The 144,179-nt window shown below is 32.7% G+C and overlaps 1 protein-coding gene across 1 annotated transcript; it reads right to left on the bottom strand.

Annotated features, from left to right (window-relative positions):
* Positions 1-32,545: 32,545 nt before the first annotated feature.
* On the bottom strand, positions 32,546-121,235 carry LOC126888507 (uncharacterized). The gene is made up of 3 exons (XM_050656849.1): positions 119,799-121,235; positions 119,109-119,666; positions 32,546-32,719 (listed from the first exon to the last, which is right to left on the bottom strand). The coding sequence occupies exons 1-3, from the start codon at positions 121,233-121,235 to the stop codon at positions 32,546-32,548; spliced, it is 2,169 nt and encodes a 722-aa protein (XP_050512806.1).
* Positions 121,236-144,179: the final 22,944 nt, after the last annotated feature.

The following is a 144,179-nucleotide window of genomic DNA, read 5'->3' as shown; positions in this document are numbered from 1 at the left end:
CAAGACACCGAGGTCCAGGTGTTAGTCTGTTGCAATCCGCATAGTTACTGGTGCGGAGAGAAGACCGTCCCCTGTCACTTTTATACAACTGGGAGTTGTAAAAGAGGGTCCAGTTGCAGATACCAGCATCCAGTTCCAGTCCCGACAAGGTTCCAGGAGGAACCATCTTTTGAGGAGGGGGCAATGTCACGGTCCCAGGCCGGTCCTGTCAACGCCAGAACTCTCTGGCGCCGAAGTGTCTGAAACCCTGTTCGTCGGCGAGACAGCTATTTACGTATCGGCATATCTAGAAGAATCACCGAATACACCTTTTTTTATTGCTTTGTAAATAATACATATCTTTCGATTTTTTCTGGAAATCAGTAGAATAATTTTTATAACTATATAAAGAGACATTTTTGAAATTAGAGTTAGTTATAAATTTGTAGTCGTCGGTCGAGTAACATTTTTCGATGTTCGGACGCGAAATAAATGTAAATGTAAATTGTGCATATTAGACATTTAGATAAATTGTTGTTTTAGTGTAATCTTTAATAAAGCCGTGGTTATTTTGTAACGAATAAAAATAATGTAGTATTTTAATGTTAAGTTTGTAAATTAGTGTTATTAAAGGATATAAATTCAGTGTTCTTTATTTCTTTAAGTGTAAGTTATTAAAAATAAATAAAGTCAATTAAATTAAACTTAGTGCCTAAAAACATAAACAATAAAATAGTAGAGTCAATCGCGTAACAATATGTATAAAACTTATGCAGCCTTATTAATAAACACGGACTAACGCCCGACTAACTTTAGTCCGAGGACTAAGTCAATACCATTCATTTTCCCTATTAATAAACAGCGACTGACGATGGACTAAGCTAAACCCTCTCTAGTCTCGGACTAAAATTTAATCCGAGGTAATAGTAGGTTTAAACCGAGACTAAAGCGTCGTTTAAACACAACGATAAGTCACAGCAACTAGTTGTGATGACAAGTTGAAACGCTGTTTAGACGCTGCGATTCAGTGCGATACCACCTTCAACCCAACTCCAACTTTGATAAGTTGTGCGATGCACCGTTTACACACAATGATAAGTTGCAACAACTCGATTGACCTTGATAAGTTGTTTGATTTATCGCTGTGTTTAAACGACCCTTTACTTGACGTTTTGTATTCATAACCTTACAAACTTGCTAAATGCATTATTTGCTTTTGCTTGCTTGTATAATAAATATATAATAACATTATTATGTTATTATTGATAATGGAGAGATATTATTTTATTAATTATTTAAGATAATTAATAGACGAATTAAATGAGGATAGAAATCAGCGGAACGATATTCCTCTTGTGAGTAACATCAAAATATACAAAATTATAAAAAAAATCTTTAGTTTAGAGGAATTAAAAGATAAATTTAAAGTCAAATACCGATTTTCAAAAGGTACAGCAGTTAATATGAAATACAAAACAATAATACAATATAAAACACCAGGTAGCACCTTCTCAGAACGAAGTCCAACAAAAATTAACTAAAATTTATGCAGAAATGGCACCGATCGAACAGCTGTTCGGTTTAGAGGAAAGAGAGGTTAAATCCTCTACATTTTCTTCTTTTTCGCAAAATTCTCTCCATTTCTCTTCTTTTTCGCAAGGGTTACCAACATAAATTTGTTGTAACTAGGACTAAGGAAGGTTTAGTTAGTCCGAGCTTAGTCCCTGTTTATTAATGACAATCTTAAAACGAAGTTAGTACTCGCTTAATCTCGGACTAAGTAGTCCGAGACTAACGTCGGACTAAGAAATTTTTATTAATAAGGCTGATGATGTACAAACATGAAAATTAGTCTGAATAGGCAAAAAATTTGAAAGTTTATTGTTTATTTATGAAACATAACTTAAAAAATTAACGTAAAGAGTGAAATTATGTATAGTTTATATAATTAGCTACAATCTGTAAAAGTTTAAAGTTTCCTCATTCCAAAAAGCAAGATAATTTAAGCATTTTCCATTAAAATCGTTGTTTTTATTTAAACAATTATTAATGAACAGAAAAAAAAGTTTTAACTATTCGTGTATTGTATCCGTGAATGCATATGTCTGCAAATTTTCATTCATTTGCATTGAAGAAAATGCAGTCAAATTAACATCTAATGATATGACCCAAACGATTGAACTAAAGAAAAGCGTTTAAAAAGGTATCAATTATTATGTTTCAAAGGTTTTCATTATCATCGACTTTATATATTCTCAATATATCTATAAGCCATTCATGTGGCACTGAATCAAAGACCTTTTTATAATCAATGAAAGCAGTAAAAAGCTTCTTTTTTTAATATTACTGGTTAGAAATGACTTAGTCGAAGATAAGTGGTTTTTTGCAACCCATTTTAACCCTTAGCGCATCCCTTCTGTTGAGGTTTTATGAAATTGTTTAGAGCACAGTGTTGCTAGATACCCCGGGCTACATAGGATGTGACCAATTTATACAAAGTTAGAAGACAAGTAATTGTGCGGTATTTATATGGGTCTGAGTATTATTTTGATGCTTCGGTATTAAATAAGTGGTTCTCTGAGGCAGGAATGATGGTATTTCCTGCGCATTAGAAATAACATGATTAATTAATGTTGATAAGCACTTATGCACGCTCCAAATCTTCTTAAGCCAGAAGTTTTGGGCTTAAGAATAAATTAATAGGTTGTTAATATTATTTTAATTTTTAGTAATTTAATCCATTTTATTATTTATTATTATATAATTATTATTGCTTATACTTCATTTACTAAATTCGTTGTTGATGAAGTTCATCATGCGTTAAACCTCCGGAATAAAAACAGTTTTTTTGAACGAATTGAAACCCGAATCAATTGTGAAACGGTAGATTGTTCCATAGGTTGAGATGAACATCCGAAAAGTACTCCATTGTGTTTTCTGAATGGGATTCAAATAAATGTATTCGAACAATGAAATAATCTGAATGCCAACGAAGGCAGAGTTTTATACAATTTTCGAGGAAGATAATTTTCTCTCGTCGATTTCAGCGACCGCGAATACGATTCCATTAAGATCTTATAAATTGTAACAACATTTTTTTTCTTGTATCAGTACATTAATTAAAAAAGTAATCATAGCCCAGTAAATAACCGTTTTCTAGTGTAATTTTCAGGGTTAATTCCGATTGAATCAAAATTTGGATTTAGTTTATACTTGCCCTTGACTTCAAAGTTGGACTTGTGCTATTCGTTGCTTTTACTTGGGAGGTGAAAATCGCCCCTTCTCGGGGTGAAAGAAAAACCTGTAAAATTTTAAAGAGAAATTCCGGAAATGGATAAATTTTCTAATTCTTAGCAACCTTTGTTCTATAGAATTTTTTAACTAATTCAATACTTTTCGAGTTATTTGCGAATGAAAACATTTATTTTCCAACAAAAAAAAAAATACCTACGTTGTCAGGCGGTTTAAAAAATATTTCCAGCAAAAATGTAGCATATAAAAAAAACGAAAAAAATGGTGTGTTGGTGAAGTCTATACACCCAGTAAAAGCAAAGTTGTAGCTCATGAAGAATACGTTCTTATCCGTCAAATTCCAAATCGAATATTTCAACTTTAAATAACCAAAAAAAATGAAGCAATTTTCGGAGAAGATCCGTTAACACTTTTTCAAAATGTTTAAGAAAATCTTTATTTTTGATCAAGTTTCTAGAATCAAAACTAAGCCAGTTACGCTGAACATGAAGTTCTCCCCTTTTTGGGTAAAATAATCGTGAAAATCTCCCTAAATGAAATTAATCGTTACGGCTTTACCAGCTGTAAGTTTGACCTGTTTGAAGTACTTACTTATTTTTGAAAAAATTTGGTTTTCTATCATATTTCCATTGTTTGTCACGCACTATTAATGGTAGATCGTCCGCGGATCCTACGGTTTGTAATGAACTTAAAATAGTTGTCTTTTTCAGCTCTGTGTCTCAGAATAATCCTTCGATAATAAATAGAATGATATTAAATAGCTCCATTTATAGACGTACATATATATCCCCATTTTACACCATATTCTGTATTGATGTTTATTGTTTATATCTCTTTCGATTGCTCTAACAATTATTGCTGATTTGTCATTTATTGTTACTCTGGTCAGTCTTATTAACTTGCTGGTATTTTCATCGTTTTTATTACTTTTAGCAATTGATCTACAATATGTATATGCTGCCGAAGGCTGTTAGAAGTCGATGAACAATGTCTGGCTCTATGTTCTTGTCGTAGTTTTTTAAATGGTTTGCGTTAGTGCGTGTTTTGCGTATGTTTTTGATCTACCTGTTCTAAATACCTGTTGATACTGTCCTAGATTTTTTTATGTAAAAATTTAGTCGGTTTCTTATGACTGTGGCCAAGATCTTACACGTTGTATTTAGTAACAATATAGTAGCTCTAGTTGTTGCACGTAGTTAGATCGCTCTTCTTAACCATGATTGGTGTGATGTGTCCGTTTTTCCATTCTACAGGCGTACCTACTTCCTGCAAAATTTTGACCAACATATCTGTTTGCAGTTCCTTTGCGCCATTTAGATCAGTTTTATCCTAATTTCATCTTGCCCGAAGTTTATTATCTACATATTTTTTTATTATTTCGCACGCTACTGCAGTACGCTGACTGTTGCGAACACACATTATTACATTGTAGTTTGTTTTTTTTTATAACTTGATTGGTCTTGTCCTTCAAGAAGAACCTCAACTTTCACGTGCTTTGTGGAGGCTGTCTTCGTTTTTCCTAGTATACTTAGTATACCTAGTATACTTAGAGATGGTGCGTCTAACAATATCAGTTCCTATATTCTTGTGTGTTACCAACGAATAATAATTGTTATCTACTTATATTATAGAGTTATTTGTTTTGGAATCATTTTATTAATTGCTTTCAGCAGCACAGCCTCAGAGTTATAATATGCAATAACGTCAAACAGGATTTAGGAGCTTTTATGTAACGAAGGAACTTTATATACAGATAAAACTATTTAATTTAAATAAAGGGATAATAGTTGTTAAATTGTGCGCTACTAACAACCCCTAACCTACGCCAAAGAGGGATATCGATCCGATCCAATCTCTAACTGAAAGTTCTGTAACTGTTGAACGCACGCTATCCATAATTCACGGTATTTCAGCTTTTCTCCGCCGCGCGGCATTGTAGTCGACGATATAGATTATTATTAAAATTTTACAAAATTAATTATAGTAAATATATTAAATAATAGACAACAATTATTGTAATAATTTGTATGAGTAACCTTTAATAGGAAAAAAATAATATAAAAAAATAAAATGGAATAAAATATAAATATACCTAAAATAAATAAATTTAATATCCTGTTTATTAAAGTATTTACATTGTTTTGGGATTTTTGCATTCTAATATACAGCTGAAAAGACCTTTTTTGAAAGAGTTAAAGAAACTCAAAAAATATCTTTACGTTTAGTTTTCGGTGATATCTGGAAGGTCAACATCTTGAAGCTGGTCAGAATAGTTACTATTTACACTATCATTGTCTATTTCTTCACTTACTTCTGAATCACTTTGTCAATACATTCGTCACTGTCTCCTTCATCCTATAAGGCCTGAAGGCATGGTTGTTCTCTCGTTCGTAATAATTCATTTTAGCTTAGACTAATAAAAAAGTATGTTAAAATCTATAATAAGTATTATACTTACCTATACTTACTTGTTTATAGGAGTAAAACAATATAAAAACAATTATGCAGAAAGTAAAAAACTTGACTCGTGGGATGTGACCACTTTCAATCCAAAAGTACTTGCTGAAGCTAAAAAGACGACTAAAAACTATGTGTCATCGCATAGATATAAATGAATATACAATAGAAAGCTATCTAGCTGCTGTGGCCACTACATGCAAAATTTCGTTATGTTTTTGGCGCTTCAGTATTGTTGGGGTGTACTATACCCCACCTGTCAGATGCCTGGATAAAGAAAAAACACATTCGCTTCCTTTTATATATTCAGTCACTCTCGTATGGAGCTAATAAAAAATCCCTACATAATTCTGCAAGTTATGAACGCCAAAAGGCGATAGCGGTACCTTGCTCAAGTAGCACAAAACGCCTTTTGGCGACAGAGGCAGCGAATGTGTTATTTCAATTATTAAAGCGCAAGAAGAAGAAATTTTAAGACTGTAAAGATTGTTCGTAATATGTAACTCGAAGATCCTCGAATGGTGGAGTTCGAACAAAACAATATACACAAAGACAAATTAATAACCCACAGTATGGTGGAGTTATGTAGACGATGCATGTGTCCTCACGGAACAGAAGCGTTGGATAAATTCCTGATTGATATCAACAATAAAGAAGAATTAATCAAATTCGCCATAGAAAAAGAAAAAAATAACATCCTTTTATAGATGTGCTAATCACCAAAGAAGTTACAGGATATACAACCACAGTTTACAGAAAGCCAACCAACACCAAGAAATATTTAGATTTTCGCCTAAATTTACAACGCGAACATAAAAAAATTATCAAGGTATTACAAGATATAGCAATAGCAAAAAACACCTGCTCCAATAAAAAGACATTTTGAGTAGAAAAAACCTGTTAACAAAGGGTTTAACAAAAAATGACCGTCTCTTTCTTTAAAAGTCTTGCATAACTCCTAGTGGACTATTGAGTGCATATGGGTTTCTTGCCCGGTAGTTTAAGATGGCCAGTGGCCAGCTCAACGCATCTTCTTTTTGTTTATTCTCTGCGTACCAGTTCCTTCAATTATTTCCTGTTTCTGGCTTTGTTCTTCACTTTCCCACATCTTAAGCCGGTTTTATTGTTTTCTAAAAAATAAAAACCTTATCTTGTAAATGGTATATTTAAAATCCCTAAAAAGGGTTGTGTCACAACAAAACGTTTTCGGAATCAATATTCCATCATCAGTGTTATCAGCTAAAATAAGTATTACTCTATAAGTAAAACAAACGTGAGGTTAAATTTTGACAAAGTTAAAAAAAGTGAATAGGTTATACTTACAAGTATACATGCTTTAAGCCACCAAAATGTACGGGTAAAAACCCTTAAATTAATTTTAAACAGTTGGGGTTACATTATAATATCCGATTTTAAAGAATGTTAAAAATATTTCCAGATTAACCCCTGGCATCACATGACATCGACCATATCGGTTGGGAAAGTTTAGGCAGAAATTTACATGGCAGAGTTTAGGTGACAACTGACCGGAATGGCCCTCTGAAGGATGTCAGCACTAGACTGACACCGTACCTTGACAGAATGTAATAATATGTGTAGTTCTTCTTCTTCTACGGCACTACAGCCCAAATTGAGCCTTGGCCTCCTTTATTTTTTGCCTCCACCCTTGCCTGTCTGTGGCTGCTCTTCTCCATACACGGACTCCTAAAAGGGCTTGTGCGTCGCTGTTTACTGTGTCTTCCCAGCGCTTTCGTGGCTTCCCAACTGGTCTCTTTCCTTGCATTCTAGCATTCAGTGCTCGTTTTGGTAGCCTATCCTCTCCCATTCTTATCACATGTCCGGCCCATTGCAATCTTTGTAATATGTGTAGTTACTTCAGCCAAAAGAATTTAAATTTTATGTTAATACTTAAAATAATAACAGTAGTGAAAAAATTTGTTGGGATTAAAATTAATCTACCCTGAACAAGTATGACAGATAAAAGTTAAAAATTATAGAATCAAACAGAGGTGAATTTACACTTTCTTTAGGGTAGGCAATTTTCTGTTCACTTTTTTTACCTTTGTCAAAATTTAACCTCACGTTTGTATTACTTATAGAGTTATACTTATTTTAGGTGATAACAATGATGATGGAATATTGATTCCGAAAACGTTTTTGTTGTGATACAGCCCTTTTTAGGGATTTTAAATATACCTTTTACAAGATAAGGTTTTTATTTTTTGTGATTTATGGTATACAGCTAGTACAGGAATTTTCCTTGTGATTTTTTTTTATTGTTTTCTCTTCCAGTTTACTGTTTTCCTCCAGGTATGATCTGGTATTTCCGTCTATCTTATTCACTCAGGTTAATATTCGAGTGCTTGTCTTGTGATGTTCCCACGATCTTTCCTTAAAATATGGCCAATTCATTTCCAAGTCATGAAGAAAACAAACATGAAAAAGAAAAAAATCAAAGAAGCGGCCCTTATCCTACAAAATAGAGAAAACTGTGTAGTAAACCTCTCAGCAGAAGTGATCAACAAGAATATATTAACACTAGCGGATAATAAATTGGAAAACAAAGGTCTCAAACATATACGAGACGTATGCCAAATACAATATACACATACACAATTATACAATTTTTAGCTTAAGCTTTCTTATGCAATTTTTAGTTTAAGGCTATCTTATTTAGTTTTCAAAATGTGACACTGGTAAAAGAGTATACAGTATGGTGCAAATGTCTGGAATAAATTCGATATTTCGTAAACCGGCGAATTTAAGGAAAAATCCCAAAATAGGTCGATTTTTATTTTTAAATTACGATATTTTGTCATATGTTGTATACGAGTGACGTCATCCATATGGACGTGATGACGTAATCGATGATTTTTTTGGGTCGTGTGATGGCTCATTTGAAAGGGTATTCAATTCTGTATTAAGTAATATAAATATTAACATAATTGTTTTTGACTTATAGGTAAAGGTCAAGCCATTCAAGTAAATTTTTTTTTAATTAAATTAATTGACAAAAAGAAGAATGTAAGTATGTAATTTATTTAATTCAAAATACATTTTACTGCTGTCAGAAAACAGAAAACAAAATGTTTATTTTGACAAATCAGCATTTCTTTTCCCTTAAATTACTTAAATGTTCAAACTACCAAGAGGCAGGTGGTTGGTGGGAGCTAGTTTGAACATTGAATTTAAGCGAAAAACAATGCTTATTTGTCAAATAGACATTTTTTTCTATTTTCTGGCAATAGTAAAATGTATTTTGAATTAAATAAATTACATACATTCTTCTTCTTTTTTCAATTAACTTAATTAAAAAATTTGTTTTTGGACACTGTGTACAAATAATTATTTTAATATTTATACTACTGAATACAGAATTGAATACCCTTTGAAATGAGCTATCACATGACCTCTAGTCTCAATTAAAAAAATCATTGATTACGTCATCACGTCCATATGGATTACGTCACTGGTATGAAATATATGCTAAGATATCGTAATTTAAAAATAAAAAAGGACCTGTTTCGGGAATTTTCCTCATAGTGGTCGGTTTACGAAATATCTAATTTATTTCAGACATTTTCACCATACTGTCTGAGTACGTGTAACTGCGTTCCTGCTATGGTTAAACAGTATATTCGGCAAATTCTGCAAAGGCAGAGTAGCATACATCGTCTTACACTGCTTATCCCTTGTATTATGTTATATCTGTTTGTTTAAACTCTACTGGTAAAACAGAATATATATGGTATATGCTGTTATACTGTACCATACTTCATAAAAACGGTGTCGCGAAAAAAGGTCGCCAACAATTGGTCGAGCGAAAAAATGTCGCGCACATTTGAGCGCGTATCAAAAGGTCGCCGGCGAAAAAACAGCGCCGACGAAATAAGGTCGCGTGCAATTGATCGCGCGAAAAAAGATCGCGTCATGTTTTACATTATTAAAACCATTCAATTGGTTTTCAAAAAGGTTCTAAAGAAATTCTATTTGCATACTTTAACTTTATGCATTATGAGCCGATTAGTCTTGGAATTCCATCTAATTACTTTTTAATGTATTTTGGATGTATAAGAAGATGGGAAAAATAACGTATATCTAAATACTTTTTAATGTATTTTGGATGTGTAGGAAGATGGGAAATATAGGAGAATGGGAAATTATTTCATATGGTATTTTCAGGTTATTCAAGTGAATATACTTGAAAATTGAACAATTTTTAACATGAAGAAAGTATTTTTTTTGTTCTACGTGAATAATTTTAATATATGGATCTAAATTCAGAAAGGTACTTTCCTTCACACTTTTTACAGGCTTAGGACTGTCAGCAAAAAACTGGCGTGTTTAAAAGTGTTTGCTCTTCCTAATCGGATATCGTTAAAAATGTACAGTAATAATAGTTCTATTTACAGTATATATTACATACAAACGAATACCAGGTACCAGTTTACCTATTTTTGGTATTTTCAGAGACCGGTAATTAGCATAATTGGTTCTTAGTAGAAAGTCGTTATGCAGATTAGTGAAGAATAAGTAGTTTAGATAAGGGCACCTTATTGTGTAGGTATTTATTAGGAATTCCATGAAGTCATTACGATAAGACATTATTGGAAATGCTAAAATAAATATTGTACAAAAGTTCTTTGTCTAATTGTGCGTTATTCACTAATGTGGTAATTATTATTCCATATTCGTGAAACGTACTTTTATTACTTTTTAATGTATTTTGGATGTATAAGAAGATGGGAAAAATATCGTATATCTCATTATTCATTAGCTTGTCGATTTGTCAAGATGGTCTTAACTTACGTAAAGAGTCAAAAAGGTGCCAATATGTTGGTGTATAATGGATATATCCATAGAAAGGAAAAAACGATTGATCAAAAGACAATTTGGAAGTGCGCTCAGTACAATAAGCATAAATGTACCGGGAGAGTTCACACAGTGGGAGATGAAGTAGTGAAAAGTACAAGTCACAACCACGTTGCCGATGCGTCAATATTAGAAGCAAAAAAGGCTTGTAACAGAATGAAAGAACTGGCTCATCAAGTTGAACTAACAACACAAGGAATCATAGCTACCGTTTCACAAGAAGTGTCTGTGGGTGCAACTGGGCAGCTACCTTCTATTTCATCCCTAAAGCGAACTATTCAGAACACACGCCAAAGAGTGGAAGCTATTCCGGCAAATCCAAGAAGTTTAACAGAGCTTATTATTCCGGAAGAATACACCAGAAACAATAACGGCGAACCGTTTCTTTTATTTGACAGTGGTCCAAACGAACAGAGAATTTTAATATTTTCCACTGAAAGAAATTTAACTTTGATGGCGAGCTGTGAACACTGGTATGCCGATGGAACATTCACATGTACTCCTCTATTGTTTGGTCAGCTGTATACAATACATGGCGTACAGTATAGCAACGTTATTCTAACTGTTTTTGCTCTACTTCCTAATAAAACTCAGGCAACATACACTCGACTCTTCCATGAATTAAAAACGTTACGACCAGGTTTACGTCCTACAACAATAATGGTGGATTATGAAAAAGCAGCAATTAATGCTTTACAACAAGAGTTTCCTGAAGTCAGAATCCGTGGATGTTTCTTTCATTTCACACAATGTTTGTGGAGAAACATGCAAGGTACAGGACTGCAACAAGTTTATACAGAAGACGCGAATTTTGCTCTACATCTGCGACAATTGGCAGCCCTAGCCTTCGTACCTGAAGTAGATGTTGTTGCAACATTCGGAGAGCTACTGGACAGCGAGTTTTACACTCAAAATGAAAATTTACTAACACCTTTAATAAACTACTTTGAGGATGTATGGATAGGCAGATTGGATCGACGACAACAAAGAAGACCGCCAATGTTTCCAAGGAATCTTTGGAATCGCTTCGAATTTATAGAGGAAGATCTACCGCGTACTAATAATGCTGTCGAAGGTTGGCACAACAGCTTCTCCTCGATATTAAATGCAGCACACCCAAATCTATGGAAGTTTATTACGGGGCTAAAGAAAGAAGAGAGTTTAAATCGATTAAAAGTGGAGCAATACATAGCTGGAAACCAACAACCTCAAAAAAAAATTTATAAAGATACAGCGCGGCGAATAAAAACGATTTGTTTGCAATACGGGAACCGGCCAAATCTAGAATATTTAAGAGGAATTGCCCAAAATTTCAACTGCAAGTATAAAAAACTAAAAAACAATTAAAAGAAAAATTTAAAAAAAACAAAAAAAAATAAAAATTAAAAAAACACAAAAAAATAAAAATAAAAAAAAAATAGAAAAAAATAAAAAAATTAAAATTAAAAAAACTTTTAAACACGCCAGTTACTAACTGCCAGTCCTAAGCCTGGATAAAGTGTGAAGGAAAGTTAAAGTATGCAAATCTGTTATTAATATAAATGTATTCTTTAACTATGATATCTTCAATAAGTACTCACCAGTGACAATGTATTAATGAAATTGTGCCTGTTATATAATTTTTAACCACAATATCATTATTTTATTTGGCAAATTTTATTTTAATAAAGATGGTAGCCCTTAACCTACCCTATCTATATGTAGTATATACCCTGTAAAATATATTAAGCTTATATTAAAACTTACTCTTAAATAACCAAGGGTAAATTTTGCGACACTGCCAAGTCGTGAAATAATACCTCTAGGTACTTTCCCTACAACATTTACAGTTAAAATTACCTTAATTCGACCATTAAATTGGTCGAACATTTTACATGATCAATTTCAAATAGGATTATTTACTTCCAATTATTTTCCTATTATTTAAAGTGGAAAATAAAACTAAAGTCATTTAGAAGTCAATATTGGGTTGACGAAATATTTTTTACCAATAGGTTAAAATGACTAATAAGAAAATATTTAACTGTTTGGGTCATTATTTAACAGCAATCCTTTAGTTCTATTGCATCATCTAAATCTGACCTAAGCCTGGATTAAGTGTGAAGGAAAGTTAAAGTATGCAAATGAAAACATATTTTCTGACGCGATCTTTTTTCGCGCGATCAATTGCACGCGACCTTATTTCGTCGGCGCTGTTTTTTCGCCGGCGACCTTTTGATACGCGCTCAAATGTGCGCGACATTTTTTCGCTCGACCAATTGTTGGCGACCTTTTTTCGTAGATCCCATAAAAACGGTGTCTCAATTCCAATGGTAAAATAGTATAACATTTCATATACCCTTTTGATATAACATTAAATATCTATTGGCTATTGTAATAATTATTATAATAACATACTTTTCCTATATTCCAAATTTCATTTGTCTAACTTTATAAATGACAAAACGGCACAGTAGAAGAACAAAAAGTCATTTATCTCAAAGCTCACTTTTTTCACATATACTGTTTTACCTTTGCATGCAAGATTTATACATTAAAAACTTCGCAATATAAGAACCCTCCTCAACACAGAATCGCAAAACATATAGAAAGGATGCATAAACACACAGAATAATCAGCATTTATGTCTCATAGGGAATCATCCGTTAACGGATTGTTAATAAAACTACTGAGAACAAAGAACATCGCCACACGGGATATAAGAATAATAAATATTTTTTTTATCAACAAGAAGCTGTCATAAGAATAAATAATTTAAACACCAATAAAATAAAAATCAAAAGAGGCGTTAGACATGGCTGTGTCTTGTCGTTATCACTGTTTAATGCCTACTCAGAAAAATATTCAAAAAAGCATTAGAAGATGAAGTAGCAGGCATAAAAATAAATGGCCTACTCATATGTGAAATTAGATACGCCGATGACACAATACTAATAGCAGAAACTATTACAGATCTACAAAGAATTTTAGATAAGGTTGTTGCAACGAGTGAAGAATTTGGTCTGTCACTAAACATAAAGAAAACGAAATTCATGGTTATATCAAAGAAAAATATTAGAAACATAAAACTACACGTTAATAGTAAGACGAACACGACTGAACGAGTTCAGAATTATAACTATTTAGGGACAAACATTAGTGAAACAAACGATTATACCAAAGAAATCCGAATTAGAATAGAAAAGGCTAGAAGTGCATTCACTAATATGAAACAAATATTATGTAGTAGAGACCTCAGCTTAAATCTTAGAGAGCGAGTACTAAAATGTTATGTTTTTTCTGTTCTTTTGTGTCGTGTGGAGACATGGACTCTCAATAAACAATGCCTCAATAGATTGGAAGCATTTGAGATGTGGACGTATTGAAGAATGCTGAGAATCTCCTGGACAGACAGAATAACCAATGAGGAAGTACTAAGGAGAATACAGAACAGCAGGGAGATACTGGATTACATCAAAATAAGAAAACTTCAATACTTGGGTCATATAACACGTGGTGACAGATATGAACTCCTAAAATTAATTATGCAGGGAAAGATTCAAGGAAGGCGCAGCATACGTAGGAGAAAAATGTCCTGGCTGAGAAATCTCAGAGAATGGTTTGGATGCAGCTCAACTGAAATCTTTCGGGCTGTAGTGTGGAAAGTGAGAATAGCAATGATGATTGCCAACCTTCGTCGCGGAGATGGCACGTAAAGTAGAAAGGCATAAGATATCCAGCCTCATATATATTTTCGGAAAAAAACATCTGTTGCCAACAAGATTATAGGCCAGTTACGTCAAAATCTCGTTTTTTTAACATTTGATAGAACATATACGTTTAGTTTTTGTTTAGATATACGTGACTGAAGGAGACGCTAAAATCGGCAACGTTTCTTATGAGAATAAGTTACATTGCCACTGTAGAATCGACATATGACTGAATTAATCCGCGCGACTCAGACGTCGGAAGCGGGGAAGCAGTGTTGCCGTGTAAAGAGTGTACTACTATAATATGTTGTTTAGAAATAAACACACGGTATTCTCCATAAGAATATTTGCAGTTATATAATTTGTCGACACAATTTCTTTTATTTTCTTCATTAATATTTTTGAAAACGATTTCCGGAGTGAAAATCTAAGCCTCAAAATATTTTTAGTAAATTAAAAGTAGTTCTCATTACAACCAGTTGTGGCGGATCCCATATTAACAAAATTTATATGTTTTATTGAAGCGCTTCTTGTATAAACGGTCCACGATATTTAGTTTTGAGAAAAACGAAAAAAACTATTTAGTTTAGAAACTTGATGACCTATCAAATTTTGTTCTACAAATGAAATGTAGAAGGAGACTAGTAGAGTCACATGTGATAAAACAAACTTGGCTTTGAAAACGATTATGGCCAAAAAGTCGTTTTTGAAGGCTGGGACTTGATTCCTTTATACAATCATTGAATAAAAGACGAAACAGTGCTGCTTTTCTACAGTTAATTCATTAATTTATTTATAACAATTATGTTTTAATATGCAAGTATATCATTCTAATTTAAATGTTATGAACTATAAAGGTAGGTTACTCTTGATCTAAATTTATATTTTTGTATACCTCGTATAAAATTAATAAAACTTTATATAATATGTTGGTTGCATCATAAATCTTAGAACATGAATAGCTTTTTATGAAGAGTAACTTTCGTTCGTCAAATTAAAAATAAAAGAGTTAGTTATAAATGAAAATGTTGGTATCCATAATTTGAGAGAAATTTTCAAATATTTTTTTCCATTAGAATTGCACATATCAGACCATAATTTTTTATACCAAACAATATTATTTCATATACTGTCGGTTCGCTAAACTCAGACACAACTGGCAAGTGATTTTAGTCAATAATTTTGCCAATTTGGCAAAAAAAATAATTACTAATTACCTAGTTAATAATTACTAAATAATTAGTAATTTTGCCAATTTTGGCAAAATTCGCAAAAAATAAAAAAATTACCTACTAAAATCACTAGCCGGTTGTGTCGATTTTAGCGAACTGACTATACAGGGTGTCCAGAAACTCTACCGACAAACGAAGACAGATTCCTCAGATAATTTTAAGAGAATTTAACCACATTCACCTAGTCCGAAAATGCTTCCTAAGGGAGTTAGAGCTCTTTGAAGATGGCGTCTTGTAATTAGTTTTTCTTAAATACCTCCAGAACGCTTTTAGTTAGAAAAAAACGAAAATTGGTACACATATTTTTCTTCCAGAGATAAATCGATTCCATCTATGATGACTTTGGGTGGTGGTTTTGAGTGGGGCAACGGTTATTTTATCGCATAACTTTTTTGTCTTTAACTCTTAAGCACTTTTGATACTGGATTATTAAATTGTGAGGTAATCTAGTAATAAAAGTTACTCTTGCTTTAAGTCGGTAGGACACACCGTTTTCTAAAAAAATCGATTTGAAAATTTTTCGTTTCCTGAATTTGAAAAATTTTTTGAAAATTAAAAAAAGAAAACGGTGACTTTTACCAACTTCAAGCAAGAGTAACTTTTAATACTAGAATACCTCATAATTTAATAATCTAGTGTCAAAAATCCTTAAAAATTAAAGACAAAAAAGGTATGCGATAAAATAACCGTTGATCTACCCAAAACGGACGCATATAACCGGTACTAGAAATTCACAATTAATAAAATCGATTCATCTCTGGAATATAAATAAATGTACCAATTTTGGTTTTTCTAAATATTTTTTTTATTAATTTTTTTTTTGATATTCAAACAACGAAAAATTTTCAAATGGATTTTTCTAGAAAACGGTGTATTAGATCAGCTTAAAGTAAGAGTACCTTTTAGTACTACAATACCTTACATTTTAATAATCCAGACTCAAAAGTGCTTAAAAATTGAAAACAAAAAAGTTATGCGATAATATAACTGATGCCCTGCCCAAACTGACGCCTATGACGGGTACTAGAAATTTGCAATTAATGAAATCTATTTATCCCTGGAAGATAAATATGTGTACCAATTTTCGTTCTTCTAAATAGAAGCGTTCTGGAGATATTTAAGATAAACTAATTACCAGACGCCATCTTCAAATAGCTCTAGCTTTTTTAGGACGCATTTTCGGACTAGATGAATTGGGTTAAATTGTCTTAAAATTATCTGAGGAACCTTCGTTTTTCGGTAGAGTTTCTGAACACCCTGTACTTTAATTGAATCGTTTATTTCAGAAAGGGGTCAAGTCTCAAAAACCTGCTTTTCAGAAAAACAAAAAAACGTGTTTACATTCAAGAAAAATTTTATTTATATAAAATAAAAATTCTCACTAATAACTTGTAGTGTTTGTCAAAAAGTATTGTATTTTTCAAAAATTTATCTTGTTAATTTGTTTAAGAAAAAAATAAATAATTTTTTGCACTTGGCCCCTTTCTGAAATAAAGTTGGTGTTTACATTCAACAAAAATTTTATTTATATAAAATAAAAATTCTCACTAATAACCTGTAGTGTTTGTCAAAAAGTATTGTATTTTTCAAAAATTTATCTTGTTAATTTGTTTAAAAAAAAATAAATAATTTTTTGCATTTGGCCCCTTTCTGAAATAAAGTTGGTGGTTACACAATTTTTAAGCAAGGAGTCATGCGTTGCATGGCCCCTTTTTGCACTAAACGCTAATTTCTCTGCGCTGCCAAAACAACACTACGGCAGCAATTGATTCCTTTCTGCAACAAAAGCTGTATTTACGTTTAAATTAAAAAATTTCACCAAAAACTCATTTTGTCAAAATTAGTCACTTGACCCCTTTCTGAAATAAACGATTAAATTTCATAACAATGGAACAGTCCATTTATTATAAAGGGTAGGCCGTATATTTGTAAATATATACCTACTTAATAAATTATTGCTTTTAAAGTATACTCAAATTGTATTTTTGAACATCTTACTTATTTTATATAATAATTACATTCACTATCAAATGTCATTGCTGTTTTATTAATACTTAATTTAAAATTTAGTTTGACATTCACGAAGTGTCAAACTCAAATGTAAATAAACTATGCTTTGCTGAACAAATTGAGATTTAAAAAGTAGCCTACTTCCTAATCAACCATTTGAGCTGACGTTTAGTGCGTCGGTAGGAAATAACCGGATTGTGACGTCACATTTTAGACTTTGAGGTCGATTATCTCGAAGACGGATAGAGATATCGAAATGCCGTTTTCAGATTTGGATTCAGAAGGCAAAACTACATAAGAATCCATCGATACACCTGCTCTAAGTATTGCAGGAGCGGCAACGCAATAACACACACACTTTTGCAAATTTATAAACGAAAAGTTTTTGTTGAAAAAGGTTTATTATTACAAACAAGACCTAAAATACATCGTAAGACTACTAACGTAAGCTAACCGAAGTAATAAAATAAACGACTCTGTAAACAAAATGCCACAAACGATGGTGGAGCCACAAGAATTATTGTATAAAGGTAATCAGTCCCGGACTAGTTCCCTTTATACGCTCAACAAATATTTTATCATGCTATATTTCGCGTATGGTGAGAGATACAAATTTTATTTTATACACTCATCGATCTGCCGACGTTGGTTTAACAAAATATATTAATTTAACACTTTAATTTCGTACAGAAGTGGACTTATTCCCCTTATACAATAAGCGATTTAATTGGAAGTCAGTGTTTTCTATATTTTATATGTAACAAATCTACATTGATAAAATGTTGCTTCCGATATTCAGAATGCCCAACAATTCAAACCTTCCCTACCGCAAATTATAACTCAAAATGTACGCTTAGTAGATTCTCCGAGATCTAAATTGGTCACCGTATTGTCCAGATCTTAACCAAACCGACAATTTGCAGGAGATTATTGACAGTAAAATAATACCGCATTACTCTCATCTCCGAAACTTCGTCTATAATGACAAAAGTTTTGGAACTTCAGCGTAAATCCATTAGTAATAGGAATCAAGAATTTTATTTATAAGAATTATTTATCGGACTCATTCAAAAACTTATTACTGGTCTAATGAAAATTACATTTTTAATTAATATCTAATAATTAAAAAACGGCTCCGAACTCTTGGCCGGAAAGAGGTCTACAACAGGTCTACAATTTCTATAGGTCTACAATAAGTAAAAAAGTTGTCAAATACCTGGATTATTCAAATCTCTGAGAAAAAGCTTATTTCCCCGGACTATAGGTACCTTACAAGGTGCTATTTATATAACAAAAAAATATTTCAATACAACCCACGATAATATTAATTACAATCTCCTTGGAAGCGAAGTGCCTGTTGCCCTAATTTATATGTCTTGGCCCTTGGTCTACATGAAGACGTGTAGTGTACATCAAAAGTAGTATTTTCGTAACAAAGGAATATATCTGTCTCTAGCACCGCTTTGTAGTTGTTTGCTTTGAGAAATGTAATATATTGCTGAATAGTCAGACTATCTTTAATTAATAATCGCGATGCCTTTAGAATTCAAAGAGATGTGTAAAGTGTTTTGTTTCCGCCTTTCTCGTGAAACAAAAGGAAAAAAACCATCGTGAATGATAGACGTTTAAAACGTTGATTTATTCGTACAAAAGGAAGTGTAGCAGTGACATTTTTATAATTAATTTAAATTAAACACGTTTTATAATGTCAAAAAAGTATTCTTGAGATGAAAAAATAACTCTACACAGTAAATAGTACAAAAAACTGAGTTTATAGCTTCTTTTCATCTTTTGGCGCAGAAAATTCAATGACTTTAATTTTGAAATTACATATAGTGAAATTTTTAAGAATAGTCCAGAGTAATAGGGTTTTTTCCATGACACTTCAACAGCCAGGGTACTGAAGCGTTTTTGTTTTGACAGGTAATCCTATAAGAACAAATTGTAACTATTTCCTGCGTAGGATCTGGCGGCCATTTTAATTTATAAAGAATTTAGTGTGAAAAAACGGTTATTTCGTTTTTTTGCAAATTAATGAAAAACTTTTGGACTTATGGTTTTCATAGTACAAAACATCTTCGAGAGAATGGAAAAAGCTTTAAAATTGCGCATTACAAAGTTTAATACACTTTTCGCAATTATTGTTAATATAATTGCGAAAAATGTCGAAATTAAAAAAAAAACAATATTCGCAATAACTATTGTAAAAATAAGTATCGAGATTGGAAATTCTTGGCAAATGAGGCTTCTTTTGTACTTAATATGTGACAAAAATTTCAAAGCGATTTTTTTTGCAATAACATAAGTCAGAAAAACATAATGTTAGAACCATTCTACAGGTGTCAAATGAAAGACCATAAGCTAAACTTTCAATTTGGTATAAAAAAAAGTGAATAAAAAATGCCTTTATTAGTAATAAATAATTATGCAAGAGTATGTTCAAATTTTCCTTATACAATTTCTATTTTTTGTATAATAAATTATACATATTTATTACAATTTTTTATCAATTATCATATATATAAGTAAAATTACTTGGTAGTTATGCACCTAAGAAACGGTAAAAAATAGATTTAAAAAAAAGTTATTTAAAACATTTAACGGATTAAAAAAAAAAAATTGACGATACTTTTGCATAAATATTTATTACTAATAAATGCATTTTTTATTTACTTTTTTAAACCAATTTGAAAGTTTAGTTCATGCTCTTTCATTTGACACCTGTAGAATGGTTCTATTATAACATTATTTTTTTGTGACTTATGTTATTGCAAAAAAAAGTTCTCTGGGATAAACAATTTGAATAGAATTTAAACAGTTAAATGAATCGCTTTAAAATTTTGTCATATATTAAGCACCAAAGAACCCTCAATTGACAAAAATTTCAAAGCTCTATACTTATTTTTAATATAGTTATTGCAATTTTTTTTTGAAATTTCGACCTTTTTTGGCAATTATTATGATAACAATAGATGAGTGTACTATACTTTGTAATAAGCCATTTTATAGCTTTTTCCATTCCATCGAAGGTATCTGTACTAAGAAAAGCATAAGTCTTACTGTTTGCCATTATTTAAAAAAAAGGGAAAGGCCGTTTTTTGACACTAAATTGTTTATAAATAAAAATGGCCGCCAGATCCTACGCAGGAAATAGTTACAATTTGTTCTTATAGGTATTACCTGTCGAAAAAACGCTTCAGTACCCTGGCTGTTGAAGTGTCACGAACAGTCGAACAGGGTATATTTTTGTCTCATTACCCTGGCCTAGAACTCTGAGATTAAAAAGCAGGTATTATGAACTTTTAGTAATAAATTATTAAAGGTAAGAGAAAACAGTAGCGATCAACAGGTAGCCAAAACGCGTTCCAAGATTGCGGCTGTAACTTTGAATATTTTTTCGAGATATTTGGCACACTTATTCGTAATATAATAAAGAATGGCGGTACAGAGCCCAGCTTGAAAAATATATTAAGGGGGGGGGTATGGTTTGAAATATTTAATTTTTTTTTATTATTTCAAATAAAAGTGCATACTTTCAAGAATACTCTCTGAAAATTTCAAAATAATCGGATTAAAATTACCAGAGATACAGGGTGTTGAAGATCCCTACCTTCGACTCGCGTTGCCGCTACTTCACGCCAGCACGCTTGAGCGTAGTGAGAAACGTTAAACAACTGTTCGCCTTCTCTTTTATAGATTACTCCGCAATTCAAAAAACACATTCCAATGTTCATCACTTTACGATTTGGCAGACAAATAAGAAGATGAAGATGCAGTTGTCAAAACTTTAAACCATTTTTCTCAAAACTGCTTTTTCAAATGCGGTGGACACTGTAACTGAAAAACTACTTGACCGATCTACCTGAAATTTTGCATAGAATTTCTTTAGACATTTCGTGAGGTAACAACGTCGAGATATTTTTCGTTTTGTGCTTATTTTTTGTTCAACAATATTAAATCTGTTGGTTTTCACAAAATTTTTATCAAAAATATCGTATTTTTGATTTTGAGTGATACCAAAAAATCAAAAATCATTAAAAATAAAAAAAACTCGACGTTGTTACCTCGTGAAACTCATAAGCTAATTAAATCTTTTTGAATTTTTTGTTTCGTATGATCCAGTGATGAGTTGTGATGTCCACCGCAAAATCCATTTTTTTGAGCTGCCTGCCAAAATTTGTCGCCAATGGCTTATTTTTCAATATTTTGGATTGAATTTTTTCTTAAATATTCTTTGAATTGTACTTAATATGCTTATTTAATTTAAAAATAAAATAATCCTACCATAGCTTCGAAAAAACTTCACAAAAATGTGCTTGATATGTTGATTTCAAACCATACCCCTCCCCCCCTTAATATGTGGAAATTACTCTATAATTAAATACAATATTAAAAAAACGAGCCTGTACCGCCATTAAGAAAAACAAAAAAATACACTTTCTTCTAATAAACTTTTTTATCCGATGCCTAGATTTGGTGTCATTTTGGAACTACTAAAATTTTTTATTTCATTAGTAGTTCCAAAATGACACAAAATCTAGGCATCGGATAAAAAGTTTATTTGAAGAAAGTGTATTTTTTGTTCTTCTTAATGGCGGTACAGGCTCGTTTTTTAATATTGTATTTAATTACAGAGTAATTTCCACATATTAGTATATTTTTCAAATTGGGCTCTGTACCGCCATTCTTTATTATATTACGAATACGTGTGCCAAATATCTCGAAAAAATATTCAAAATTACAGCCGCAATCTTGGAACGCGTTTTGGCTACCTATTAATCGCTACTGTGTCACCTTAATGTACAAATACTCATTTTAAAAATGATCAATACTTATTTACTATATTGGAACGACTAATCACAAGAAAAATCTAGGTCCGGATTAGCAAAAAAATATAAAGTAATTGTGACTTGGAAATAACACCTTGTGTATTGAAATTTTCAAAATTCGTTTACATATTTGGAAATAGTACAAAAACTAAGTTTAAAAGCTCGCTTCTTCTTCTTCTTCTCTGTTTTTTTAATGGCTTCGCTACGAGGCGATTCGCCAGCACAATTTGTTGGCGACCGTGATGTAATCTGGTTCTAAACCATATCAGGGCCGCTTACATTTGCAAATATATAATTTGTCTTCAAACAACCATTTAGCTAAGAAATAACACATTGGCAAACATGCTCGAAAATTTGTCTTCCATTAATAAAGATAAATTCCAATAATTTTTCTACAATAACTACAAAAAACAATATTAAGGTACTTCACTTTTACGAACTGTAACTAAAAATTAACATTTTCTTAGGGATGTTTTAGCATTCTACCGTTGATTGAAATATTTCAATCAACGATTCTACACAAAACGACATACACAAACGAAACAACGACGAACACTGAAAGGTTGCTTCAATTTTTTTCGCAGACAATTTAATGATGGTCTGACAAATATTGTCTGCGCAAAAAAATGATAAATAACCATTAAAGATAGTTTTTGTGCTCTTTTCAACTGTGCAAACGTATTTTGTAATTTCAATATACAGGGTGTTCTGAATAAAGTTATAAAATGAGACTATGTAAAGCTCATTTGCAAGCGTAGAAGCCGAGTTAAGATCAAAAATGCTTTGAAAAATACCTATTTTGCAATTTGCAATTTGCATTATGCACAATTTTACAATATCTTGAGTTATAATTATTGGATTTAAGTTTAGTAAACACCATTTACTATGTTTTTTACTAGGGAACAAATTTCATTTGAAAACTTTGTTATTATCTCTTTTAGTAAACTTTGTTATTATCTCTTTTAGTTTACAAGCTAGAGACGTATAAACAATTTATAGACAATTAAATTGTTTATAACAATTTTTTGACTACTCATATCAAAATATCCTCTCGAAGTTCGTAATCAGCAGCCAAAAATACACATGAAACAGTTAAGTTTGCCCATCAGAATTGAAAAGGGCACGGAGACCTCTATTTGGCGCCTAGACTAAAAATATTTTATGATTTTAGTCTCAGCTTTTTTCCTTAGTCTCAGCATCCATTATGGCTTGCAAATTGTAGAAGGCTCGGAGGTGTTACCAGAGAAGGTTCCCATTGTTTTCAATGTGGTAGGATGTAGAGTAACAGCGTTTGGTGTTGTTTTGTGTGCTATTAGATTGAAAACTTAGTTTTTTGATAGCAGTTGCCGCTAGGGCATCCATGCCATTTCGTTCATTGCAATCCGTGACTGCAGGCCCGGGTTTGTCCTAGTTGGGTCAGAGAGAGCAGTCTATGTGCCTCCTGATTAGTGTTGCCCAAATGCAAGACCAAGACGAGACTTAGATAGTCTTGGTCTTGTTCTTGCGCCAGTACACCTGGTCTTGGTCTTGGTCTTGGTATTGCGCTCCCGGTCTTGGTCTTGGTCTTGGTCTTGCAGCAAGAGTCTTGCAAGTCTCCCAATTGCCCATTAGCATATTGCATATCTTAGAACAACGTAACAGAGTAGGTACATTTTAAGATTAAATATCATAGCCATAGGAAAAACCAACCAAATTAATAAATATCTGACACCGGGTGGGGTTTGAACTCACGGTGCAAGTGATCCGTGCCCATATTCTAACCAACTAAAGTTTATTAAAACATGCATTTTTTAGTGTATTTGCTATTCACTATCTGTGATTTGAAAAGCATTCAATTCGGTGACAGATCTGCACAGTATGTTAATGCCAGTTCTAATTTTTATCCACTACGTTGGGTTGGACAGACCAGTATGGGTTTCAGATTTTATGGCACGTCAGCTGCTTCACAAGCAGAGTGAAACTTACTCTTCAATATCTCACTTGTTAGCCATATATATAAGGCTATATAGCCTTATAGCTTATAGCCTTTCCCGAACAGGGAGAAGTTGGTCCGAACAGGGAGAAGTTGGTTTTTTGCGGTTTCCCAACTTCATTGCACAATTATACCTGTTCGTCCCAAGAAAATAGCCGCAACTATTTTCACCACTCGAACGCTCACTGTCCACGCTGCGCTCAAAAGCCACCTCCTGACCGCCGACGAGGGACGCAGGTTCGCCTGTCGTTGTACAAGGGTTTCTAGGGAGACTGGTCGAGAGCAAAGCACGGACAGTACACGTAAATGTCTATGGAACCAACAACAATCCATCAAACTTTCTTCTCTGTTGACTTTTTAGCCTTCTGGACACCACCGTCCGGCATAACCCAGGAATCCAAAAAACACCATGATACGACACTTGCCCCAGTGTGTTTTTTGGACTGTTTGCTTTTGCTGCCACATTTTACATTCACTTCAAACCCTGAAGAGGACTAAATCCTAAACGGGGACACTCATTGAAAGCATTTCTACATAGCAATTTATTCCATACACGCAAATCAAACAATGAGAAGAAGCCGTATTCTTTAACGATATCGCTGGAAAAATATTGTTGCTAGACAGGTAAATTGTCATTGTATGCCGGATACCGGGTATACCAATCAAGCTGTGTTTTTTTTTTCTCAAAGTTTGCATCATTTTGTGGAATAATTCTAGCATATAAAATATTGAAATTAAAACCCAACTAGAGTCTGTTTTCTTAACATTCTGTTTTTGATTCATTCGCTTATGTTGTATAACAAAAAAGTTAGGTATTTTATCAACTAGCCATGTTTTTCATTAATACAGGGTGTTTTTAAATAAGTATGGCAAACTTTAAGGGGTAATTCTAAACAAACGACTCATGTTACGTATACATGCCAATGGTGAATATTAAATTCTTAATTGTATGTCAAAAATGCGCAATAACTACCTCATAAAACTCACCAAATTTCATTTGCATATCTCAACCGGTTTTAGAGCAATAAATAAATCCTCAGTTTGTAAGAAAAATTTTAATACCCCTATTTCGGAAACGAAGCATTTGCGGACATACCCTCCTATTAGAGGTGAAACTCACAAAGTGCACTTTTTTGAGATTTTGACATTTTCATCAATTTGAACTCAATACGGTACTGTCCAGCTCTGGAGAAATCAACTGGGGCTCTATTCTAATTGCTGAGATAATTTATGGTATACTTCACTAAGTGCATCATTGTGAATTTCGGTTTCAAGGTAAAACTCATTAAAACTTATTATTGCCCTTAGTGAATTTTTCCTTACAATCTGGAGTGCCGAATCGGTAATACATATTTTTTAGTGATCTTTCAAACAATACATTATTAAACATAACTGTTTATTATTTTTGTGTTCATTATCTATTCGGCGATTGATTAAAGAAATGAGCTTAAATTATTTCTTTGTAGCAAATATTTTACATAATCTATTTTGCGATCAAGCAGGCGACTTACATGGGCAACATGTGCAATATCTGTTCGGCGATTGATTACAAAAATATGGGTTTAAATTTCTTTGTAACAGATAGCCTACGCTTACATAATGTGTAACATTATCTATTTTATGGTTGCAGGCGACTTTTGTGGCTGTCGCCGAAAAGAATGGCATTTATTTTCAAACAACGAAACTTATTGTTCATTTTTTAAAGAATAGACTGTTATTTTTGATAGATCGTTAGTAGTTGTAAGTCAGCAAAATTTTGTATAGGTACCTTTGTTTGTATAAAATGGATGCTGATATTTTAACAATGACATTACTTCTGTTTCTATCACATGTGATTTGCTATAGAGGCAAATGTTTTGTATAAACTTATTTATGTACTTAATAATTATTTATTAACATTGTATTCATTACCTATTTCATTTTGAATCCCAACGTCATGATACTTTATGGAGATAAATTCATTAACTTCTCAATATCCATTAATTGTGTTCATGGAAAAACTCATCAAGTACAAAGTGTAGCTATTGAATTTTACCTCTAATAGGACATACCTATGTTTATAAATCAAACTGTCATTATTTTTCGTGCTGAATTACCCTGTAAGGTTACCATACTTATTTAAAACACCCTGCATTGATGAAAAACATGGCTAGTTAAAAAAGTACCTAAGTTTTTTATTATCCAACATAAACGAATGAATTAAAAAACAGAATGTTAAGAAAATATGTATTTAAAAACACAGTTTGATTGGTACACTCGTACCAAAAACCTGGACAATTAAGTTCAGAGCAAAGAAATCGTCTGCTGTTAAAGATGTGCAAAATATTTTATTCTACTATATACTCCCTAAAACGACCTTCAGTTCTAACCGCAAGATGCAAGAGTCTCGCAGGCTTAGTCTTGTTCTTGCTTAAGTCTTGCATGCTAAGTGTTGGTCTTGGTCTTGCTAAAATTAGGCGGTCTTGGTCTTGGTCTTGGTCTTGCGAAAACGCAAGAACAAGACCAAGGCTGCAAGACCAAGACCGATTTTGGGCAACACTACTCCTGATGAGATACTAATAAGTTTCGAAACCGTAGAGGTGCTTGCTGTACTCTCGGATTGAACTGGAATAATGATGCGGCTGTAGTTTCTTGATGCAACAAAATTGAAAATGAATATTCATTTTTAATTTACATGTTTACTCCCATTGGAGTACGAAGGGAACCATTCTTGTTGAAACTTTACCGCGCTGAGCAGGTGGGACGTGAATTATAAATTGTAAAATTCCCTCATCTTCCTTAGTCTCAGCATCCGTTATGGCTTGCAAATTGTAGAAGCCTCGCAGGTGTAACCAGAGAAGGTTCCCATTGTTTTCACTCTGGTAGGAAGTAGAATAACATTTTTGGATGTTGTTTTATGTGCTATTAGATTGAAAACTTAGTTTTTTATGATTTTAATTTGAAAAATGTCTTACTCCGGATTCAACATTTTTTATAAATTTTTATTGTTTGTTACATTAGTCAATATTATTTTGGATTTTGTTTTCTATTGTATCGTTTGTTATTGAACGTACAATGAAAATAATTTATTGGAATTAAAGTATTTCTAAGGAGGTGGTTTCCAATACACGCTGTACGCAACCTACGGCGTCTGTTGGAGACAACCGAATAAATCGGTGGTCATTTCAACTCACCTCGTAATTTGAATTTGTTTTAGAATTATTCTTTTTTTTTAACTATTTTCGATTGTAAGATATTTTTTGTCCTTCAAAGTGTATTAAAAGTAACGAAAATGAACAATTTTCCTACGGCATGACGCTGTATGCAGCCTACAGCGTCTATTGTAGACCACCGGCTAATACTTTCTATTTTACTTAAAATAAACTTATTGTCCGGTTACTTTTACGGGTCAGTGTTTTCTAAGTTTACGATTTCATGACATGAAAATTCTACCCTTTCCTTTTCTTCTGTTTCCGTAAAAATTTTCAGCAAAGTCTAATTATAACAAAGCAGTAGAGCGTCTGTTCTCCCTAATATGACTGTCAAAGATAGCCATTAATTCATTTAATAAACTTTACGCTCCCAGCGAGCTTGATGTAGCGCGTTCTAAATCAAGGACGCTGCTGCGCATTTTGCGTTCACCGTTTTGCTGCTCTTCGAGCTCCTACAGGGATGGAGAATGTTCAGTGTTGGACTAGCTTGTTGCTGAGTTTGTTGAAATTAGGGAACGCAAATTGTATAGAAATACATTAAATAAGTCGTCAATATTACAAAATAAATCGTGGGTTTAGTATCAAACAACGTTAACTACAAAAACATGAAGTGGCAGAAAATGCGAAAAACTGTTTTGAAACGTAATATCGGCCAACAAATTTGTGATTACGGAGGCAAAATACATTACAATAGAAATCTGTAAATGTATATAGTATTATTATGATTTCTTTAACATATGGTAAAAATTATTACAGGTTATTGTTATTCGACAGAGAAAAAAAAAATAGAATTTTTTTCTAATAATGACCTGATAACGCTTTTTGATATTACCGATATAAATTTTTTGTAACCGTTAACGTCGCACCTGATAATAATAATTTTACTACAGGGTTAGCACTGCTGGGTGAAAATGTAAAAATGTAATTTCCCCTAAAATGTTGAGAAAATTTTACTGATATTTCCCTTTTTTCAGGATATCCATTGACTTTAATTCGTTGATATTTTCAAAATTTTTAGGATATCCAATGCAGCACTAACCCTGTATTATAAAAAATGTTATAAGTGCATTTTAAATAAAAAACTTTATTTTTCTAATAACATACAAATATAAAACTTATGAACTGTCTAAATACTTATAGGCACCATCTTTAAACGTCTGCATCTTCTGAAACATTTTCATTATGATCATCACCCCTTTCTTCAAGATTCTAGTAAAAGAAGTGATATTGGTCTTTAATTTTGGCTCACAGAGTTCTACTAAAACTTTTAACTTTTTATTATTAATCGTTAACGATTTGTCATATTTTCTTCTTGGCACAAGTTTGTTAATTGAAAATGTTCGAAGTTGCCTTCTCTGTATTTTTAATTTCGTAAAGTTGTCTGATTTAAAATTATATTTGAAATAACTGTGTGCAGTGTCTTCTTTTATAATATGTATATTGTAGCCAAACTATGTTCAACCATTTGACAACATTTCCTTTAATATCAGTTTTTTTTATTTTTAATCATTTGAATTTGAAGTTCTTTAAAATTCAAAATGTCTTCCTGATCTATTTCAACTACTTCGTATTTTGATTTCTTTAAAGCCATTTTAATCACTGTATATATATCATCCTGATGGATCATAAATTTCCAAGCCTTTACTCGCGTTTTCGATGTGGGCATGGACCATATCACGTTCCATTTGGGAATATCCGGGCTCAAAAAATAACTGGTCGATTTGTCGATTTGAGTATTTCAACAGCAAATAGAAACATTTTGGCCCGAACAACTTTCAGACATAAAAGCGAAGTCTTTCCCAGTAACTTCACTTTTCATTGTATTTGTAAGGCAAGAGGCTACCTCAGAAGATCCACGACCCGCTAGTGCTTCGTGTCATACAAAGTTTTGTGCTACGACTGGACATTTTTCTGTTAAACACTGACAAAATCAAAATATTAAATAATTACTACAAATAATATATACGTAACCGGCAATAAGTAAATAACATATATGTTTTCTTTTAACTTCGGCAAAACTAAAAAATGTAATGAGTAATCAGATTATTGTAATCATGTAATGAGTAATCAGATGGTAGAATCGAACAATATCGAAAATCAACAAATGTATTTAGCTATCCAGTAACAAAATGACGTTTTTCAAACAAATACGAATAATAATAATAACGCTGTCTACATTTACAGCTTAAAATATTAGTGTCAATAAACGTTAACAGTCGATAACTGTTTTTGATGTATCACGAAATTCACTGTGAAATGACGTTATCACCTCTTAGATGTTTTTGACATGAACAATTTTTTCACAATTAGTAGTTAACGTTTAATGTACTTTGTAATCTGCTGCAGATAGAGATAGAGGTTTTTGTTTCTAAATGAAGTCGAAAACGGTGAACTCGATTATAGATATATCTCAATTTCACAAAAAATGTAGATAACGTTGTTTAACACTAAACCCTCGAAATGATAATGAAATAAAACAAAAACAAGTTATTGCAAAATTTAAATAAATTGCATAATAAAACATTAGGAACCAATAAGTTTAAGCTACTGCATATAATTTGATACTCAAATATAGATAAAATACTTTAGTTACTTGTACATAAAGGTACTGTAATTTCTTAGTTATTAAATAAGAAACTCCTACTGAATAATAGCCATAGTTTCAAAAGTTATGCATCACCTAAAAAGTATGGTCATTTTCAGAGTCCATTTTTTCGTGAACAGATTAACGCATTCCGCTAATTTTTTTATTATTTTAGATTTTTCTTTGGTATTTACACAGATGGGCGTTAGGTTTACTCAAACTTCTTTTTTGAACTTATACCGGGTGGAAGAAAAAAAATGTTTTTCTTATATTAAGTTTGAGACATCCTGTAAGGAGGACGAGGTATCAGTATGGGTATTCATCGAAATGGTATTGTAGTCTTGATGTGTTATCTGAAAAGCTGAAACTAAACTAAATTAGCAATAAAAAAACAGTTAACTATTCTTTAAAAACGGAAAGGCATAATAACTATAACAATTCTGGTTGACACCTTAAGAGTTGTTTGTCGATTAAGTGAGCGGTATGCACAGCGCAACATAATAGAGACGAGTTTGTTTAATGTAGGCTCTGTGATGTTTAGGGGTGGAATTTACTTGAGAGTACGTACGGATTTGGTCTATGTGGAGGCTCTTTAAATAGCGAGAGGCACATTGCTCAGATTTTATTTTTTTTTGAACACTTTGTTCTTTTCGCACTATGGTATATAAAATAATTTTCATCTTAGTATATGATAAGATATGGAGTCCCCACGTGTCGCATGTCGTTAGTTCAAATACATATTATAGAGTAAAACCATCTAGTTTCTTTGTTGTTGATATCAGAGAAACTAAAAAAATAAAATGTTTAAAATATATGAGACTACAACATTGTTTCGAACAATGGTACCTTTGTACCATTTCCTCATTGCAGGGTGTCTCAAACTCTTATTTCAGTTAAAACACATGTTAAACAATAAAAGCGTGTATTTGCTTTGATTCTAAAGGTATCAGGGACTTTCAGAAAACAAAATGTTCAAAAAACATAAGACTATAAAACGATTTCGATGTATATTCACACTTGTACCTTGTGATCCCTACAGGGTGTCTCAAACTTAACATAAGAAAAACATTTCTTTTCTTCCACCCGGTAAAAGTACAAAAAAGAAGTTTGAGTAAACATTTGCCAAAGTGTGTAAATACCAAAGGAACATCTAAAATAATAAAAAAAATTGCAGAATCTGTTCATCTCTTCATGAGAAAAATCGACTATGTAAATGGACAAAATTTTAGGTGATGCATAACTTTTGAAACTATGTTTATATTATATTTTATATGTACTAAATATTTTACATACTAAATATTACGAAAGCTGCTCGATCTATTGCAATATGGAATAATTGATCTGAATTTAATATCCGAGTCCATTCACGAGTGCTTTTCAACCAAGAAACTTATTTTCTTCCTACACCTTTACGGCCATAATTAAATTTAATAATTTAAATTAATGTAATTTTGGTGTTACAGAAAAATCCTGCGAATATCATGGATTCAAAGAATGTCAAACGTGGAAGTAAGTAGAAGGATAGGAAATGAAATGGAAATAACGTTAACTATTAAAAGACGAAAACTTGACTACTTAGGACATGTGATGAGGGGGCAAAAATACTCATTATTATAACCTGTTATGCTAGGCAAAATCCGAGGAAACCGAAATGTATGAAGACAAAGAATATCCTGCCTTAAACCTGTCAGCTCTGAATTATTTTTTTAAAGATAAAATTTTTCTGTTGGTATTTTATTCAATTGGACACCTGATTAATACTTAAAATATATTTTATAAAATGTTTGGCCCCCCACTTTTAATTTTACAAATTAGTGGCAGCTGTCACCAAGAGGTTATTACGACATAAATAAATAAAATCATATTATAATATTTAACTACAGAAAGAGCATGTACAAAAATATATTATGTTTTATTGGCGTCTTGTATGATAATTTTTGAACCAATTTATGTCTTTTGTAATATTCCTGATTAACCACAAATATTAGTGACTTTTATACCCGAAGGATTTGGCTTGTCTCTAATATACTGTTTTATATTGTACCCTTGAATTGTTATTCTTGTCTCATCTGTGCAGTTATTTTCTTCAAGCAGTAATTTTTCGCAACATTTTTCAAAGCTGGTAAATATTTTCCGTCTTTCCAAAGATTGTGCTTTGTATTCTTGTCGGTGTTGACATCTGAGATATGTAAATGATTACCTAAACTTTCAAATCGGTTTCGGTACATACCAATATCGTCAATCAAATGAAATTGTGAACGGGGAGCCCAATAAAGTCTTAGTCTCAGAAAATTAATAATTTCCATTACAATATGCAGGGCAAGCGGCCTTCTGGACGATCACTTTCATCATAACTAAAATTACCTTCACTTGATTGATCGAAGGTACGATTTGGATGTTCAATTTTTCCATTCTTCCAAATATTTTTTTGTTTTTTCACTTTTTTAGTCTTTTGAGGAATTTTTTCTTTTTCTAATGCTACGTCATCCTCATCTGATGTTGATAGATCATCCCCTCATAATCTGGATCTCCATTATCTTCCATATCAGAACAGTTATCATTCAGGACAGCACATGCTTCTCCTGCTTGGGTAAGGGTCGCATTAAACTTCAGTTTTATCTTTCCCATAAGATACAATTGTAGGAATCTCATCTGAAAATAATTCATTGTTGAAAATCTTGTCATAAATTCTAATCTATTTAATATACTTTTGTAACTATTAACACCTACTGGTGGCATTTGCGTACGTCTTTTATTCGCGGTGTGCAAGTACTCGGAAGGGATACTCGAAACGATCGTGCGCGAAGAGCGGAGAAATATTGCAACTTTCTTAAATAATTCATATTGTCAATTGAAATTGTCAAATTGACGTACATTTCATACCTATTGTCATTTAAGAAGAAAAATTATATATTGCTTCACAATATTGATATGATATGCAATTATTATATAAAGGTAAATTTAACTAATTGTATTTTGCTTGCAGTACTGCAGTTTAATAACTAATTTTATTTACTACATACAATTGTTTACGTTTTAATAACATAACCTTAATCTTATTTTTTCTTCTTATTATTTTTTTGGACTATGGCCTTGACAATTATCCAGTAACCAGGACCATATGATTGGCCAATATAATTAAAAGTGCGAATAAAAGTGCAGAGCGAAGAAACCAGGTGTCGCTTTTCCGAACTTGCACGGTCCCAATAGGACCATACCAAAAATTAGCAAATTTACAAATACAATTTATTCTTAAATGAACTTTTCATAATGTTAGTAAATATCAACAGCTGCATGAAGCTTTTTTCAACGCAATAGCACTGTTAGAATAAAAAACAACTACTTACCAAGAAAATAAGAATCTCGTTCACCCGCCACTACGTCAAGTATAACAACACAGCCTGTTTACATTCTGAATGCCTTAAATACATATTATATAAATCATGTTATATATGAACTGTAGCCGCCCTCTATTATATTTACATTAAAATTAAATAAGTCGTATCACAGATATCTGTGCGGAATTATAGTTTTCGCAATTGCCACCATCATGACCGAAAGGCTTAAGAACTTAAAGAAATTGTTCGAATGCAGTAGCGCAGAACTGCTTAGAGCGGAAGTCAAAAGGGTCCGCATAGCCATGATAATGTCCAAACTTAGATATAAGATGGAACTTTAAGAAAAATTATCTAAATTTAAAACTTAATATTGGAATTTAATTTAATTAAAATTGAATTTTTTTAACAAATCTACGATACAGATTTCACAACAAATTAACACAAAATAACATACAAAAGATTGAATAGTTTGGAACCATTTGCAATGTGGACATATCGAAGAATGCTCAGAATCTCCTGAACAGATAGAATAACCAATGAAGAAGTACTAAGAAGAATAGAGAACAGCAGGGAGATACTAGATTCCATCAAAATAAGAAAACTGCAATACTTGGGTCATATAACATGGTGAAAGATATGAACTCCAAAAATTAATAATGCAGGGACAGATTCAAGGAAGGCGCAGGATAGGTAGAAGTAAAATGTCCTGGTTGAGAAATCTCAGAGAATGGTTTGTGTGCAGCTCAACTGAACTCTTTCCGGCTGTGGTGTCAAAACTTAGAATAGCATGATGATTGCCAACCTTTGTCGCGGATATGGCACGTAAAGAAAAAGAAGAGACATACAAAAATGAAATTTTATACCTACTCCTAGGGCAAATAACATCATTTAAAACAACGTTTTTCAACCACAGATTACTAGAGTCCATAATATCGAGACCAATATTTCATTTGTTGAAAAGTACCTATACATTACCTAAAAAATAAGGGTATAAAATATTCACAGAATTTTTAGAATAATCTTTTTTGAGAACGATTTCCGGAATGTAAATCGAAATGTCAAACATTGTTAATTAAAAATATAATTTTCAACTCAATTACATCAATAACTGTAGCTAAATCCCAAATAATAATTAGAACGTTGCCTCTACTCTTCGTTAAAGCAGAACAAAAACCGATTAACATCCACAAGGAAGAATTTCCTGTAGCTGGACGTACAGCATTAATTGCAAGTAAATTTAATGAAAAAAATTTTCTTAGTAAGAGTTATATTTATTTAAAAACCCTTAAAAGGGCCACAAATGCCACAGAACATTTTCGCTTTATAACAAGAGCATCATCATTGTTCGAACAATTAATGAAGCTTAAAATAGGACAAAACCTCGCAATTTTTACAGAATGGATCGATTTGCTTGAAAATTTGAGAATAAGTAGTAGATGAGAATAAGTAGTCCAAGGATCAAAATCTATATCATACCGAAAGGCACTTTTACCATGGGGGTGGTTGCCATCCCATCTCGGAGTTGGAAATTTTTTATTATATTTTAATCGCAAAAGTTGGTAGAAACGTTCATTCTAAGCAAAAAACGTTCTATACATTTTTTTTGTTGAAAAAATTGATAGTTTTCGATTTATTAGCTATCGAAAGTATTATATTGAAAGTTTTCTATCGAAAAAAATCAATGTTTTTATTTGATTTTAAAAATATTTAATATTAAGGGGATGGGTACGTATTTTCGGCTGCAATGCAATTTAAATGGGGGTTCTTACCGAGGGACGAAAGTCCCTGAAAACTTCTATAATGTTTATTTTAATAAATTACAAGTGTGAAAAACTAAGGGAAAATGTAGTGTGATTTTTAATTTCAAATATTTCATCAAAAGAAACTCTTTTATTTATTCTAAGGGACTTTCGGCCCTCGATAATAATTTAGTCTTACATTCTTCGTTAAAACTTTTTTAAAAATATTTATTAGTTTTTTCAGGATTCGAAAAAAATGGACACCATGTCCGTGGTGATATTTTCCAAATCTAACATTCGCTATCTTTGTCATACAACGCACTGAGTCAAATAGAATAAATGATGACAAGACAGTGAGAGTTCTAAATATTTGATATGCCATCGGGAATATTTTGAGTTGTTGATTAAAGATTGTTGATAGTGTATGTGATAAATAGTTAATTTAAGACGTGAACTTAATAAAAAGTTATTTATTGTTTATTATTCATGGAAGATCCAAGCAGAGAATACATCAGGATATATTCTGTGATCCAAGTATTTTTCTGTTAAAGATGTTCAAAATTTTAAGTGTTCCATAGTAACAATATATTATTAAAAAATCACGTTAATACTTTTCCTCTTTTCTCGATTGAGTATTACTTCTTGTTGTACATATAAATTATTATAATCACTGAATACATAGTGAAAAAATTGTCACATTTATTAACTGAGTTAATAATTTCAATTATACAAATAACAGTTATCTAAGATCATTCAAGAGCCACCTCTATAAAGTTAATGATGACATTGTCAAGTAGAATGACATTCTAGTAATGTTTACATATCCATACCAGTGTGAATTTTACTACACGTAATTTGCCGTGTAAAGACAGAAAAAGTAGGGATAGCCGTAAAATATTTGCGAATTATGTACCGATGGCCTTAATGGGATTATGGATATAGTAAAAACCTACAATAGTATATTAAGTATGGAGAACGGTAAGGGTTTTATACCGATCGAAGAAAATTGTTTGGAAGAGGAGCGGAACGACGACTCCAATTATTGTCTGAGATCGGTTACCCTTAACGTTAGACATGCTTATAACGTTTTTTGCACGATTGATACCATTATAAATTATAAAATTAAACATTTTCGTCATATTGACTAGTTTCATTCATTTTATCAAGATAGATACTTTGGTTGTTAGATAGTAACTAGGGTGCATAACAACAATGGAGAATTGAGTTTTTATTTAGTTGTCAATAATTTTAAGTACAATTTTGATTATTATAAATTAAAATATGAGCGAAAGTGAATTTGAAGAAATTGAACGGGCTTGGGAAGAAGGGTGTTCCGCAATTATTCCCGAAAAATCCAAAATCCGTTATCAAAATACCTACCAAAGTTTTAAAAAATGGTGCGAAGGCAAGAATTTAAGAATCGAAGAAAAGACTCTATTGGCATATTTTGTTCAAATACATATGCAGTTGAAAGCTCCTGGAAGCCTCTGGGCAGAATATTCAATGATTAAATCCACCGTTTTTCTTTATGGTGGCATTGATATTTCCAAGTTTTCAACTTTGATCGCGTATTTGAAGAGAAAAAATGTTGGATACTACTAATGTATGCGATTCTGCAGGAGTTTCTGTTAGAAGTGAAACCACAGCCCAAACAAGTGGGATTTCATTAAATAATTTAACAAATTGTACCATAAGTTTCAATATTAATAAATAATTGGTTAGTTTTCTTTATTCTTTCAAAAAATAAATTAAAATTAAGAGATTTTTTAACTCGACGGTAAGTGAATTACTTACCGTCGAGTTGGAGTACTTACCGTCGAGTTGGATTACTGACCGTCGAGTTGCTAGTAAATGTCACCTACTGACGTAAAATCTGTCACGGTAAACAGTCAAAAATGATCAATCGTGCAAAAAATTATTTTAACAAACTTTCTAAGATAAAAAATAAAAAGTTGCGGTTAAAAAATCATTTTACTTTTTTGAAAAAAGATGAGAAATCCAATTGGAAGCATAATAATGCAAGTAAGCGGTATTTTTAGTCAATGGCCTTATTAATTTTTCTTTATTTATGTATTAGTAATAGATTCTAGAAATCTGACTGGCTTAGAATGACTAGTTTTTAAAAACTGGCGTTAAAAGCGAATAAGGAATTTTTGTAGTTTGGTAAAAAATACCATTTTCTTCAGAATAGAAAGATTAGCATAAGAGATACAAAAAAATATTTTAATATAAAATTGTAGGTTATTTAATTCCCAAGAATTTAGTTTGAAAAACTTTTTTCTACGGCAAAAATTGAGTGAATCGTAAATGAGTATCTATATCGAAAAACATTGACTTTTTCTATACAAAATTTATCTTTCCTATACTGTTGTATGAAGTTGAGTCGTGGACTCTCACAGACGTCACCTGCAAGAAAATTGAGGCTTTTGAGATGTGGCTTTATCGTCGAATCCTGAAGATATCTTATACCGACCACATTACTAATGAGGGTGTTTTGCTGAGAAAGCAAAAAGAAAAAGAGCTGTTAATCGGAATAAAAACAGCCAAAATCGAATACCTCGGTCACATCATGAGGAACAGTGAAAGATATGGACTGCTGCAACTGGTCTTAGAGGGAAAATTAGAGGGAAAGCGTGGACCAGGAAGGCGAAGGATTTCGTGGCTGAAAAATCTACGTACGTGGTTCAACACAACCACTACAAATCTTTTCAGAGCAGCAGTGTGCAAAGTAAAGATTGCCATGATGGTCGCCAACATCCGAAACGGATAGGCACTACAAGAAGAGAAGAATACAAAATTAACACTTTCGATAGCGAACAAATCGAAAACTATTAATTTTATCAAAAAAATGTATACAACATGTTTTGCTTAGAATGAATGTTTTATTAACTTTTGCGGTCAAAATATAATAAAAAATTTCCACCCCCGACAAGAGGTGGCAACCACCCTCATGGTAAAAGCGCAATTCGGAATCATATAGATTTTGATCCTTGGACTATCCACTACTTATTCTCAAAAGTTGTCAAGCAAATCGATCCATTCTATAAAAATTGCGAGGTGAAAAGCTCAATTTCCTGGCCTATGTTACAGGCTTAACATGTTGAGCCACCCAAAAATACAGATGTTAAACCCTTTTAAATGTTGATTTTTAGTAAAAATTTGGCTTCTTATAAATTCCCTGGGGCACTGCCGGGTGCTCTCCATGTATAAAGCCTTCATGGATGTAATTTATAAAATGTATTCCTTACTACATATTAGTACATATCCATTAGGCCGGGCCGAAAAAATTTTTTTTAAATTGTTCTACACGGCTAGTTGCCAAAAGTTGGGACTAGTATTTATATAATCCTATACCAAATTTGGGCCGGTTTAAAAAATATTTAACCGGGCCCCCTGGCCCTTAAAAATTTTTTTTGGGTCGAAATTTTTTTTTCAATTCTTGTACAAGGCTAGTTGCTAAAATTTTTAACTAGTATTTATATAATCCTATACCGGGACGATTTAGAAAGTAATTAACCGGGCCCCCCGGCCTTTAAAGAATTTTTATATTATTAAAAACGTTTGGGGCTATTAAAAAAGCTTCTGTTGTCATATTATATTAATAAGCAAAAGAAAGATAATACAGTTGACAGGAAAAATACTTAAGCTTTTAAATACCGTTTTACAAGATCTAAACTGAATCTTCAAAGATAATACAGTGCTAGTCATCGATAAAAATAAAATTCGGAGAGGAGTTAAGGGAAACAGACGGCAACTCCAGCATGGGAATAAAAATTTAAACAAGTCAATATTGAAAGGCTACACTTTGATGAAAGGAAAGATCAAACCATGATACTCGGAAAGGCGAGACGAATTATGAAAACTAAAGACCATATAGCTTTAATAGAAGGACCCCGTAGTTTATATTTTGGGTACTTGAATCTTAGCCAGTCTCATGTCATAGATATTGTCGAAGGAATATTAGACTACTTACAAAGCCATAATATAGATCTAAGCAAATTAGGTGTTATGGGATGTGATGGTTCAAATGTAAATACGGCGCTGGAAGGTGGAATCATACGAATTATAGAAAGGCGAGTACATAAACCAGTACAGTGGAGTGTATGCCCGTTGCACGCTAATGAACTTCCCTTGCGATATTTGCTGCAAAAACTAGATGACCACACAAAAGGTCTCTATTCATATTCTGAGCCGATTTAATCCCTTCTTCCCAATTACGAAAAAATGCCTGTTATTAAATTTAACACCATAGAAGCTGTCCTGCCTCTTGTAAATGAAAATGATCCAAGTTCAGATCAATAGTATTTGTCCAAACTATCCTAAGAAATAATTGGAGATGGAATATGTTCTCAAAGTTTGGCAGAGAAAAGTCCAGGGAAGATGGCACAAACACGTTGGTTCACGACAGCTAACCGCATTCTTAGAGTTTATGTAGCTACAACTGATCCTTGAGAGAGCTTAAAGATTTTAGCTGAGTTTGTAATACAAGTATATTCACGTATGAGGTTTGAGATAAAAACACAGCCAAAATTGGAATATGGTGCGAGGCATCTATGAAAATCAATGCAGCCCTAGAGAGATTTTCCGAATAATGTCCCATCAGTTTATCAATAAAGTTATTTAGGACAATGCTCACTTTTCTCACCCGGAAATCATTAAAATTTGTATGTTAACAGATTAACGTCAACGTATTATAGAGGATGCTCCCAGAAGGATTTTAAAATGTAGGAAGGCCGGTATAAAAATTGTGCTTTCATAGTATCCCAAATCCCTGAATCAATTTCGATGCAGAAGATTACATATATCTCATAGACTGGATGAATAGTACTGTAACAGATCCTCCTCTAATACAGCATTTAGCAGACGAAGAATAATTGTGGGACATGGTGAAACAAGTTCCAAAGTTTGACAGGTGTGTGAAGATAGTTACTGATGCATCAATAAAAGTGTATGGTGAAGAATCTAGAGATGGTTATATTCGAGCTAAACTTGATGCCAGAAAGAATTAGGCAATATTTGAAAGTAAATGTCGACACTATGCTTCAAGGAATGAGTAAGTAAAAATGTTAAGCAAAGGAGGGTAGGCGAGTGAAACTCACCGTGAGGCAACTTCATCGTGGTGAGTTCTGGGTTAAATGAATATACGAAATAATGTTAAATATGTGCATAATAGTTCAATATAAAAACCTTTTGTGCCGAATATTGATTCAAGCAAAAAGCTGCACAGTTCAGAGCGCAAAAATAGTAAATAAATATGTATTGGTTACCCCTCTTTTATATTTTTGGTCCTGGGGGCCGGTTAAATCTTTTTAGATCATGATGAAAATTTTTTAGCAAGATAGTAGCATTGATATTAATATCTTACACACTAGCCCGCCCCAAAAATAAAGCAAAAAATAAATAATTTTTTAAGCCCCCGGGGGCCCGGTCAAAAATAATTTAATTCGGCCTATGTTTGGTACACAGTATTAGGACTACCATACACAACTTTTTTTACTAGCCCGTTTAAAATTTCCCAAAAAATTTTTTTTTGTCCTTTTTCGGCCCGGCCTAATATCCATCTCTTGACAGAATCAGATCAGCCTTTCTTCTTTTTTGTTGCTATGAGAGAGATCGGAAAAGGGAACTTCTAGCTGAGCCTTGAATCACTGCAGTAGCTGGTTGGACTTCTGTGTGTAATGAATAATGAAACACCAATCCCCAAATATACACGTTTATTTAACACCAAACTACAACCCGGGAGGCTGCCAATCGATGTTAACAGTTACAAAGTATGAAGGTAATAATTTTATTGAACTACATCTTATCTCTATGAAGTGATTCAAATGAATAACTCTGTATTTCTGGCTCTGTTATGGGTTTTTAAAAGAATTTACCTTTTACTAAGAACAATTTTTTCAGTAAATTTACTTAAAAACCGATAAAATCCATCTCTGTATACCGAAGAACGTATGACCCAACGTACTACCTTATAAGGTTGGGAGAAATATAGTTAAACCGTTTTAATTAATTAAGCAACGAAACCTCTTCTTCACGGCTATTTGTTTAGGCCTTATTAACCATTAGTTAACTGATTGCTCTTTCTCACTTTCATTAAGCAGGTCAATTCCTCGACTGACAAAACACAAGGAAAGAAACAAAATGGCAATTAATTAGGACTAACTGTATATTAGCTGGCTACTACAGTTACATTAAGTGTTAATTTGGTTCTTTATTATTTCCTTGCTACCTACTAGGTAGCATCATTAAGCTACTGTAGGTGGATCTCGTCAAAAAAATATAAAAGGACACAAGTGGAAATTTGATGAAAATAATTTTTCATAAAGAGCTAAAAAGAACTATACAAATTTTATAATGATTAGACAAAATTAATTTGACTTAAAAAATTTGTTGAGTAAGTATTAATAGACTAAGGGCCGGTTGTTCGAACGCTAATCAACATTGATCACTATCAAATATTTAATTACTCTCACAACTGTCAATGTCAACTTTGGTTGGGTTGCTGAAAACATAGTTAATTATAATTATGAGATTAGTTAGTCAATTAACATAACAATTATTAACATTAGTGTTGCCCAAATGCAAGACCAAGACGAGACTTGGACAGTCTTGGTCTTGGTCTTGCACCAGTACACCTGGTCTTGGTCTTCGTCTTGGTATTGCACTCCCAGTCTTGGTCTTGGTCTTGGTCTTGCAGCAAGAGTCTTGCAAGTCTCGCGGTTACCCACTAGCATATTGGTATTAATTAATGAGCAACTCACATTAGGTGGGTTTGTACCCACGATCTAAACTATACCTGCCTATACTCTAACTAACTGGGCTATCTACCATGTCCCACGGGAGTCAGTCTGTACATCTTCTTTTTTGGTTGACCATATCGGCCTTCGACCGTAATCCATACAAATTATATTATACTAATACGTCGCTAAAGGGTCCCAAAAACAACTAAGTACTGTTTTTTATATAAAAGTAGACTAAAAATCTAAAAATTAAAAATAGCACAGAAAACACAAAAATCGCCGATATAACTTAATTAACCTATGAAATGCCAGTAGTGTCAAAATTTCATAACAGAGGAGTAAACTTGGCGGATGTTGGACCAGTTACAAACTAGCATTACTGTACGGTAAATTTGAATCCTCTTTTGAAAAAATTCCTTTTTAATCCACTTTTTTAAATTAATTTTCCATTTCCAATTTTTGCGTTCCAATTTATTTTTACGTAAGGAATCCAAATCTGCAATAAAAAATGGGGGATACTATTTAAAATTTAAAGTACCCCCCACCCCACCTCCGCAGGGACCGCGTTTGGTGTCATTTGTCATTCGATAGATTTTTCAAAAATATTGAATACGTGTAATTTACAGTTTTTCGATATGATATTCATTTCGCGAAATATCGCGAGGTTGTTCGCATTTACAATTTAAAATTTACTCCCCACCCCTCTCCGTGGGTGGTCGTGTTTAATCATTCGATAGATTTTTGAAAAATATTGAACGGATTTTTAAATTTTTCGATCTGACATTCATTTCGCGAAATATTCGCTTTTTTGTCAAACTTTGTGACTCGTTCATTTCCTTACGCCCCGCACAAATCGTCAGATTTTTTAAATATACACTGTTTTGCATGTACATACTTAATTTACCTTATCTTAATCTGACGATTTTGAGTTTTTCTAAGAATATGTATTTTTTTCGGGCCTCCCTTAACGAATTCCCCTGTATTAAAAGCCAATTTATGGTAGAGGTACATTTACAGGGTACAAGGTTTCTCCCCATGTGATAATCTGACGCGCTCCAGTAACTGCAAAAACCTCCGCTTGGGCTCCCCTACCATTAAATACATCATTTTATTTCAATTTTTTATAAGATATATTTTTGCTTAGAATATTTTTTTCAATAGAATACTTACTTTTTGAGTCATTTGCGCAAAAACCGTCGAAAAACGTGTTTTTTCTTTCTTAAAAAATGAACATATTCAGTCGCAAATAGCTCGAAAAGTATTGACTTGGTTTATTTGTAGATGAATAAAATAGAACAAAAGTTGCTTAGAATTAGTCAGCTTATTCAACGTAGACTTATTTTGAACCTTTGTTTTTAACCCCCCAAGAAGGGGTGAAACTCATCCCCAGGGCAAAATCACACATCGGCCAATATCTCTTTTTATATAATAATATCTCTTTGTTTGAAATTTTAAGGTTTTGTAACATTTTACCGTGCGTGAATGGACTATACAGGGTAGCCAAGCATTATCTTATCTAGTGCCTTTTCAGCAAAAAATTTTGTTTGGTCGATTGATCTAATATCTAATTGCACACCCGGCAAACAGTTTATAAGTAGGACGTTTAGTCTTTACGATAGGGATAAGGAAAAACAATTGAGTAGTTGTCTGTAACACTTGATATGCTATTCGTATTATATTTTTATTACCTTTGTTAGGCGACATACTTCTTTAAAAGTTTCAATGCCATATTATTATACTGCCGTGTCGGCGTAACACAACACAAGAAGATTATTTTATGAAAGGTTAGCTATTCTAAAAATTTAGACAATACTCAATTGTAATTAATTTCGGAGCGAAGGCGTCGTCTGATATTAGGAAAGAATGAAATATTTTATTTTTACATTGTATGTATAATAATTTATTATCACCTCTGAGTACGTATCCAATAAATAAGAGTGTTGTTATATGAATATTTTAATTCGGTATGTATGTTTATCATATTGTTCATAATGCGGATAAATCCAGTTTTCCAAATTTTTGTTACATATTGTTTTGTATCTCATAGTCTCTAAGCGTATACCCTAACTAATATACAGGGTGTAACAAAAATACAGGTCATAAATTAAATCACCTATTCTGGGACCAAAAACAGTTCGAATGAACCTAACACCTTAGTACAAATCTGTGGTTCCAAGGAAAAGGGGCATGAGTCACATTTTTTCTTGAAATCGTCAAAACGGTTTAACGAAAATTATTTTAAATGTTCCTATTTGGTAAAAGGCCACATGTCTGAAAAATGTAATGCATTTATTCATTAGGGCCATTCAAAAATTAGGCATGAGTCAATATTTTATCTACACCAATAAAGAACAGGGACTCGACTTAAATTACGCCTATTAAATGGCACGCAGCGCAGGGTTTTACTTTTGGAATAAGGCATCTTGTCGACTTAGTTCTGGAATGCTCTACGGAACGGCTCAGAACTCACAGGCGCTTCTTACGGTTAACGTTGTTTAAAGGGTTTTTATGTGTTTATTTTATACCTTTGTGTAAATAATACAGCTATTTAAGTGAAAATTTAATAAATAATATCGTTGAAAATGTCTCAGTCTAATAGAAGCAGACAGATATTACGTTTTGTTGTTGGAAAATGCATCACAATAAGCAGGTTAATACAACATAACTTTTGCCATATTTGGCCCTAGGCAATAACGTAGTCTTTCGTTCTGCGTTTAAATGTTTCAAAAATACTTATTAGTTTTCTCAGGATGCAAAAAAATGAATATATTTAAAACACATTGAAAATTTTGACAGGCGACTTTTTGCGCCTTTATTCCCCTTAAATGAAATAATAAAAGTTGTATTATGCTTTGTATAGGAAATTAAGGACTCTAATGTGGACCAGCGTACCTAATTATTAGCTATACTGTTAAAGTGTTTGGTTTACTTCTTTTCAGGCACTTCTTCAAGCAGTAACTTTCTTGTAGGAGAACAAATACCAACTGGTAATAAATCTAAAAGTATTGAAGATGGTAACTGGGTGCACATACATATTTTAACTATTTTAAATGTTCCTTCTTTGCCACACATATCTACATTACACTTTTTATAGATGCTTAAGTGTGTGTTCTTATTTCCTCTATTGTTATTATTTTTTCTAAAACCCTGTAACCATCTTCTTGATATCGTCCTATTAGAGGTAATTATCACGAAGTGTACTTTTTTGAGATTTTGACATTTTCATCAATTTTATCTTTCAAACACTACATTATAATAGTGTATTATTTGTGTGGATTTAATTATCTGTTCGGCGATTGACTAAAGAAATGAGTTTAAATTTCTTTGTAATGGATAGCTGTAACATACCTAATCTATTTTGTGGTTAAGCAGGCTGATTAAGCAGACGACTGGTATGGGCCATTCCACGAACATATGCCTGTTTTGGATTACTTCGACAACGAATATTTTACAGTGCAACATAAGAAGTACGAAAGTAAATGGCGCTAATAATTATTCCAATAAACAACAATGTAATTTGCAATTTACTGTCGTTCTTCTTATTTTGCACAGTAAAATATTCGTTGTCGAAGTAATCCAAAACAGGCGTATGTTCGTGGAATAGGGTATATTGTATTGCTTAACCTGAGTATTATATTTTTGTTCCTTATCTTTTCGGCGATTGATTACAGAAATGAGTTTAAAATAAATTTCTTTGTATGTAACAGATAGCTTACGTAAAGGGTTTTCATAGTCTACTTTGCGACTTTTGTGGTTGTCAGTATTTTAGTGCCAAAAGTATTTTATTACATATTAATTTATTTTGGAAGAAGGACACATTGTTCATTTTTTAAATAGTAGACTATTATTTTTGATAGTTCCTTAGAAGTTAGCAAAATTTTATATACCTTTGTATAATATTTAAGTATAAAAATGAATCCCAAATTCACTTCTCAAAATCCAATAATTGTGTTCATGGAAAAACCACAACCACATGTGACTTTTTGAACTTTTCCAAACTTTTAAAAGGGCCACTTCAACTAAGACATTTTGATATAAATGGAAGCAAATTTGTGTGGCACGATATTAGATTGATTTCATATGGCACTGATGAAGGCATTGTTAAGTACAAAACATCCCTAAAACAAGAAGAACCATTTAAGTGCATTTCATTTTGCCAAAGGGAAAAATCGAAGGGTCCATTGCAACCCGAAACGTGCAACATCGGACCCTTGAGCTCTTCAGCATAAGCAGAGAGAAAAAGAAAGATTTACTAAGTATTTTGAATTGAATAGATTCAGAATGCCATGCATTTTATGAAAATTAACCAGACGGCAACAATGTCAGTGATGCAGATTATGTTTGTGATTCGGACGATATGTTTTAATAATATCCTAAACAAAATTTCCAAATAAATAATTAAAAAAACCTCTCTTTTATTTACCCACTGACAATACAAAGGGGCTTAAGTATGGATAACAATAATGTGTTACCTGTTTTATAATTTGGAAAAGAGACATTGATCACAAAACTAATAAAACATAATAATAATTCAAAAAGTACAATATTACACAAATATCACAAAAGAAGATTAATTAATAAATCATCCTTACTCTGGTTAGAAAGGCTTTATATATATATTGTTATTTTGAAATATTTAGTTCGCGCATAGCTTATATTTAAACTTTTGCTAATATTGGCAAATCCTAAAAATGACTAACTAGGTGACTTATGCCCCTTTTCCTTTGAACCACTGAAATATGCACATAAAAAAAGTTACAGCCCTTTGAAGTTACAAAATAAAAATCGATTTTTTCCAATATATCGAAAACTATTAGAGATTTTTTATTGAAAATGGACATGTGGCATTTTTATGGGAGGAATATCTTAAAGAAAAATTATAGTGAAATTTGTGCAACCCATAAAAATGTTATGGGGGTTTTGTTCCCTTAAACCCACCCAAACTTTTGTGTACGTTCCAATTAAATTATTATTGTGATACTATTAGTTAAATTCAATATTTTTAAAATTTTTTGGTTCTTAGTATTTTTTCGACAAGGCAGTTTTTATCGAGTTGCGGCTTCTTTTCTAATATGTTTACATAGAGATTTTATGGGGGTTTTGTTCCTTTAAACCTCCCAAATGGTTATATACGTTCCAATTAAACTATTACTGCGATACCATTAGTTAAACACAGTGTTTTTAAAACTTTTTTGCTTCATTGTATTTTTTCGATAAGGCACCTTTTATCGAGATGTGGCTTCTTTTTTAATATGGTTCAAAATATACCTAAAAATGTAAATCATAAATAAATTTTCCTATTATTATCAAGTCTCCATAATCGTACTTAGCCATATACAAATATGTGGTGGATTTGACAAATATGCAAAATATCTCGATAAATACTGATTTTTCGAAAAAGTACTAAGAGGCAAAGAAGTTTTTAAAGCATTGTGTTTAACCAATAATACTACAATAATAATTAAATTGGAACGTACACAAAAGTTTGGGGGGGTTTAAAGGAACAAAACCCCCATAAAATTTTTATGGGGTGTCTAAATTTTACTATAATTTTTTTTAAGATACTACTGCCATAAGAATACCACATCTTCATTTTCAATAAAAAATCTCCAATAGTTTTCGATATATTGGAAAAAATCGATTTTCATTTTGTAACTTCAAAGGGCTGTAACTTTTTTTATGTGCACATTTGTACTAAGGTAAGTTAGGTTCAGTGGAACTATTTTTGGTCCTAGAATATGTGATTAAATTTATGACCTGTATTTTTGTTACACCCTGTATTATTCCATAAAACAACACTCAGTCCTAACTGCAAGACGCAAGAGTCTCGCAGGCTTAGTCTTGTTCTTGCTCAAGTCTTGCACGCTAAGTCTTGGACTTGGTCTTGCTAAAATAAGGCGGTCTTGGTCTTGGTCTTGGTCTTGCTAAAACGCAAGAACAAGACCAAGACTGCAAGACCAAGACCGATTTTGGGCAACACTAATTAACATAATTGATTAACTAATTTCATAATTGTCATCAATAATTATGTTTTCGGCAACCCAACCAAAGTTGACATTGACAGCTGTGACAGTAATTAAGTATTTGATAGTGATCAATGTTGATTAGCGTTCGAACAACCGGCCCCTAGAGTCGGTATAGGTGAAATTTGCTAATCATTTCAGGCACGATAAGTGTTTATAACATCAATAGTAGAACCTAAAAGAAAACGTATGAACATTGTGCCGTTACTTTTTAGTGGCACATGCGTCGACAGTGGCGTATCAACCTTTCCACTTATGGACGGGATAAATAAATTAAAAGATACCCTCCCTTACTCCCAGAATTAAGTTTTTTTCATTTTGTTATGTTCCATGTGATTAAAAAATAAGACTCAGCGTAATGTTAAACCCACCACCTTCTGCCTTCCCCCACCATCAAAACTTCATTTTTCGTTTTTACTTTCTTCTACAATCACTATTCAAAATGCACTTTTCTGTAGTTTTATGCTCGAAAACTTGATATTTTCTCACAGTATAAGATATTTGACATTAGTGTGCAGAAAAGTGACGTTTCTGTGCCGGAAAGTTCTTTCCTGCACAGTTGCGTACCTCATTTTGAGTAACGTCATATTCTGTTTACATCCATGGTTAAAATTTATAGGTCTGGATCCCGCGTATGAAAAAAAAGTTGATTAATAGCAAGCTGAAAATTTGTTAATAGCTTGAGGGTGTCTAGTCGGATAAACTTTGATATATGGGAACACTGTAACAGGGGCAGTTTTAATTGTGGAACAGGTTAAAAATTTGGAACGGTAAGACCACGAAAACGGCACATTTATTTTATCCGACAGAACAGACTTAAACTCTCCGAACAGAGATTAAACTCTCATGCAAAAATCAGACTGCTATTTATCACCTATCATAATTCCTGTCATATAACATATTCTACATGTTCCACTCATCAAAACGCCCATTTGGTGATAAATAGCAGTCTGATATTTGCATGAGAGTTTAATCTCTGTTCGGAGAGTTTAATTCTGTTCTGTCGGACAAAATACATGTGCCGTTTTCGTAGTCTGACCGTTCCAAATTTTTAACCTGTTCCTCAATTAAATCTTTCCCTGTTCCAGTGTTCCCATATATTAAAGTTTGTCCGACTAGACACCCTTAAGCTATTAACAAATTTTCAGCTTGCTATTAATCAACTTTTTTTCATACGCGGAATCCAGACCTATTAGACAAAATATAACCTATAAGACAATTATTATATTTAACTATAGAATAGAAATTAAATTATGGATGTTACAACTGTTTTATTTTACAATTTTATTCTTAACAAACATTTTATAATTATCAATTAACCAATAAGGATTTAGCAACCACAACAAGATACGTCGAATGAAGTAGGTTTGGTGGAACTCTGTAACTGCATAAATATAACGTCAAATGTGACATTATTTTCTAATAATTATTTAATAGTTATTTATGCTATAAGTGTTAAAAGTACACGTTTAAGGCACGCATGTGAAAGTTTGCAGTATGAGCGAAGCGAATTCTGCAATTCACATGAGGGCCTTAAAAATGTACTTTTAACACGTATATCATACAATATTTTTTTCTACAAACGTCTTATATATCAACAATTATAATTTATTCATTCTCAATTACAGGACAATATCTACAAAAACTTTTACTTGAACTTGACTGATATTCCATTTTTATATTTTTCTTAACATTACATCAGAACTGCCTATACTGTCAATACGTAAATCATAACAACTATAGAATAACATCTTAGTTTTATTGTTATATATTCTAACAAATTTTAAGAGTTTTTTTCTACAAACGTGTTAAAATGCAATAATACAGTATAAATAAAATGTTAAAAAACCTTTTAAACCACCTTTTTCAAATTGCGCAAGTTGTACTATTAATATTAATGTTAATAAATGAAATATAAATATTTTGAAGTTTCACAATTTGACAGTTCACTTTTAACTGCAGTGCCTTAACAATTTTAAAGCACTAGTGCCTTAAAGTAGCATTTTTAACGCTCGCATGGAGTGCTAGAATAGTTATTTATGAGTTTGTGAAGTATGCTTTTTGCGAACGCACGAGATATTTAGAGCACGAGCGACAGCGGAGCGAGTGCTATGCATCGCGTAATTTCGCAAAAAGTACTTCAGGCACAGTTTCATACAATATTTTATCTACTTTACCATAAACAAATAAAAAAAACTGTAACTCTTCGTCACTGTAATTCATTTCTATTCTACAATTTTTAGAACTTTGATATTTAAAAATTCTAACTTCTTTCAAACCACAAAACTGTCAAAACTTTTGTCATAATTTATTGCTAATTATGTCATCACCATGACAACACGAAAATTAAGGATATTTGATTATATGAAAGTGTGGTTAAAACAGTGCAAAAAAGTAAGTCCCATTTAAAATACATTGTTACTTCACGCATACTTTAAACACTTCACGCACTGCTATCTATAATGACAGTTTTCACAAACTAAAAACTTACACATAATATTACATATAGTAGATAAATTGCATTTTTAACACGGTTGTAGAAAAAATAGTTTAAATTCAAACAAATTAAGGCATTGCATTAATATTTTAACTGATTTCTGTGTAATTTGTTTAGGTATAATTAATTTAAATTGTTTAGTATTAATTAAATACAGTTTAAAGTTTATAATTTATTATTATGATAAATCTTCGTTTGGAAATTGTGTTTTTTATTTTTAGCATAAACTGTGATTGTAGAAAAAGTATAGTGTGTAACACGTGCAGAAAGGTAATTTCTCACTAGTTTGAGTTGCGGCAAACTGGTGATAAATTAGTACCTTTCTGAACTTGTTGCACAATATACTATTTTAGATGCAATCGATTTTAAAATTTCAAAAAATTCAAAAGCATAGTTGAGGATTTTACAAAACATGTCTATTTTTTATAGACCCGTAGGTTGAGTGTACATAAACTCAAAACATTTTTTAGTTGGAATTTTTTTGGAAAAATGGGTATAACTTTATTTGGGCTGGTTGATGGTCTAATTTTTTTAATCTTGTGTTTTTTATTAAACTTTATTTATAATTTTTTTTTCAGATTTTTCCGTAACTTTCACCACCTTCAAAAATCTGGAAAATTGTTTCGGGGTTTTCCCTATTTTAAAAACTTTATAATAGATCAAATCAATATTTTTTATAGGTTATATGTAAATTAAAGCAACTGAGTTCTTTATAATATTCAAAAATATGATAAACACGTTCAAACCCCCAAAAACACCCTAAAAATAATTTTTTTGGATTTTTGAAGATAGCGATCCCTACGGAAAAATTTGAAAAATATCCAAATATAGTGTTTAATAAAATACACAAGCACTTTGTCGAAGCCTCAACTATGCAACAGGGCTGCAACTATGCAGCCTCAACAAATAAACACGAAAAATTAAGTTTTTTATTGTGGGGGAAGGGAAAGGAGATAGTGGGTTAAAATTACGCTGAGTCTTATTTTTTAATCACATAGAACTTAAAAAATTTAAATAAATATAATTCTGATGGCGAGTGAAGGTACCTTTTAATATATTTATCCCGTCCATAAGTGGAAAGTTTGATGCGCCACTGTCAACGCATGGGCCCCTAAAAAGTGACGGCACAGTGTCCATACGTTTGCTTTTAGGTTCTACTATTCAAGCCAAAGGGTCTTATCGTGCCAAAAATTATTAGCAAATTTCACCTATACCAGCCCTTAGTCTATAATGATGGTATATAATTATTATTAGTCTCGGATAATAGTCAATTAATTTAAGTTAACAGTTATTAATGTAGGTGTATATTATATATAGGGTGAGGCAGATAACTAGCCTATTAGAAATATCTCGAGAACTAAAGGCAACAGAATCATGAAAATTGGAATGAAGGGGTTTTGAAGGATGATCTATTAAATGAAAATATTTTTATCTCTTTGCAATTTCCGGTTATACTGGAAGTTGCTTATAACTTCGTTTTTTTAAATGGGACACCCTGTATATTTTTACATTTTTGGATTCTCTTCGATATCTTCTTTCTTAAAATATGAGATTTTGTAATATTACACAGGGTATTTTAAAAGATAATTACGTTTTTTTATTAATTTCGTAGCAATATTCACACCCTGTAGAATTGTAGTAGTTTGACATCTAAAACTCTACTTACGTTCAAATGATTTTTAATGTACACTACTATTGTTAAGAATCATTAGTATAGCTAAATTTTTAATTTTAGTATACAGGGTTGGTCGAAACTCGGAATGAGTATTTTCTGAGTTTTCTTAACCCGGCACCTGCCACGTGGGGATCTACCAGCACCCCATAACATATTTTTATCACATATTTGGTATTTCAAGTTTGGTAACCGAGCTGTGCGTCATAGTAGCTTTCTATAATATTATATAGTATATATGTGTTAGTGTGTAAAGTGGTTATTTAGTGTCATTCTGAACTTATAGCTCTAAAGTCGAATTGGGGTGTCATCATCTGGCACTTTATGTTTTAAATTTTTTTTGTATTTTTGATATAAACAGGTCAAATTTACATTTTGTATTAAAATAACTGATTTAAATTATTAATATAGACTCTATACTCATTATATCTTAATTTTTTTAGATATTTTACTTGACTTCATTTATTATGGTTTGGTACTTGCTAATTTGCTTATAACACCTTTTTCATTTTATTTTTCAACTTTTATAACATATTAGTGGCTAATAAGTTAATAAAACATGTTTATTTATATTCTTGTGTTACTCAACACATTATTTTGTTTTTTAAACAAGTGGATCACAGAAAATTGTTAAGGGGTGCTGTGAGATCCCCACGTGGCAGTTGGCGCCTTGCAAAGCCACGTGGCAGGTGCCGGGTTAAATGGAACACCCTGTATTTTTGTATTGTAATGAATTGATATTTTATGGTACTTTTTTATTTCTTAAGCATTCCCTATACCTAACTGCTTTAATTTGTGAGTTATTGGTGATTCAAACTAAACATTAATTGCAACAGAAAATACGTAAAATTTTATTAGGTTGGCCGTGAAAATACTCAATTCCAAATAATTTTTCAGAAATAAATACATATTAATCCAGACTGGTCCTTAAAATTACCAATAATAGTTTAGCTATCAAAATACCTACGTAGTTAAGATTGTTGGTGCGATTAACAATTAAGCACAAATTAAAGCAGTTCGGTATAGGGAATGCTGAAGAAATAAAAAAATACCATAAAATATCATTTCATTACAATACTAAAATACAGGGTGTTCCATTTAAGAAAACTCAGAAAATACTCATTCCGAGTTTCGACCAACCCTGTATACTAAAATTAAAAATTTACCTATACTAATGATTCTTAACAATAATAGAGTATATTAAAAATTATTTGAACGTAAGTAGAGTTTTAGATGTCTAACTACTACAATCCTACAGGGTGTTAATTTTGCTACGAAATTAATAAAAAACTTAATTATCTTTTAAAATACTCTGTGTAATATTACAAAATCTCATATTTTAAGAAAGAAGACATCGAAGAGAATTAAAAAATGTGAAAATATACAGGGTGTCCCATTAAAAAAAAAATGAAGTTATAAGCAACTTCCGGTATAACCGGAAGTTGGAAAGAGATGAAAATATTTTCATTTAATAGATCATCCTTCAAAACCCCTTTATTCTAATTTTCATGATTCTGTTTCCTTTAGTTCTCGAGATATTTCTAATAGGCCCTTTATTTGCCTCACCCTGTATAGTCCGTCCGCTATAACTTTTCCCATGCGGTACGATTCATTTTCAATCAAATTAAGTCAAAACAGAAAGTGAAACGTACGCCGATGTGTGCAGTATATAGTATACAGTATACAAAATATATACAGTGCTAGTCAAAAGTCCGTACCCCCCTCGTATCTTTTGAACGGTTATAGCTATAATAGTGAAATTTGGAGGGAGGAAATAAACGAACATAAGTTTCTTAACTAGTCATGACAGGTGACGTAATAGTGACAGATGATTTTACAGCGCCACTGTGACCGATGATTTTAAATGGGACCTTATGACAAGTGATACATCGTTGAAAGGTGTTGAAAATACCTATTCAGACATACTAATTTTGTTTGAGTTTAAGCTAATTTTGATGAATAAATGAAATAATATAAAATTGTAGTTTCGCATTTAATTAATAAAAATTCTAAATTCCACCTATGATTACTTGTCAAAAAGGTTGATGTTGTCGTAAAATCTGTTGTCCCACTATCTGCTTCTAGAGCATTGAAAAAGTCAACTTTTTTGACAAAAAAACCATAGGCGTACATTTAAATTTTTATTAATTAAATGCGAAACTACAATATTATATTTATTTAATTTATTCACCAAAATCAAAATCAACTTAAACCCAAAAAAATTAGTATGACTGAATAGGTATTTTAAATACCTTTCAAACGAGGTATCACTTTTCATAGGGTCCCATTTAAAATTATCAGTCACAGTGGCTCTGTAACGTCATCTGTCACTATTACGTCACTTGTCATGACTAGTTAAGAAGCTTACGTCCGTTTATTTCCTCCCTCCAAATTTCACTATTATAGGTATAACCGTTCAAAAGATAAGAGGGGGGTACGGACTTTTGACTAGCACTGTATACACATCGACGTTCGTTTCAATTTATGTTTTGAATTAATTTGATTGAAAATTAATCGTACCGCATGGGAAAAGTTATAGCGGACGGACTATATGTAGCTTTTTTACAGGCCTTTCAGGCCCAGAGCTTTTTTGTTCTTTTCCATAGCTTTCTGTTATTTGTCAACTTCTTCCAGTCAGTAATTCCCTTTTCCTTTAGGTTTTCTACTACCGCCTCTCTCCAGCGCTGTCGTGGTCTTCCTCTATTTATTTTATATTCTGGTACTCTCCATGCTATTTTCTTGACCACTCTGTCATCGTTCATTCCTTCTATATGGCCCAGCCACTGCAACCTTTATGATTTTATTACGCTATCTATTTGTGGTTCTTTGTAAATATTATAAACTTCCTCATTTATCCTCCTTATATACCCTTTCTCTGCTCTCTTCCCTCCTAATATTCTTCTGAGTATTTTCCTTTCCCATCTTCTTACTGTTTCTTTTGTTGTTTGGTTGAGTATCCATGTCTCACATCCCTATGTCGCTGTTGGTCTTATTATAGTCTTGCAAATCCTGCATTTCGTATTCCATGACAGCTGTTTTGATCTTAGTAAATAATTCATGGCTCTCGCAGATCGATTGGCTTTACTTAATCTGGCATCAATTTCTTTCATTTCTTCACACTTGTTTGTTATCCTTGCTCCTAGATATACAAATTCGTCTATTTCCTCAAACTTAAACTCTCCTAACTGTGTACTTACATTGAACTTTCTCTTATCTTGCCTTTCCCTTCCTACTTTCATAACCTTGCTTTTCTTTTGATTTATTTGTAGACCCAGCTTATACGCTTCATTTACTAATCTTTCTGTTACCTCCTTCAGTATCTTTTCATTCTTCGGTACAATTGCCACATCATCTGCATATCCCACTAATTCATGACTATTGTACAATATGTGTCCATTTCTATTTAAGGCTATGGGTACATAATTCACAAATATTTTACGGCTATCCCTACTTTTTCTGTCTTTACACGGCAAATTAGGTGTAGTAAAATGCTCACTGGTATGGAAACTGCAGATGTAAACATTAGGTTGACAGTGACATTGTCATTAGAAAGGTAGAGATGGCTATTTCGGTTTCGTTAAGTTTTTGAATGTTCTTGGATAACCTTTCTTTTGTATAAATTCTGTGCTCTGTGCGTAGAGTGAGTTAAGTCCAAAAATGGTCGAAATGAGGTAATGCACTATCTGTATGTTAGAATTTGATATCTACATGGTGTATAATTTGTAAAGTCCAATTCCATTCCTAAACTGAGATATACATTTTACACAAATGAAAAACAGTCAATACTAACTGTGTAATGCGTGTTAAGTCCTGAACTTGGACATATCACACTTTACACTAAACATTATTGAAGAAATAGGAAGACACAGTGTGTTAAGTCCCACAGTTTTGAGACTTAACATACTGTACCTGTACACTAATAAGTTATTGCGTTGACTCTTTGTACACTGCGCGCTGTTAAAGCTGATTTGGCTATTTTACTAATCAGTGGCATATTGATCAGGTCCTTTCAAACGAGCTTGTACTTTAATGAACAACATAACGATTTTAAGATTTTAGTTGGAGTTTTCTTCTGTGATTATTTTGTTGGTCTAGTTGAAGGAATTTAGTTAAAAGTTTAACCTTCTGTGATTATTTGTTGGTTATTTCAAGGAATTTAGTTAAAAGTTTAACCATGTCATCCAGAACACAACGCATATTGGACATGTTAAAAAACGATGAACTTGAGTCTGAAGAAAGTCTAAGCATTGGTAAGTTTTATTTAAATTTTTAATAGTGCTGTAGATTTTGGGCCGTGCTACCAATGATCTATTAAACTTTTAATTGCAAAAACATGTATTACATACTTTCGATGGTAAGAATGAGCCGTTTCACTTTTAGACAAAGAAATATAAAGCTCCCTTTGTTATTTTTTTGATAGATCGTTCATAATACGGTTGTTTTTCTTAACACTAACATACTGTAGTGAGCTATAGTTAATAGTTATTTATAATCATTCTCTTTTCCTTATCCCTATGCAGGGTGGGCTTTCCTAATTGCATTTCTCCACACAATTCTATCTTGGGTCATATCAATGTTAATACCCTTTACCAACATGTCCTGCCTTATCGTCTCCCCCCCAAGTCTTCTTTGGTCTTCCTCTCCTACTCCTTCCAAGAATCCCAAGAATCTGCACTTCAGCTATTCTTTGTATTGGGTGATTAACCTCTCGACATTGAACATGACCAAACCATCTTAAACTATGCTCTTTCATTTTGGCATCAATTGGTGCAACACCTAGACTTCCCCTAATATACTCATTTCTAATTTTGTCCTTTTTTGTCACACCTCTCATCCATCTAAGATTTCTCATTTCCGCCACATGAGTTCGTTGTTCCTTTTTCTTTTTCACTGCCAACATTCAATTCTGTACCTACATCATAGCCGGTCTTATGACTGTTTTATAGAATTTTCCCTTCAGCTTCTTTGGAACTTTCTGTCACACAACACACCACTTGCTTTCTTCCACTTCATCCATCCAGCCATAATTCTACTGCATGCATCTTCATATATTTCTCTCAAATACTCCAACAAAAGTTGACAATTCAACCAAAACTGTGACATTTGACATGCAGCAATGCCTTCCCACTCCACTCGTCCATAGTTCTGTAGCCTTCTATAAACGCCAACTTTGGACTTTCAATCTAACAGTCTACGACTGCAGTGATGGCACAACTTACTGCTACCTTTGGCATGAAGGTATAGCTGGCAGAGGTGCAAATGAAGTTGGCTCATGTGTATACAGATTTATTTCTGAAGCTTTAAAGCCCGTTGTGAAAAGTTTGACCATGTACTCAAACCATGTACTCTACTGGTGGTCAAAATAAGAATACGCATGTAGCTGCTATGTGTATGGTAGCCCTGCAAAATTCTTCTAACTTTGAAGAGATTAATCATAAATTTTTAGTGCCTGGTCACACGCACATGGAGTGTGATACATCCCACGCCCTTATTGAAAAAAATAAAACAGCTTTTGATGGAAACATTCACCGTCCTCATGATTGGGCCCAACTTATACAAAGTACTGGTAAGAAACGTCCTTTGAATCAAGATAGCTTCTTTGACCTAAGCTGCTAAAAACCGACCTTCAGCAGGGAAAAGATGATGTTGTTGGACTCAATTTTAGCAGGAGAGATGTACAGTGGCTGAAGTTTGTCAAAAACGAGCCTGGAATAATTTACTATAAGAATTCCTTAGACCGTAATTAACCATTTCAATGCATTAGTTTCAAAAGAAGAGGCAAAAAAACATTAGCAAAATGGACCCTAGTTTAAGTTACCCAGGAAAAAATCCTATACCTAAGAAGAAATAAAATGACCTCCTCGACCTGCTTCCATACATTTCACCAGTATACCACCAATTCTGTAAAGACTTAATTACCTCAAATGAAGCAGAGGATACCTACCCTGATGACATTCCTGATGAAGAAAATGAAGAGATAGTACAACCAGTTGACAAAAAAAAGAAGGTAAATGTGAAACCCACGAAAAAAATGACAGTTTCCCAAGAAAATAAACCAACGAAAGAAACTGGCAGGAAGAAGAGAAAAAATGTAAATACAAAATAATAAAAAAAATATTATTTTGTTTTCCTTTATATTAGTTTTTCTTTATTTTTGGTATTATTTTACTTACTTAGTATTATTACTTACTTGGTTTATGATGAATAAACAGAAGTTTTTATCTTGCGTTTTTGTATTTTTCTATTTTTATTAAAACCTGTTACTTTGGTCTTAAGAATCCCCATTATTATTATTAAATAAATATTATTTTTTATGCTTTTCGTAATAGTTTGTGTTTTACGTTAAGCGTGTTAAGTTCATGATATTTGTGCAAATTGTGTTAAGTCCATGTAAGAAAAAGTTTATTATTTTTTTTATAATACCTATATGGTTTATTTATATTATTTATTGACTATTCTATTGAGAGAAATAACTATTTAATTGATCAAAATTATTTAGAAAACTTTTTAGGGATAGGTTATTGTAAAAACTCCAAAAGTATAACTCGAACAGACGATTGCAAACTTTAAATGCGTTTATCTCAAAACAGTGTTTTAGGACTTAACTCTCTTTACGCACAGAGCAGAGAATTAATGATAGGATTATTTTTTCACTAATTATGTATTCAGTGGGTACCATTATTTATATACTATACAAATAGTCGAAAAAGAAAAAAAGTTTATTAGCGGAAACAGAAGACCAACTTAAGATATGGATGAACATATTATCAGAAGAAAGTCACAGGCTGTTAAAAGTCATTCTTCAGAGTTCCCAAAGCTTCATATACCTGGGCAGAGAGCTAAATACTCAACTATACTACTAGACCACTGAAAAGAAATCATAAGACGAATTGAAATAGCAAGGTCTGGTTTCATGAACATGCGTAAAATGCTCTGTAACCCCAAGCTATCAGTCACAATAAGATTGACAACACTAAAGTGTTATGTGTGGTCTCTATTACTATATGGTTGCGAGACCTGAACATTAAAACAGTATGACGTTAACAAATTGAATTTATTCGAAATGTGGATGAACCGCCGAATGTTAAGAATAAGATGGGCCAGCAGAACCACGAATGAAAAGTTACTGAAAATAATAAACACACGTCCTCATCTGGTCAATACTATCAAAATTAGATAAGACGTCATATCTAGGACACATAATGTGCCATAGGGAATTTGAGCAGCTCCAGGTAATATTAAATGGCAAGATCGAAGGTAAAAGGGGTTACAGAAGAAAGAAAAAATCTTGGCTCCGAAACATCAGAGATTGGACCCACATAACAGGAAATGACTTAATTCATCAAGCCCAGAATAGAAAGAAATTTGCCACATTGACCGCCAACCTCAATAGAGAAGTCACTTAGGAAAAAAAAGCGTTAAAACTTTCCGTAAAAAGCGAAGCCTTTAATTATAAAATCTTAAAATCATCTTTATTAAAATATGAAGCCAATGCATAAAACGTAGTAGAAGCTATTACTTCAGCAAATAGTGACTACTTTGTAGCATTTTCTTTTACATAAAAGTAGGTGCGTTTGTTGTGAAGAACTTACTACACAACAGAAGTACCTACTACTGACCAGAAGTATCTACTAAAAAGCGTAGCGCCAGCCGTGTCTGCATTACACCAATCGTGATGGAATTAGTTTTCCATGTGCTTGTGATTTGTGAATTCACATTTTTACGTACCAAATTATTAGAATTGTACATGAGTAAAAATGAGTGACTCAGATCCGAAGCTACGCGAGGATAAAAATGAACAATTGTTATTTGTTAATCTTCTTCACAATTATTAAATTTTATTTGATAAAAGAATGACCCAAAAATTAAGAATCTTCTTCTTAGTTTGTAAATTTTTCTATGACACACATTCATAAACGCTGCCATATTGTAACAAAAAAATACCTACGCCGAAGACGTCCACCCACCAACTTCACTTAAACTGAAGCAAAATACTACTAAACAAGCACATACTTCAAAGGCGTAGTACATTCTTCTATGTAGGCTGGTAAATAGTAGCAAATACTACGGAGAAAAGCAAATGCTTTTTAAGTGTAGTGAAATCTTCAAAAATGTAGTACGTACTTGAAGCATTAGCATTTACTACATTTTATGCCACCATGGGCACTTTTTTTATAGCTAAACTCGTACCTATTTACGGTTATCGGAACAAACTCTTATAAAATAATACTTTTATTTAAACTTTAATGAATTGAAATACTGGGATTTTCCATAAATAATATATAAACAATAAATAACTTTTTATTAATTGTACGCCTTAAATCAATTATTATTTTTCAAATACACTATCAATACTATTTAATAAACAACTCTGATTGATTTTATTATCATCGTAAAAGCGTTAAAAAGCAGTAGCAGAATGAACTGCTATATCAAAATAGCGGGTCGGACACATCTCTACTTGTCACTGTTTTGAGTCTTGTCATAACATTATATTCGAATGAGTGCATTGTATGACAAAGATAGCGAATGTTCGATTTCCACGGACATGGTGTCCATTTTTTTCGAATCCTGAAAAAACTAATAAATATTTTTAAAAAATTTAAACACAAAATGAAAGACTAAATTATTATCGAGGGCCGAAAGTCCCTTAGAATATATAAGAAGTTTCTTTCGAATGAGATATTTGAAATTAAAAATCACACTACATTTTCTCTTAGTTTTTCATTCCTGTAACTTATTAAATAAACATTATAGAAGTTCTCAGGGACTTTCGGCCCTCGCTAATAACGTAATCTTTCATTCTGCGTTTAAATTTTTGAAAAATACTTATTAGTTTTCTCAGCATTCGAACAAAATTAATCCCCATTTGAATAGCATTGCAGCCGAAAATACGTACCGATCCTCTTAAGTTGCTATTTCTAATGAGTTTTTCTAGTATCTTGTTAAATATTAACGTTGATAGCGGGTCTCCTTGCCTAAGTCCTGATCTGACTGCAAAATCTTCTGAGGTTCTCTCTTTTACTCTTACGTTGCAGGTCGTATGCTTCAATGTCATCGTCACTAGTTTCTTTAGCTTCGTAGGTATTTCAAATTCTTCTATAACTTTCGCAATTTTTTATCCGTGGATCAGGGTCAGGCCGTGGAGTTGGAGTATCTACATTGTAAAAATGTCGTGTACCCCATCCTCCATGCTATGGCATGCTGGATGAGCCATACAGTCTGTAGTCAACACCCCGAAGTATGAGCGGGAACACAAAATGTATTAATACTCATACGCTTATGAAAGCACCTGGCGGATCATAAGGGCCTTCACATTTTACTCCCTTTCAACTTGTCTTGAGTGAAATGTCTTTCAATCTTTCCTATCAGCCTCTCTTGGCTAACTCTTGTTTCTTCCGACCCCGAATGGCGATTAGGTTTCCGAAGGCAGACGGGTCACTATATTTCCTGCTACTACACCCTCTACTAACCGAACGATTACCGGTATAAGTAATCTCCCATTTGTTGGTCAACAGCTACGGGTGGAAGAACCGACATTTGGTAGGGCACTTCATTGCCCTGGAGCTGGGAAATTGACTCCGAAGACGGATGAGCTAAATTAGCCAACGGCATTGAGATGTGGAAAGCCACGGGATGACTACCACATTAAAGATCCATAAGGATATCCCCAGGACACCACAATGGCTGAAAACCCAAAACAAACGGCCCTCAGTCCCAGGCAACCCTTAAGTGGGGAGAGGGTGCTAAGAATCCCCCGGTCAGCCAATAATGTCCCAAAAGTGAAAAAGTGAAAAAAAAGCAGGCAAGGCAGCAAATATTATTCAAGAAATGACTCGCCTAAACATAGATATTTTAGGATGCAGTGAAGTTCGATGGCCAAATTCTGGCATACAAATTATAGGTGAACACCATATCTATTATTCGGGAGATGACACAACAAGAAACAGAAATGGCGTGGCGATCATAGTAAAAAGGGAAATAGCCAAAGCAGTAATAGGATTTACGCCCATATCAGATAGAGTTATGCTATTGAAGATTAATTCAAGTCCCTCTAATATAAATATCATTCAGGTCTACGCACCGACATCCGAATCAACCGAAAAAGAAATAGAAAATTTCTACCAGACTCTAGAAAACTCTCTAAAGCTGACAAAAAAACATGAGATAATTATCATCATGGGCGATTTCAACGCCAAAATAGGACAAGGTACAGTCGAGAATGTTTTGGGGTCATATGGTCTTGGCACAAGAAACGAAAGAGGAGAAAGACTGATACAATTCTGCCAAGAGACGGATATGGTTGTAATGAACACATTCTTTAAATTACATCCAAGAAGGCTTTATACATGGAAAGCACCCGGTGATACCCCAGGGAAAATCATAAGAAATCAAACTGATTTTATTAACATAAGCAAAAGGTTTAGAAATTCTGTCACCTCAACAAAAACATATCCAGGCGCCTGATGTCTTCTCAGATCATAGTCTGTTAGTTGCAAATATCAACATACGACTCAAAATAATTCATAAGAAAATAAGACCCAAGATAGATATAAAACTACTGAAAGAAAATAGCATCCAGGAAAAAGTAAAAACAGAGATTAATAAGAATTTCGCGAAAATAGTTGAAGACGCTCCTAGTGGCGTAGAAGACCAATAGAACGAAATGAAGACATCTATCAACACACTTTCGCATGAATATCTTAAATCAAAAAGAGAAAAGAAGCAAGAATGGATGACAGATAAAATATTGCAGATGATGGAAGAGCGAAGGAAATTAAAAGGTAGAAATCACAATGAATACAAAAAGTTGCACAAGAGTATACTAAGAGAAATAAAAGGGGCAAAAGAAGCATGGCTGATGGAGAAATGTACAGAAATTGAAACACTACAACGCAAACATGACGATTTCCATATGCATAAAAAGATTAAAGAAGTACAGAACATCAGAAAACAACGAAATATAAGCATAGTCGTAGACGTTGAAGGTCAAATTTTGACTACAATTGAAGATAAATTAAGAAGATGGAAAAAATATATGCAAGAATTATTCGAAGATGCTTCACGAAGTCCGTATGAAATAGACAATCCCTACGGCCCAGAAATAACAAACGAAGAAGTAACTATGGCCATTAAGCGGATTAAAGATGGGAAATCCCCAGGACCTGATGAGGTGCATGGTGAAATTTTAAAGCTATTAGAGGCACAACAAATTACAGCTCTTACGAAGTTACTCAACAACATATACGAGACTGGTTACTTACCAAAGACTGGCTACTATCAATATTCATTCCACTTCCCACAAAAGCCAACGCTAGAAAATGTGAAGAACATAGATTAATTAGTTTGATGAGCCATGTACTTAAAGTACTCCTTAGTATCATTCACTCGCGCATATACACCAAATTAGAAGAACAGCTGAGTGAAGTTCAATTTGGATTCAGATCAGGACTCGGAACGAGGGAAGCACTTTTCAGCTTGCAAGTTCTAATACAGAGAGCCAGGGATGTCAATTGCGATGTGTATGCATGTTTCATAGATTTCGAGAAGGCATTTGATAAAGTCCCACATGGAAAACTAATCGATATCCTAAAAACATCAGGACTCGATGGTAAGGATATAAGACTCGTTTCAAACTTATATCTTCAACAAAACGCAACAGTTCGATTCGAAAATGAACTGTCCGAAATCTTCACGGTTGAAAAAGGAGTCAGACAGGGTTGCATACTGTCACCAACATTATTTAACATATACTCTGAAAACATCTTTAGAGAGGCCTTGGACGAATCAGAAGATGGTATTGCAGTAAATGGACAACTTATAAATAATATTAGATATGCAGACGATACAGTATTGCTGGCATATAGTGCGCAGGGGCTCCAAAGGATCATGGATAACGTTGTAGAAGCATGTAACAAATACGGCCTAAAATTAAACTGTAAGAAGACAAAAATAATGATCATTAGTAAAAACACCAACATAAACGCCAAAATTACAGTAAACAATACACCCCTAGAGAGAGTACAGAAAATATGCTACCTGGGCTGCAACATTAAGGATACTTGGGATCATAGCTACGAAATAAAAACTCGTATTGAAAAAGCTAGAAGCTCTTTTAACAGTCTTAAGAAAATTCTCTGCAACTTGTCTTTAAGTATCAATATACGCATAAGAATTCTTAGATGTTACGTCTTTAGTGTCCTCCTATACGGAGTTGAAAGCTGGAGCCTGACAGAAGATGCCATAAAACGGTTAGAGGCGTTTGAAATGTGGTGCTACCGACGTATGTTGAGGGTCTCATATATACACCACACAACTAATATAACTATTCTCCAGAGGCTAGAAAAAGACAAAGAAATAATTAACACCGTAAAGAACAGAAAATTGGCTTACTTCGGCCACATTATGCGTAATGAAAAATACCGACTGCTGCAGTTGATTCTACGAGGCCAGATTGAGGGCAGGAGAGGCCCTGGACGTAGACGTATATCCTGGCTGGCCAATCTTAGGAATTGGACTGGTCTAACGTCAACTGATCTATTTCGAGCTGCCGTAAATAGAATACGATGGGTCAATGTTGTCGCCAACATCTCCAGAAGATAGGCACTTTTAAAAGAAAGAAAGAATTTTTTATCTCTTGACAGAGTCGTACGCCTTTTTAAAATCTATGAATAATACTATTGCCGGGATTTTGTATCCATAGCAGCTGGTCAGTACCTCTTCCATTATAAATATCTTTTTTTTATTTATAAAAAAAGATATATCTACATCGCAAAATACGCCTGAAATAGAAGCTAAAATCAAAGAAACTCTTGAAGCTTCATATCAAATGTCCCAAATTCCAGAACTCTTCAGGGTCAAAGAGGTACATGAGACAATCAGAAGAAACTTAAATCCAGATAAGGCTCCAGGGTTTGATCTGATCAAAGGCCGTCTTATTAAAGAACTCCCAAGAAAAGGGATTGTGCTACTAACAACAATATTCAACGCGGTGCTACGATTAGGACACTTCCCTGCCCAAAGGAAAGTTGCCAAGCTTATACTTATTCCAAAACCTGGAAAACGAATAAATGAAGTAACATCATACAGACCAATCAGCCTGCTGCCAGTCCTTGGTAAACTCCTAGAAAAGCTACTCATAACCCGACTGACTCCCATAATAGAAGAAAACCACCTGATTCCTGAACACCAATTCGGATTCAGAAAGGATCATAGCATAATTGAACAGATCCACAGAGTAGTGGACGAAATAAATGAAGCATTTGAGCAAAAAAGTTACTGCACCACTGCTTTCTTGGATGTGAGTCAAGCTTTTGATAAGGTTTGGCATAATGGACTACTATTTAAATTAAAAAAATCACTCCCCCACACACTGTACATTATTATGGAATCCTACCTAAAAGAAAGATATTTTACTTTAAGGTATGGACAGACAACATCAGAAATCACATTGATAAAGGCAGGGGTGCCACAGGGCAGTGTTCTTGGTCCACTTCTCTATCTTATGTACACAGCTGATCTTCCAGTAAGCAACCAAACAATCACAGCTTCCTTTGCAGATGATAAAGCGATAATGGTCAAACACAAAGACCCAGTCTTAGCCGCAAGAATTCTCCAACAACATCTAGTGAAAATACAGGACTGGACAAGAAACTGGAGAATCAAAGTCAATGAAGTAAAATCAGTGCAGGTTACATTTACCAAATGCAGAGGTACAGTGCCACCTGTTACACTAAATTGACAAGATCTGCCTCAATCTGACAGCGTTAAGTATTTAGGGATGCACTTGGATAAAGGGCTGACCTGGATAAAGCACATTTTTAACAAACGAAAACAACTTGGCTTAAAACTCAGCAAATACTACTGGCTATTGGGAAGACAGTCAAAGCTTAGTTTAAAAAACAAATTATTGGTGTATAAAGTAGCCTTAAAACCAATATGGACATATGGTGTACAACTATGGGGTACGGCTGCAAACTCAAACATAGAGATATTGGAACGCTTTCAGTCGAAGGTACTACGGACCATAACAAATGCACCTTGGTTTATACCTAACAGAGAAATCAGAGACGATCTTTAAGTAGCCACAGTAAAGGAGACAGTGAGTGAATACAGCAGCCGCTATTTGGTAAAATTAGAAAACCACCCTAATAATCTTGCACTAAACCTGCTGGATAATAGTGAGCAGACTCGGAGACTGAAGAGGCACAAACCACTGGAGCTACCACATAGGTTCTAAGCAGCAGTGAAGTGAAGTGTCGTGCAGTGCAGTGCAGTGAACTACTTACCCTTTCAGGGCACAGTTCAATAATTTAAGAGGCTAGTGGAGTCTTTGTTATCATTGGATAACAAATCCAAATTTATACTTACACCCCTTTGAACAAACAACTAACATGCTTCTCATTTTTTTGTTTATTGATTGCATGTAGTGAATAACCTATAATAAAAATAAAAAAAAATATAAATATCTTAAATATCTCATCGTTTATTCCTCTGCCTTTCCTAAATCCTGCTTTATATTCCCTACCTGTAGTTTAACTAGTACCTTCAACCTGATTTTAATGATTGTCGCTATGATTTTGTAGGCCACATCCAGCAGTGATATTCCCCGATAGTTTTGACACTCTGCCTCATCGCCATCCTTTAAAATCGGTACATATTATTGTTGCCTTTTCACAATCCTTCGGCATCTGCTCCTCTCTCCATAAATATTCCCACAATTAGTTTATACTTCTACTTCTTCTTCTTGTGCCTCTCCTGTCGGAGATTGGAAATCATCAAGCCTATCCTGACCTTGTTTACAGCTGACCTAAAAAGTTCATTAGTGGTGCAGCCAAACCACTCTCTCAAATTCCGCAACCATGACATTCTTCTACGGCTTGGATCCCGTTTTCCTTCTATTTTTCCTTGCATTATATTTTGAAGTAATGCGTATTTATGTCCTCTCATCAGGTGACCCAGATATTCGACCTTTCTTCGTTTTATCGTTAACAAAATTTCTATGTCTTTTACTATCCTTCGTAATACTTTAAGATTTGTGACTCTTTCAACCCAACTTATCTTCAGCATTCGACGGTAGCACCACATCTCGAAACTTTCAATATTTTTTATGTTGTTCTGTTTGAGAATCCAGGCCTCTACACCGTATAATAGCGTGTTAAATACGTAGCCTCTTAGCATTCTTAATCGTAAAGGGATGCTTATATCTCTATTGCAGAAGAATTTTCTCATCTTTACGAAGGTGGCCCTGGCAATTTCGACACGTCTTTTAATTTCATTGCTTTAGTCTCCAGTTTCGTTTATTAAAGTTCCCAAGTATTTGTAACTTAATACTTTTTCAATTTGAATGCCGTTTATACTAATATGTGCTAGTTGTTTCATGTTTTTACTGAAGACCATATACTTGGCTTTTTTGATATTGATGTTTATGCCATAATTGTTGCAAGTAATATTTATGTTTGTAAGTAATCGTTGTAATTCTTCTACTGTTCTTGCAACTAGTACAGTGTCTTCAGCGTATCGAATATTATTTACAACCTCTCCATTGATTATGATTCATTCGTTTGCTTGCAAAAGGGCTTCCTGGTAGATTCTTTCACTATAAACATTAAATAGTTCATTATTAGTTCATACAGTTTACGTTTTATCTCTCTGCCAGCATATTTAATATTTTCAATTGCTTTTTCATTCTGTCCGGCACTCTTATTGTTTTTCATGTTGCTTAAGATTTTTTCTACCTCTTCTTCTGTTGGTTCTTGTATTCAATATTGTCTTCTCCTATTGTCTGCCATTCTTCTTCCCCTGGGTTTTCGTTTAGCAATTTACAGAAATATTCTCTCAATCTCACTTTCATTTTTTCTTCGTCGCCTAATAAGTTTCATTCCTTGTCCTTTATATACACATTGTTATTATATCCTGTTTTCCCTTTCTTAGTTTCTCTGTAAAAGTTTCTAGTTTTTTTCTTTTATAGTAGCATTCTATTTTTTTACTCTTTGTTCATTACTTGCTCTTTTCTTTTGTCTGTTGATCTTTTTCACTTTTGCTCGCTGCTCCTTATATTATGTCACTTTTGCATCAGGGTGCTGTGTTTGTAACGCTAATATTCTTAGTTCACACGATAGTAAGAATAAATAGGGGAAAATAATGCTTCAATTTTTTTCTCAAACTTTTCTATCCACTCGAGCCCTGCGAACTCTCGTGTCTATTGCCAGGCAACGAGATTTCAAAAAGTTGTCGCATTATTTTAAATTTATTCTCACTCTCTTGTGATATTAATGTTGAAAATTTAGCCATTTATTTTTTCTTTATTGTGACGTCAAGAATTATATTTCAGTACAAATTAAACCTTTTAAATTAATGATAATTGCCAAAATTTATATCTGGCACAAAATGTGCCTAGCATAGATCATCATATACACACATAAATAATAATATTTAATATTAATAATTATTTTTAATGTGCAGTATAATCTAAATCTAAATAAATAATTCGCTAGTGCTTGCAATAAATTGTCGAATATTGATATGGCAAATAATAGCTTCACAAAACAATTGAATAATAATATATTTAATAGCCACTAAAGCAGCTGCCAACAGATGTTTACATATTTATTTACCTTTCACATATTTTATTATAACAGGAATAACCAATTTTTTATTATCTTCTTTTCGCCCACAAAATCATTTCCATGTACTAACATTAAAATTTTTGTTAATATTTTAAATCAGTGTTATCAACCATTTTAAAGCAACCATTATCTGTGTACTTGATTGAGTGTATAATGAAAATTAGAACAAGCGATTTTATTGAACTTCCTAAGACCTAGGTTTTCACCAAACGTGACTGGAAGTCGCTATTTAAATTACTCGTGTAACTTTGCGTCGGGAGACATTCTAAATACACTCACCGGCACAAAAAACGGGCACCCCAAAAAATGGGCCATTTTTAATGACCTGTATTTCCTAAACCTGATATCCGATTTAAGTAATTTTTTTAATATGTTATAGCCTTATTCTTTAACAATATCGCTGTAATAATATTGTTGCTAGACAGGTACATTGTCACTGTATACAGGGTGTACGAATCAAACTGTGTTTTTTCTCAAATTTTGGAACACCCTGTGGAATGTTTTAGCTTTTATAAAATACTCAAATTAAAACCCAACTATAGCCTCAGGTTTTCTTAACATTCTGTTCTTTGATTCATTCGCTTATGTTGGATAATAAAAAAGTTAGGCACTTTAACAACTACCCCTGTTTTTCGTCAATACAGGGTGTTTTTAAATAAGTACGGTAAACTTTAAGGGGTAATTCTGCATGATAAAATGATGACAGTTTGTTTTATAAACGTATGCCCGCAAATGCTTCGTTTCCGAGATAGGGGGTGTTGAAATTTTTCTTACAAACTGACGATTTATTTATTGCTCTAAAACGGTTTGTGATATGCAAATGAAATTTGGTAGATTTTAAGAGGTTGCTATTGCACATTTTTTGACATACAACTAAGAATTTTACATTTACCATTGGCGTGCATACGGGTATAAACATTTTAGATATATCCCGTATGCACGCCAATGGTGAATATGAAATTCTTAATTGTATGCCAAAAAATGCGCAATAACTTCCTCTTCAAATCTATCAAATTTCATTTGCAAATCACAAACCGTTTTAGGGCAATAAATAAATCGTCAGTTTGTAAGAACAATTTCAACACCCCCTATTTCGGAAACGAAGCATTTGCGGGCATACGTTTATAAAGCAAACTGTCATTATTTTATCATGCAGAATTACGCCTTAAAGTTTTCCGTACTTATTTAAAAACACCCTGTATTGACGAAAATCAGGGGTAGTTGTTAAAATGCCTAACTTTTGAAGATATTCTTCTTTAGCGGCGAATCGATTAAGGGGAAAATTTGATTTATCCGCGCGCATGCGCACACCGACAGTATGGTATTAGTTGTTATACGGGCTCTGATTGGGTGTTGAAATTTTGAAATGATCTGTCAATAATTGTTCAATATGGAGGCAATCGGTAAACAAAAATATTGTATAATATTAGTTATTATTGATGTGTGGACAGACATAAAATCAAATTTATAATTATAGTGACTTTTTAAATAGTTTTGAAAAGCCCCAGGTACGTAATTCTAAATGTTTCAGTTGGAAATACCTAATAGTTTCAATACCTATCTATTTGGAAAATGTAAACAAAATAATGTAGTTACCTATTTGCAATGCTTTAATTTACTAAATCTGATTAGGAAAAAACTTTCTACAAATCTTCATCTCACATATCGTTTTCTTACTCTATATTTTGTTGTATTTTATTCTGACAAAAATCAAACTAATAATTTTATTAAATTCATATCAATTTATGGTGTAAACGTTTAGTTTGTGTATATTCCCACATGACGTATACGAGAGTTTGGTGCAGTTTGAAATGGCGTCAACTTTCGTACGGCGCGGTAGACTTGAAGTGGGTTCAAGCCCCAAGCAAGTTATTATTTTTTTTTTGTAGATTTTCTGATTGTAAGTATATTATTATATAATTTTTGAAGATATTCTTCTTTTTTGAAAGTGGTAGATAAGAAAGTTAGTTTGATTTTTAAATAAAATAAGTACAAATAACCTTTTAAGTATATTTACTTCGTTTAAATTACCTATTATATAATAGAAGAATATCTTCTTACGTGCGTACAAAGTACACACATATTCTTTTTTTATTATCCAACATAAGCGAATGAATCAAAAAACAGAATGTTAAGAAAACCTGAGGCTATAGTTGGGTTTTAATTTCAGTATTTTATAAAAGCTAGAGCATTCCACAGGGTGTTCCAAAGTTTGAGAAAAAAACACAGTTTGATTCGTACACCCTGTATACAATGTACCTGTCTAGCAACAATATTATGACAGCGATATTGGTAAAGAAATTACTTAAATCGGACATCAGGTTTAGGAAATACAAGACATTAAAAATTACCCATTTTTTGGGGTGCCCGTTTTTTGTGCCGGTGAGTGTATATTAATAAAATATAAAACACCGACCAGCATAATAAAGATAGTCCATTACCAAAATAACAACAACGTAACCAAAGTTAGAGCAGAAGACCAGTTCAACTGAAAATATTCAAACACCGGGAGGAATTAGACAAGGCGACAGTTGTTTAAGCCCCTTCTTGTTTAACCTACTCATGGGCAAAATTATAAACAAAGTCTCATCTCTTAATCTCGGATATAGAATGGGCAACAAAAGAATTGGTATGTTATGTAACGTAGATGATGCAGCAATTATTGGTGAATCAGAAGATGATCTTCAGAGACAGCTCGTTCAGTCCTTTCAAATAAGCCGCTAACTAAATATGAACATTTCTACCAACAAAACTAAATGTATGACAATAGCAAAAGACCCGCTCAGATGTAAGTTAGTGGTTGAGCATAACCCCATAGAAATGGTGATGCAATTCAGATATCTGGGCGTAGATATATCAAGCACCCACGACCCAGTAAACGACCTGAGGAGTCAGATCAACACAGCATCTGCATTGTCAGGATATCTGCGGGAGATAGTCTGGTCAAATCCGTATATGCGCACAGATAGTAAAATTAGAATCTACAAGACTTGCATACGACCGATCATGACAATATATGGCATAGAAGTCCGCGAAGACACCCTCAAAACGAAACAGATGATAAGAGTTGCCGAAATGAAAACCCTAAGAACAGTAGTGGGGAAAAAAGAAGCGATAGAGTAAGAAATACAGACATTAGAGAGCAACGCAAAATTCAAGATATTGTAAGATGGCGAAGGCAGCGCAAGAGGATGTGGTACAACTATGTAAGACGAATGGATGAAAATAGACTCCCAAAAATTGACCTAGAAAGCAACCCGTCCGGTTCAAGACTCCCCTACTTGAAAGATGGAGGGATAGTTGGCAGTCTACCTCCCAGGAAATTAACCAGAGGCAGCTTCAAAATTAAACAGATCGAAAGATCTCCAAGAAGTAAGAGAGAAAGAAGAAGATCTTTGCGTCGATTTATATACGATTTCATTAATTTTGTGTAATTTTTGACAAGCTTTTGGACATAACTTTAGTGAATGAGTATTTATAGTAATTCCATGTTGCTTAACTGAGTACATAATTTTGATTAACCCCGTAAAAATAAATGATCCAATATTATATAGCTGCAACGGCGATAGCAGACGTTTCAAATTTTAGTGGTCCACTTAACTCGGTTTGCATTTAAAAAAAAATCGTCGATTATATTGTAATGATATGATGCCCACAGCTGGCGATCGGCCGGTCGACCGTAGATGATCGAAGGAGTATCCACGTTGGCGCATCCCCTCTACATACCCCACTAGGCGAAACCGAAGCAGAAATAGCACGGAAAGCGTATTTAAGACGAGGAGGAGAATCATAAAATCAGTTATTCTTGACGTGTTGAATTAAGAGTAGCTCAATGACAGAAATGCGGCGGGTTGAACCGGTATTGTGCCGATGTGGGCGCCTCAGTAATGACCTGGCGTTTCACCGGAACCATTACGCAGTGAGCGGTAGTGACAATAGACGGGTGACTGTGTGTCGCTGTTTAATCGCATGGAGTGTGTTATCGCATTGGATTGAAATGCGATGGCTCCGAGTCTGAATGTGTAGATAGGTTGAAACCGTGTAGCGAGATTGCTATTGTATATATTGTGTTGTGTATTGTATCGTTTCTATATTACTATTATGTTTTGATGACAGTAATAAGTGTAATGTTGTTTTTTATTTAAAGAAGATAGCATTATATTTTATTTTATTTTGAACTGTATATAAATATCTTAAATATATTTACTTTGTTTTTAACCTGTGTTTTACTGGCATATTGGCAATAACTTTGTTTTCGACAGCTCTAAGCAGATTACCTGTGGTCTCTTGATACCACTTCCGAAGATTTCGGAGCCACGATGTTCTTCTGTGGCCTAGGCCTCTTCATCCGGCTACATGGCCGAAATATTGTAACTTTCGAAATTTTATTGTTTTAGTTATTTCTGTGCTCTTATTTGCTTATGTTATTTATGTGCTTCTGTGGGCCAACTGATTTTTTCCTTCTGAACTTTTCAATGCGTATTTTTATTTCTCTATTTATATCCCAGTTATCGTTAACGTTAACGCCCAAATAGGTAATAGAGAGATATCGTAAAAGCATTTTTATCGCACGCTAATAGCGGAATAAGCTATTTTGACATGTACGCAAGCGCAGAGTGAATGTTACGCTAATACCGGATAACGTGTCCCGCTATTTAGGTGGAAATAAGGGACGGTAATAACGTTAACGCTAATTTAACATATGGGATGAAACATAAAAATATTTTATAGAATACAATTTTTATAAAGCAAAAACTGTGAATCATCTTGTTTTCTGTGTTGCGAAACACGTGTGTTTTTATTTTGTCTACAATATAAGACTTTTTGTGGTTAGGATATTAGTTATTCAGATATTTTATATTATTTTTATTCTGACTATTTATATTTTTTGTTGGTAAAATCATTAAAATTAAAATGCATGTCAACCTTCTCAGTTTCCAAATTAATTTTTCAATAAAAAAAACATTTATAGTATTCCTCAACATTAATTACCAGATCACATTAATTAATCTCAAACGTCGGTTGTCATAATAACGTTAAACCCCGCCCCAGAACATTTGCGATTACTCTCTTGATGCCTGTGTTGAAATAGACCGTTATCTGTTATTAACTTCTTGAGACGGTATTAACGTTAACCTTTGCGATAACTCCCTAATATTGTGGACTATTTCTAACGTTTTTCCATACGCTCTTGTGTTCATTGGTTGTAACTTCGTCTTGCTGACAACCATAAGTTTTGTCTTAGAAGTATTAAGTTTTAGTCCATATTCATTACATGCTTCGGCAACCCTGTTAATTCGTCGTTGTAAGTCTTCTTCATTGGAGGCAATCAATACCGTGTCATCTGCGTATCTGAGATTGTTGACATTAATTCCTTCGATTCTAATGCCTGCATTTTCACCTATGGCTTCTTTGAAAATGAATTCAGAGTAGATATTAAAAAGTAGAGGCGACCAAATACATCCTTGCCTCACTCCGCGTCGTATTTCCACTGCTTCCGTCGTTTTCTGACCAATTCGTATGTTTGCACATCGATGCCAATACAAATTTTGAATAATACGGAGGTCTTGGTCATCAATTCTTACCTGCTGAAAGACAATTATCAGTTTTTCATTGGTGATTCAGTCAAAGGTCATTTATAAATCTATAAAACACATGTAAAGCGGTTGTGGTATATCCCTATAATATCTTTGACCCATTACCTGCAAACTGAATAATGCTTCTCTGGTTCCAAAGTTGTTTCTGAAACCAAACTGTGTTTCGCTTTTGTTCTTCTATTTTGTTGTAAATTCTCAAGTGCAGCATTCTTAAGAAAATTTTCAGTACATGTCTCATCAGACTGATAGTACGATGATCGCTACACCCTTTTATGATAATGATGACCATTTAAAACTTAAAATTGTCGTTTTTAAAAAATTGTCTTTAAAAATCGTCGATTTCTGAAGTAATGAATTTATGCCATCCTTTTGCATCATACTGTATTATGCCAGTTGCCTCGTGCTTAATCGATAATCTTACTGAACCCGCACCACGACTACAACTTCTCTAGCGTCATTACGATATACAAGATTTTCCGTTTTTGTATTAGTTACATTCTCAGTTTTTTGATTTTTTTCTAATTTTTACTTTTACTAATTCTCATACTTCCTACTTTTATAACATATTTATGTTGATGTAATCCCTGATATATTAAAACATTTGTCGTTCATAAAGTAAAGCAAAATTATATTTACTCTTTATGTTAAATTAAAATATACATAATACATATTAAGGAAACGTAATCCCAGAGAACGGCAGTTCTCGCCAGTGGCGACACTATACAGAGTGGGCCAAAGGAAAGAGTCCACCTCGATAATTGGCAGTATTTATTAGATTTTAAGGAAATGACGAAACAGGTCGATTTTTGATCTAAGGTGAACACATTTTTACGGTACATACATTTGTCAACTTATTTTTAAATAGGTAATAGGGGTCGTGTGCTAGATTTGACGAATTAAAGTAATTGACACAAAAAGAAGAATGTGGCTAATTTATTTAACACAAAATACATTCTACTGCTGACAGAAAACAGAAAAAAAATAAACATTGTTTGTTGCTTAAATTCAATATTCAACCTACCAAGAGGCAGATGGGTGGCAGCTTGAACATGAAAATAAGCAAAAAGCAAAATATTTATTTATCAAAAAACATTTTTTTGTTTTTTTTTGACAGCAGTAGAATGTATTTTGAATTAAATAAATTACATACATTCTTCTATTTGTGTCAATTAATTTAATTTAAAAATTTTTTTCTTGGAGACCCTGTATAAATAATTATGTTAGTGTTTATATTACTGAATAAAGAATTGAATCACCTTTCAAATGAGCTAGCACACAACCCCTATTCCCTATTTACAAATAAGGGGTGGGGGAAGTGGAAGGGAGGGGTTGACAAATAACAGATGTATGTACCGTAAAAATGTGTCACCCTTAGATCAAAAATCGACCTGTTTCATCATTTCGTTAAAATCTAATAAATACTGCCAAATATCGAGGTGGACTCTTTTCTTTGTCCCACTCTGTATATACGCTACATTCGACACTATATTATATAGGCGATGTTTTTGATTCTGGTAACCTGATTGAATTGAAAATGCACCAAATGCCATTTTAAAGTTTAGGAAAAGACCCGTCAATCCACATACCAACCGTCCATTTTGGTCCAAGGGTATGGGTTTCACGGACCTTCCCATTTTTGGTCTGTTTCGTTCTGGTCCCCAAAACTCCAAAAAATTTCGAAAATCTTAGTTCGATCTCAGCGGCAACCCATCCAACTTTTTGAACATAGGAATAACACATAAAAGGTATTGCAGAAGGAAAACCATGCATTTAAATTTTGGTTAATGAGGGGTTAAATATATTTATCATTTTTTCTTAAAATACATTAGTCGTCAATTTTCTTTGCAGAATATCCCGCTTAGTTTTAATCTAATCGACATTAAACAGTGCTCGTTTTAAAGGCCTTTTCAACCACTACAGAAGGTATTGGTAGCATTATACACCTAAAATCGACCGTTTCTCTGTTATTTTAAGTTAAATACAACGATTTGAGCATTCACCAAAAAAACAAACTCTTTTCACCTACCATATCTGTTTTTGTATTATAATTAGGAGATTTATGAAGGAAAGAATCTCTTTATTTTTTCATAAGCTACACAAATGTTTTATATAGTTTTTTTTTAGTTAAATAGTTAAATGAAAATGGCCAATTTTCAACCGGGACTAACGTCAAAAAGTATCGAGTTTTCAAAAAAAAATTATGGAACAGTTTTTGCTTAGAATTAGGTTGTCTAGCTACTTACGTGGTAATTTTGAAGAAAAAATTTTCCATCCCCTTGAAGGGGTGGGAACCGCCGCCAAGACAAAAGTGACATAGTATATAGCGTAGACTTTTTCTTGAGCTATTTTTTACTTTGAAATTATCAAGCAAATTGATATTATAGTAGGATGGAATTCGGAGCAAAATACTCTCATTGACTGTCCTATATTGTGTGCATCACTTATTTTTACGGCGTTTAGCGGTTTTTTATTCTTGTATAACCTACTTCAATCTAATAAAATAAACTATGGTAAATTCTCGGAAACGCAATAACTGAACGAATGATTAACCAAAGTTTCGAAATATTTAATTGGAATCCACTAATTATACGTTTGTTGTTTGTTCGCATCCTCCCATTTGTGGGATTTTACCAATATGATAAAAATAATCGCAAAAGCCCTGTAAAGCAAACATTTTTATTACCAATACCACTGGCGTATTTAACTGGAAAGTAATGAGTGATTTAAATCGAAGAATTTTGCATGAAATTGCTTACAATACACTAGTTTAGTTTTCAATTAGTTGTACGGACTTAAAATGGCAACACTGCCGGCTTCCCACATTCAATAAACTATGCTTTATTATTATAATTTATAGATACATAAACATTAACACTGTAGGCGACGGCATAAAGTCATAAAGTTCTTGGACAATCGTTACTTGTTAATTGGTTAAATTAATCATTAATTAAATAAATAGGATTATTTGTCACTAACTACGTAGTAATTTATACTGGAACCGTGCAAGTTCGGCAAAGAGACACCAGGTTTCTACGCTCAGCAACATTTTTCACACTTTTAATTATATTGGCCAATTATATTAGTCCTGGTTACTGGATAATTGTCAAGGCCGTAGTCCAAAAAATAATAAGAAGAAAAAGTCAAATTCGTTGGGTTATTAAAACGTAAACAATTATTGTATGTAGTAAATAAATTTAGTTATTAAAATGCAGTACTGCAAGCAAAATACACCTAATTAAATTTACCTTTATACAGGGTGTTTCAATAATAATTGTCCATATAGTAACTGGAGAAACCTTAGCACTAAATACGAAGATTTAACCTAAAACACTTAAATCGAATATGGTTCTTTACTGAGTTACAGGGTGTTTTATCTAAAAATTTAAAAATTATTTTTGCTCAGCATTTTAAAACTATTCAACATATCCTTTTTATACTTGGCAGGAAGTAAAGTTACTGTACAAACTACTAAATTATGTTAAACAGACGTTTCTGGCTATTACCCGAGGTGCACGACAGGGTATAGTGAATGTTTGACCCTTCCAAATTCTACGCCACTGGCGAAATTGCTATTTTAGTTCAATTTTTGGATTCTCTAATACTTTCTATGATAATAATATACTCTTCATTCGTAACGATAAAGTCATTAGTTTTCGAGATCTTTGAAGTTAAAAATGAAACGACACGGTTATTTTGATTAATGTATTGTGTCGCTTCATTTTTAATTTCAAATATCTCGAAAACTAATCATTTTATCGTTAAGAATGTAGAGTATATTATTTACATAAAAAGTATTGCAAAATCAAAAAATTACACTAAAATAGTAATTTCGTCAGTGGCGTAGAATTTGGGAGGGGTCAACCAGCCACTATCCCCTGTCGTACGCCTCTGGTAGTAGCTAGAAACGTTTATTTATCTGAATTTAGTAGGGTGTATAGTACCTACACTTTCTGCCAAGTATGATAAGGATAAGCCAAATAGTTTTAAAGAACTGGGTACAAATAATTTTTAAATTTTAGTCATATGAATCATAATATCATAAATTAATGAAAATAAATGTGCCGTTTCAAATTTAACTTCAAATATCTCGAAAACTAATGACTTTATCTATACGAATGATAAGTGTATTATTTACGTAGAAAATATTGGAAAATCTAAAAATGGCACTAAAATAGTAATTCCTCCAGTAGCGTAGAATTTGAGAAGGGTCAACCATTCACAATCCCCTGTCGTACGCCTCTGGTAGTCGCTAGAAACGTTTGTTTATCATTATTTAGTAGGGTGTCTAGTAGTCGCACTTTCTGCCAAGTATGAAAAGGATACGTCGAATAGTTTTAAAATGCTGGGCAAAAATAGTTTTTAAATTTTTAGATGAAACACCCTGTAACTCAGTAAAGAACCACATTTTATTTAAGTGTTTTAGGTTAAATCTTCGTATTTTGTGCTAAGGTTTTTCCAGTTACTATATGGACAATTATTAATGAAACACCCTCTATAATAATTGCTTATCATATCAATATTGTGGAGCAATATATAGTTTTTCTTCTTCAGTGACAGTTGGTATGAAATATACATCAATTTGACAATTTCAATTATTGACAATATGAATTATTTAAGAAAGTTGCAATATTCCTCCGCTATTCGCGCACGATCGTTTCTCGTATCCCCTCCAAGTACTTGCACACCTCGAATAGGTACTATGCAATAAAAATTAATAATCGAGAAAAGAGAAAACATTTTAAAGTGATTTTAATAACATACCTACTGTTACTAAGTTAGTATCAGAATGAGTAGATGAATTATTTTAAACATATTTAACAGTTATTCAACTAGCATGTAATGTAATTCATCAGAGTGAGTAATTGTCATTTCATGCGAGTAAAATACGATACTTTTTCTACGACCTTTTTTATTTTAATTATGGTTTGTTTTTAAACCAGGAGGAGTAAACTCAATTCACACCCAAGAAAGTCACTAGAAAAATCACCAAATAAATCTTCTTTTTTGGTTGATCATATCGGCCTTCGACGGTTATCCATAAATATTATATTACACTAATAGGTCGCTAAAGAGTTCTAAAAACAACTGTTTTTTAGAAACAAGCAGACTAAAAATCTAAACAAATAAATGAATATCGCAGAAACACATAAAATCGCTGATATAACTTAGTTAACCTATGAAATGCCAATAGTGTCAAAATTTCATAAATGTCATTAGTGTCAAAATTTCGTAACAGTGAATTTTATTTACTCCTCCTGGTTTAAAAACAGAGCACAGTAAAAAAATATAACTATCAACTACTCGAGATTAAAATTATAATTTACAAAAATAAATGTTGTTTACCAATAATACCTATGTTCTTAGCAAATGCTATTGGTATGGGGGCCCAAGCGGGGATTTTTGCAGTTACTTGAGCGCGTCAGATTATTATATGGGGAGAAACATGGTGCCCTGCAGATGTACCTTTACCATATATTAACTCTTAACACAGGGGAGTCGTTAAGGGGGACCGAAAAAAATATATATCCTTAAAAATACTCGAAATTGTCAGATTAAGATAAGGTCAGTTAAGGACATGCAAAACAGTGTATATTTAAAAAATCTGACGATTTGAGCGGGGCGTAAGGAAATGGGCGAGTTAAAAAGTTGCACAAAAAAAATAATTCGCGAAATGAACGTTAGATCGAAAAACTAAACAATACGTGTTCAATATTTGTCAAAAATCTATCGAAATGACTCCCCCCCCCCGGAGAGTGGTGGGGGTGGTAAATTTTAAAATTTTAAATACAAATCCCGCGATATTTCGCAAAATAAACATTAGATCGAAAAACTGCAAAATACATTTAATCAATATTTTTGAAAAATCTATCCAATGGTTCCAAACATGACCCCCACGGAGGTGGGGTGGGGGTTACTTTAAAATCTTAAATAGGAGCCCCAAATTTTTATTCCAGGTTTGGATTCTTTACGTAAAAATAAGCAACTTTTATTCGAAACATTTTTTCACATTATGGATAGATGGCGCTATAATCGGAAAAAACGATTGTTGGAAATGGAAAATTAAATTTAAAAAATGGAAAGTCCCCACTAAAATGGAAAACTTTACTTTACTCTTTACAACCCAATAGGTCCCCAAAACGCTCGAGTGACTGCATATTTAGCATATTTTGCTCTCCTACTATATCTTACATATTGTAAAAATACAACAAGAAATAAGAAGTTCCGAAAAAGTATAATCACAAAAATGTGTACCTATAATGTAAGACATAGGAAATTACTATTATAGGTGGACGTATTTTATAAAGATATAATGTCCATTTATATTTACCTATATACATATTATAACTACCTATCTATAATATTATAAAATATATTTAGTACAATAAAAGTTTCTAAATTAAACACAATATTATAATAGGTCTGGATCCCGCGTATGAAAAAAAAGTTGATCAAGAGCAAGCTGCAAAATTGTTAATAGCTTAAGGGTGTCTAGTCGGACAAACTTTGATATATGGGAACACTGGAACAGGGGAAGATTTAATTGTGGAACAGGTTAAAAATTTGAAACGGTCAGACCACGAAAACGTCACATGTATTTTGTCCGACAGAACTTTCAATTGATTTGTTACCCTTTCATTAAACTTGCATGCAAAAATCAGACTGCTATTTATCACCTGTCATAATTCCTGTTATTTGACATGTTCTACGTGTTCCACTCATTATAATGCCCATTTGATGATAAATAGCAGCCTGATTTTTGCATGAGAGTTTAATGAAAGGGTAACAAATCAATTGGAATTTCTGTCGGAAAAATTACTTGTGACGTTTTCGTGCTCTAACCGTTCCAAATTTTTAACAATAAAAACTTCCCCTGTTCCAGTGTTCCCATATATCAAGGTTTGTCCGACTAGACACCCTTAAGCTATTAATAAATTTGCAGCTTGCTATTAATCAACTTTTTTTTCATACGCGGGATGCAGACTTATAAGTTATATTTGGCGAATGGATTTAGTGTCCGCAGTCATATAAACCCAAATAAACAACAATAAGTTATAAGTTCCAATAAAAAATGCCCTAATGTCACTGTCAATGATAATGATAACCGTCAAAATTTATAGTAAACAAGGTACAAACTTGAAAAATATACTGACCGATTGTTATAGTTAAAAATCCTTTAAAAATGTTTCGATATTGATACAAATTACAATAATTATTGTGTTAAATAATAGTAGGTATATTATTCAACGAGCATGTAATGATGACTATTACTCACGATGAAGAAGAAACAATCTTGGCTTTCAAATAATGAAAGGCTTTCTTGGGTTCTAGAAATAGAGTGTGTGTGGCTTTTTTCCCTGTTTTTATGTTTGAGGGTTGCACGGAGAACAACAATAGTTCATACGCATATAGTTGAGTTCATGATTATTTACCCGTGCGTCATCATTTAAAGCATACGAAATAAGTCGCGTAAGCATACAGCTACATTTAAAGTAGCGTAATAAATTATTTTAAAATCATTAGTGATATTAAATATTTGTTATAATATAAATATTTGGAAATAATTTTTTTTTGTTATTTATTTAACTTTAACGGAAACCTACAAAAAATCATTCCTTAACAATTGTGAATGAGATTAACTTTGAATGAAATTAATGGAAAAATAGAATACACTTACCATAAAATTTCAAACTCCAGTATAAAATTAGTTGTGAAAACGACTGTTTGTTTAATATAAATAACTTCAAAATGCAAAATAGGACAAGAAAACAGCAAAAAATCTGACAAACTGACAGTAACAAGTAGTAAAAAAACCAGAAACGTCACAAATTGTAAAATCTGAACACGTCCCTAAGCGTCTTTCTTGTGCCTATCTCTTTTCGATGTACTGACTCTAGAGCGTTTATAAAAGTAACATGTGTCTTTACTTAATAACAGGCGGTATGGGGTTTGTCTTTAGTTTCATGCGTGAAAGAAAATAATGCTAGATAAAAAGGACGTGTTTTATCTCGTCAGGTATTAATGATGCACGGGTAAAGAACCCTGTACTCAACTGTACCGGGTGTTCCAATAAAAATTGCTCTCGAGCATGTCTCAGGAACCATTTATAGTACAGCTTTGAGAAAAAAATATTGATAACAAAAGTTGCCTTGGGAAAAGCCTGGAAATTATTTTCATAATTGTAGGTCCACCGCTAGAGAGCGTAATTGAGAATTAAAAATTAAAAAATTAAAATTTTACAAAATTTACCTATTGAAAGGGTACTTGAAATCCAATCATCATATTCTTTTTAAAATTCTGCGCATATTTGATTTCACAAATTTAAGTCCACCTTTGCAAATAATAGCTGAGAGTGAGCGGGAACCTTCTTATGAAAAAATGGCTGTAAGTCCGGTTCTGCTCAATCGAATTTTGCATACTTGGTCTTGTTGAAAACAGCTCTTTTTCGTTAATGTAAGAGTCCTACTTTCGAAATAGCCTAATAAGTAAATAGTAGGCGTTATTTAAAATTTTCGGAAATCTAGTTTTCTTTGGAGAATATTTAATATAAGTATGCATTTTTAATCCTGTATTACAAAATTAGACCAAATTAGCAACATAATACCGAAAACCGTATGTCGATAACTTTTTTCTATCTCGAGATATCTTAAGAAACCTGTAAATTTTAAAAAACTGTTAATGTCACCGGTAAACGAAGTTAAGGAAAAGTAGTGTGCTATGGAAAAAAACAAAGAAACATTTTCTAGATGTAAAGGAATATAATTAATTAAAACAACAATAAGACAAACAACACTATAAAATATAATAAAGAAATAAAAGCAACTACTTACTTAGTGACGACCTAAATGTTCAAATTGTTGCCCATCGTTTTCGATGCAAGCATTTTTACCCTTTCAAGAGTAGATTGAACAGCAGTCTCAATTTCTGCTTTCGCAATGCTTTAAATGGCGTTTCGTATTCTCTAGATTCTAGATCATGTTTTCTCGAGTAGTGGGCCTAGCGGCAAAAACAAAGTCTTTAATCCATCCTCACAAATAAAAGTCAAAAACAGTTTAATCTGTTGCTATTCAATCTACTCTTGAAAGAGTAAATGCTTGCATCGAAAATGATGGGCAACATTATTAACGTTTAGGCAGTCACTAAGACTAAGTAAGTAAGTAGTTGCTTTTATTTCTTTGTTATATTTTATAGTGCTGTTTGTCTCATTGTTTTTTTAACTAATTATATACGTTTACATCTGGAAATTGTTTATTTGTTTTTTTTTCCATAGCACACTACTTTTCCTTAACCGCATTTACCAGTGACAGTAACAGTTTTTAAAAGTTACACATTTCTTAAGATATCTCGAGATAGAAAAAAGTTATCGACATGCGGTTTTCGGTATAATGTTGCTAATTTGGTCCAATTTTGTAATAGAGAAATAAAAATGCATACCTGTATTTAATATTTACCAAAGAAAATTAGATTTCTGAAAATAATTAAATAATGCTTGCTAGCTTGCATACTGCTTATTAGGTTATTTCGAAAATAAGACACTTACATTGACGAAATATCTGTTTCCAACAAGACCAAGTATGCAAAATTGGATTTAGCAGAACCGGACTTACAGCCATTTGTTCATAAGAAGGTTCCCACTCACCCCAGCTCTTATTTGCAAAGATAGACTTAAATTTGTGAAATCATATATGCGCAGAATTTTATGAATAATACGATGATTGGATTTCCAGTGCCCGTTCATTAGGTAAATTTTGTAAAATTTTGATTTTTTAATTTTTGACATTCAATTACGCCCTCTAGCGGTGGACCTACAATTATGAAAATTTCCAGGCTTTTCCTGAGCAACTTTGTTTATAAATATTTTTTTCTCAAAGCTGTACTATAAACGGTTCCTAAGATATGGCCGAGAACCATTCTTATTGGGACACCCGGTACATGATTATGTTGTACTCAAGCTACTACTAGTGTTACTTTTTTATCTTCTATTGACCATTAGCTCCGATGACGACAATTTTGTCGAAAACGCTTCTTCTTCTAAAAGTGCCTATCTTCTGGAGATGTTGGCGACCACATTGACCCATCTTATTCTATTTACGGCAGCTCGAAATAGATCAGTTGACGTTAGACCAGTGCACTTCCTAAGATTGGCCAGCCAAGATATACGTCTACGTCCAGGGCCTCTCCTGCCCTCAATCTTGCCTTGTAGAATCAACTGCAGCAGTCGGTATTTTTCATTACGCATAATGTGGCCGAAGTAAGCCAATTTTCTGTTTTTTACGGTGTTAATTATTTCTTTGTCTTTTCCTAGCCTCTGGAGAATAGTTATATTAGTTGTGTGGTGTATATATGAGACCCTCAACATACGTCGGTAGCACCACATTTCAAACGCCTCTAACCGTTTTATGGCATCTTCTGTCAGGCTCCAGCTTTCAACTTCGTATAGGAGGACACTAAAGACGTAACATCTAAGAATTCTTATGCGTATATTGATACTTAAAGACAAGTTGCAGAGAATTTTCTTAAGACTGTTAAAAGAGCTTCTGGCTTTTTCAATACGAGTTTTTATTTCGTAGCTATGATCCCAAGTATTCTTAATGTTGCAGCCCAGGTAGCATATTTTCTGTACTCTCTAGAGGTGTATTGTTTACTGTAATTTGGGCGTTTATGTTGGTGTTTTTACTAATGATCATTATTTTTGTCTTCTTACAGTTTAGTTTTAGGCCGTATTTGTTACATGCTTCTACAACATTATCCATGATCCTTTGGAGCCCATGCGCACTATCCGCCAGCAATACTGTATCGTCTGCATATCTAATATTATTTATAAGTTGTCCATTTACTGCAACACCATCTTCTGATTCGTCCAAGGCCTCTCTAAAGATGTTTTCAGAGTATATGTTAAATAATGTTGGTGACAGTATGAAACCCTGTCTGACTCCTTTTTCAACCGTGAAGATTTTGGATAGTTCATTTTCGAATCGACCTGTTGCTTTTTGTTGGAGATATAAGTTTGAAACGAGTCTTATATCCTTACCATCGAGTTCTGATGTTTTTAGGATATCGATTAGTTTTCTATGTGGGACTTTATCAAATGCCTTCTCGAAATCTATGAAACATGCATACACATCGCAATTGACATCCCTGGCTCTCTGTATTAGAACTTGCAAGCTGAAAAGTGCTTTCCTCGTTCCGAGTCCTGATCTGAATCAAAATTGAACTTCACTCAGCTGTTCTTCTAATTTGGTGTATATGCGCGAGTGAATGATAGTAAGGAGTACTTTAAGTACATGGCTCATCAAACTAATTAATCTATGTTCTTCACATTTTCTAGCGTTGGCTTTTTTGGGAACAGCCTAATAAAATAAAAAAAAGTCAAAATGTAAATTCGTACAGGTTGAAACAAATTTTATATCAAAGTTTAGGTGTATACAAAAGATATTTTCAAAAAAGTATCCAAATCATACAAGGGGATCATTGTTTAAATAATTAAAAAGTGGTCATTTTTGCAAAAAAATTACTTTTTTAACTGCTGAGGTCATTCAATTACTAATCAAAGTCAATAGGATTATTTTCTGTAAAGTTGAAGGGTAAACCTTTCACAAAAAACTTACTTAATTAAAATTGACCCCCTCTTTATTTAAATAATTGTATATAAAACTATAAAAACACATTTGCAAAAAATTATTTTTAGCGTTTTAAATAAACACTATAAAATATCTTTTTTTTACAGAAAAAGTTGTGCTATGTTACCATAATTAAGCAAAAAAAAATTGGTCAAAAAATATTTAATATTTTTTGAGATATTGAATTTGTTTATTAAATGTTACTGTATTTTCAATTGCAAAAACGCGGTTGTTACCAAAGAAATATTCACCTGAATAAGATCTCGTTATTTTGATTTTTATCGATAATTTCGATAAGTGTATTTATAAATTCAAATTTCAACGAAACTCCCCCCTAAAATGGCATTTGAAAATTATTCAAATTTGTTTATATTTTGTTTTTTTAATAACGTCGCGGGGATTAAGTATTTTGAAATACCGTTTCGACAATTTTGTTCGTTGGAATTTTTTGCTAATTAACGAAATTTTTTTGTCGTTTTTTCTTCTTCTTTTTTTTTTCTTGGAGTTATATTACTACGGGCCCTTTTAGGGTTAAATTTCATTAAGAATAGTGAATCTATGAGTTGTAGATTCTAGACCTAAAAATATTAAGATTTAACTAAAATATCTTAAATAAAATGTTGCTACTTACTGAGTTACAGGGTGTTTTATTTAAAAATTTAAAAATTATTGTTACCAAGTACTTTAAAACTATTTGACGTATCCTTATCATACTTGGCAGAAAGTGTGGCTATTATACACCCTACTAAATTGTGATTAATAATCGTTTCTAGGTAGTGCCAGAGGCGTACGACATGGGATAGTGAATGATTAAGCCTTCCCAAATTCTACGCCACTGAGTGAATTATTATTTTAGCGAAATTTTTCGATTCTCCAATATTTTGTATGTAAATAACTTTATTGGTATCGATAAAGTCATCAGTGTGCGAGATATTGGAAGTTTAAAATGAATTAATATTATTAATGAATCAAAATAACTATGCCGTTTCATTTTAAACGTCCAATATCTCGAAAACTAATGACTTAATCGTTACCAGTAAAGAGTATATTATTTACACAAAAAGTATTGGAGAATCATAAAATTTCACTAAAATAGTATTTCCCTCAGTGGCGTAGAATTTGGGAAGGGTTAACCATTAACTATCCCCTGTCGTACGCCTCTGGTAGTAGATTGAAACTTTTATTTATCACAATTTAGTAGACTGTAGAGTACTCACACGTTCTTCTAAGTATGATAAGGATACGTCAAATAGTTTGAAAGTACTTGGTAAAAATAATTTTTAAATTTTTAAATAAAACACCCTGTAATTCAGTAAGTAGCCACATTTTATTAAAGTGGTTTTAGACCAATCTTAATATTTTTAGTTCTAGAATCTACAACTTGAGATTCAACATTCTTAATGAAACTTAACCCTAAAAGGGCCCGTAGTAATATAACTTCAAGAAAAAAAAAATGAAGAGGAAAAAAAGACAAAAAAATTTGTTAATTAGTGAAAAATTCCCAGGAACCCAATTATGGAAACGGCATTTCAAAATATTTAATCCCCGCGACGTTATTAAAAAAACAAGTTATAAACAAATTTGAATAATTTTCAAATGTCATTATAGGGGGAAGTTTAATTGAAATTTGAATGTATCAATACATTTTTCGAAAACATACATAAAAATAAAAATAATAAGATTTAATACAGGTGAATATTTCTTTGGCAACAACCGCGTTTTTGCAATTGCAATTAGAGTAACATTTAATGAACAAATTCAATATCTAAAAAAATATTAAATATTTGTGAAACAATTTTTTTTCAGTTAATACTGATAACATAGTGCAACTTTTCCAGTAAAATAATATATTTTATAGCGCTTATTTAAAACGCTAAAAATATTTTTTGCAAATTTGTTTTTAAAGATTTATGTATAATTATTTAAATAAATAGGGGGTCAAATTTAATTTAGTAAGTCTTATGTGAAATATTTACCCTTCAACTTTGCTGAAAACAATTCTGTAAACCTTCATTAGTAATTGAATGACTTCAGCAATTAAAAAAGTAATTTTTTTGCAAAAATGACCCCTTTTTAATTATTTAAACAATGATCCCCTTTTATGGTTTGGATACTTTTTTGAAAATATCTTTTGTACCCACCTAAACTTTGATATAAAATTTGTTTCAACCTGTACGAATTTACATTTTGATTTACATGTAGTGTAATTTTATTTTACTAGACTAGAAGTGGAATGAATAATGATAGTAGCCAGTCTTCTGGAAAGTAACCAGTCTCGTATATGTTGTTGATTAACTTCGTAAGAGCTGTAATTTGTTGTGCCTCTAATAGCTTTAAAATTTCACCATGCACCTCATCAGGTCCTGGTGATTTCCCATCTTTAATCCGCTTAATGGCCATAGTTACTTCTTCGTTTGTTATTTCTGGGCCATAGGGATTGTCTATTTCATACGGACTTCGTTCAGCATCTTCGATTAATTCTTGCATATATTCTTTCCATCTTCTTAATTTATCTTCAATTGTAGTCAAAATTTGACCTTCGACGTCTACAACTATGCCTATATTGCGTTGATTTCTGATGTTCTGTACTTCTTTAATCTTTTTGTGCATATGGAAATCGTCATGTTTGCGTTGTAGTGTTTCAATTTCTGTACATTTCTCCATCAGCCATGCTTCTTTTGCCCCTTTTATTTCTCTTAGTATACTCCTATGCAACTTTTTGTATTCATTGTCATTTCTACCTTTTAATTTCCTTCGCTCTTCCATCATCTGCAATATTTTATCTGTCATCCATTCTTGCTTCTTTTCTCTTTTTGATTTAAGATATTCATGCGAAAGTGTGTTGATAGATGTCTTCATTTCATCAGCGAAAACGCTTAGCTAAGAAAATAAATACTTTTTATCGCCAACCGTCACTAAAGTCATTCATTATTGTACTCATTTGCCCTCATTTGCGGCACTAAAGTAACACTTTATTGTACTCAAAGAAGAATTTTACTTTACTTGCCGCGATTAGTAATCAAATTAACCGAGATTGTAGGTAAAGTGGTCGATGGCAGAAATCGATTATTTATTTGAATGAACTTAACATTTATTTACCATATTTATTAAAAATATTGTAAAAAATTTGCGATATTATCAATTAAAATGTCAAAAAGTGAAATTCTGTAGTATTTTGTAATTATATTCATATAAAAAATATTATCCGTAGAAAAAATACTTTTAAAGTTTGTTTAGCAGCAAATGGTTGACTTCAATTAGTGTGGTCTTAAATATTATTAAATTTATCTGACTTGGCCCATTGTTAAGACCGGTCCGGAGTGATAAGCAAACGAGGGAGGCAGATTTGGTCTTTTGACAATTAACACTGACTAGACGGTATTCCTATAGTAAAGCCTTATATACCCGAAATTAATGATTTCAAATGAGTTTTAAAATAAATTAAATCTATTTTAATTGCTAAGATTATAGAAAAACAAACATTCAAATATATTTAAATTTTACCTGAAACCGGGCCTTTTATACTATTATCGGTTAACTCAGGATGTTTATAATCGGTACTATTTGAAGTCAACCATTTACTGCTAATCAAACTTTACATATTCGAAAAGCTGGTATCTTACTTTACCTATTTAGTAATTATTTAATATTGCTAACTATCGATTAACAATCGAAAGCGGCCATCTTCATAATGTTATCTGTATTCACTGTCATGAAATTATTATTACGTCTAAAATTTAAAAAGTTCTTCAATTATAAATTGCAAGGAAGTGTTAAAACCAATATCAAATTATGTTGGCGATAAAATTTTGTATGCGCCACGTCAGTAAAGACTCTTTAACGAACTCGTCTACTACTCGCCTCGCTCGCTACACTCGCTCTTCTCGTAATATCAGACTCGTTCGATAAAGAGTCATTTTACTGACTTGGTACATAAACAACTATTACATATAGGCTATTGATTATGTACTATAGAAAGGAACTACGACGTTAACGGGGTTTTATTATTTCATATGGTTAATGAATCTCTATATATGAAAAAACCGCTTAGTGCTACCATTTAAAGGGGTGCGTTTTTGAGAAATGGGTGAATTAGTCCCTGGGCACAGGTTACATTAGGGTGAGTTCTATGCACTTTTGGTACAAACACGTCTACATAAAAATTGTTCCTGGTTAAATTTCCTATCTAAATATACCTTTTTAAAGTCAAAGATACTTTTTTTTACAAAAATATATTCAAAAGAAAAAGCACAAAGAAACCCAAAAGAAAGAAATTTTGTTTTTTGTCCCATAACTTTTGTCCACGGCGATATAGGTATAGACATTGCTTCACAGAAAAAAAACTTACATATTTTGTATTTAAAATGATGTTTAGTAGTGGTCATTAGGATTTACAGTTTTCGAAATATGATTTTTCAAAGTTCGCCACTCACAGCAATTTTGGACAATTTTCCTTGTTATTTCGCAAATATTGTTCTGTAACTTTTTTCTACGTAACTTTAGGCATATGCAATGGTACATGTAAGAGGAATAGAAATTAATTACCTTTAAATTGTTCTACTGTATAATGTTGTACGACTTCTTTTAAAGAGGTTATCTTTTTCAAGACTTTATACTTTTAACGAGTTTTTATATTTTTTACGATTATTTTTTAAATTTCCCATTATAACCTTTTTTTTTCTACATTTAGGTATATATTATATAACAAAAAAAATAAAGCTTATTCTGTTTACTTTAAAATGGTGTATTATAAAAAATTCTAGGATTATTTTTGAATAAGATATGCTTTTTCAAAATGTAATAAGTACTTGCAACGATTTTTGATTTAAGGATTATTTTTTAAATTCCTCATTATAACTTTTTTATGTGATTGTGTGTTATGATTGAATCTTATTTTTTATAGGTAATTCTTTGGATCCACTTGACTCGGCCGGGCAAACTTCAAAATATGGAATAATTCCAATATTTACTCTCAAAGCTCCTGCACCACAAGCTTTGCTTGAAAAAATGGCATGTAAATGTACCAAAGGATGTACAAAAATTGAGGTTGTAGGAAGATAGGAATTAGTTGTTCAATATTCTGCAAAGGGTGCATGTGCATGGGTACTAATTGTGGGAACTCTAAGATAACTGAGGTGTCAGAGGAAGATATTGAAGCTAATGCTAACTAAGAGATGGACTTTGATTTTGAAAAAATTTTAAATGTCAACGTTTAAATAATTTTAACTAAAGTGATGTTTTCTAAGATTAATGTTTATGTAATTTTTGTAAAAGAAATAATTTTAAATAATACAGGTAAAAAAAATCAAAGAATCACTCGGTTTCCATTAAATATTTAAATATAGATATTGCTCTTTATTGAGCAATATATAGTATATTCACGTACAAGAAAAAAGAAGTTATAATGAGACATTTCAAAAATAATCGTAAAAAATGTAAAAAATAATATTTTTTATATTAGGTATTATATAATATATAATATATAATATAATATTATATTATATTATATATAGTATATATTATATATTATAATATTATATAATATATAATATATAATAATATTATATAATAATATTTTTTTATTTTTATATTATAATATAAAAAATCGTTAAAAGTATAAAACCTTGAAAAACCATAATCTCTTTAAAAAAAGTGGTACAACGTTACACGGTAGACCATTTTAAAGGTAATTGATTTCTATTCCTATTACGTGTACCATTGCATATACCTAAAGTTACGTGGAAAAAAACTACAGAACAATATTTGCGAAATAACAAGGAAAATTGCGCAAAATTGCTGTGAGTGGCGGCCTTTAAAAAATCATATCTTGAAAACTGTAAATCCTAATTACCTCTTTTTAACAACATTTTAAAGAAGAAATATGTAGGTTTTTTTTCAGTAAAGCAATGTCTATACCTATATCCTCGTGGACAAAATTATGGGACAAAAAACAAAATTTAATTCTTTTGGGTTTCTTTGTGCTTTTTCTTTTGAATATATTTTTGTAAAAAAAAGTATTATTAACTTTAAAAAGTGATATTTAGATAGTAAATTTAACCAGGAACAATTTTTACGTAGATATGTTTGTACCAAAAGTGCATAGAACTCATCCTAATGTAACTGGTGCCCAGGGACTAATTCACCCATTTCTCAAAAACGCACCTCTTTAAATGGTAGCACTCCGCGGTTTTTTCCATATGAAATAATAAAACCCCGTTAACGTTGTAGTTCCTTTTAGCTATCTTATTTTGAATATAATCAATAGCCTAATACTTTGACATATTATACTTTTTCATTCCTTGATTCATTCAAGTGTGTACAAAATGTATCAGTCTTTCAACGTTTTATGAAAACCCAAAGAAAAACGCGTAATCCTATTACTAAGAGTATTAGTTTAAAAAATTTAATTTCATTTAACTTAAAAGATTCATCCATCGTTGCTATTTTTATACAGAAGTTGGATTCCACCGGAAATTTATATAGAAGAAAGAACGTTTAATAATATGCAAATTGAATATGTAAAGTGAACTTGATGCAATGGGATTAGGGAATGCAATCAAGAGAAATTTTTGGAAAATGGGAAACACATCCATCAATACTGACTCACCGATTGAATTACAAGCTGCCGATGAAATTTGACGTTTAATTTTTCTTCATGAACTACGCTTCGTGGGAAAACTTAATATAAAGTGACGAAAATAATAATTTTGTAGTTATTAGATAGTACCTATACCTTTTACGTTATTATATGGATTATACAGAGTGTTTTAGAAAGAAATATGCACCGTCTCTGGGATAGGTAAAACACTGAAAATAATTGGGGTTTCCTTAGGAAAAAAATTTTTGTAAATCCATCCGCTTTCAAGATACAGGGCGTTAACAAAAATTTACACATTTTTTACGATTTTGCCGAAACCACTGGCAACACTTTAATGGAATATCCTGTATATTTTTATATTTCTAAAAGCTGCCTAAGGCGGATAAAAGCTTCCCACATGGTGGAAGCGGTTTCCGCTTACCGGCAAACCTCGCGAATCTGAGCGGTTTTCGCGCGCGGTAATGGTAACACAGAAAAGACGGGTAAAAGCGAGAGAAATTTCGTCTTCTGATGACGATATGATTGGTTTTGGTTCTGTTTTGACTAAACTGAAAAGAAAAAAAGTTGGTATAGATTTTCTTAATCGCGAAAAAATAATTTATACAGAATATCATCATCTACATATTTCAAAACTTAAAATAAGATACCTTATAAAAGAAAGTAAAATATCGTTCTCCCTCGTGTCCCAAATAGGGGATCTCTCAAAAACGGTAGCAATTAATACCTCCTTATTCATTCTACAAACATTAAAATATTAAAACCGCGCGGAAAAAAACTAAATTCTCATTCGAGTAAAAGCGGTCAGGCGGGTTAAAGCGGTTGGCCCACGCGAACCTGCTTTGACTATGTTCGTGTACATTTAAAGACGTGCATTCATTTTGAAAACGTTTAAAAGCGGGTTTGCGCGGTTTGACCGTAGGCGGAAACCGCTTTCACTATGTTCGCCGACTAATATCGAATCTCCACGAACTATATGATTTAGGGTTTATTATGAATACTACAGAGTGAAATTTTGAAATTATTGAATATGGGAACCAGTTCCCTCATTCATCATTCCCTTTGACATATCCCTATGCAGGGTCGGCTTTCCTAATTGCATTTCTCCACACAATTCTATCTGGGGTCATATTAATGTCAAATGTCAATCCCCTTTACCAACATGTCCTGCCTTATCGTCTCCCCTCAGGTATTCTTTGGTCTTCCTCTCCTACTCCTTCCAGGAATCTGCACTTTAGCTATTCTTCGTATTGGTTGATTAACGTCTCGACGTTGAACATGACCAAACCATCTTAACCTATGCTCTCTCATTTTGGCATCAATTGCTGCCACATCTAGACTTCCCCTAATATACTCATTTCTAATTTTATCCTTCTTTGTCACTCCACTCATCCATCTAATCATTCTCATTTCCGCCACATGCATTCGTTGTTCGTCTTTCTTCTTCACTGCCCAACATTCAGTTCCGTATATCATAGCCGGTCTTATGGCTGTTTTATAGAATTTTCCCTTCAGCTTCATTGGAATTTTTCTGTCAAACAACACATCACTCGCTTCTTTCCACTTCATCCATCCAGCCCTAGTTCTACTGCATGCATCTCCATCTATTTCTCCATTACTCTGTAATACCGATCCCAGGTACTTAAAACTATTGCTTTTTACAATCAGTTCACCATCCAAAGATACCATTTTCCATATCCGTGGAAACCACTTCCCTATGGATTAAAATTGTTTTTGTGTCCTTATTTTAAAAAAATATATACCTATAAAAAAGGTTGGGTCATGTCAGCTTTTAAATGAGCGCTTTTAAAACATAAATTTGAATACACAGGGTGATTCACGCAAGTCTAGCATCTTTATTTTAATGAAAAACCCGTTATATTTTTATGTTTTTAGAAACTACTTAACAACCTCATCTCAAAGACAAATATTATGTAGTAGACTAGGAGCCGGTATAGGTGAAATTTGCTAATCATTTTAGGCACGACAAGACCCTATAACTTAAATAGTAGAACCTAAAATAAAACGTATAAATACTGTGCCGTCACTTTTTAGTGGCGAATCAAACTTTTCACTTATGAACGGGATACATAAATTAAAAAGTTCCTTCCCTTACTCACAGACTTCAATTTTTTTCATTTTTTTAAGTTCTATCTGAGTAAATAATAAGATATAGCGTAATCTTAACCCACCACCCCTACCCCTTCACCCACCATAAAAAATTTCATTTTTCGTTTTTATTTATTTTAGAGGGGATGACATCAATTTTAAAATTACAATAAATTCATAGGCATAGTTAAGGCTTTTACAAAACATGTCTATTTTTTATAGAGCCGTAGGTTGAGGGTGTATAACCTCAAAAAATAAAAAATAAATTTTTGAAAAAATCTTAACTTTTTTTGGAGGTGGCTAGAGGTCTAGTTTTTTTTCGTAAGGTTCGCCACCTTCAAAAATCCAAAAAAACTTTTTTTTGGAAACCTTATAAAAAACAATTTTTATAAAAAATCTTATAAAAAACAATTTTTTGGATTTTTGAAGGTAGCGAAATCACCTTACGGACAATCTGAAAAAAAAATCGAAACATAGTATTTGATAAAATACAAAAAATAGAAAAAAAAATTAGACCTTCAGCCACATCCAAAAGAAGTTATACGGTTTTTTCCAAAAATTATTTTTTTATTTTTGTGGTAATGTACACTCAACTTACGGATCTATAAAAATAGGCATGTTGTGTAAGGGCTTCAACTATGCCTATGAATTTTTTGAAATTTTAAAATTGATTGCATCTCACCTAAAAAAAAAATAAAAACGAAAAATAAAGTTTTTGATGGAGAGTGAAGGGGGAATACGGTGGCGGGTAAAAATTACGCTGAGTATAATTGTTTAATTACGTAGAACTTAAAAAAATCAAAGAAATTGAATTCTGTGAGTGAGGCAGGGTCCTTTTTAATTTATTTATCCCTTTCATAAGTGGAAAGTTTAATAAGCCACTGTCGACGCATGTGCCACTTAAAAGTGACGGCACAGTATTTATACGTTTTATTTTAGGTTCTACTATTTAAGTTATAGGGTCTTGTCGTGCCTAAAATGATTAGCAAATTTCACCTACAGCGGATCTTAGTCTGTAGGGTCTATTATGCATAATAGAAGATGAAATGTTGAAATTATATATAGATTTCGTCAAGACATTCAATACATACATCAAATTTTTAAATAAATAACTTATCACACTTTAAATAGTGTTCACACTTTGTAGAAAATGGCGCCATCTTTTTGGAACCAAATGTGGTCGAGACCACGTGCTTTAATCTCTGGCAAAAAATAGCTCGTATCATGGCGCGATAACGGTCTCCAAAGAAATATGGACCGACGATTCCACGGGCCTATAAACCATACCATAACAGTTGTTTTTTCTGGATGTAATGGCACCTCTTGAACCTACATATTTGGGTTGCTCATCACCCCAAATATGGACATTTTGCTTATTCGCGTCCCCATTAGGCCACAAATAGGCCTCATCGGAAAACATTCTTTTTTAAAATAGTGAATTTTCTTCAAGCTTATCAAGAGCACATCGACTGAAATTTTGACGACTCGGAAAGTCGGTCGACTTCAAATCTTGCACTAGTTAAATTTTGTCTGCGTTTAAACCAAGGTCCCTTACGTATAATATGCCAAGTTCTTGAATACAACAAGTCAAGCTGTTGAAAACGCTGACGAATCGATTTTTCAATATTTTCGTGTAAACCGTCCGCTACCGCCGCTATATTTTCTTCAGTGCATACTGAATGTGGTTTATCTGGTCGCGAATTATCCAATAACGAAAATGAGTTTTAAACTAGCTGATGGTATATTGAATTATGCGTTCGGTAGTCCGATTATACCATAAACGCCCTAAGCGTAAGATATGTTCCTCTTGGAACGCCCATTTTCGTAATAGAGCTTAATAATTTCTAGACGCTGTGTCAGGCTAATAGACCAAGAGGCAGCGCTGAAAAATCTCTGTGAATTTACTAAAGCTAGATTTTTCACAGTTGATTACTGTGAGTGTGTAGAGAAACATACTGCGGTCGGTCAAGAGAAACGTAGAATAGAATAGAATAGAAATATGCTTTATTTTCACTGAAAATTTTTACAATTTTATGGACAAAGCTTACATACAGTCAAAAGAAAACATAATATCAATAACAAATAACAACAAGTACAATTTACTAAATTAAGATAAATCGTCAATATGTACAGTATAATATAAGATATAAAAGCCAAGACAAAAACAATTTATAGCAAAATTTATGTAAATTGCAAATTGAACATACAACAAATATAATAAAATACATAAGGAACTGACAAGTTTAGAACAGGGGTTACTGAGAGGGTATCAAAGTTACTTTCCTACGAAGGTAATTAAATCCATTTACTAAGGCTGAAAATCAGTACACACATTTTAAATTAAATATAAATAAAAGTTGTTATAGTCGGTCAGCTGTATGACGGGAGAGAGCCGGTCGGTCGGCCCCAATAGTCGATTGAGGAAATGAAGCATTTTGGCTCGCAATTTTTTCGTCCAGCATGGATGTACTTGAAATTTTCACAGAAGATATGGAATAGTCCAAGGATCATTTTCTATACCATGCCGCTATCATACGCGAAAACCTTGAGGGTGGTTGCCACCCCATTTCCGGAGTGGGAATTTTTTATTACATTTTAACTATGTAATTCGATGGAAAAAGTGATTCTAAGAAAAAAATGTTTTTTACATTTTCTTCGTAAAACTAATATTTTTCGAGTTATTCGTGCTTGAAAATAACAGTTTTTCGACGAATAAATGGACTTTTTAGAGGGTTTTTTGAGAATACCTAGAAAAATATGCATTTAATCAAAAAAACTGTAGATATCAAAATTATATCTTTTAGTAACACAAACCAAATTCTTTCCAATAATATCTTTAAGACTAATACAAACCGAGATACGGCATGTTAAAAGTTAACCTTTTTCATCAAATGCATAATTTGAAATATTCATGTTGTTCTGAAGCTATTTTCTTGTGGCATTTTTACAATTTTAACTATTTAATGGGAAATAAGCCACAATATTATTAAAAAAATGATTTTTATTAACGTTTCGACGCCCAAATCGGGTGCCGTTGTCAAAATACAAAATACTACTAACATAAACAAAAATGTTGTTGCTTAGTAAAAAAATTCTTCTAATAATTTATTTAATTTGACTCATTTATATCGGATATTCTAGAGTTGTGGTTGATTTCAAGTAATCGAATGAACTATCTTTCAGTAAAGTCGTCCCAGGAACGCAACTCATAAATATTAGCAACATCATTTTAAAGTCTTCTACTTTAAAATGTATCATATGTATCTGAATTGCCGATATAAATGAGTCAAATTAAATAAATTATTAGAAGAATTTTTTTACTAAGCAACAACATTTTTGTTTATGTTAGTAGTATTTTGTATTTTGACAACGACACCCGATTTGGGCGTCGAAACGTTAATAAAAATCATTTTTTTAATAATATTGTGGCTTATTTCCCATTAAATAGTTAAAATTGAAATATTCAAAGGCAAATAATGGGAAAAATTTTCATTTTTCAAGGAAAATTTGAATAATCTTTTTTCAAGTAGGTATATAATTAGTCCTTTCAAAAAAAAATGATAAAAAGTTTCAAGCATGGAAATTAAGCGACTTGTAATCAAAAAATATCGGTAACTGCTTTTGTCTACGAAGAAATCAGTGAAAATAACCCCCTAACTACCTTCCTAATTCAAAATTGGTCTTCGCCTTTCTGTGTTCCTTTTTTATTTATATTATCAAGGAGTTTGGCCTATTTAAAATGCCTAATTTTGGAAAAATTGGAGTTTAAAAAAATTGATTTTTTGCAATTTGGTATTTTTCACCTTTTACTTCAAAATATCTCCGAAAATACTGAAGATACGAAAAAAATTATAAACTACCAAATTGTAGCTTTTTTAATGACTAAAATTACCATGTGCATAAATTTTCATTACAGTGAAGAGTTAGCCAGGTATAGCTGTTTATAACCCCTATTTACCAGCAAACACCCCCTTATTCGAGCCCTTTAAACCCCCCAATTAAAACTAAGAGATCTTACCGAATTTAATTTACACAGTCTTATGTCTCTTTAAAAATCCTACAAAATTATTTTTGAAGAAACTTTTTATTGCCAAAAATATATAGAATATTTTTCGAGGTATTCTCAAAAAACTCTCTAAAAAAGTCGATTTTTTCGTCGAAAAACTGTTATTTTCAAGCGCGAATGTGAAAAACAGTTTTTTCTTAAAGTCACATGTTCCATCGAATTACATAGTTAAAATGTAATAAAAAATTCCCACCCCCGAGATGGGGTGGCAACTACCCCAAGGTTTTAGCGTATGATAGCGGCATGATATAAAAAATGATGCTTGGACTATTCCCTACCTTCTGTGAAAATTTCAAGTAAATCCATGCTCTACGAAAAAAGTGCGAGCCAAAATGCTTCATTTCCTCAATCGACTATTGGGGCCGACCGACCGGCTCTGTCCCGTCATACAGCTGACCGACTATAATACCTTTTATTTATATTTAATTTAGAATGTGTGTACTGATTTTCAGCCTTAGTAATTGGATTTAATTACCTTCGTAGGAAAGCAACTTTGATATCCTGTCAGTAACCCCTGTTCTACGTTTCGCTTGACCGACCGCAGTATGTTTCTCTTTTCTCTACACACTCACAGTAATCAAGTGTGAAAAATCTAGCTTAAGTTAATTCAAAGAGATATTTCAGCGCTGCCTCTCCGTCCATAAGTCTTTCCATGATAAAATTTCAAACAATACTGAACAACAACATAACGGCAGGTGAAACGATTCATGCACGATCTCCCAAAAAATACCTCTAAATGAATCACCTATTATAAAATCAAATTTGTTTTTTATGCTTTTTCTTAGTGTACATTTAACCCAGTTTTCAAGCGATTGATATTTTTTACATCACTCTAAAAACGCCCTTGGATTAAGCACTAATATAGCGGTTGGTTATTGATTCTTGTTAGATTATCTCGACCTGTTGCTCGTTAGTCTAGCACAGACTGCTAATAGCGGCTGCTTTAATTATTTATAGGAGAAAGTATAAGCAACAGGCAACTTTGGTGGAGAATACATTTTAAATGCTTTGTTTTAGACAGTCATAGTATTACAATTATACTAATTAGAAAACGTTTGACAGCTGGAATTCATTTAAATGTTATATTTATATGGATTAGACACATTATGAATATTAGATTTATACCTCAAAATACTTGATGTTTCGATATCCACTTCAGAAATCGTTTTCAAAAGATTAAGACCAAATGTACTGAAAAAGGTGTGTATAACTGCTAGTTGTTGTTCAGGTTTCTTCTTCTTCATGTACCATGTTCTTTCAAAACGTTGGTAACCATCATTGCTATCTTAATTTTATTCACCACCTCCCTAAATATCATGCCTGTGTCAACACCATATCAATCTAGCAAGTCCTTCAAATAGGAGGTTTTTACATGTTCGATTTTTAGATAAATAGAAATAAAAATCTTTAAAACCATCACATATTAAAATTGTATATATGACATTCACCTTAGTCTAGTTCACAAACAAAATAACTGGCACATATTTGTTGTTTGTCTTTCACTAACTATCTCATCACCCTCAAGAATTTCCGATTTCCATAAACTTGTTAACCTTTACAACATTCTCCGTCTATTCCACCATATCCCGTGAGCATAACTTAAGCAAAATATCATGTTAATGAATACTCAGGAAATAGCTCCTTGTATCCGAATGTAAGTACGACACGTTATCATTGCATGATTACAGACGGCATACATCTGCATGTGTTTGTGAGCTTGGGGACGTTTGTTACCGCCCCGATTGTATATTAGGGTGGTTCGAAAAAAACTTTTTTTCTTATTTCAGATCGCTATAGTGCGCAAAAGTTGCCATTGGTATAGACTTGAAAAAAGCACTAATTATTATTTTTTTATTAATTTCTCTTCCGGTCGCGCAATGCCATCGAAGTTAGCAAAAATTGTGAAAAACCTTAATTTTTCATATTTTTTTTTAAACAGGCCAGATGGTTTTAATTGTGTTCCTATACCATGAATTAACTACTAAAAGTATGTAAAATCAATATAAATGCACTTATTATACATTTGTTTCATATCTTCCGGTCGCGCAACATAATACAAAATGAGGAAAATTAGTAGTTTTTGCAAAATTTCAGTTTGACTGTTTAGTACAATTTAATCATACGACTTTTAGAGATGCTATAGTTTAATTCAATTACAATAATATATTTAAAATCCAAGCATAAAAGATACATTTTGATATTCAAGTGGAATTCGGTCGCGCAGTTTCGTCAAAAACAGCAGACTACTGAGAGGCGAGGCGAAAGTGACGAATGCCAGCGAAGCTCGCGCAGCCACAAATAGAGATACATGTGGGAAGACCTCTACAATGGAGTATTTGTCTTCTCCATTACAACGAACTGCTATTCCGCCACCTTTTCCAACACTTAGATGGAAATTCAACAGGCACTATAGGATATCCGGCCGATTGGAAAGGCCCTAACTGATTGTGAAAGACTACCAGTTGTTGTTGATTTTAATCGTTGGCATCGCTGAGCGATGCAATAATGTTGTTCTAATATAGCCGTCTCTGGAACTGTGTCCACACACTTTACTTGAAGCTTCGGTCACTAGCTTAACGCATCTTTTAACTGCCTGTGTATGGCATGGCAAAGTATCTATAATCTATACTCATAACAAGCTTGAAGTCATTGCTCACATACTGTTTTATCTCTTCATTAGTCAGTGTTCTTAGCAGTAGAGGGGAGTCAGTGTACTGGTGTTCCATTTGATAATTTCGTAATACTATTTAGATTCAAAGTTTAAGTTTGGTGGTTTAAAGATTCTGATAGAGTCAGTTTCAGATATTGCTTGATTTTCCTTCATGATACGCCTAAAGCCCAGCTCTTGGACATGGTTTCTGTCATCAGTTACCATAGCCAAAAGTAAATTTTCGGGATGGGCAAAGTAAGCATTCTGTTGTAAAACGGGATCAACAACTTAAAGCAGCTATTCTGGTAAGTACCTTGAAGATTCAATGATTTTGTAATCATGTCTAGGCCCATCTGTGAATTTGTGGTTTATTTTTGTGGCAAACCACATAGGCATATTATAACATTTGAGAATGAATGTGACAATCTCTCTCAGATTTTCAGAAGGGTTGGACACACTGATGTAGAAACGCAAAACTCGGTTTGCAGTAGTAAGCCATCTTGAATGTGACGTTGGGCTAGGATCACGTACCCACTACAAAGTCTTCTGAACAATGTCGTGACTTGATGACTTCTGATATCTCAAGCAAGTACAATTATTGGTGCTTGCTAAGAATACGCTTGTCAACTTTTGGAATTTCACAATCAATAGGATTAAAATCAATAAGTGGTAGTCTTTCACAATCAGGTAGGGCCTTTCCAATTGGTCCGGAATATCCTATTGGGCCTGGTTTATTTTTATCTAAGTGTTGGAAAAGGTGGTGGAATGGCAGTTCGTTGTAATGGAGAAGACAAATACTCCATTGTAGAGGTATTTACACATGTATCTTTACTTGTGGCTGCGAGCGCTTCGCTGGCATTCGTCACTTTCGCCTCGCCTCTCGGTAGTCTGCTGTTTTTGACGAAGCTGCGCGACCGATTAACAATTGAATAACAAAATTTATCTTATATGCTTGGATTTTAAATATATGTATTATTATAATTGAATTAAACTATACCATCTCTAAAAGTCGTATGATTAAATTGTACCAAACAGTCAAACTTCGAAATTTTGCACAAACTACTAATTTTACTCATTTTGTATTATGTTGCGCGACCGGAAGATATGAAAGAAATGTATAATAAGTGCATTTATATTGATTTTTTATACTTTTAGTAGTTAATTCATGGTATAGGAACGCAATTAAAACCATCTGGTCTGTTAAAAAAATATATGAAAAATTGAGGTTTTTCACAATTTTTGCTAACTTCGATGGCATTGCGCGACCGGAAGACAAATTAATAAAAAAATAATAATTAGTGCTTTTTTCAAGTCTATACCAATGGCAAATTTTGCGCACTATAGCGATCTGAAATAAGAAAAAAAGTTTTTTTCGAATCACCCTATTGTACATGCATATGTATTTGTCTGCTGTTAATCTTATGGATCTTTAGCATCTCTTACAACCATACATTGTTCTGACTCTGGTTTTTATTTGTAGCATTTAGTAACTTATAACCGTTAACCTGAAGATGTTCTGCATACTTTAGAGAGCGAAACCGGTCGTCGGAAGTTTAAATAAATGATTCAGAGTACGTCTGTTTTTTACTTCACTATTATTTAATTATTATTAAAATAAAATTTCGATTCATACAAAAGTTCTCATGTATGCAGTCATTATAATTCAACAATGCCTGTTTTTTAACGAACAAAGAGCTTTTACAATACAATAAAATCAAAGTGTTTTTGTGAATAATCTACTCTACGACATCGGGTAAATTTGCGTTAACCTTTCAGAAATGTCACGTTATCGAAAATTGAAATTCCAAGCAACACGCAAGCCGAGTTCCTTTTTGTTATGCAGGCTTTAAAATAATAAAAGGGAAAAAATAAATTACAGCAATCATTTACACTGTAACAGGTTACAAAAGCATATATTTTGATCCAGTTTTATTCTTTTGCCAGTTTTAGTCCATTTATCAAGAGCAGCGCCAGATGGGAACCGCTCGAATATGAATATCATTAAAATAAAAAATTTCCAAGAATGTAATATTTTGTGGTGCTTAGCTTTAAATGAAAACATAAAATTGTTGAACATCACGACATGATTTAAAGGTAAAATGGAGGGAAATTGCAAAAATTTATTTAATTTGATTTTAATTTTATTTAAAACTAACTGACCTGGCAGACTTCGTACTGCCTCAATAGAATAAAACAAACTTTTGTATGCAATAAACTTAAAATAAACAAAAGGAATTCGTAATCAATAAACAAAAAATGCTCGATGTGAATGAGGTTTTATTATTATTTTTAATTAATTACACATGATATTTGAAGTAATAAAGTTTAGTTAGAAGTAACAAAATAAAATTTGTAGTGCAACAGTTACAATCTTAAAGATTATCTTATAATGAATATAACAGATTTATTTTATCTACATTCAAAACAACCCTGTATTTAATATTGTATTTAATATTGGGTTCGGGGTGGTTCCAACTCTATAGGTGTTATATTAAATACAAACAAATAAAACAATATTAATTTAAATACAATTAAGTAAAGCTAAAATAAATTAAATAACAATAATAAATAAATTAAAACAATATTAAAAGTAAATATAATAACAAAATCACATAACTAGTTTTCGACTGGTTTACCAGTCAGTGCTTACGTGCAATGTACATGCTAACCACCAAGATAGTATTTAACAAAAATATTGGGGTCAAAGCCCAGTAAAAGAAATCCGTCAAGGAAACATTGGTTTATAAAGCTACATAAAGTATGGATGTTTAAAATATTAAGCTAATCTGCCCCAGGTAATATCTAAAATTTGGCAAAATTAAAAAATTTATATTTTGCCCAATTTGAGTCTTAAAGTTAAACTGTTCCACTTCCCTTTTATGAACTTTGTCGCTCGTTCTTTTTCGGTCCTCAGAATATTTCTACGGCTTGAGATATTGTATTTCGGACACCGACTGCGCTAGAGAAAAAATTTTAGAACGGTTCTGCTCGAAATTCAGCAAGGAGTCTACCTACTTAATTTCGTATTTTTCACGTCATTATTATGAGAGTAATGGCGTCATCAGCAACCTCCTTGTGAAGTACGGGTATGAAAAATAGATAACAACCTATTCGCAGTCTTACCGAATATAGGCGTAAAATTTTATAAATATCGGTCAAACCCTTTTGGAGGAGTATGGCAACAAATACTGTAAGAAGAGAATTATATACATATAGATGTAAAAATTTTGATGGTTACTAAAATGACTATAAAAAACCGTATAAACCTTCCCTGAACTTCTACCAATAATTCATCAAAATTAGCCAAATCGGTACAGCCATTCTCGAGTTTTAGCGAGACACACAAACAGCAATTGATTTTTATATATAACGTATAAGATCTGAGTATAAATAATGGTAATTATTTCAAAATTAATATGGGTTACAGGTCATCCTTAACAGTTAAGAAAAATTTGCCTTTTTTGTTTTTTCTGTTAGAAGGAAGTATAGAAACTTATTTTCAATACTTTATAATCGTTATAGACAAGGCGAAAATGGCGGGTTCGAAGGGAAAAATATTCCCATGAGATTTTTTTGCATAATCACATTCGTGAGACATCCCCGAATAAGGTTCAAGAAGTCGCCCACGTGAAAAGTGGGCCAATTTTTTTTAACAATTTTTTTTAATCAAATTGCAATAATCAATATTTTTGGCCCGAAAAATGGCGATTTTCAAGGCTTAATTACTCGGTTAAAAGTTATCATTATGAAAGTCAATATATGACTAAATCAAAGTTTAAAGCCCCCCCTGCAAGATCCTGAAGAAATTTTTGTCATTATTTTATTACTAAGCTGTTATTTTTAAGTAATAATAATAAGCGCCATACACGTGTGCGGCCGCTGTAAATTCTGAGTGCGAGAGATAAGCCATTCCAGCAGTCCAATTGTGCATCTTACTCGCACTCACATTTACAGTGGCGTCAATACGATCTAACCGCTCATTGTTATTAATTAAAAATAACAGCTTAGTAGTAAATTATTGACACAGATTTCTTCAGGATCATGTAGCGGCGACTTTAAACTTTGATTTAGTCACTTTCTGACTTTCATAATAATAATTTTTAACCGAGTTATTAAGTCTTAAAAATGGCAATTTTCGCGTTTTTCAAATTTTAATTGCTTATAACTCGAAAAACATCAACTTTAGAGAAAAATTATGAGAAACCTTTTTTGTCCAGAATGGTCCAGAAAACCTAAAAAAAATTATTCAGGGCTAAAAATATTGATTTTTGCAATTTGATTAAAAAAAAATTGTTAAAAAAAATTGGCCCACTTTCACGTGGGCGACTTCTTGAACCTTATTCTGGGATGTCTCACGAATGTGATTATGCAAAAATATCTCATGGGAATATTTTTCCCAACGAACCCGCCGTTTCCGCCTTGTCTATATAATGCTTTATTTTTGCATAAAACGGCGCGTGGCTTGTATGAAAAAAGGGAATATAGATTATATACAGAATAGAATATGATCAGGAGTACACATATTAAATTAATCAAGATATATACAAATAAGAATATTTTTTTGCCATTGACCAGTTGATAAACCAAATTCTTCAAAATTATCTATAGGCATGTATCGACTCGTATATTGTAAGAATTTCGTTATGAATATATCAAGAGAAAACACTAAATATATCAGAATAGAATAATAGAAGATGACCCATAAGAGATTTCAATGAAGATAAAAATATTGGCGGTATAACTGTCAGCTTTGTAGCCGTATTTATTTATGTAAAAATTGCTGTTAGTGTTCTTATTTTTCTTCTTCTTTTTGTGTAGACATGACCCTTTGTTTTTTCAATGTGCCTCCAGTAAGTTGTTATTTCACCGCTTTCGTGGTCCACCACTGATCGTCTTCCTATTGGGGAACAGTCTCTTGCCGACCTTACTGTTCTACTTGTTGTCATTCGGCTTATGTGGTCGTTCCATTCTACTCTTCTGTTTTTTATCCAGTCATTAATGTTGGCACTTTGCTTCTCCGTCTTATATTTGTAATTCTAGCTCTGCGCCATAGTGTCTTACCACCGATTTTTTGGAAGGGTTTTTATCTCTGCTGTTTCGAGCAATGTTTTTGTCCTCTCTGTGTCAGACACACAATGTGTGTGTCTGTTTTGTAAATTTTGCCTTTCATTTTTTTTCAGATATTTTTATTTCTCCATACCAATTTGTTAAGGTAATCTGCGGCTCTGTTTGCTTTATTCATTGATTTTTCACTTATGTTTCGAGCTTTTAATAGTTATATAGTGCGACTCCTAGATATGTATATAATCTCCATGACTCGTTCTATAATCTGACCCTTCAACTCTAATTTACATCTTAGTGGATTTACTGTTTGTATCTTAGATATTCTGACGGTTATATTGGTGCACAATACATTGTAAATCATCTTCATTTTAAGAGAATAATATTGCATGGTCTTCATAGCGAATTTTTTTTTGTAGTTTTTCTCCTATTTTCTGTCCTGTTTTAGTTTTTACTTTTTCTACTAGTTCATCAATGATCAGATTGAACAATGGAGGACTTAGATAATCCCCCTGTCTTATCCTATTGCCTACTTCAATTCAGTCAGTTAGTTTTTCTTCTACTTTTACTTTTATTATTGTTCTGGTAGATATTTTCGATCGTTTAAGTTTTTCCTAGAGGTACCTCTCTTGCCTAGAATAAATGGATAACGTCCCTTAATTTGACCGACTTTGTCAAATGCCTTCTCAAGGTACACAAAACATAAATATGCCGTATTTATTCTATTCTAATGACTTCTCTTGAACCTGCCTAATAATAAATAGATCGTCGGTGCATGATCTTCCCGACCTAAAACCTTGTTGTTGTTCTGCCAATGTTATAATTTTATTCAGTTTGTTTGTTATATTTCGCTGTTTATATTTAAATGTCGTATTTAATAAATTAATTCCTCTATAATTATCCGGACCTGATTTGTCTCCCTTTTTGAATAGAATATTAGGATGCCTGATATCCATTCTTGTGGTATTCCGTTTTGTTTTACTGTTTTTTTTTTGATTGGTGTTATTAATAATTGTTTGGTCATATCTTGTCCTCCGTACTTTAGAATTTAATTCGTTTGTCCTCTCCTGCTGATTTTCTATTTTTTAATTTCCGTAATCCATTCTCCTTTTGTATTATCCTGGAGATATTTCTAAGATTTTGCTTTTTGAATTATCCGAATAACTCTTTTCTTAAAAGAGCTGTACAATTTTTTGTAAATAAAAAAACTGATTGACTCATAAGCATAAATATCTTAAATAGAGGTTGGATTGATAAGATTAGAATGACTCGCATGCAGCCCAGATCTCAATCCTATTGAGCATTTATCTGATGAATTCAAAATAGCTATTGGCCATCTCCTACGCCTCTAGAAAATTTGGTACAGTTATGGCCAGTCGTTGCTGCGACAGGTGGACATACCCGCTATTTAATTGTTTTGTTTTGTTGTTAATTTTGTTTTGTATTGTTAATTTTGATGTGTTTGATATTTTTAATTAAGTAAACCTTCAAAGCAGTGTTTTTATTTACAGCTTCTAAACGAAAAGAGATATTCTGATAATTTAAAACACAAAATCTTAGGGATACCTCCAGGATAATAAAAACGAAGTATATTACAAAATCAATCGGCCAATGTTTTCTACAGAATTTTTTAAAGATAGGAGAAAATACAACGCTTCCATTCACCCCCGTATAATGCCATTTAAGCAAACAATTTTTGTTACCGGAATAATAACAAACGATAGAAAAATATGTACCTACAAACTGATGCAAAAATCTTGAAAATCGGAGCACAAATAATAAAGTATTAAATTGTCAAACTTATCAAAAATTTCTGGTGTCCGAATTTTGTGCCGGTGAGTGTATTATTTTATGGTATTTATTAGACATAAAAGCTTTCCTCATAACACCGATGAGAATTAAGTTTCAACTATATTTTTAAAATAAGAGGCGTTATTTATACTAAATATTTATTTATTTTTAAAGCAATTTGAAAGAAAACAAGCTGAAAATGCGAGCATTATCATAAAGAAAACTTTGTTTATTTACGTATTTTAATTCATAATATGGAAAATTGCTATTATGAAAAGTAGTTTAGAGTTAATAATTATGTTTTAATGTGCAATTATATCATTCTAATTTAAATATTATGAACTATAAAGGTAGTTTAGTCTTGATCGAAATTCATATTTTTTATATGCCTCGTATACAACTAATAAAATTTTACATATGATGGTTGCATGATAAATCTTAGAACATGAAGAGCTTTTTATGCAGAATAACTTTTCTTCGTCAAATTAAAAATAAAAGTGTTATAAATGAAAATGTTGTTTGTATCCATAATTTGAGAAAAATCTTCAAATATTTTTTTCCATTAGAAGGATGTAATTGCACATATCAGACCATAATATTTTATACCAAACAATATTATTTCATATACTGTCGGTTCGCTAAACTTAGACACATCTGGTTAGTGATTTTAGTCAATAATTTTGCCAATTTGGCAAAAAAAAATAATTACCATTTAGTTAATAATTACTAAATAATTAGTAATTTTGTCAATTTTGGCAAAATTCGTAAAAACCAAAAAGATTACCTACTAAAATCACTAGCCAGTTGTGTCGAGTTTAGCGAACCGACTATATTTAAATTTCATAGCAAATGGAACAGTCCATTTATCATAAAGTGGAGGCAGTATTTATATTCGTATTAACCTTTTTCAAGCTGTTAATGAATTATTGCTTTTAAAATATTCTCAAATTGTATTTTTGAACATTTTATTTATTTTATATAATAATTAAATTCACTATCAAATATCATTGATGTTTTATTAAAATTTAAAATTTAGTTTTACATTCACGAAGTGTCAAACTCAAATGTAAATAACCTATGCCATTGTTATGCTTTGCTTAACAAATCGAGATTAAAAAACTAGCCTACTTAATAGCAACGATTTCAGGTGGACGTGTAGTGTGTCGGTAGAAAATAAAACGATTGTGATGTCACATTTTAGACTTTGAGATCGATTATCTCGAAGACAGTTAGAAATATCGAAATGCCGTTTTCAGATTTGGATTCAGAAGAAAAAACTACATAAGAATTCATCGATAAATCTGATCTGAGTATTGCAGGAGCGGCAACGCAATAACACACACACTTTTGCGAATTTATAAACGAAATGTTTTCGTTGAAAATGTATAAACTAAACGTTTTATTGAATGGTTTCCTATCAAGACCTTTACATTATTATCTTCTCCATATCCTTCCTATTTACATTTAAATATATACTCAGCCTAAATACATCCCGATGCGGCCTTGATCCTAAATGTTCAACAAATTGCTATCTACTTTGAAGACGACCAAGCTTTTATAATATAAAAATCGAAAGTTTGGAAACTTGCCTTTTAGAATGTATTGCCCGTGGAAACCGAAAAGATTTCTCCTATAAACGGCAATAAAATTTGCAACTTCCGATTCATTCCGTGACGTTGTCGTGATTTTCAAATTTGTTCCTGAATTTTATTTCGATTTATAGTGGAATGCATCGAGAAATACAACGGTATGGCGACATAAAAACGTATCTGCAAATCTATTTCAAATAACTTTAAATAACTTTATGGCAAACTTTTACCAAAAACTGGTAATTGCGAATAAATAATAATAGTCTGGGCAGATTATTATCGGAGAATAGGCTATTTTTGGGAAAAGTTATTTACCAGCAATTTTATTGCCGAAATCGAATCTTATGATTGTATATATTAATAATATAGGTAGGCAGAGTCCGCAAATAGTGTGCTACTTTTTTTATAAACAAAATGGCGCGCCCAAATCGTGTTTTTTTTTCAATTATTGCTCTATAACTCCAAAGCTTTTAACTTTACATCAAGAACCTTCAAATAAAAATTCACCCCAATTAAATTCTGCATAGGGACAGGTTTTTCTCGATTTATTTCGACAACAATTTTCTTCGGAAAATGCGGGTTTTATTAAGTATTATTCACTTACTTATACTTACTTATTTACAAGAGTATAACAAAATAAAAACAATTCTGCAGAAAGTATAAATTCCGAGTAGTGGGTGTTACCACTTTCAGTCCAAATACAGGGTGTTTGGTAAAGGATTACCATATAATACCTTAGTACGAAAGTTGATAATAACCGAAATACAGGGTGTCAAAGTTAAACTTTTATTTAATTTATCCTTGAATATTTCCTAACAGGCATGGGATAGTAACACGAAATTTAGACGGGGGTTTTTTGGAACAAAAAATCTAAATTCGTCACCAAAAAATAATGTTACCTAGAGGGCGCCACATACGTCTTTCAGCGCTTATTTAATACGATGAATATTTTTATTACCCACTCTACATACTTTTTGAATCAAAATTTTTATTCTCTTATTATTTTTACTTAAGAAAGGTATACTACATTCATCTCGTTAAACTTAACCGTTTCAAGATAAACGAATTTTAAATCTGCGATGCAACATAATTTTTTGCATAGGTAATATCATTGTCGTTATACCCGAGAAATAACTTAACACCATAAAAATTTCCAAAAATGTATCGCAAATTTCTTCAAATGGAATTTGCGATGCAATGACATAAATATGAGAACTGGCACAATTATTATGGTTTTAAGTTATTTTTCGGGTATTTTCTACAATGATATGCAAAAAGTTATTAGACCACTAAGGATCTGTTTTTAGGTGGATGTGAGAGGTGGCATTCAGATTTTTGCGGATAAAGTTAGGTGATAACTTCGTTAATAATAATTGATTTATGCTCCTTCTCAAATATGCCCGGAACATTAATAAAAAAAATAAATTATTTAAATATTTCAAAATATTTAGTTTTTTTTTCTATTTTTTTGCTTATAACTTTAAAACGATTCATTTTGGAACAAAGTCGTATAGGAATAAAACAAAGATAATTAAATTTTCTATCAGATGCGATTGGTTAAAAATGTTTTAATCTATCACCCTTGCTGCAAAATAGCAATAAATATAAAATAAGGGGGCAAAACAAGCCTGTCCTTATGTAATGATTTTCCATCACTTAGGTTACACTTGGAACCTTCCTAATTCGCTTAGAAAATTTTTGTAATGTGCTAAAATCGTACACCAAATTTCATTAAAATTGACTTACTAGATTTTGAATAATAATTTTGCAATCTAAACTTTTTAAAAAAAAATAAAATTTTTTAAAATCTAGCACAACAAAAACTAGAACATACAAAGATTTGTCAATTTTTTTACATATAAAGAAGCACTCCACCTATCTAATTCACTTTACAGAATTGAAATCGGATTGTTTAAGCAGCCTCAGCAATGTTTTAAAATTATAAACAATTTTTTGGCTTATAAACAAATTAGTCCTGTGGCTAGGAGGGGGTGCTACGGGCTACTTTATTTAGATGGACTTACCCAAGATTTTTATGTTCTTTTTGACCCGTAGAAGACGATTTTTTTGGGTAACAGTTGATCCGGATGTCGATAAGATTGTTATAAACAAAGAACTTGAGGAATTACATAACAACGATTTTTCGCAAAATAAAACATTTTTTTGTATTTCTTGGGTAATTATAAGCAAAAAATGTTCTTACAAGTTTTTTCGTAGGATGCATAGTTTTCGAGATAAACGCAGTGGAACTTTCAAAAATTCGAAAAATTGCAATTTTTGAACGCGAATAACTTTTGATTAAAAAATAAAATAACAATTCTGCTGACAGCATTTGAAAGTTTAAGTCAAATTATACCGATTTTAATTATTTCCATTGCTAAAAATTATTTTTTTTTTATTATTAAACAAAGCTACTTTTTTATAAGCCAAAAAATTGTTTATAAGTTTAAAACATTGGTGAGGCCCCTTAAATAATCCGATTTTAATTCTGTAAAGTTTATTAGATAGGTAGAGCACCTCTTTATATGCAAAAAAATTAAACAACTTCTAAATGGTCTACTTTTTGTTTAGAAAGACTTTAAAAAATTTGAACTTTTTTAAAAACATTTATATTGCAAATTTATTATGCAAAATCTATTACGTCGATTTTAATAAAATTAGGTACACGGTTTAATTATGTTACAAAGAATTTCCAAAGTGAATCACTAAGGTTCTAAGTGCCACCAAAGTGGTTAAAAACATTGAATAACAACAAGCATATTTTGCCCCCTTATTTTGTATTTATTGCTATATTGCAGAAAAGGTAATACGTTAAGACATTTTTAACTAGTCGTATATCATACAAAATTTAATTATCTTTATTTTATTTCTATACGACTTTGTTCCAAAATGAATCGTTTCAATGTTATAAGCAAAGAAAGCAGAAAAAAATCGACGTTTTTCGAAATTTTTAAATATTTTAATTTTTTTATTTATGTTTTGGGCATATTTGAGAAGGAGCATAAGTCAATTATTATTACTGAAGGTGTCACCTAACTTTATCTGCAAAAATCCGAATGCCACCTTTCACATCCAAAAATAGACGTTTTTTCACAAATCCTTACTGGTCTATATGTTGTATCGCGGAATTAAAATGCGGTTATCTCGAAAACAGTTGAGTTTAGCGAGATGAATGTAGTATATCTTTTTTAAGTAAAAATATTAAGAGAATAAAAGTTTTGATTCAAAAAGTATGTGGAGTGGGGATAAAAAAATTGAAGGTATTAAATGAGCGCTGAAATACGTATGTGGCGCCCTCTGGGCAATACATCATTTTTGGTGGCGAATTTAGATTTCTCGTCCCAAAAAACCCCGCTTACCAAATTTTCTGTTGGTATCCCATGGCTGTCAGGAAATATTCAAGAATAAATAAAATAAAAGTTTAACTTTGACACCCCGTATTTCGGTTATTATCAATTTTCGTACTAGGGTAAGTTAGCTTAAATCGACCTATTTTAACTTCAGGAATCTAAGGTTAAGCTATGGCCCATTCTTTACCAAACACCCTGTATACCTGCTGAAACTATCGCTATGTGTCATAGAATACAGCAATATACATTAGAATTAGAAAGCTATCTAGGCGCCGTTGCCACTACATGCAAAATTTTCTTATGTTTTAGGCGCTTCAGTGTTGTTGACGTGTACTACACCCCACCTGTCGGATGCCGGGTTAAGAATGGCGACGAATCGATTGTTCATTATTTTCGCGTAAATTATCCGCTACAGCCGCTATATTTTCTTCAGTACGTGTTTAATCTGGTCTCTTTCATCACGTGTTATCCAATAATGAAAAATAGATTTTAACCTTACTAATGGCACAGAATAACTAACCACACAAAAGCGAAACTCCTGCCGAAAACGGTAACATAATTTTCATGCTCATGTGTCAACGTAACTGGTGCAACCTCACTTTTGCGACTGACGTGACAGTTGTTTACAGTTAAATTTTATATTTATATATGTTTTATTTTATATTTTATTTATATTTTATTTATAGTTAAAGTTTATGTTTGATATTTAATTAATAACTATTTGTCAAAAATATTACCTAATTTGGAATGGTCTATTCCTTAGGCCTTAGAACATCAAGTTCTATTCTGTAACTGGTGCAAAACGTCAAATATTTCGGTCAAAACAAAATCAATGGAAACGACAGTCAGATTCGCTTATGTGTGGTTATTTATGCTGTGCTAATGGTAATATTGTTGCTCTAGACGCACGAATGACATTCCTCGTAGAACGCCCATATTTGTAATACAGCTGAATAATTTCTAGACTCTATACCGGGCTAAGTCTTTCCATAAGAAAATGTCAAACGATACTATACAAAAGCTTTTTGTGGTCTCTTTGATCACGTGTTATCCAATAATAATGAAAAGTAGATTTCAAACTTATAGGGCAGTCAATGAGAGCAAGAACAGGTTATTACCTCCGAATTCTATCCTACTGCATGGATTTTAATGAAATTTTAGGAATAGCCTGAAAGTATCTCCTTATTCAAAGTCTACCCTATGCCGATATGTGTTTTTGTCTTAAGGGCGGTTCCCACCCCTTCTCGGGGGTGGAAAATTTTTTGGTTAAACAACTACGGAATTTGATAAAGAACCTAATTCTATGCCAAAACTGTTCTATATTTTTTTTTTTTCGAAAACTCAATACTTTTTGAGTTATTCGTGGTTGAAAATTGGCCATTTCCTTTTCAAACGGTTTTTTGCAAATACCTTAAAAACAATGCATCTAACTAAAAAAATTATTAAAAACATTTTTGTAGCTCATAAAAAAACAAAGAGATTCGTTCCTTCCTCAATCTTCTAGTTATAACACACAAAGAGATATGGTAGTTAAAAAGAGTTTGTTTTTTTGGTGCATGCTCAAATCAGTGTATTCAACTTGAAATAACAGAGAAACGGTCGATTTTAGGTCTATAATGGATAATATAATATACTTAATTGGTAATAACCAATACCTTTTATTGTGCTTAAAAATTCCTTTTAAACAAGCAATATTAAATATTAATATTAAATTGATGACTAACGAATTTTAAGAAAAAAATTGAGAAGTATATTTAACCCCTCATCCACAAGAATTTAAATGCATCGTTTTCCTTCTACAATACATTTTACTACAGTGTTATTTTTATGCTCAAAAAGTTGAGCGGGTTTAAAATGAATGGTTTTTGAAAAAAATAAAATCAAATTATAGAGCGCATATTTAAATTCTCTTAAAAATCTTCTTTTTCTCCATGTAACTTGAAAATGATAAGAGATACTGTTGGTGTGAGTTTTTATTCAATCTCACCCCACCGTGGCAAAAATGGTTTAATTATTACCTTTTGCCTAATTGGACATAGGTGAATATTTTAGGACCACACCCGTATGTCCCGTCCTTCGATATAAACAAAATAGTGAACTTTTAGGAGAACTGGTTCGAATAATTTGATTTGGTCTGGTTTTAAAGGTGCTAATTAATACGATAGAAAGGGTTGTGTATTAGCGATAAATAAGGGTATTCGGCGAACAAAACATTTATTAACAACAACGATTTTGACAAATAAGCGGCTTAACGATAAATTATAGGCTTAATAGCGAACGAGAGAACGTAAGAGTCTTTTTAATCTATTAATTATTGCGGAGAGAGTATTTTTACGGCGAAAAGAGACGCACAAGCGAACAAAGTGTTCATCTCTGACATCAGAAAGAGACTACTGAAGTTCTATTCAAATCTCTGCACTATTATCTTTGATAGTTTAGTTTACACTATTCGCCCTGAAAAGGGCAAAACACATGTTACACTTCTTTGGCAACATGACCTGCTTTTACCCCGAAACGATAAAAATGCAGATGTCTATTTTATGAAACACACAACGCTACACTCAAGTTTTTCAGAGAATTAAATATTTTAAACACAATACAGATTGTCCCAACAGATTTACAGAGAGATATTTTTATAAAAGCAAATTAATGTAAATAACTGTTGTTTTCACAACATACTCCCCCGCGTTGAAGCACTGGCTTTAACATAAACCTAACCTAACATAAATCAACTTACAACGTTCTTAAGCGAAAACACTAAACTTAACTTAATTTTAACAGTCATTTGGTAGAGGACACAATTTATTAATAGAGCGCTTGAAGACTCCATCTTTAGTTTTGACCGATGCAACTCTTACTCGGCCATCCTTTCCGGGAAAGACATCAATCACTCTTGCTAGAGCCCAGTAAAGAGGAGGAGTGTTATCTTCAATCAACAAGACGAGATCGTTGGGCTCTAGGTTCTTATGAGGAAGAAACCATTTAGGGCGATTTTGGAGTCTGTTCAAGTAGTCAATTGACCATTTTTTCCAAAACATTTGCTGGAGTTTAGAGAGATGTTGCCATAAACTTAATCTATTTTCGGGAATGTGGATTACATCCCTTTCAGGAAATGGCGTAAGAGATTGTCCAATCAAGAAATGTCCAGGGGTCAGATAGGTTAGATCAGAGGGATCATTTGAGAGGGAGCAAAGCGGTCGAGAGTTGAGCACAGCTTCAATTTGAGTGAGAACAGTGGTAAATTCTTCAAAAGTGAGCTTAATATCACCCATGAGTCTACGGATATGATGCTTTGCGCTCTTTATAGCGCTTTCCCAGATGCCACCATGATGAGGGGCTCGAGGAACTATGGTTTTCCAGCGAATATGCGATGATGCCAAAAAATCATTAATAGAGCGAGAGTTTTCTTTTTCTTTTAAAAACTTATAAAGTTCAAACAACTGATTACGAGCTCCCAAAAAGTTCGTGGCGTTGTCACTGAATATAGTCTGAGGGAGGCCTCTACGGCTAATAAAACGTTTTAGAGCGAGAAGAAACGTCTCTGTAGAAAGGCCGGACACGACTTCGATGTGAACAGCTCGAGTCGATAGACAAACGAAAAGAGCAATATAAGATTTTATCAAGGGAGCTTTGCGGAGTTTGGAAGCTTTAATCTGAAAGGGGCCACCAAAATCTAATCCTACATGAGCGAATACTCGAGAGGATTGCAAACGTTCCTTTGGCAAATCTGCCATAATCTGAATAGCGGGTTCGGCATTAAATCTAAAACAAACCATACATTGGTGTATGACCTTTTTAACTTCACGTAGTCCATTTAAAGGCCAATATTTAAGTCGAATTTGAGATAAAGTATTTTGAGGACCAGAGTGACAAAGTCTGATATGTTCTCTCTGAAGAATGAGACGTACTACACGATTTTTTGAGGGAAGGAGAAGAGGATATTTTTGATCAAATGTGACGTCTGAGTTACCAAGGCGACCTCCTACACGCAGCATTTCATTTTCATCCAAAAAGGGGTTTAAGCGTAAAATAGACTTATTGGATAGAGTTTTACCTTTTTTAATCTCAGAAATCTCAAGCGAGAAAGAAGAATACTGAAGCATCTTAACAATCTTCAGTTCAGCGTTTTGAAGTTCGCTTACTTCAAGAGAATTTGATAACTTATGAGAAGGCGATTTGGCATTATTGGCAAACCTGAATATAAATGCTAAAGTTCTTACAAACCTTGAAAAATTAGAGAACCTATCAGAAAGAGAGGTGAAAAAATCTATTTGATCATTTCGAATGTGAAGAGTTACTTTCCTTTCTTCGGGTAACTTGGAGGTATAAACTTTTGGATTGTATTTCAACAAATCCAACCGAGATTGATTCAAAAATTGAGGACCATGAAACCACAAAGAAGATTTAAGTATTTCAGCGGGTAGCATTCCTCGGGAGAGTATGTCGGCAGGATTCTCTTTGGATCGTACGTGCCTCCAATGAGCGTTAGGAGAATTATCTAAAATTTGTGCAACCCTATTTGCTACAAATTGAGTCCAACGAGAGGGATGCGAACGAAGCCAAGCGAGAACAATTTCTGAATCCGACCACATATTTATAGAGTCTAAGCGAGAGAGTTTTTCTTCAATAATATTAGCAATCCTTGCTGTGAGCTTACTACACAATAGCGCACCCATGAGTTCCAATCTTGGGAGAGTCAAGGGTTTTAGCGGAGCGACACGACTCTTAGATGCTAAAAGTGAACAAGATACTTGTTCTGATCTATAAATCACACGTAGGTAGATGCAAGCTCCATAAGCCTTTAAACTTGCATCCGAGAATGCGTGAATCTCAACACTAGTGATTTCTTGACTTAAAAAGAGACACCGAGGTATATTTAAATCCTTAAAATTAGAGAGACTGCGAACAAAATTTAGCCACTCATGCAACGTATCTGCATCTATGATATCGTTCCAATTAATTTTGGAAATCCAAATTTGTTGCATGATTAATTTAGCGACAACTGTAACTGGGTTAATTAGGCCTTGAGGATCAAATATTTGGGCAATCATTGACAGTACTTCTCTCTTGGTGTACGAGTCCTTTAAGGTAAAATTTGGGAGAGAGATTGAGAAGGTGTCAAGAATAGGATTCCAACATAAACCTAAAACCTTATTGGAGCCATTATCTGGAGCTATTACATAAGTAGTGTTCGAAGAGAGAGAAGAGATATTTTTTAAAAACAAGTCTGAGTTAGAACACCATTTATGGAGAGAGATACAAGCGGTTCCAAGCAAACTAGTTATTTCCTTATGAGCTTTAAGGAGAGTCTGTACATCATTAGCGCCATAGAGAATGTCATCAATGTAACAACTATTTTGAAGAGCATCACTGGCCAGAGGATACTCAATCTGATGAGTTTGTGCCAGTTCCATTAAACAGCGAGTACTCTGAAAGCTAGCGCTTTTAGTTCCATACGTTACGGTTTGCAATTCAAGACACTCAATGTCTTTTTCAGGGGAGTCACGCCAGAGAATATTTAAAAGAGAGGTTTGAGCAGGATTTATTCTAACTTGTCTATACATTTTTTGTATATCCGTTGTAAAAACGAAGGAATACAATCTAAACCGTAGCAAAATGTCAAAAAGTTCCGGTTGAAGAGTAGGACCTTTGAGTAAAATATCATTGAGCGAATAACCACTAGAGCTTTTCATCGAACCATCAAAAACAACCCTAAGCTTTGTTGTTAAAGATTCTTCCTTAAACACACAGTGATGCGGTAGAAAATATTTATTTTCTAACTTTTCGTTGGTTAGAGAGAGAGGCACTATTTTCGCATGTTCGAGAAGAAGATATTCATTAATGAAAGATTTATATTGAGCGTATGTACTTTCGTTTTTTAAGAGCCTATGTTCTAAATTCATAAATCTTTTAAAAGCCATTTTAAAGGATTCACCCAACATCTTATTAGCGTTTTCAGAGACAAATGGAAGATTTACTTGAAAGCGACCTGAAGGTAACACAAGAGTAGTTTTGCTAAATATTTGTTCCGCTAATTCTTCATCGGGAGTTAATTTACTAACGAGGGGAACTTCTTCAATTTCGAAAAATTGTTGAAGCAACTTATCCAACTTATGTTCTTCGGGTTCGGATTGAACAAAGAGAGAAACATTTGACTGAGAGATAGCCAAATGTGAATTACGGTGAAAAACCTGAGGATTAATTGTACCAAAAATAACATAGCCTAAGTGAGTATTCTGAAGAATGGGAAGATTTTTTCCTAACCGTATAAATCCATCCGTCAATAATTCACTATAGATATCACCAGCTAGAAGCAAATCAATTTTACCCGGAACAGAATACGAGGGATCTGCGAGAGTGAGATCCTGTGGGACTTTTATTTTACTTCTATCTATAGTAGCTCTAGGAAGCCTACAAGTTATACTATCGAGTACAGCGAAAGAAGTTTTAAAACTTCTGTCCTTTACATTATAGGGGAAAAATTCTAAGTTTAACATTTCGTTTGAGAGTGAGGTGTTTTCGGATATGGTTGATATCTGTAGCCGTTTAAAATAAGGGATGAGTTTTAACTTTTCAACCAAATCACGAGAGATAAACGAATGCTGGCTCCCATTATCTAGGAGCGCTCTGGCATGCATGGGTCTGCCGTCTTTCGAATAAACGGTTACTAAAGCGGTAGCCAACAATACGTCAGTTTTAACTGATAAAGCGGAGAGAGATGTGGCTGCCTGAGAATCTGGAAAATTTTGCATATCTACAGGAGGTCTGGATGAGCTAGTAGAAGCTTCATTTTGGCTGCGATTATTAAAAGAATGCTGAGTAGATATGGGAGCGACAACACGAGAGGCACCTTGAGAATTTTGAGGAGTTTGAGCATTGCGCTCACGAGAGAGAGCTTGCCTATTGATGTTCCTAGAGGAAGAGACATTTTCAGAGGTTCCATGGAGGGATGAGTGATGATGACCCCCACACAAAGTACATGATCGAGTAGAGCCGCAATCTTGAGAGAAATGTTTACTACCCAAACAATTAAAACACAGTTTCTTACCTTTTACAAAATTAAATTTTTTCTGTAAAGAGAGGCATTTAAAATCATTACACTGATAAACCTTATGAGCATTACTTCTACAAAAAGTACAATTATTATCAGAGAAAGAGTGTGATGGTTGGTCAACTGATGAGAAGAAAGATGTTTTTGATTGAGACCTGTTATTAACCTTTTTATCATGATCTGAAACATTCAATTTTTCCTGAATATCACACTTTTTCTCGAGAAATTTAAAAAACTGTGAAAGGGTAGGTAAGGTCTTTGTCCCAATATCATATTCAAAGGCCCTATGTGTAGCAAAATCTAATTTTTGTAAAAATATTTCAATTAATAGTAAATCCCAATGCTCAATTGGTACGGACATATTTTTCAAAGCGAGCAGCGTCTGCTGAGCTAGAGTTAAAAATTCGCGTAATGCCTTTGAATTACTTTTAACTAGAGATGGAGCCTTTAACAATTTTTGAATGTGTAAGCTAATCACTCGCGATTTGTTTTCGTAACGATCTTTGAGAGTTTTTACAGCTATATCGAAATTTTCGTCGATAACTTCGATGTTGTCGATCAACTGGAGGGGTTCATTTCGCAGGAACGATTTAAGGTAAATAAATCGTTGCACATTATTGAGTTCTTCATTGTTCACTATTAGCGTCTCGAAGAGCTGGTAGAACGAGTTGAACTCAGAGAATGACCCGCAGAACGTTTGCATGGTGATCTCCGGAAGCCTAACCTTAGCAGTGGCCACAGTTGACTGAGTGCTATTTGATCTGAGAGGAGGGGGGCCCAACAATAACTCGTCCATCTTACGCTGTAGGCCCGCGAGAATAGAGAAATATTTTTGCTCAGTTGTTACCCTGTCTTCTGCTTCAGTACCGGCTTCATCAATCTCGTCTATCTGATCCATTATTTCTTCATATTTTAAAAAACAGGTTTTTAATTCTGTTTGCCGAAATTGAAATTGTAGCGCATCCTTTTCCGTACTAGCCTTTTGTGAGAGCCAGTTTTCGATTCTTGTAATTTTAGCCTTCAAAGGCGTCCTTTTTTTCTTGAGGTCTTCCATTTCTATCTCGAATTCGATTGAACACACGGCGAGAGAGAGTCTATCGATACGCGGCAAAATCTAAATTACACTGGAGAGTTTTTTGTCAATTAACAAGCGCGGCGAGAGCATAAGAGTCTAAGTTTCACAGAGAGATACAGCGTCTACGTTAAATGTCTACAAAAGTGTTTTTGACCGTAAAATGTCTTTGAGCAGAGTTTACCTTGGATCAGCAATAAAAGTTTTAAAAAATGGAAAAATCTCACCAAATTAGTCCAATTGATAAAGCAACAGGTGGCAGCTACTAACCACACACAATAACTTCACTTTCTTTTACTTAGAGTTTATCGCGACGCGAACTAACAAGTCTTGTAGAGGTATTACACACAAAAATGTCCGAAAAAGCGGCACAAACGCGAAAACCAACCAAAAATCCGGGTCGATGTAGACCATCAAATGGTGTGAGTTTTTATTCAATCTCACCCCACCGTGGCAAAAATGGTTTAATTATTACCTTTTGCCTAATTGGACATAGGTGAATATTTTAGGACCACACCCGTATGTCCCGTCCTTCGATATAAACAAAATAGTGAACTTTTAGGAGAACTGGTTCGAATAATTTGATTTGGTCTGGTTTTAAAGGTGCTAATTAATACGATAGAAAGGGTTGTGTATTAGCGATAAATAAGGGTATTCGGCGAACAAAACATTTATTAACAACAACGATTTTGACAAATAAGCGGCTTAACGATAAATTATAGGCTTAATAGCGAACGAGAGAACGTAAGAGTCTTTTTAATCTATTAATTATTGCGGAGAGAGTATTTTTACGGCGAAAAGAGACGCACAAGCGAACAAAGTGTTCATCTCTGACATCAGAAAGAGACTACTGAAGTTCTATTCAAATCTCTGCACTATTATCTTTGATAGTTTAGTTTACACTATTCGCCCTGAAAAGGGCAAAACACATGTTACACTTCTTTGGCAACATGACCTGCTTTTACCCCGAAACGATAAAAATGCAGATGTCTATTTTATGAAACACACAACGCTACACTCAAGTTTTTCAGAGAATTAAATATTTTAAACACAATACAGATTGTCCCAACAGATTTACAGAGAGATATTTTTATAAAAGCAAATTAATGTAAATAACTGTTGTTTTCACAACAACTGTTATAAAAAATAAAATACAAATGTTTATCTAGAAAAAAACCTACATTTTTGTATGGCATCTTTTTTTTGGCATCTCTTATCATTTTCGAGATGGAGAAATAGGAAGATTTTTAAGAAAATTTAAAAATGCGCTCAATAATTTGCTTTTTTTTTTCAAAAACCATTCATTTTAAACCCGCCCAACTTTTGGAATATAAATAGAATACTATAGTAAAATGTATTGTAGAAGGAAAACGATGCATTTAAATTCTTTTGGATGAGGTGTTAAATATACTTCTCATTTTTTTTTAAATACGTTAGTCATCAAATTTTTTATAGTTTATCTCGCATAGTTTGAATGTAATCGACATTTAATATTGCTTATTTTAAAGGTCTTTTCAAGCAAAACAAAAGTTATGGATAGCATTATACACCTAAAATCGACCGTTTCTCTGTTATTTCAAGTTAAATACACTTATTTGAGAATGCACCAAGAAAACAAGTTTTTTTCACTTACCTTATCTCTTTTTGTGTTATAAATAGAAGATTCATAAAGTAAAGAATCTCTTTACTATTTTATAAGCTACAAAAATGTTTTATATGGTTTTTTTAGTTAGATGCACAGTTTTTAAGGTATTCGCAAAAAATCGTTTGAAAAGATGTTATGTTTCAATGAAAATGGCCAATTTTCAACCAGGAATAACTCAAAAAGAATTAAGTTTTCGAAAAAAAAATTATAGAACAGTTTTTGCTTAGTATTAGGTCCTCTAGCAACTTCCGTAGTTATTTAAGCAAAAAAATTTTCACCCCCGAGAAGGGGTGGAAACCGCCCCCAAGACAAAAGCACACATCGGCATAGGGTAGACTTTGTTTCTTGGGCTATTCCCTACTTACTGTGAAAATATCACGTAAATCGATATAATAGGATGGAATTCGGAGCCACATACCCTCATTTACTGCCCTATTACTAATGGTACTATAGCGAATTGTGCGTTCGGTTGGCCGATTATGTGGACAATAAATATTGTTGCTCTAAACGCACGAAACACATTCGAAACACATTCCTCGTAAAACGCCCATATTTGCATATAATACAGCATAATAATTACTAGACGCTGTGCCGGGCTAAGTCTTTCCATAAGAAAATGTCAAACAATACTAAACAAAAGCTCAATATAAGGTGACACGATTTACGCATGATTTCCCATCAAATTCCTACCAAAAAAAGTACCTCTAAATGAATGACCTATTTATCCATCCATCCAATGGCACTACAGCCCAAATCGAGCCTTGGCCTCCTTCAATAAGCTTCTCCAATCATTTCGATTTACCGCTGTTCTTTTCCATGAACGCGTTCCCAGGAAGTTCCTGGCATCCTCATCGACTTCGTCTTCCCATCTCTTTTTAGGTCTTCCAACTGGTCTTCTTCCCTGCATTCTTGCATTCAGCAATTTTCTGGGGATTCTATTCTCATGCATGCGGACCACGTGCCCTGCCCACCGTAATCTCTGTAGTTTAGTGTGTTGTGCTAGAGTTGGTTCGCTATATTGCTCGTATATTTCTCTATTATACCTAATTCGCCAGTTGTTATTTTCCCTTATTGGGCCCAGTATCCTACGTAATACTTTTCTTTCAAACACATCTAATGCATTGGCAGATTTCTGTGTCACCACCCATGTTTCGCAGCCATAACTTACTATGGGCCTGATTATTGTTTTATATACCCGGAGTTTTGTTTTCCGGTGTACGTCTCGCGATTTGAATATGTGGCCCATCGCGAAATATGCTTTATTTGCCAGCACAAGCCTTCTATTTATTTCCGGTTCTTCTTCACTGCTTGCAACCAGATCCATTCCTAGGTACGTGAATCTATTCACATGTTCGATATCGTCAATAAAGTGTTGTTGCGCCGGTCTATTTGATCTGGTTTGTATGAGTAGTTTTGTTTTATTTGTGTTTATTGCTAGCCCTACTGCTTCTGCACTCTGTTTCAACTCAACGTAGGTTTCTTCCGCTGCATTCATTGTTCTGCTCATTATGTTTATATCATCCGCGTATGCTGCTAATTGGGTAGATTTGTTTGTAAGCATGTTATTTCCGCTTACCGTCAACCGTCTAATTACATATTCAAGAACAAGATTAAAAAGCGTTGGAGCCAGTCCGTCGCCTTGTTTCAGTCCTTGCGTTATCGTAAACGCATCAGTGCTCTGTCCTTGAATACATACTTGTGCTTCTGTTTCTGTCATTGTCATTTGCACTAGTCGTATTCATTTTGATTGTATGCCAAATTCTTCCAAATTCTTCCAATATATTAGGTAGAATTGTTCTATCTATTGAATCATAGGCTTGTTTAAAATCTACAAAGAGATTGTAAACGTCCATGTCATATTCCCATGCTTTGGCTAGTATTTGTTTAACTGTAAATAGTTGGTCAATGGTAGATCTATTTTGCCTAAACCCTGCTTGATATTCCCCGATGATTTTTTCCGTAAGAGGTTGAAGTCTTCGATTAAGGATGTTTGTGAATATTTTGTATCCCGAACAAAGTAAAGAGATGCCTCTATAATTCTGACACAACAGTTTGTCTCCTTTTTTATGAATAGGGCAGATTATACTTTTCTTCCATTGTTGGGGGATTTCTTCTTCTATACATATCTCTCGTATTATCTGATACATCTGTTGTGTCAAATTCCTTCCTCCTTGCTTGAGTAGTTCTGCCGGTATTTTATCTATTCCCGGTGCTTTATGGCTTTTTTGTATGTGGATTGCCGTTTGGACCTCCTCTAGCGTTGGGGGTCTAGTTAATTCATTTTCTTTTCCATCTTCTCCCAGCTCTTGTTGTTGTACCTCCTGCCGTGCCTGCTGCTGTCTCTGTTGTTGTAATGGTGGTTGTGCCCCTTTGTTTAATACTTCCTTAAAATATGTCATCCAGGTTATCTTAATTTCGTCCATATCGCTAATGATTTCACCCTTCTTATTTTTGCAGAGGCTAGTCTTCGGTTTGTATCCCTGTCTTAAATGTTTAATAAGTTGGTATGCACTACGTGTTTCGTTTTCCTTAAACCCCCTCTCTATGTTTAGTATACGTTGGTTTTCGTACTTTCTCTTTTTCTGCCTGCACAGTTTATCTGCTCTTCGTGTGATGACCTATTTATACTATGGGTTAAATAAGAGCTATTTTCCTCAGACAATTTTATTTTAAAAGATACGGTGACTTTGAAATGTCTCGTTTTTACCTAAAATTTTACATAAAAACCTATCCTACAGTTTGTTTATATGCAGTTGTTCAAAAATAATAAAAGTTCAACGTTAACGTATGTCCTCAATATAATAATATTGTGCTTTACATTGAATATATTCTCTTCTTCCTGATGCGTCTATCCGTGACTAATATTGGCGATCATTATGGCAATCTTTATCTTATCTGCAGCAGCACGAAAAATCTGCATATACAGTGAGCACGTAAAGCTTGGAATAAATTCATTTTTTCATAAATGGTCATGAAACAGGTCAATTTTTGTTATTAAATTACGACTTTTTTGGCATATATATCGTACTAGTGACGTCACCCATCTGGGCGTGATGACGTCATCGATGATTTTTTTAAATGAGAATAGGGGTCGTGTGATAGCTCATTTGAAAGGTAAGTCAATTCTCTGTTAAGTAATATAAACACTAACATAATTATTTAAATAGTGTGTCCAAAAAAATTTTTTTTGAATTAAATTTATTGACATAAAAAGAAGAATGCATGTAATTTATTTAATTCAAAATACATTTTACTGCTCTCAGAAAACAGAAAAAAGTGTTTATTTGAAAAATATTCATTGCTTTTCGCTTAAATTAAATGTTCAAACTGTCAAGAGGCAGGTGGGTGGCTGCTTTAATATTGAATTTAAACAGAAAACAATATTTATTTGTCAAATACATACATACATTTGCCAAAAACATTTTTTCCTGTTTTCTGATAGCAGTAGAATGGATTTTAAATTAAATAAATTACACACATTCTTTTTTTTATATTAATAAATTTAATTTAAAAAAATATTTTTTTTTGACATTCTGTATAAATAATTATGTTAATGTTTATATTACTGAATAGAGAATTAAATTACCTTTCAAATGATCTATCACACGATCCCTATTCTCATTTAAAAAAATCATCGATGACGTCATCACGTCCAGATCGGTGACGTCACTAGTATGATATATATGCCAAAAAGTCGTAATTTAAAAATAAAAATTGATCTGTTTCGGGATTTATTTACAAAATTGCCCATTCACGAAAAAATGAATTTATTCCAACCTTTATGTGCTCACTGTATACTGTATTGAACGAGGTTATGAGGTTCTTTAACCAGGATGTTCTTCTTCTTCCTGAACCTCGCTCTCCAAATATTATGTTTTATTGATAGAATATACAGTGCATTCATAAAGCGTGGAAACGTTCTCTTACCTCATTACTTAATTATTTTCAGAGTTAAAGCTCTGAGAGGGTCAACATATTTGAATCATATGGTCTCTCCATGCACGTTAATTCTCCTACAAGGATTACAAAAACTACATCTACCATAATTGATTATATTGTCTCCGATTTCTCACCGCTTGATGTTTGCTCTACAGTTATTAATGCGGAACTATCGTATCATGAAGCAGTATATACGAAATTTAACATCTTCAGCAAACCCTCCTCGAAAACCCGACGTTTAGGTAGGATTTTTTCCGCTCGGAATTTTCATAAATTTCAAAATTTATGTTTAACTTCTGACTGGCATTTTCCTTCTACGGACGTGGACTATAATTTCAGTGATTTTTTGGAGAAGCTTGTCTGTATCTTCAATAAGGCATTTCCTTTAATTACGATTAAGCCAAAACGTCGCAAACCCTGGACTACCAAAGGTATCCGCATATCAGCAAAAAATATGCGTTCACTACTTTATATCAAGAAATTTACTATCAACGTCTCTGTCACTCAATATATCACCAATTACAGAGTCACATACTTAAAACTCATCAAATCAGCTAAAAAAGCCTACTATCAAAATCGTCTGGGAAGCTCCAAAAGTGTTGCAAAAGAAACTTGGTCCATAATAAACGATCTTCGAAACAAAACCCACGCAGCTCAAACATTTGCCCTTCCAAACCCTGAAAATCTAAACGAATACTTCATTAACGTGAGTAAAAATATAACATCCACTATTCAGTCTCAACAAGATCCCATTTCCTATCTCCCTAATTCAGAAATTGTCTCGAATTCATTCTTTATAAGACCAATCTATAAATCTGAATTGATCCAAACGATCAATAGTATCAAAAGCAAATCATCTTGTAGTACTGATGGACTATCCATAAAAATCTTCTCAAATCTCACAGATAATGTGTTAGAACTCCTCGTGTCACTAATTAATGATTCCTTTGAAAACGGTAAATTTCCAGAGTGCCTAAAGACAGCCATTATTATTCCTCTTCATAAAGGTGGCGAAAAATCTAATGCCTGCAACTATAGACCTATTGCCCTACTACCGGTACTCTCCAAAATTATTGAGAGGCTCATAAAAACCCGACTTATGTCCTTTCTCTTTGATAACAATATTTTATCACAAAATCAGTTCGGCTTCTTAACTAATAAATGTACAACTGATGCCATGTTTTCTGTACTTCACGAGGTTTACCAAGCACTAAACAATAATCTTTATACTGCCACTGTTTTCTGTGACTATTCCAAAGCTTTTGATTGTGTAAATCACAACATTTTGATTAAAAAACTGAATTACTATGGAATTCGAGGTATTTCTTTGAATTGGTTTAAATCTTACTTAGATAATAGGAAACAATTGGTTAGAGCAAATGATACTGACTCTAGTCTCAAAAACATTATATGTGGAGTACCACAAGGTTCAGTATTGGGTCCTCTACTTTTCCTGATCTTTATAAATGACATCACTAATTTAAAAATCGATGGAAAAATTTTTCTTTTTGCTGATGATACCAGTATCACTTGGAGCAACTCAACTATTGCAACTCTTCATGCAACTATAACTTCTGATCTTCTTACGATAAAAACCTGGTCTGACTCTAATTTACTCTCCTTTAACGTGGATAAAACGGTAGCATTATCATATAAAGGTGCTCTTCAACCCCTGCTTGTGAATAGCAGCCAGATCTCTACCGTTGATTCTGTAAAATTTCTTGGTATTCTTTTAGACAGCAACCTCAAATGGTCCCTTCATATCGATTTGTTAAGTAAGAAACTCGCCTCGGCCTGCTATGCCATAAGATCTGTTTCGAAGGAACTTAATTTAGCATCTTCTAAAATAACATATTTTTCTTTATTCGAGTCTCATCTTCGATATGGTCTTCCTTTTTGGGGGTCTAGTACAGCTGCCCAATTTGATGTTATTTTCAAATTACAAAAAAGAGCAATAAGATATCTGTTTGGCCTCAGAAGAACAACCCATTGCAGAAGTTACTTTAAAGATCACGAAATTTTAACCCTTCCATCTTTGTATATTTTAGAAACTGTTTGCTTAATTCGTAAACACATGCATGTCTTTCCAGCAAGGCCTCATCATGACTACTCCACCAGAAATTCAACTTTTGATGTCTATTTACCGATCCCGTCTTCTGAGTTAGTAAAGAAATCTATACTATATTCCGCAAAAAAACTATACAACCATCTCCCTTTACAACTTAAATCTGCAACATCCTTTCTCAAGTTCCGTAAAATGACAAAAGCTCATTTATCTAAAAGACCATATTATTCAGTAGAAGAGTTTCTTAATGACTAACTAAGAAATCACAGTAATGTACAAGTAACTAAAGTGTATTTATCTATATTTGGGTGACACATACAGCAGCTTAAACTTAAACTTATTAGTTCCTTTGTTTGTGTTTTATTATATTATGTTGTAGGTTCAATTTTGCAATTTATAGTAATTTTGCAATATATTGGTTTTTGTTTTTTTACTTCACTTTTTTTAACTTGTTTATATATTTTTTTATTGACGATTTATCTAATTTTATAAAATTGTATTTGTTATTGTTATTGTTATGTATATCTTTTTCGTGAATCTATGTTAAGCTTTGTCCATAAAATTGTATAATTTTCAGTGACAATAAAGCATATTTCTATTCTATTCTATAGCTCGATTTTTATTTTTAAATTTTGATTTTTTGACATATATCCCATAATAGTGACGTCATCGATTTGGGCGTGATGACGTCATCGATTCCACCTGCCTCTTAGCAGTTTGAACATTTAATTTAAGCGAAAACAATGTTTATTTGTAAAATAAACATTTGTTTTTCTTTTCTGATAGCATTAAAATGTATTTTGAGTTAAATAAATTACATATATTCTTCTTTTTGCTGCAATTAGTTTAATTCAAAAATTATTTTTTTGGCCACCCTGTATAAATAATGATATTAATGTTTATATTACTGAACTTTGAAATGAGCTACCACACGACCCCTATTCCTATTTAAAAAAAATCATCGATGACGTCATCACGCCCAAATAGATGACGTCACTATTATGGGATATACGTCAAAAAAATATAATTTAAAAATAAAAATCGACCTGTCAGAGCTTTAACTGTGAAAATAATTAAGTCATGAGATAATAGACCGTTTCCACACTTTATGAATGCACTGTATAGGAAGGAGCAAAATCATCAAATAAATTATGAGAAAAATCTCGAAACAGGCCGATTTTTATTATTAAATGATGGTTTTATGGTATAGCATACCAGTGATGTTATCTATCTGGGGCGGCTGACGTAATCGATGATTTTTATAAATCAAAATAAAGGTCATGTGCTAGCTGATTTAAAATGTTATACAATTCTCTATCTAGTGATATAAAGATTAACATACTTATTTATACTGAGTGGCCAAAAGTAATTGACACAACAAAAGTATGTGTATAATTTATTTGCTACAAAATTCTTTTAATGCTATGAGAAAACAAAAAAATAAAAAACTTTATTTGACAAAAAGAATTGCTTTTCACTTAACTTAAATCCAATTTTCAAATTTCCATCCACCAACCTTGTCAGGTGAGAATTAATTGAACTGGCAAGTAATTGAACTGACAACGACAATCTTGAACATTCTAATCTAATTCTATTTTTGAAATCATGAAAATTTTGTGGTCGATCGGCCATCTAGACGATCCTAATTGATTTCTTAAAATGTATTGAATTAAAAAATAAAAAGTCAATTGTTTTAAAAATTTGTATCTACTATTAACACGCTTATGGATGTTTATAAATAAACATTTAGTACTGCTGTTCTTTATACTAGTATCAAAAAAAATTCCCGTATTAGGCACATAAATAATGAGAAGTAGAAAGAATTATAGCCAAACATCTAGTTAACTTAACCCTTACCTAATTACTGACATGCGGTATGTCATACCGCGTCAAAAATTAAAACGTGTTTAGTAAATGATTTCTAGAACACCATCTGTGTAGCTTTAAGTGGTGTGTAATTGTACCTGCTCCGAACTGCTGCAGTGTTATTATGGTTTAGTCTCTGAGCTATAGTCTGTGCTGATTATCGGAGAATATGCCATTTTTGGGAAAAGTTATTTACCAGCAATTTTACTGCTGGAATCGAATTTTGAGATCCTATATATTAATAGTATAGGTATGAAAAATCCTCAGATAGTGTACTACTTTTTTTTATAAACAAAATGGCGCCCGCAAATCGTGTTTTTTTCAATTATTGCTCTATAACTCTGAAGATTTTAACTTTACAACAAAAACACTCAAATAAAAATTCACCGTGACTAAATTCTGCATAGAGACGTGTTTTTCCCGATCTGCTCCGATGAAAATTTTCCTCGGAAAATGCGGGTTTTCCCAACAAAATCTTTAATCTTCAAATAAAGTTTTAGATAAGTAATTATCTACCAATAATTAAATAATTTGGTGACTAAAACCCTTCTTGGTTTAGATTATAGCTCCAGAAGCTGGTGAAAATTAAACGAATATTTTAGCAACAATTCAATTGTTAATTAATAATTTACGGTCGCAATAATAACCACAATAATTATGATACACTGATCAAACTTTGAAATCTTATAAAGATGAGAAGCCTATTTAATATTTTGTTGACAACATATAATTTTTTTATTTTTTTGCATAATCTTTAAATGTTTAAAAAAATAGTTATAAACAAATTAACTTTTCTCAAAAAGTTTTTATTTTATTATAATTTTAAAAAATAGCTAAAATGCGCATTTCAAATATCTTGAAAATGAATGCTTTAAAACTTTTTTGCAACCATTTGCAAAAAAGTTATTAAACAGCAAAATAAACATACGATTACTACGGTGTTTATAATTTTTTTAATTCTTTCAAAGCGTATTAGTGAGTTTAAAGTACAAGCTAATTATTTGCAAAAAAATAACGATTATCAGTTTAATGGTTATATTTTAATTAAAGATTATAAATATATTTTTTTGTAATTTACACGCGCGAAAGTAGAGTAATACAGTACTGTAACTAAAATTTTCACTCGGAGCGACGATCGGCCGCGCGACGTACACTTTTAATAAATAATATATGCTGCGTGTCAGTGGCTTCGAGTGAACATTTTAGCTCCGACTCTGTATCAGACCTACTTTTGCGCTAAAAATTACAAAAAAAGTATTTTTAATCTTTGATTAAAATATAACCATTGCAATAATTTTTGACATTCTTTGTGAGTTATTAGATTGTACCATAGACTCACTTTTAAGCTTTGAAACAATTAAAACAAATTATAAACAACGGAGAAAACAATTAATTTTGCTGTTTCATAACTTTTTTGAAAATTGTGTGAAAATTTTTTTAAAGCATTCATTTTCAAGACCTATGAAATACGCATTTTTTTTAAACATTTAAAGATTATGCAAAAAAATTAAAAAATTATATTTTGTCGACAAAATATTAAACAGCCATCGCACCTGTATAATCTTTCTAAGTTTGATTAATGTATCATGATTATTTTGGTTGTTTTTGCGACTGTAAATTGTTAATTAACAATTGAATTGTTGCTAAAATATTAGTTTCATTTTCACCGGCTTCTGAATTTATAATCTATACCAAGAAATATTTTATTTCACCAAGCGATATAATTATTGATAAATAATTACTGGCCCAAAAAAATATTTTGAAAATTCGAGATTTTATTGGGAAAACCCACATTTTCCGAGGAAAATTTTCGTCGGAGCAAATCGGGAAAAACATGCCTCTATGTAGAATTTAATTGGGGTGAATTTTTATTTGAGTGTTTTTGGTGTAAAGTTAAAATATTCGGAGTTATAGAGCAATAATTGAAAAAAGCACGATTTGTCGGCGCCATTTTGTTTATAAAAAAGTAGCACACTATCTGCGGACTTTGCATACCTATATTAATAATAAATAGGATCTTATAATTTGATTCCAGCAATAAAATTGCTGGTAAATAACCTTTCTTTGTACTTTACTAATTAGACCAGCGTATTATAACTATTTTTTTTTCAAAATTTAAAGATTATGCAAAAAAAAAGAAAAATTTATATTTTGTCGATAAAATATTAAATAAGCATCTCAACTTAATAATCTTTAAAAGTTTGATCAATGTATCATGATTATTTTGGTTATTATTGCGATCCTAAATTGTTAATTAGCAATTGAATTGTTGCTAAAATATTCGTTTAATTTTCACCGGCTTCTGGAATTGCAATCTATACCAAGAAAGATTTGATGTCACTAAGTTATTTAATTATTGATTAATAATTACTTACCTAAAACTTTATTTGAAAATTAGAGTTTTTGTTAGGAAAACCCGAATTTTCCGAGGAAAATTTTCGTCGGAACAAATCGTGAAAAACATATCTCTATGCAGAATTTAATTGCGGTGAATTTTTATTTGGGTGTTTTTGTTTTAAAGTTAAAATCTTCGAAGTTATAGAGCAATATTTGAAAAAAATACGATTTGTCGACGCCATTTTGTTTATAAAAAAAGTAGCACACTATCTGCGGACTTTGCATACCTATATTATTAACATATAGGATTTTATAATTCGATTCCAGCAATAAAATTGCTGGTAAACAACTTTTCCATGAATTTTGCTAATTAGCCCAGAGTAATAGGTTGAGGTAAAATTTTCTTGCGGTTACAGCATCTCATTGTTTACATTTCTATAGTTAGTTCATTCGGTTGTTCTACTTTCAAGTGTTGTCAACATTATTTTACTATTGTTTAGTTAGCCCGGCTCAAGTTTTTCAAAATCCGGTTTTAACATTCCGCAACTAACATAGGTTTTCTGAACATTACCGCTAACATCCGTCTTAGAGACCGACATAAAAAAATGTTTCCATTGACACACCTTCAAGTGTAGGGTTGTGTTTACTCCTTGAAGAAGTGAAATTAATCAAGAATGATAACTCTTTTTAATTTATTAAGCCTTTTAAACATTAGCAAAATACCAAAGAAAATAAAAACCATTATATTACATCTCATTTGTGAAAAAAAAAGCTCAATTTTTCCACTGCTGTTTTTTACTTTATCGTACTACATACGCAGTATGAGTATAATAGATAAAGTTATAGGATCGCGCAAAAAATTTTTTTTCAAATTTCACTTTTTTTCGACGTTTTGAGTCCCCCTGAGTCTAAAAAGCAAATAAAAAACATGTCGGAAGTATGTACGTATGTACGTACGTACGTATGTACGTACGCATGTCGCCACCGCCCAGCAAAAACTACTGGACCGATTTCGATGAAATTCGGTATGAGTAAGTTTAAGAGAATTGCCATGACCCAAATTATCTAAAAAAAATTGTCGGAAATGAAAAAATTATTTTTGTGAATTTGTTTAAAAAAACAGCACCGCCCGTCACCCTGTGGATATGTTATAAAGACTTCTTTTTGAGTAAGTTTTTGCAAAAAAATCTAATCGAAATAGTTCCGCTAACGGGGGTGACGATACAGTTGGACTATAGCGCTAATTGTTAATAACTAAAAGTAACAGCTTTGTAATAAAATAATGCCAAAAATCTCTTCAAGACGTTGAAGAAGATATTTTAATCTTGATTTTGTCACTTTTTGAATTTCATAATAATAATTTTTAATCGAGTTATGAAGCCTTGAAAATGGCCATTTTCGCATTTTTTAAATTTTTAATCGCGTGTAACTCGACAAGAGTCAATTTTAGAGAAAAATGACAAGAGACCTTTTTTGCTCAGAATGACCCAAGTTATCTAAAAAAAATTGTTGGAAATACAAAAATTATTTTTGTGAATTTGTTTAAAAAAAATTGTTTAAAAAACTTTTCGACCGCGGCAACGCCCGGCACCCTGTGGATATGTTATATGGAGCTCTTTTTGTGTAAGTTTGTGCAAAAAATCTAATCGAAATAGTTCCGTTAACGGGGGCGACGATACAGTTGGGCTATAGCGCTAATTGTTAATAACTAAAAATAACAGCTTTGTAATAAATTAATGACAAAAATATCTTCAGAACGATGAAGAAGGTATTTAAATCTTGATTTTGTCACTTTTTGAATTTCAGAATAATCATTTTTGATCGAGTTATAAAGCCTTGAAAATGGCCATTTTCGCATTTTTCAAATTTTTAATCGCGTATAACTCGACAACAATCAATTTTAGAGAAAAATAAGAAGAGACCTTTTTCGCTCAGAATGGCCCAATTTACTTAAAAAGAAATTGTGGAAATAAAAAAATTATTTTTGTGAAATTGTTTAAAAAAAATTGTTTAAAAAATTTTTCGACCGCGGCACCGCCCGGCACCCTGTGGATAAGGACCTCTTTTTGAGTAGGTTTGTGCAAAAAAATCGAATCCGAATAATTGCACTAGCGGGGGCGATGATACTGCCCGGTCTATTTATTTTTTCCTATATGCCATGGTCTAGTGTCCGTATTCAGACGTTGGCGGTCATCATATTTATACCATTGCCTAATATTACACAGTTATCTAAGTTTCTTTCGACTAATACATCTCTCTCCCTCAACTTTGCCTTGTGTTATAAGGCGAAATAGACGGTATTTAAATCATCTAATTATATTGCCTAAGTATTCTATTTTACTCACCTTTTGATGTTTATGGGCAGAAGTTCTGAGACGATAATTAATCAGTACGTACTCTGAGAACTCATAGAGAAGGATTCTTGAAAAAATGGTGAAAATATTTACGCAAGTTCTATTTAATGACGTTCCATGACGCACGGGTAAAGATCCATGGACTCAAATGTTTAAATGGAATGTATCTTTTGAACGTTTGAAATATTTTTAAAAGGTAGTAATTAGAGAGCGGAATATATGCAAAGTGCATATAGATGCATATATTGCATATTTTCAGACAACAAACACAACATTGCATATTTAAGCTAAACACGATTTATTTTGCATATTTTAAAAATAAATTATATAAAAGTTTAAAATTTTCCTCTCTTAGTTGGAATTTTATAACTTCGATATGAACGAGCTCGTTATTTATCTATCTATCGCTCATCTGGACTTTCCCATTACTACCTGAATTTAACAAATATGGGTGTTAGAAAAATATTATAGAAAATAAGTAAATAGAAAAATATTATTTTATTAGCGTAGCAAGTCGTAGGTACATACCTGCTTTTAAGGGTCTAATAATTATTTTGTCAGTTTCCGGCCAACATTTGTTTAAAGTAAACGTTGTACCGTATTTAGTGTTTTTGAAGTGATTGGTATATATTAAATTTAAATATGTCTACCATTCAAAAAAGTGCTTGGATAAAGTGTTTTCCCGAGTTAAAGCTAAGTGGAGACAAAGTATTTTGCAAGGCCTGTTCCAAAATCGTAAGTTACATTCATTTTCACATTTCATTTTTTAAATGAGGAACTGACAAACAAAAGCATCATGCCCACAAAAGAAATTTTTCTGGAAAAAGTGTTTTTATTCGACAAATTTGCTTTTACTTCTATAAAGACGGACATAGAGAGAAGCATCAAAATACAAAAATCCATCAAATTGTAAACACCTCCGCTTTTGTTCTTCAGCTTAAGTAACGTACCTTGTTCTTTAAGTAACGTACAAATTGCTAAAGAACTTATGTTCATAAAAGTTAATTTTAGTTTTTTACCAGATCTAATAAAGTCATTAGAACAAAGGAATTTACAATTAAGTGATTCGGTTAATCTTGTCAACACTTTTTCTGCTCATTGTCAAAAAATTCCCGGAAATACAGGGAGTACAATTAGAAATAAATTAAAAAATGTTCTAGAAAAAAATGAGGGCTTCGATTGTTTGAGGAAACTTGTACGTATTTTTGAAGGCAACTTTTCTGAAGATCTTACGACTTAATATATTGTTTTATTTTTGAGTATTTTTAATATGCATTTGCATATTTAGACAAATTTAGAAAAAATACCTGCATATTTGTAGTAAAAGTAATGCATATATATGCGCATATTTTGGTAATGTTGTGTTGCATATATTCCGCTCTCTAGTAATAATAGTAAATAGTTTACTTAAATTTTATTTTCATGTAAGATCGTTTATTCATGTATTATTCATGTTGATATAATACATTAATGTAATTCTAATGAAGTAGATAGAAATACGTCTTTTCCTTTTTTTCTAACTATTCGAGTAAAATTAAATTTCTAATCGAAACACGAGTTCCTTTTAAACGAACCTTTTTCCTTCCGTTCCTGAAGGTCAGGGTTAATTTTCGGTAAGAATTAAGCCAACCAAAATAACCAAATCCGATATACCTTTGCACCAATAAAGGATCCAATCTCATGTAGTCTGATAATCTCCAAGCCCTGAAGGTATAGTTAGTGTCGAAATTCTAAGGATTTATACGAGACCAATACGAATCCCCGACACGTGGCTTATTCAATACTTTACATACCTATGTAGTGGAGCAGACACAAAATCGGTTTTAATGAAATTAACAATATATAGAAAACGGATTTGAAATATTCGGTAGACAGGGATATACTTAAATATTAATAGAATAAAATCGAATAGTATTTGAAGAATTTCACCTACTTTAAATATCCGGAACAGAAATAATGGAGTAAGTACATGAGTATAGCTACATGGTGCCATTAATTTTATAACCATATTAAAAGTAAAAAAAAGTAAGTTTTCAATCTAATATCACATAAAACAACATCCAAAAATGTTATTATACATCCTACCAGACTGAAAACAATGGGAACCTTTTCTGGTAACACCTCCGAGGCTTCTACAATTTGCAAGCCATAACGGATGGTGAGACTAAGGAAGATTAGGGAATTTTACAATTTATAATTCACGTCCCATCTGCTCAGCGCGGAAAGTTCCAACGAGAATGGTTCCCTTCGTACTCCAATCAGAGTAAGCATGTAAATAAAAAAATTAATAACCATTTTCAATTTCGTTGAAACACGAAACTACAGCCGCATCATCATTCCAGTTCAATCAGAAAGTGCAGCAAGCACCTCTACCGGTTTCGAAACCTATTAGTCTCTCATCAGGAGGCACAAAGGCTGCTCTCTCTGACCCAACTAGGACAAACCTCGGCGCGCAGTCATGGATTGCAACGAACGGAATGGCAGGGATGCCCTAGCTGCAACTGCTAGCAAAAAAGTAAGTTTTTAATCTAATATCACATAAAACAACATCCAAAAATAATATGCTACACCCCACCAGAATGAAAACAATGGGAACCTTCTCTGGTAACACCTCCGAGGCTTGCAAATTGTAGAAGCCATTGCAATCCGTGACTGCGCGCCAGGGTTTGTCCTAGTTGGGTCAGAGAGAGCAGCATATGTGCCTCCTGATGAAAAACTAATAAGTTTCGAAACCGGTAGAGGCGCTTGCTGCACTCTCTGATTGGACTGGAATAATGATGCGGCTGCAGTTTCGTGTTGCAACGAAATTGAAAATGGTTATTAATTTTTAACATATTAAAAGTGTTTAAGGAAATTCTTCTTCTAAACGTGCCTTATGAAGTCCCCTTGATATTGGCATCAAAAATGGTAGTTGTTTAAAATCCGGTTCGAAAATGACCAACAAAATGGCAGGAAATTGTCAGCAAAAATGGAGGAAGATGAACAATAAATTAGGATGGCGACCCTACTACCATTTAGAGCACAATAAGCAATAAAATTAATTACATTTCGAAAGACCACCTACTAACTTGGGAATAAAAGAATACAAGCATGAACAAATAATACATGTTATGTAATTTATTGACTAACTTTGTTAACTAAATTTCTGGTCAAAGTTCTTTTGTCAAATTCTTATATTTTAACAAAAAAATCAATGGGAAAATCCCAATAGTTGGCTGTATACCATAGTTTAAAAAACCAATACAGAAGTAAAAACTTCGAGATGTATTCTGGTATAAAACCGTTTATTTAAAACTATAAAATGTCATCGATTGCAGAACGTTTTCGTTCTAAACAGAACATCTTCAGTGCCTAGAATGAAGTATTTCCACGTTAGTTTAAAGCAAAAGGTTAAAAATGTGACTGTTAAAATGAAAAATGTGGAAATACTTACATCCTGCCGAGTATTTTCAAACTAGCACACTGTAAATAGTGTTAACATCATCATATATGGTTTACATATTGTAATAGGTTAAAATGTTATGACTATAAGTCGATGTTAATGGATAAAGTGGAACACATGCTAAAAGGGTGCCATGGTTCCCTGCTCAAAGATGCTAGGTACTTGCCAATTCAATGGGCACAGACCAACTGAGAAATTATGAAGTGGATATACAATTTGACAAGGGTGACATGACATGACAAGATAAAGCCAATTTTTGGTTAAAGTGTCATTTGATTTTGGATTTTTTAATAAAATGCGAAGGTTTGTCTGCAAAAATAATTTAAATTATTTGAATAATAAAATCTACTGTAAAGTTTAAATTAGCAACTCTCTATTCCATAATAACTTATAGATTCATTAAATTTAATGCAGATATATTACGTGGTTTAAGTTGTGACGTCATCGGATGTGAAATGACGAGATGAAAGTTGAGTTTTGTTGAAACAAGGAAATACACTACATAAAAAAAAAGAAGATAATTAGACTTGCGTGGAAAAACAAAGCTAAACAAGCCGAGAAAACCAGAATTTAAGAGTATTTTTATGTGATGAAATGTTGGTTGCCTAACAAGGCAAGCAGGCAACAGGTTGAAGGTAAACGGTAGAATATTGCGAGAAAACAGTATATATACAAAAGGTGGCTATTTATTGTGTTAAATTTATTATTATACTATTGTAATGAATAATTATGTCTGTTAAAAGTTGGAAATACTTGTTAACAAAATTAAATAACTAAAGATTACTGTTAGTGAGGTAGATATATGTGTGAAGGATATGCTTGTATATAGTATTGTGAAATGAATGAAAGTATGTAATAATATAATAAAATTAAACTATGTGACATAAAGTCTAATTCATCTTTATGTAGTTTTGAAAGGACCGAATGAATTGGAAGTAATGTATCTTGATAGTCTACCAACGTAGAATAGTGAATAAAATAATTAGAATGAGAGCTACCAATATAGGTCAAATTGTGGGTTGGTGTCAGTATGTAAAGAAGAATCTAAATTGAATGAGTATATGAAATAGAACATGAGTATATGAAATAGAATTTACATACTGACACCAACCCACAATTTGACCTATATTGGTAGCTCTCATTCTAATTATTTTATTCACTATTCTACGTTGGTAGACTATCAAGATACATTACTTCCAATTCATTCAGTCCTTTCAAAACTACATAAAGATGAATTAGACTTTATGTCACATAGTTTAATTTTGTTATATTATTACATACTTTCATTCATTTCACAATACTATATACAATCATATCCTTCACACATATGTACCGGGTGGTGATTTGAAAAACGGTCCATAGGAAATTCAATGTAAAATTTTAAACTGGTGAATTCCTGCTTCCCTTATTATTTTACATCAAAACACATGCGAAACTATTTGTAGAGGATTGAAATCTGTATCGAAAACAACTGTTAAAATTGTTCTACGAATTAAACATATTCCAGAATTTTGTATAAATATAATAAATTTTTCACAAAATTACGCCAAAGTTAGGTCACACACAGTGCCATAATGTGTATCGGTTGCGTTCGGTCACAATGAAGTTATTATAAATATTAACAATATTTGAACTGTCAAAATTTTTATTTTATCATTTCTTGTTTAAAAAATAATAAAAGTGATAAGATACCCTTAGTTGAGGAGAAAGTACTGAAGCGTTTTACATGTCTGCTCTATGGGGACAAGGAAAGACTATCTATAGAGATACTGTGGGGTAGAAATGGGGCTAGTAGAAGGAACAGACACGCAAACCTTCATGCGAACGGCAGCTCATTTTTTTTGTGCGGTGGCGGGTCGTAGATTCGTTGGGAGGGGTAGGAGGGTTTAAAGAAGACTAACTACATAACCAAATAAGCAAAGGATACTTACACAGACTTGAGGACTTTCCTACTATTTAAACAAATTGGGACGCCGTTCGAAAAATCCTCAAATTCTCATATCGAGTACTTACTGGAAACCAAATGGGAGACATTCATCGTAGATTCCTCGTTGGGGTTATACTGGGCTACAAATTATCATCATATGGCTTCTATGCCATATCATTTTCTTCTGTTCTAAAACTTAATTCACTTGTATTAGTTATCTGTTAATAATTTTTTTAAATTAAAGAGGTTACAAAAAAAAATTGTGTACATTTCATAATGTTTATTTAAACCCTTATACCTTTTTATTTTTATTTTGAGAATAAACACATTCTCAAACCAGAAATGAATAATAATAACAAAATACATGATTTTACAATTTTTAACCTTATTTTTAGCAGTGTACCAAAACAAAAATTTGACATGGCTGTCAAAAGTCACTGTCATTTATTTACATAAAACTTTCCATGTTGAAAACAAATTATTTAAATATGTAAAACCTTTACCAAATTAATATCCACTTTGGAATTTATTTAAAATAAACATTATCCATACCTCAAAACAAAAATCCATGTCACAACACTTGGAACTTCAAAATTTTCCATTCGAGATTGGGGGGAGGGAAGACATTCAAATCATTATAAAACTGGAAACAGGAACTTACGGGAATTCTTACTGGAACATGTACAAATCCAAAACATCATCAAAAAAATAGCAACAGCTACATAAAGGACAGGAACCAGGAAACCACGCGCTTCTTTTTTACCGGCAAATCAAACTGCATAACAATTAAACTATTTCACAATAATATATCCATGTAAAATGCAGTGAAACTATTGTTATTATATTCCTTGACAAGTTAAAAATCCATCAGTTCTACTATAAGAAGAAAACCATTTTAAAAGCCGGCAAAGTGCGTTTCTTTGTGAGTCTGTTAGTTGAGTTCCACACAAAAAGATGTTTACGCTTCAGACATGTTTTTGGAACTATTTTATTTTCAGTGGCATATGTACCGCGTACCTAACCTTCCGAAAATTCTCGTACGCTTCAAGCCGATCATTCGTTCGGTTTGACATTTGATCAATCGGCGGAGAGAACTCAACGATCTTTCAAAATTCTGACCAATAATATCATAGGGTTTTTAGCGCTCAAAACTTGAGGGAAAAATACTGGGACCTAACGAATCCTTCCAGAACAATAAATGTTGATACAAGTAAACAGGAAATTTCCTAACCTTTACAATGCGAACAGGAGCGGCTTAGGAAATTTTAAAGATATATAAACTCGCAAAATATATTAGAAAAATAAATATTTTTCTTGGGATAGGATTAAAATTAATGGATATTTTTTTATAAAACATTGTAGTAGAAATCCATCTGCTACAATAGCCTCCTCGGAAGAGAGGAAACTGGATTACCAATTCAGTTTTCGATAACTACAAAAATCCAACATTGACATCTTGGGTGTGACAGGACAACAATACCAAAATATTTAAATAATGGCTAGTGGGGATTAAACAAAAACAAAACATCATTGTTAGGGAGTGGGCTAGCGTGCCATCAATCGCCAGACTCTTTAAAGTCGAGTAGACTTAAATGTTTAAAGACTCTACTGAGAACTGTAGGTGACAGGAGTTTCTGTGTCTTGGGAAAGAAATAATCTTGTGCCCTGTGTGGACCTCGCTGACATCCACGACAGTAACACAAGTGATATACATATTATATATACCATATAATACATACCATATAGCAGGGCAGACACAGCCTCATCACCTCGTTGCCTAACCAAGATTGGTTTCCAAAAACTAAAAAAATCTTTCTGAGCTCTTGGCTCAGCAGATAGGCATCTGCTTAAACTCTAAACACCTAGCGAGTTTCACGGGACATTCGGCAACGGTTCTGCAAAAGGAGGATTTAGACAATCCAGTCTAAATACCTCGTTGAGATAAAATGTCAAAAATGACATCTCAACAACTCATTCAAACAAGACCAACAAGGGGGGGGAACGCGTGTGACAACATACAAAAGACCAAAAAAACTAGTATACTGGATTCAAACGGGATATCAAACTATTTAATCAAGACCAAAAAAATGAACGTAACTCATGACATAGGAAATACTACATCATTACGTTTTAAATCAAAAGTCCTATTTAGGACATAAAAGCCTTTCATGAAAGTTCACAAGACAACTTTCTTCATTTTCAAATCACTAACTGGGATATTCTTTATTTTTTGCAAAACCGGGGATATGATCTTACTTTTCCAAAACATGAGTAGATCTTACTTTTCCAAAACAATGGGTAGACTTTATTTTTCCAAAACATGAGTAGACTTCACTCTTCCAAACTGGGGTTAGACTACTTTTTCAAAACAGGGATGAAAGCAAACACAAGGGAAAGACCTAAGGGACATTGGAAAGAATGACAGTTCCGACGAACGACCACTTCCATTTATCCACCGAAAGCAAGCTTCACCTGTACTCAACGCGGCCAGATCCTAAGCTCACCAGCCTTGTCACAGCTTCTGCTCTTAGCTTACTTTCAATAAACAAACACAAGAGAGGTCAACGAACTATTCGCCAAAAAAATCAAACTCTATCATGGACAGGGGCTAACAGAACAATATGGGATAACAGACTCTAAAATTTCCAGACAAAACAGGAATAGACAAACAAGCAGGGAACAAACAGATTCATAAGACATTTAGACATTCTTCATATACATGGGCTTACAAACACAAATAATATTGAAACTTGGTTCTTATATATACTCCATATACATGGACTTACAAACACAAACAAATATTGAAATTTGGTTCTTATATGAGCTTACACAAATAAAACTGTTCTTGCTCTGACTATTAATGGGAGTGTTCCCAGACAACTGAACAACACTTCCTCATCACGAGTATTGCACTTGTGATATGCCAGATACAAGAAAACATACATCATTTTTTTTAATAAGTGGAGGGGCCTCGCCACGGTTTCCCTCTTCACTTCTTCATGGGGTTACTTTTTCTTCACTTCTAACATGAACAAATCCATATATCAAGGGTTATTTTCAAAACAGTGTCGACAGAGTACGCTATCTTCAAATCAAAAAGTGATAGCTTTTCTCCTGGCTGCTTGAAAAAACAAGGGGTCTACTTCTTCATTAATAAGTGGAGGGGCCTCGCCACGGTTTCCCTCTTCACTTCTTCATGAACAAGTGGAGGGGCCTCGCCACGGTTTCCCTCTTCACTTCTTCATGGGGTTACTTCTTCAAGGATGACTTCTCCAACTAACCTGTGGCAATAATATACCCAATATAGATAGGCTTCGCTGGAAAATCACGGAACTTACTCACACAGACCAT

This window comes from Diabrotica virgifera, chromosome 7 (genome assembly GCF_917563875.1).
Source record: "Diabrotica virgifera virgifera chromosome 7, PGI_DIABVI_V3a".
Taxonomy (NCBI): Eukaryota; Metazoa; Arthropoda; class Insecta; order Coleoptera; family Chrysomelidae; genus Diabrotica; species Diabrotica virgifera.
Note: the sequence above shows the minus strand (reverse complement) of the source record. Positions and strands in the feature narration are given on the sequence as shown.

Excerpts from the sequence above, each read along its gene's own strand:
- LOC126888507 (XM_050656849.1), bottom strand. The coding sequence starts at position 121,235 with ATGGAAGACCTCAAGAAAAAAAGGACGCCTTTGAAGGCTAAAATTACA. Across the intron at positions 119,667-119,798 it reads TATTGTTGGCTACCGCTTTA|ATATCAACCATATCCGAAAA; the intron begins GTAACCGTTTAT and ends AAACGGCTACAG. Across the intron at positions 32,720-119,108 it reads TACCTTCAGGTCGCTTTCAA|ATGAGATTCCTACAATTGTA; the intron begins GTAAATCTTCCA and ends AATTATTTTCAG.